This window comes from Strongylocentrotus purpuratus, unplaced genomic scaffold (genome assembly GCF_000002235.5).
Source record: "Strongylocentrotus purpuratus isolate Spur 01 unplaced genomic scaffold, Spur_5.0 spur5_scaffold_3, whole genome shotgun sequence".
Classification (NCBI taxonomy): domain Eukaryota; kingdom Metazoa; phylum Echinodermata; class Echinoidea; order Camarodonta; family Strongylocentrotidae; genus Strongylocentrotus; species Strongylocentrotus purpuratus.
Genome location: NW_022145609.1, coordinates 35,711,959 through 35,837,727, shown reverse-complemented (window position 1 = coordinate 35,837,727; position 125,769 = coordinate 35,711,959). Strand labels below are relative to the sequence as shown.

General features: G+C 37.9%; 6 protein-coding genes across 7 annotated transcripts; 3 read left to right on the top strand and 3 right to left on the bottom strand.

Annotated features, from left to right (window-relative positions):
• The first annotated feature begins 1,749 nt into the window (after nucleotides 1-1,749).
• Nucleotides 1,750-21,696, top strand: LOC763723 (E3 ubiquitin-protein ligase MIB2-like). The gene is made up of 17 exons (XM_030995910.1): nucleotides 1,750-1,984; nucleotides 2,924-3,098; nucleotides 4,049-4,155; nucleotides 4,437-4,607; nucleotides 5,336-5,445; nucleotides 6,335-6,445; nucleotides 7,394-7,498; nucleotides 9,778-9,937; nucleotides 12,203-12,306; nucleotides 12,674-12,825; nucleotides 14,665-14,821; nucleotides 15,498-15,649; nucleotides 16,141-16,267; nucleotides 19,174-19,389; nucleotides 20,092-20,273; nucleotides 20,763-20,965; nucleotides 21,491-21,696. The coding sequence occupies exons 1-17, from the start codon at nucleotides 1,750-1,752 to the stop codon at nucleotides 21,694-21,696; spliced, it is 2,673 nt and encodes an 890-aa protein (XP_030851770.1).
• A 5,730-nt stretch (nucleotides 21,697-27,426) lies between these two features.
• LOC115928572 lies at nucleotides 27,427-29,583 on the bottom strand. The gene is made up of 3 exons (XM_030995909.1): nucleotides 29,570-29,583; nucleotides 28,242-28,996; nucleotides 27,427-28,136 (listed from the first exon to the last, which is right to left on the bottom strand). Exons 1-3 carry the CDS (start codon nucleotides 29,581-29,583, stop codon nucleotides 27,427-27,429), a joined length of 1,479 nt encoding a protein of 492 aa, XP_030851769.1.
• Nucleotides 29,584-45,917: 16,334 nt separating this feature from the next.
• Nucleotides 45,918-48,043, bottom strand: LOC577945 (G-protein coupled receptor 52-like). The gene is made up of 2 exons (XM_030995908.1): nucleotides 47,801-48,043; nucleotides 45,918-46,718 (listed from the first exon to the last, which is right to left on the bottom strand). Exons 1-2 carry the CDS (start codon nucleotides 48,041-48,043, stop codon nucleotides 45,918-45,920), a joined length of 1,044 nt encoding a protein of 347 aa, XP_030851768.1.
• A 12,422-nt stretch (nucleotides 48,044-60,465) lies between these two features.
• LOC593441 (pancreatic triacylglycerol lipase) lies at nucleotides 60,466-76,343 on the top strand. Its single transcript, XM_030995568.1, has 10 exons — nucleotides 60,466-60,647; nucleotides 62,929-63,148; nucleotides 63,966-64,194; nucleotides 65,866-65,977; nucleotides 68,612-68,728; nucleotides 69,555-69,674; nucleotides 72,435-72,683; nucleotides 73,104-73,224; nucleotides 74,405-74,602; nucleotides 75,717-76,343. The coding sequence occupies exons 1-10, from the start codon at nucleotides 60,566-60,568 to the stop codon at nucleotides 75,808-75,810; spliced, it is 1,542 nt and encodes a 513-aa protein (XP_030851428.1). The 5' UTR covers nucleotides 60,466-60,565; the 3' UTR covers nucleotides 75,811-76,343.
• Nucleotides 76,344-80,010: 3,667 nt separating this feature from the next.
• LOC593455 (pancreatic triacylglycerol lipase) lies at nucleotides 80,011-93,490 on the top strand. Of its 2 annotated transcripts, none has more exons than XM_030996919.1 (10): nucleotides 80,011-80,339; nucleotides 83,707-83,942; nucleotides 84,724-84,918; nucleotides 85,756-85,870; nucleotides 86,220-86,336; nucleotides 87,873-87,989; nucleotides 88,481-88,720; nucleotides 89,858-89,978; nucleotides 90,571-90,771; nucleotides 92,455-93,490. In XM_030996919.1, the coding sequence occupies exons 1-10, from the start codon at nucleotides 80,285-80,287 to the stop codon at nucleotides 92,540-92,542; spliced, it is 1,485 nt and encodes a 494-aa protein (XP_030852779.1). In that variant the 5' UTR covers nucleotides 80,011-80,284; the 3' UTR covers nucleotides 92,543-93,490. The 2 variants fall into 2 exon arrangements, with proteins under 2 accessions (XP_030852779.1, XP_030852778.1); XM_030996918.1 differs by having other exon boundaries at nucleotides 80,013-80,339; nucleotides 92,906-93,490.
• A 10,845-nt stretch (nucleotides 93,491-104,335) lies between these two features.
• Nucleotides 104,336-117,793, bottom strand: LOC100893810 (alpha-N-acetylglucosaminidase). The gene is made up of 14 exons (XM_011678983.2): nucleotides 117,666-117,793; nucleotides 116,950-117,013; nucleotides 116,158-116,231; nucleotides 115,261-115,417; nucleotides 114,351-114,500; nucleotides 112,975-113,117; nucleotides 111,890-112,058; nucleotides 111,276-111,361; nucleotides 110,307-110,411; nucleotides 109,433-109,553; nucleotides 108,961-109,023; nucleotides 108,386-108,429; nucleotides 107,140-107,294; nucleotides 104,336-106,589 (listed from the first exon to the last, which is right to left on the bottom strand). The coding sequence occupies exons 2-14, from the start codon at nucleotides 116,983-116,985 to the stop codon at nucleotides 106,435-106,437; spliced, it is 1,458 nt and encodes a 485-aa protein (XP_011677285.2). The 5' UTR covers nucleotides 116,986-117,013; nucleotides 117,666-117,793; the 3' UTR covers nucleotides 104,336-106,434.
• Nucleotides 117,794-125,769: the final 7,976 nt, after the last annotated feature.

Here is a 125,769-nt window from a genome sequence, read left to right as displayed (position 1 = left end):
CTTCATCCACGGTTGTTATCACCAAAATGAACCCTATGCAAATGGTACCGTGCGGATAGTAAAAAATAATGCACGATCATGTGATCTATTTTGACGCTTCTCATTGGCTACATCTTTGATTGAACCCATTTTATAATGTATGATAAATAACACACAGGCGCGTAAGCAGTGCACGGTCGGAATTTCTTGCCAGTTGTTATTGCGAAATGCTGGGGAATCCCCGCCACTCTACGCACTCAATACGCTGCAGACAGCTATTTGAGAATTGGCTGTACTTGTATGCATGTATGTGTGCCAGGTTTTGAAGCCGCCATTACTGATCAACAACAGACGTATTGAAAGGAGTAATTTTATGAAGCCAGTGACGCAAAATTGGACAGAGAGGAGAAGGAAGCAAAGAACATGTAATTCATCCTTATTTTATGTGGTGTGTGTGATGGATTGATTTTAAAGAAACATGAAAGAGAGAGAGAGAGGGGGGGAGAATTTTATATGCGCATGGGTGTGGGTGTATAGACAAGTGTGTGTATAATTTGCTTTTTTTTTTGTTATGAGAAACATGGGAGAGAGAAGGGAGAGAATGGTTCTGGGGTGTATGACTAAATAAGTGTGCGTGTGAGGTTGCGCGCGCGTGTGTGTAATATTTCCTGTATTTCAAAGAAGCACTAAAGAAACTTAACTTGTATGTTAATTGTAAGAATAGATCTTAATCGGATGAGTGAATGAGTGCCTAAGTTTAATTTTCATTCAAATGTAAAATAAGATGTAACTTTAAAAAATAATATGCGGGTAGGTTTTCCAATTTCAACTATTGGTTACTTTTAAAACAATTTTTTTGTTTATTGAAATTAAAAGAAAAAGAGGAAGTTTTTCATAAATTTCCGTTTATTTATTAGCCGATGAGAACAAAGTTTTGATGGTTTCCAAATTGAATTTATACGCATTTATAGAGCCAGTAAGAAATTATGTGATCATTTTGAGTTTTATATAATTTCAGTCATAATGTATATTTGATCTTCTCCAGAACTAGAATGTTATTTATGGATAAACAAATTGTTAAGGCCTACATAAGGAATGTTGGATTAGGAGTTAAAGGAATAGAAAAAGGAATGTGAAAATGACGTTTCTACATGGTGAGAAGCCTCATTAGTACAGGGTACAACAGAATGGTGAACAAAGGTTAAAGAAGTTCAATAATTGTACACGGTGAGGAACCTTATTCGCGGATTGTTAGTGAATAGTGGGCGTATAACTGAGTACAATAACAAGCGAACTGCCTTTACACTGCCTTGGCGAACGTCGGGTAAATGGCATATGAAATATACAATGGTATAAGGAGTAGATAAGTGAACAAGTGAACAATATGTCAAGTATTTTAAGAAATCATCATTAATCGATCTTAGCCAATACTTGCTCTATATCGATGGATTGTTTGTAAAAGTTACGGAGGTCTCATTTTATCTCGTTAAAAACGATATGTTTTAACAGGATGAATAATAAACGAATATGATTATAAACCTTGATTAATCCTTGCTTCAAATGGCATGAAACTAAAAAGAGTGGATTTATCTGCAAACGTGGATAACTACAAACCTCTCCGAACATGACATAGACTTCTACCCTCTCTTTACCTCACCCTCTCTCAATCTATACAGTACATGTTTCTATTTCTTTTAACATTCTTCCTATATATCTATCTTATATGTTTCCCATTTCTGCCCTCTATTTAGCTGTTGAACGTTAACACAAATGGAAACCCCTGTAAAACCAGGTTTCCGTGTCATCCGAGGGCCTGATTGGACTTACAAGAACCAAGATGGCGGAAAGGGATACGCAGGAACGGTTCTGAGACTACATGATGAACGTCAACTACATTTTCCAAAACTCTCGGTACTCGTTCAGTGGGACAATGGAGATAAAGGTCTCTACCGGGCTGGCTATGACCAGGGTTACGATCTCAGGATCATTGATACAGCTAATGCAGGTAGTTCCCAATATGGTTACTAATACTTTTGTTAACCCAGGGAAGCCTCATCCGTTTCAATGCTGTTCTCCTTGAGGGCCCTGCAATTAGTATTAACCCAGCAATGGCAAGGTACCCATTTACACCTGGGTGGAGAGTGGCAAATATAGATTATTGTCTTACCAAAGAATGTTAGTGACAGGCTAAGATTCAAAGTCGAACCCTAACAGTCAATTAAATTAACTATACCACGACACCTCGACATTTATTGATTTTTTGATATGGTTCGTACCTCTCACCAATTACATCAATGACAAATGGCGTTTTATACATAAACTCATGCCCATTACAAATTTATATTTCTGGCAAAGGTCAATACTAATAAACTTCAGCCTGAATGCCATCACAGCGATCAAAGCACCCAAGCTTTCAGCGATCAATTTATCTTCCCTACCAGGAACTATGACACCCTTGGATCGAGAAAGACATTTTAACCAAATGGCATCTCAAACGACACAATCATCACAAATTATTTTAAAGTAGGAGTCTTAATATTAACTCAATCGAATGAAGAAATATTCCACAGTGTCCTATGGATAATATGCCGGATATCCTACAACTGCTACAATTGACAATATTCCATTTTAGATTTCAACCAAAGCTGGGTTCCAGCGTTTCATATGCAAACAAACAATGTGTGGTCTAAACATTCTATTAAAATGAGAATCTGTATTGCATTGATATGATAGTTTTGCATTGTGATAATAATATTGATGACGATGGCTTCTTGTATAACGCCTGTGTCCGCCTCTAATGGGCGCTCATAGCGCTTGCTCTACAGTGTCTCGCAAACCTAACGTTCTTGGTCAGTGTTACGATATGGTCAAATTAAGGTCAAATTAAAATTGTTTCCATATGTCTTTGTTGACATTGGTATTGTTTTTTTCCTCTTTGTATTAGTGTGTCATCCAAAGGTCTGGTGTGACGGATGTGACGTTGATGAGATTAGGGGGATGCGATGGAGATGCACCGAGTGCTACGCCTTTGACCTCTGTACCACTTGCTACATGAATGGCGAACATGATCTCAGTCATATATTTATGAGAGTGCTGTATTCAGACAAAACATCCGTGGGGTATGTACATGTGTATGACACTCAATATTTAAAGGTATTTTGTGGGATTTGGGTGATGAGAGACCATGAAATCAGCTAGTATTGTGGGCATTTTAGGGAGAAAGGGCAGCTTGGTCTTCATAATATCTCAGGTTTTTGAAACAGTACATCACTACTCTTGTTCGTACATCTCTTGGTATATATCAAGCTTGGCTAACACTGGACCGATCTCATCTAGTCCCATTTGTGTACATCGAGTTTGTGTTCTCTGCGTGCCATATCCTGTAATAGAAATTCGAATTGCTCCTAAAAGCGGAGTGTATTGAACTTGATTTAACAGTCGCTATAGTCTTTAAGATATTAAATAATGATCTGTATTCACCACATGTTAGAGTAAGTTAACTGCCAAGAGACAGAAACTACAATGGTTTGATGAATTACATTTGAAATAACAGATATTGCTTCTTACTTTTTTAGATGTCGATCAGAGAGCACCTCCTGGGGCCAGTTTCTCGAAACCATCAAAAGTCTAAGTTCACTTAAGTTTTCACAGAAGCTCGTGTTAGCTCTAAAACACATACATGTAGGATGTCCACGAAGTTAGAATGTTTATTAAGCATGTTCGAATCTTAGTTAGTATCTTTAAAAATCAGACAATCAAAGCCAGGTCTAAAATTTCTATTTCATTGCTACAAGTTGACACTAACAGTAAATACTTTTAGATTGAGTGGACGAGAACGGCGTGAACGTCCAATGATCATGCATATCTATGGCAAGCCGTTCTAACATTTATTCCTATTTCTTGATATCACAAATTGTCATTGCTTTACAACACAAAATCAATTTTTGATATGAAGAAATAGGAATAGATGTTAAGACGGCTCGCCATGGACACGCCGTTCTCGTCAACTCAATCTAAAAGTCCCTATTTTCCAGTGTTGGATATTGATTTTTTTTTTTTATTGATGTAGTCCTAAGATGCTACCAAGATCATCATCTCCTCGTCTTGCTCTTAGAGGAAGCTTTGCTGGAGCAAAGGTTGTCAGACATCCCCAGTGGCACAAGAGACTTGAACCAGGTTCGTCTTGATATCTTTCACTCTGTGAAATAAAAAAACAGAAGATACTCCTCGTAGGGATGTTGACAATGCGCATGACCAAGTTTAATCAAAAGGGTTCACCGCGCATGTCTGTAACATATAACCAGATGAAATCTCCAAATAATTGTGTACATTGTAGACAGATTGCATTTGATGACAGATATCAAGAATAATCAAGGAAGTCTTTAGATACAAATGAAAGCTATCAGAGCTTTTTATTTTATTTTATTTTATTTTTATTTATTTTTATTTCCCCCTAGATAAGCTACTCGGAACAGTAGTCAGACATGGACAGACACTTGAGGATAAAGCCAATGGACGAGCAGCGGTTGAGTTCTCTTCTAGGCGAGAGAGGGTAGACTTCATTAAGATCTTGTGTACACTACCAGGGTCAGGAGGATTTTTGTATGCTGGACACCTACCAAATCTTGGTAAGAATATCAATGTCTTTTCCTTTTTTAATACCGTACCGTGCTTAGAGTTTAAGAATTAAATTTTATTCTATATCGTATGCCTCCAAGTATTTGTGTGTATACGAGGTGGTCCACAAAGTTTGCAACACCTGAGATCTCCAATTTCAAAGACATCATTGACCAATGTCATTGATTTCTGTCAGATTTTTTTTCTCGAGTAAAATGACACCAAGATTATTTATGTTTAGGTATGGCGTTTTGATTCTACATATATTTTGTGAGGCAATATTTTTTCAAGTTTTTTACTTTCACAACCAGAATATTTTGCTTGCAGCCGTGAGAAATGTGCGCATGGCGGCTTCCCATACAACCAGCTGCTTGAGAAATGCATTCCCGTCCCCGTTTTAAACAGCCGATTGTATGGCAAGCCGTGAAGAGGTCGCTGAAATTGCAGATCGCAGATTATCATGTTACCTTATCAATACGTATTGATATCAGGCGAAAAAAGTCTGTTCCTAAAAGAACCGGAAATTTCTAGTCATAAATATCCATATCATCATCATCATCATCCACAATCCACCAAACAGTCATGATTGGAGTTTAGATTGCTATTGCCATCATTGATAATTGGGTTATGGAACATGGAAATTGATAGAATTAGATGTTTTCCTTGAGACACGTAGAAGAAGAAAAAGCTGGGCTACATAGAACAGATTTGTTAACCCTTAGTTGTTTGCTAATCGTAGGGGATCTGGAGCTGGTGAATGAAGGAGACAACGTCCTGGTAACTGCCACTCCTGCAGAATTGGAGGAACTCCACAAGCGCAGAGGATTGTGGAAGCCAGATATGACCAAAGTGAGTATAAGTCTTTTTTCACTTTGGCCATTTTTAGTCCTTCCAGACAACATTTTGAGGCTGCAAAACGTTAGCTTTTACTGAAAATAATACTTTGTTAATTTCAATATTTCTAAAAGTCATTAGTCCATCTTTTGGCATTCAGATAAACGATGAACTTGTTAATAAAGAGGGAAAAATATCCTCTTTTTTTCTTTGTAAATTCAGTAAATATATCCCATCGCTGCCACCTGTTAGTAAACCACTATTATTTGCGGACGTCAGGGGAAAAGAAATTAGGTGACGTCCGCACCCCGGTGACTTAAGCTCACGCACGCCAGCTCCTGCGAACGGATAGTCAACCTGTTCGAAACGTCGAGCCACTCATCCTCTCCAAGCGCTATAGTTCTCCTGAGAACTATATGCTAAGAAAGATAACAAACAGTCCTTTTCAGGACTACACTCCTCCAAGAAAGATTACCGAGTCAGAGTCCCTTTCACGACTCCTGAAACCTCTCTCTCTCTCACACACATGGTGCACCCGTAAACCTACTGTATATCTACATTACCATGCAAGCCGACACAATTACAAGCAGCATCTAAATTGTATGTTGTAGAACCTGTCTACAGTGGCCATTTTGTTTAACTCTAGTTTAACTATTTGGTTCACAGCCAATCAAATACCACAAGCAGCCTATATCAATTATTGTAAATTGCAATTTCTAAAAGGATTGAATGTAACGGTGACCTTACCTACTTGATATCATCATATGGTGCACTCCCCCCCCCCCCCCCCCTGGTAGCCAAGCCGGGGAGACTACCCCGACCTAACTGTAACTTTCAAACTAGATTGCGGATAATGAATCGGCCAATTTGTAAGGTTACTCTCTCTCTCTCTATCTATATTCAGACTGTTCGCAAGAAGGGATTTGTGAATAAACGAACGAATACTGGTGACTTTACTGTGACTTTCCAAGACAGCCAAGAAACCTTCACGATGAATTCTGCAGCTCTAAGGAAGGTAATAAGGACACAATCAGCTAGTCTTGCTTAAATCTAACCGACTATGCACATGCTTGTAACATTTTTCCTTGATAAATAGGGCCTAATTGTAAAGGATTCGTGGTACGGTAGTTCAGTAACCAGCATTAAACGCCCTTTGGCAAGACATTAATCCACATTTGCCACACTCGACCCAGATGATGTATTTTCCTTGGCAAGAATTAATTCCTTAAAGGTAAAGACCAGTTTTGGAAACACCCCGCTCTCAAAATATGAAATGGAATATGTTTTGACTAATACGTGATGATACAAATTTTGCCGAGAAATCGCCTACTAATGGATGTATTTGGTAAATTATTATATCTATTTGGGCCTAATAGATATCGCGCATGTGTCACGTAGTCCCATATACATCTTTCTGTGTACAGTGCTTTTAAATTTACTAAGACTGGGCCAAATTTCTTATCATTTTGATGATTCCAGAACATTGCAGTACACACCAATAATTATATGCTAGATGATCAACCTTTTCTGATTGATTCCACAACGTTTCTTTCACAATGCAATCGCATGACCATAACTGGTCTTTATCTTTAAGATGCTAGAGCGTCATAATGGCAGCCATGTTAAAGCAAGGATAATAACTTAGGAGCGCCAGAAGTGTCAAATCTGACAGACATGAGCGCTATACAAGGACCCACTGTAATCATTATCATCATTCTTACAAGTTTTATTAACCTTATTGTTATTTCAAATATGACTGCTATTATTATCAATATTATTATATTATTATTTTTATCATTGTTATTTTCATTGTAATTAATACTTCTTTTGTTTTTGCTATTTTTGTTGTTGTTAGTTTTATTAAAAAAGTTACCAAATCTACGGGGAAACATCAGCATTAATATTTTTTGTGATATCATTAGTATTGTTACCATTTACAATTCTATCAACCTGTTGCTTTTAGATTCATCCATTGTGTCTTGGGCAGCGTGTCCGGATAAGTGATAATATCGAGATGGTCAAGAGATTACAGTCTGGGCATGGTGGATGGACGGCAGCTATGAAAAAGGTGACTTCTATCCAACTATCATCACTAGAGTACAGGTGTACGAGGCGGGGGAGGGGAGCTGCTTGCTGCACCCCCCCCCCCCGTAAACTTACAAAGTTCTCATATTCTTACAGCAAAGGTGCTCGTATTTGTTATGTCCATACCGAATGCATATTTTGTTTTTATAGCTCTCTCCCTTCGGTAGCTAACGAAATTTAGGAAATGAAAGATAAATATACGAGCAAGGACGTCAACACCCCCCCCCCCCCCCCCTCCCCCCCCCCCCCCTCCCCTCGGAGAAAATGTGCCTGTTCACCTCTGAGCTAAAATGTATGATTTTTTTTAGATACGTTTGTTTTTATCTTGAAAAACAATTTTTTAACAGTATGACACTAAAGGCAAGTTAGTCTTATACTGACGTTGTTTTCTTGCATTTTTTGCATTGTATTGCAAATAAATATCCTTTGAGATCTTTGCTAGTTGACACAGTCTTAATTTTAATTTGATTTCATAAATTTCCACATATCCAATTTAAAAACATGTATAAAGCAGAACAAATTATAATCCATTTAAAAGCAACATGATACAAGCAAATATACAAAGAAGAAAAAGCTCACAATGTGGTTGGGTCAGAAAACTTTTGCTTTCACCTTTAAAGAAGTTGTCATTATAACATGAAAGCAAACTACACATTATAAGTACAAATAGTGCAATAGCGGAAACGAATTTGCACAGTGAATGGTTAATAAATAAACATTTTAAATTTTTCATCATAATATCAACAAAATTTCGGCTGATCGTCAACAAAACGGAGTTAAGTCTTTTGTCAACTCTGCTTGTTGCTACGGCAGGCAGCCAGTGAAAACGAACTCGTATAATCGATACCGCCCGCCAACTGACTTTTGGGTTTCCTCTATTCAATTTGTTGTTAATCACTCATGCATGAAATATGCATCATATGAGTTGCATCAAATGAAAGAAGAGAATCTAAGCTTTACAAATATGTGTCATTTATTAATTATAATTGCGATTAAGTTATTATAAAACATCGATAATTCTCGGTTTCGTTTTTTCTGGAACGCAATGTATATACCAAAAATTAGAAAGGAAGGTACATGGTATCAAAACACGGCTTCGATTTCGATTGAATAAAATCAGTGAAAGTTTGAACAAAATCGGGCAAGGAATAAAGAAGTTAAGCCTTTTTTAAATAACTTGAAGCTAGAGGGCGATATTCAACATGGTGACGTCCTTTATGGACAACTGTCCATGCCTTTTGTACTTCAAATTTCACGTTTTTCCTACTTTCTTGTGATTGAGATAATTTACTCCCCTGAAAGCAAGATATGGAATGCAAAATGATAGGCTACTTTCACATTTTAGGATGTCGGATCTTAAGTTGCCTTGATTGTAAAGTGTAAAAGATTTGAATAAAATCAGTGAAAGTTTGAACAAAATCGGGCAAGGAATAAAGAAGTTAAAGCTTTTTGTAATAACTTGTCGCTAGAGGGCGATATTCAACATGGTGACATCCTTTATTGACAACTGTCCATGCCTTTTTTACTTCAAATTTCATGTTTTTCCTTCTTTCTTGTGATTGAGATAATTTACTCCCCTGAAAGCAAGATATAGAATGCAAAATGATAGGCTATTTTCAAAAATAAAATGAAAGAATTGTAAAATTAAATGGTCAGAAAGAATGGAGAGTTTGTCCATAATGATGTCATCAAATTAGATATCGCCCTCTGGTGACAAGCTGTTTCAAAAAGCTTTAACTTCTTTATTCCTTGCCCGATTTTGTTCAAACTTTCACTGATTTTATTCAAATCGTTTACACTTTACAATCAAGGCAACTTAGTATGAAGGTTCCGGTTCCCTTTAAATATGCAAAAATAGCTTATTCTGTATCCGAAAATATGGTTGCCGTTCAATAACTTTAGTAGGCATAATATTGGCAAATTTTAATGAAATTTTATATGATAAGGTACATCGAATCAAAATACAGCCTAAGTTCGATTTCGGACTATGTAGGTCAAAGTTTCATAGCTCATTTAATATCCGAAAATACCTAATTATATATGGGGAAATGTTGATTTTATTCAATAACGTAAGAAATGATGTTGAGTATGTACACCAAAAGTCAAAGGTCATCAAATATGCAAACATTTTTTAATAGGTCATTAGTACCCAGCGAGGGGATGCTACACTTTGCGTTGACTTGTTTTAATCTATTTACTTTCAAATTACGCACAAAACAATTATGTAGCCTAATAACCATGATGATTATACTCCTGTTCTAGGCCATCGGTACAGTTGGAAAGGTGGTAGAGATTGATGGATCTGAAATTCGTGTCAAAATCAAGGACAATCAAACATTAATTTTCAATTCTGCAAATCTGGCTCCGGAACGGATTCGTGCTCCTAAACCAGAAAATGTGGACTCTGAAGAAAATTTGCGTGGTAAGTTTTAAGTAAAAAAAGAACAATAGTGCTGGCCAAATCATTTATTATAATAGTGGATTACAATTACGGATCCCCCTAAAAAGGAAACTAAATAAATAAATGAATGAATAAATAAATAGTTTTAAATAAAGGAATGAGTATAATTGAAAGGCATTAGTTCCTCGTAATTGATATGTTGACAGTATTTTTCTAGGAGGAATCAACATTAATTTAAGGAGCAATCGGATTTTCTACATACGGTAGAAAATAATTATTTTAATTGAAAGATCTTCAAATGAGAAATGGTGGGAAACTTTTCAATAAATATTCCTCTTACCACTGCAGGACGATAATGTTCGAATGCATATCCAAAGTACGTTATAAGGCTTGATGAAAATGCATGATTAGAGACGATTTTACTTAATACTTATTTTTATCATCTTTAATTTTATGTAGTAGGAACGGACTTGTGGAATCGTCTGCTGGCTTTGTCAATAGAAACTTCTTTCCATAGTTATACATGTCCCTTTTAGTCAGACCCCAGGTTTCTCTTTAATTTTACCTCGTTTGGGTTTATGAAAAATGAATGAGATACATGTACAATGTGTTTACATTGGTGTAGGCTCTTAACTTTCATACGAAAGGTTCTGGATTCAATACTTACTCGGTGCTTTTATCCTTGATCAAGGTGTTTTGCCCCTCAGTGTCCCTCTTGACTCAGATATATATAATAGATACCTGGCAATGCTGGGGTCAAAGAACTTCTGTATTTATTTTTATTATTATTATTAATTTTTTTTATTATCATCAAATTCTTTATTATTTACATTATTTGTACTGTAATTATAATTACTATTATTTTTGTACTGTTATTATCATTAGAAGTAGTAGTAGTAGTAGTAGTAGTACTTATATCATTAATTTTATTCTATGTATGTATTATCATGAACATCATAATCATCATTAATGTATTTATTATTGTTATCATTATTATTTCGATTACTGTAGATATTGTGAATGATCTAATGTACTTTATCTATCATTATTACTTTTGTTGAATAATTATTATCATTATTATTATTATTATCATCATCATCATGATTAACGTTATTTTTTCTATAATTATAGTTACTAATATTTGTACTATTATTATCAGTAGTAGTAGTAGTACTATAGTACTAATGACTGCTTTGAGAGAAATAGTTGTTTTTATACGCTCAAGGGAAGGTTACAATTGTGCTATTGCCCGAGGCGTGCCAAGGCCAATAGCCCAATTGTAAACTTCCCGAGAGCGTATAGAAACAACAATTTCTCGAATATTAAAGCAGTCATTAATAGTATATGCCGAAAAAAGAGTCAACTTACGACACCACCTTGGCCTTTCTCTAGTTTATCTGCACGGTCGTGTTTTATGAGTGTATCTTTGAGAGTAGACTAGATCTAGATTCTAGTCTAAGCAAGATATTTTTACAATTTTGGGGGTGGGCCGGCCCTGTGGGGAATATGGAAAAAAACCTGCGCTTATTAAGACACCTCACTTATTGAGTACCACCTTCAGGATCACGAGCAATATTAGTTTGAATCTCTGGTAATTAAAACATCGACCAATTTAGTATGAGTGCGCAATGGTCAATGCATAGGGATGTGTGCAATCTCTAGGGGAAGGATTTAAGCACTAGGCCTACTACTAGAATCTAGGCCTACTAGATTTATTTTGGAAAAAAATGATGGAGAATTTTACCTTCCCTTTTTGGTGTTCTTGCTGTCAGCAAGTCTTGCATTTGATCATCATCAAGAAGTTGAAATATTGGGAGAGTTTTTTCAGCCATTACGATCGAGATTGCCGTATTAAAAATACCGACCAATTTTTCGCACACGTACGGTATCCTCGATCGTAGATTGCCGTATTAAAAATACCGACCAATTCTTCGCACACGTACGGTATCCTCGATCGCTCAAACCAGTTTTTAACATGTGAACCTATGGGTATTTCACCAAGACTGAACTATTTTCCCGGTAACTGGAATTTTACCGGGAATTTTACAGGAATAGTTAAAACCATGACTGCAACTTCGACCAATCAGATGGCTGGATTTCTTAAGTGAGGTATATAATAGTACTTATATCATCAATCGTATTATATGTATCATTATCATCATCAACTTCATAATCATTGATAATTTATTTATTATTGTTATTATTATTATTTCTATTACTGTAACTATTATCATCATTATTATTGATACTCTTAACATTGATTTACAATTTTACCTTTGCCTCTAGGTATCCCTCGGGCCATGCAGGATCCTGAATGGCCAATCATGGCTGCTACAGAAGCAGGTGATATCAAAGAGATGGAGCGTATCTTGGCTATACATCCAGAATGGGTTAGTACTAAGGGTCGGATCTAGAATTCTGTAAAGGGGGAAGGGGTAAAAAACCTTCGAGTAGCAACATGATAAAGGGTCATCAGACTTTGGCGCTGTATCTTTGTTTTCAAAGTCTGTAACAAGCAACGAAAAAAGAAAGGAAAAGGTTAGATCATTTAAAAACTGGGGCACGACTTGGGATTAGCTGTGTACATATTAGATATGCCACTCGGGGGTCAAGTGAGGGGATGGGGAGTCTTGGGCTGGATCTTGTTTTCCTTATCACATTCAAGATTCATAAAGTATTAAAATATTCAATATACAGTTGGGTTGAGGTTGAGGAAAAGATTTACATCAAATATTTTCTCTGTCTTTTTGCATCTAGATTCATTACGAGTACGAGCCTGGCTGTTCGCTTTTAGGGTTCATTGCCGGTACCGGCAATGTTCACAAAGTGAAGTTCCTCCTTGAGAAAGGGGCCTTTACTGAGTGCATTGACATGAACGGCTGTACGCCACTTTTCCATGCAACATATGCGTAAGTTATTCTAAGGTCTTTCAAAGATACAGAACGTATTTTTTATAAAGCTAATGATAATTTGTGTTGCCAACATGTAATGCTAAAACCGAATGTAATGCCCGAATCTTTCAATGCCTCATGCAAAATCAAACGAAAAAGTCAATCTCCATCACCCACATTGATGTAACAATATCATTAACATGAACAGTTTTTGTTTTCATTTAATCAGTGAAATAACATATCCCGCATTTTTTTTGCTCCGAGTCCACAAGCCTATTTTACACAGATTCTTTTGGAAAAAGGTTATCTCATATCTCGTTTTCTTTACAGAGCATTTCCTAATCTTTAACCATGTAAACATGTACCTTTGTTATTTCAATGACATACCTTCAAGTTTAATTAATATGTATTTGTCAGTATGTTTTTATTGTTCATTTGGACCTTCTTTTTTTTGCTAAATTCCTTGAATATTTGATAATATTCAATATTCAATACTTAATAAACACTGTTGGTCATAAAGGTGGAATAATTATTTTCCCCCCAATTTATGGAATGATTTTGACAATGATTCATTCCTAATAGATCTAAATAATAGTATATATTCTCAGATTGTATTGAATAATAATTTGCGAGTATTTGTTTTGCGTGACTTCTAAAGCATGTGTGTGCTACTATGTTAATCTTCTAGGGGACCTACGTACTAAAGTCATAACTGAGAGTAATGAGGATTAATGCCTCACAAAAGAGCACTAAAATAGCTGATCGACCCGGTTTTTATTCTGGGGCCTCACAGTAACGAGGCCATTGCTAAGACACTGAATCATGGCTGTACGCAGCGGGGGCAAGGGTACGTTGCCGCCCCCACAAATACCAAAAAACAAAGAAAATGCAATAAAATATCAATAATTCATTGCATTTTCCCCAGGTCCCCAAAAGGAAAAATTCCTCTGTATGGCCATGCATTATAGTTCAAGGCATGCCCAAATAGAGGATTTTCTTATGTTGTAGGGGGGATGCAATGAATTATTGATAATTTATTGCATTTTCTTTGTTTTTGTATTTGTGTGGGCGGCGACGTACCCTAGCCCCTGCTGCGTACGTTCATGATTCAGTGGCTTAGCAATGGCCTCATTACTGTGAGCCCTCAAGATCAAAACCGTGTCGATGTGCTATATTAGTGCCCTTTTGTGGGGCATTAATCCTCATTACTGTCAATTATGACTTAAGGACGTTAGTCCCCTAGTTGATTAGCATAGTAGCATACACATGCTTTAGCAGTCACGCAAAACAAACACTCCCCAATTGTCATTCAATAAAATCTGAGAATGTATACTATTATCTAGATTTATTAGGAATAAATCATTGTCAAAATCATTCAATAAATTGGGGTAAAAATAATTATTCCACCATTAAGACCAACAGTGTACCAAGAAGAATAAATGGTCATAAACTTTATTCTGCGTTGCCAGGTTGGAAACTTCAATAATTATTTTCGGGTAAATATATCTGCTCTTATTCATGAATGGCACAATGCACTGCAAGATAAATAGACTCCAATTGTCCAGTGATTTTTGTGCTTTTTGCCCATGTACAAGTTGTAATCCACTGTTCCGGGTTAACTCTTTAGGTGCCATGGAGATTGGTGGTCTATGGGCATTGTGTGAATTATTTGGTACAAATTTGCATTTCTGGCACTGCAAGAGTTAAATAAATCGTCGCTGTTTTCACGAAGTGACGGTAGTGAAAAAAAATTGCATTCACTTTGCGTTACGTTTTTCCTCACTACCGTCACTTCGTGAAAACAAGGACGAAATGATGAACCGTCCGTTTTCTTCAAATACCCATTCCAAACGGAAGCAACAAATACGAAGTTGTGGAATATCTTCTAGATCAAGGGGCTGATGTGCATGCCGTCAACTGGCAAGGCTACACATGTCTCTATTTGGCATGTGCCCAAGGTTTCTCTGATTGTGCACATTATCTGCTGATGCACGGTGCAGACTTGAACCAAAAGGTAATTTATCATGATTGAAGTAATATCACTGATACATAAAAAGTAAATTTAAAAAAATTCAGGATCGTTGTTACGTATGTGGGAGATTTTTTTTTACTTCATAGTTTGATACTCCATTAAAGAAAGTTTTGTAACGGCGGCTAGAAATAATTATCATATTATTATCTTGCAATTTTATTTAAACAGTGACAAATCTACATTCTTCTTAAACTGTTTGTGTCATCAAGAACAATAGTAGCGAGTTATTTTTTTTTAATTCCAACCCATATTTTATAGAGCTTACCTGCAAAATCGGCCGCCTATCTATATTATTAGTCTGTTCTTGTAATGTTTTACTTTTAAAACAGTAACATATTGCAGCTTTATGGCAATTGCCATATTGAAAAGCAATCGTTTCATTTTCAATATTAACTGCTGATATCGCATTTTATTCGAGCGTGATTTGTGCAGTCAGTAATTCAATTGTGTTGACTGGCTCTTAACCGATCAGATTGCAGGGATTTCCAAACTATTTTAGTGAAGAGTAGTTCGAAGATAAACATGGCGACTATCCAAAATATAAAATACTGTCACTATCATTTCATGAAAAGGGGTAAATTTAATCCTAAAGCGTATAGGCAACAGTTCATATAACTTAGTATGAGACATTAACAATTCTAATTGTTCTTTGCTATAGGGCGAGCAGAATATGACACCTGTACATCAATCAATAACTGGAGGAAGAACCGTAGTGGACCTCATCGTGGACAGAAAGGAAGCAGATCTGAAAGCCGTTTCAAGTGATCTAGTATCTTCCATGCATCAAGCTGCTGGCTTTGACAAAACATAGTGTGTGGAGTTCATTTATTCCGTTTCCAAGACGATCTAATGAATGAGACAAATTAAATGAGCTTCAGAATTCATCCGGGGATACAAACATATTCGTATTAGCAGATCTTGGTTCAGAGAATAATTATCTTTATAGTTAGCTCTGTTATACATGAAGGTCATTTGAAGAAAAAAAAATTATAAACTCTATCAATTGTGATTGATGTACATTTATCTTACATAAACAAGATCAGTTTTATAGAGATCTAGGTTTATTACAAGAAAAGCACCAATACGAACATGTATATATATATATATATATATATATATGTTTGTGCATTAAAATACAAGCGGGACTTTTCAGCACCGTTAATAGCAGTTATACAAATGTACGTGTCAATTAAAATTTTCTCTTAAGCAAAAGGGAAACTCCCCTTTCCCATTCCTTTTCAACGGGTTGATGTATCAATTCATTATCCCTTTTTCGATTATTCTCCATGCCTTGATCACAGTGCTATGACTAAACTCCTGGACAAGATACCTAGACTGGTGGAAGCAATGGATGAAAATGGCAGATGTCCTCTCTATTCAGCTGCTTTCAAAGGCTGCCGTGATGCTGCTGAACTATTGATCAAAAAGGTAAAAAGCCAGATGGTTAAAGCGTACCGCTACACATTATTCGACCCGCCTGAGATAAGATTTTCAAGGAATCTCAATTTAATAGCTATAGAAATTTGAACAAACATTTTCTTTCTCACTTAAGTTCTTAAAAATCATATGAATACACTAAATTAAAAGTTTGGTAAAGGCCCAATCGACTTAAAATCTATAATAATAATACGCTAAGGCTCCGCGGGGGGGCATGACGTCTCCACCAGCCTTTGTATTCTATTGTTTTTTAATGAGATCGCCGACCCAAGTTGGTGCAGCTATCTCCTCCTGAACCCTCCCCTCGGGGTCCCGGTGACCGGTGCCATCGTCCGCGGGAGAGTCTACTCTGTGGAATTGGCTATACTCCGCCCGAGGTCCTCCTCCGTGTCGACGTCCAGGGCGAAAACAGACGCGACATGCATAATGCAGGATATGCGTGACGACAGAGATACCTCATGGATATTCAACATTGACACACGACCGATGACTATCCGTATAGAATTGTATACACAAAAATCGGTCGTAAAAAAACTCGAACCATATTCCATACCTTACCTGGCTTACCATGTCGCACGCAAGTACGCCAAAACACGTACATTTTCGCAGTTGCGAGATCGAGACGGAGCGTAGGGCTCGAGTTTTTGGCGGTCGATTTTGTTTCGGTAGAAGCTGAATCTAGACCATGAACCACTAAACATCGCGAAACTGCAATCAATTTCCATCACGAATTCACGATTGCTGCAATATTATAAAGTTTCCATAAATAGAGGTATGAAATTAAAGCCTATTTTGTGATGTTCTCGCCATGTTTACGTAATTTTGATAATCATTTCTTCAAAGTAAAGAAAATCAGACAAAATCACCGTAACTGACAGTGCATTGCCACTGTGTAGTGTGTGTGAGATGAGCTGAGTTGCAGTTGAAAGTGTGTGAGTTGAATTCGAGTCGAAGAGATTTGACACTTTGAAATTGTTATCTGTTGGTTTGCATCATTATTGCCGCGATTTCAATATAGTTTCGTGAATAGATTTACGAAACCTGAGCTTAGAATTAGTAAAAGTAGAGAAAAATGTCTACGTTTTTAAAAGACTGTTTGATTTTCCTGTGAAAATTTTACTTTGAAAAATGATTATCGAAATTCATGGTCAGAAATAATCACAATCTAGACTCTAGGGTCTATTAGATCTATGTTACAGTTCTTGCATCAAATCAATGCATGAAAACTTAGTTATTGAACTAGAAAAATGTTTTTTTTTTTTAAATAGGCAATTATGAAGTAGGAAGCCTGAAACCTAATAGCCTACTAAACAAATCTCAACAAAGTGTAGGCCTATCCTTAGACCTATATGAATTAATGAAAAAGTAGCCCCAGAAAAAAGAGCCCCCGAAAATTTCCCTAAAATTTGAAATGGAGCCCCCGAAATGAAAAACTTAATTTTTTGCCTGCGCACCCCCTCTAGAATCCCGCGGATTTCCGCGGGTCCTGAGTTGAGTGTATATATAATATAGGCGTGGGGTCCACGGGTTTCAAGGGGCCATAAACCCCCAAAAGCTCGGGGGTTACGTTTTTCAAAGTTGGGGGGGGGGGGAGAGATCAGATCGCAGCGAGTTGAGTGTATATATAATATAGGCGTGGGGTCCACGGGTTTCAAGGGGCCATAAACCCCCGAAAGCTCGGGGGTTTTAGGCGTATAGGGTCAGATGAGCATATTTTTAATACTTTATTTGTGACACTTGCGGGTCACTAATTGGCGTGTGGTCAATACGTAGAGTTGCGTAGTGTTGCGTAACAACTACGCTGGCCTACGTTACTATATGCTGAGGGACGGAAAGGGGTACGCAAGATGAACGAAAACAATTCAACCTGTTTAATTTTTTTCGCCAGCCTACGCATAACCCACGCAGGGACTATTCCCCCATTAATACGCAGCCTAATTTCTGCGTAGTCGGTACGCCACACTACGGAACTCTACGCAGTTCCAGTGGCTTAAAGAATAACTACCGGTACAGTTGGATCGTTTTTTTTATTTAAAAAAAAAAAACATGTTTAGCTTCCTGTTTTTTTTTAAAAAAGGGAAGGAGGAGGCCCTTTTTTTTTCTTTTTATTTTCTTTCAAAATGGCCGCTCCGTACATTTTTCCTGACATTCGGGCTATTTTTCAAGATGGCGGCTGACAATTTTTTTTTTTTCTTTTTTAAAATCAGATATACATTTTAGCACTGCTTTTCATGTTTTTTTTCTTTCAAAAAAAAATAAATAAATAAATTAAAAAAAATATTAAAAAAATAGGAGGCGGCCCCCAAAAAGGAAGCAGGCGGGGACGCTGTTTTTTTTTTCTTTAAAAAAAAAAAAAAAAAAAAAAAAAAAAAAAAAAAAAAACTTTTCAAAAAATTTCGAAAAAAAAAGTAGGAGGCGGCCCCCAAAAAGGAAGCGGGCGGGGACGCTTAACATGTATATTTCTTAATGGCCTGAATGGCAAATAAAGTTCTTGGTGGTTTTAATTTAGACAGTCTCTATATATCTATTTACACCCCCCGCCCCCCTCTAGGATCCCGCGGATTTCCGCGGGTCCTGCTAGTCATATATAATCTAATAACTAGTCCGGTATCATTTAGTGAATCGGAGCCGACTTGGATTTTTCCTCCTACAATGAAGCTTTTACTCATAAATCAATTATATTCTTTACATGACTCGTCAATTTCACTTGTTTGAATTATGATATCGACTGCTCTTGCAAATTCTTGTAAAATCAGATCATAGTCGGAGCGTAGATTTAGTGTGCGCTAGCTAGGTTTAAATTGGATAAAAATCGAACTTTATCAGCACTCCTGCAATGCAAAATTTGCAACACTGGTCCATTTAATCATGATTTTTCTTTACATTTCTGCCTACAGGGACGCTGTAATGTGAACGTAGTTGATAGCGAATGTGGAACCTGTCCTCTTGCTGCAGCCATATTCTTTCAGAATTTCAATATAGTGGATATCTTGGTGAAGCATGGTGCAGACATCAACCTTCCAAACAATGTTGGAAAGACGTCCTTGCAATTTGCCGTCGATGTCCATGCTACTCGAGGACAAGGCATGAAAGAAGAGCCATACATGGCCGAGGTATGACATAAAGTGAGAATATATTACCGAGGTGTAAAGCAAACTGAGAGTACATTTATATTAATAATAATAATTATTATAATGGTGGCTTCTTATATAGCGCACATGTCCGTCACGTTGTGACGCTCCTGAGGTACGAAGCAAACTGAGAGTATATTGCCGAGGTATGAATTAAAGTGGGAAGAGATTACTGATGGATAAAAGAAACTGAGAATATATTACCCAAGTATGAGACAAACTTGGATTATCGGCATGAAACAAATTTAATTTGTTTTACTAAGGTAAGAAACAAACTGAGGAAATATTACTGAGGTATAACAAAAAAAGTGAGAAAATATAACCAAGGTATGAAACATACTGAGAATATGTTACCGAGTATGAAACAAACCGAGAATACATTACTGAGGGATGAAACAAATTGAGAAAACATTACACGAACCTCTAAAAACCCACGTTTATCACCCAAAATTGTGCAAATTGGCAGGCTATTCCATATACATATCACAAAGAAATCTCAAAGTCTTTAAATCGTTACCTCTTAAGGATTTGACTAAAAAATTAAATTCAGGCAAAGGCCTTGAAACACGGTATGTTATGAGAAAAAAGAGGCTATATTTTGCAATTTGAAATCCCATCTAAAAAAAAAAGTCTAAGTCTTTGATTTGGACTCGTGGTGCTCTCCCGCCCCTTCTTTGTTTACAGATGAAGATGAAGTGGGGACACCTTGGCATTAAGACGAACTCAGATGCTCTCCTTGCCTTCCTTGTCTCTCACGGTGGTGACCTGAATGCATTCAACAGGGATAGGGTGACAATAAAGACACTGCTTCAGAAGAACCGGGAACCAATCCTGCAACCTCTACTTGAAATCCAAAGTCAGAGAGGGTATGACAATATTTTGTGTACAAGACACACAATATAATATTTGCATAAAACGTGCAGTTTAATATATTACATGGACATGATGTATAAGTCAAGATATAAATTCACTTTGTAATAACCCAAACTCGTTAATATCTAAAACTTTGTTGATTATTGATTTCATTTATCCGCCATAAATTACGCTTATGATAGTGATTAAAACGTTTGAATCAGCCTCATTGTTTCGTCATTCTAAGAGTGAACTTCCCGTTTGCTAAGAAAAGTTCCTACAATTTCAAAATTTCAGCTAAAAGTTACTTTGACTATTCATTCAGTTAAATCAAACTAGCATCTCCGAAAACCACATTTTAACAAGACTTTAACAAATTTGCCATTTTGTGGTATTAATGTGTAGTGGTTTTAAATTCAGAAGATATTGGTATTTGTTTTCTTTCACCTGTAGATATGAACGTAATGTTTTTAATTTCTTTGCAATCTCTAAAACGCTTACAGAAAAGACATCGCCAGACAGCAGAGCACAGCCAATCGCCCCCTGCGTACCCTGACGGTGAAAACCAATGAAACTGGAGCTGAGGCCAACTCTGTCTCCTCTCTCTTACGGAAAAGCACTGGTAGACCAGATTCAAAGAAACAGAGCTCTGGAGACTCCTCGGAGAAGTTTGCAGTGGAATCAGGAATACAGCAGAAATCTTCAGGTAAGGAATCCAATGATTTAAACAAGAAAGAGCATAGAATCGAAACACGCTGCTACAGATAAGGATATTAATCGATATTTATATTCTCTTCTTATCGTAGAACGATGACGAGGACTATGTTAATCACAAATCATTACCCACACCGATCTCCTGAAGTGTATGTGGAAAACTAAGCAATCAGATTGCGATACCAACGATCTGGAGAGAAAAAACAGTGCTGAAGACTTTAAAGCATGAATCCGTCATGTCGGTTTATATTAGGATATATACTGATGCTATTTATTTGCCAAGTCTTTGATTTTACTATGTTTTTTTGATAGTGTAAATATCTTATTTTCTAATCTTGCTCTTATTTTTCATACTTCTTTCTGAATCAGGAAAATTTCTGTGGAGGGAAAATCAAACTTTAAAATGGTATATTTCAAAATGTGATGGAATTGCGTTCAAGTAACCTTAGAATGGACAAGGAATCAAGCGACAGAAATATTTTTCTTTATTTCTTCTCTATATCTTATATCCTTATAGGCGATTTGCACCACCTGCAAGCTGAGCTCCAGCGCAAAGACGAAGAGCTGGAAACCCTTCGGTCAAGGGTCAAGACACTGGAACACCTGGTCAAGAAGAAAATCTCCTTCACTTGTGGCCATAATGTCATCCGAAGTGTTGCTGAGCTGATCCCTGATTGCCCAAATTGCAGCGGGCCAATTTCTTCAGTCCTTGACTTGCAATAGGAACTGTACTGCAGAGGAGTCGATAGGGATCCACTTTTAAGAATAATTATAAGGGATCGGTTCCTTTAGAATTAAATCCACTTATTAAGGAAGTAGTTAAATAACTCTTGTAATAACATTTGTATATTATTATTTTCTTCTCCATTCTCTTTATTATAGATATATGTCTCTCTATAACTTATATACATATGTATAATTATGTGCGTGTGTGTGTGTGTGTAGTCTACTATGGCAGAAAAGAGACGTTTTTCTTGGCAAATCCCCTTGTGCTACAAGGAGCAAATGTTGACTCAAGGGACCAACATAATATTTTGTGTAATGATTAGATAGTACATTAGTTTAACATTGCTTTGAAGAAAACAATGAGGTCGTTAGACGTTCCATAAACATTTTTGATAACTATTTTGTAACTATGAATGCATCGCCTTTTCAAGAAAAATTAGTAGAAACAATGCAGTCAAAAGAATGCAAATGTCTTGATGTATTGCTTGCCGTTTTCCCTCTTAACTTGCCACATATGTGTTGATCTCTGACACATTTGGTCCAAAAGAAGGAGAAAAGCATGAACATTTCAAATATGGTTATTTCGGGCGGCTATAAGTAACAAAATTGAGTAAATATGTGCATTTTTTTTGGTGATAAAATGGAAACGAATCCTTAACTTTAAACTCTTATATCTCGAAAAAATCTTCCGTTGATTAAAATCACAACTATAGCAATAACGTCATCAAATTGTAATCATTTCATTTCAATGAGGTATCATATTAATGATCATTTCTTACTTTTTCCACCAGTGAAACCATGAACTTAATTTTTCATTTTACGGTGAAATGCTCACATATATAAGTTCGTCAGACTTTATCGAAATAAATTATTTTCAAGGATTGGCTGCATCTGAGGTGTGTGATCTCATCTAGAACAGATGTTTACACACTAAGACCAACTATGACCACACTACCCCTTAACGCCAATGATCAGTCTATTTACGCTTTGAAGCAGTATAACATTGTTACCTAGGTATTACACTGTTCACATAATTACTGCTTGATGCAGATGTTGTTACCCTCATCATATTTATAGATGCACACATTGTATGCACTACCTCCACTAGGATTATTTCTCCCATTTATGTTATGATGGCTTACATCACGTATACATTGAAGATCTTCAGTTTCCTCCTGGGTGGATGAATGTGCATATTTATCAAGGATTCTAGCTGATGGCGGGGAATTTCATGATGAAAATGTTAGTGTGAACTACAAAAGGAATGTATAAAATGCATATCTTATGTTTGGAAAATATATTACTCATCCCAGGCCTTTTGGAAAAGAAGTGATCGTATTGTATTATCTAGGAGATATATTCAAGGTACTTAAAACAGAAATGGTGCAGGGAAGTGCCTTGAACATGTTGATACCCAACAACCTTTTACAGCTTACATTCCATGTCTCAAAACCCATCGAATTGGAGTTTGCCCCTGTCTGTAAAGCGCTAAGAGACATCGTCGACATAATAAGGGCTATATAGACCCATATTATTATTGTTATTATTGTTATTATTAGAACAACTGCAAAATGGTAGCCCGAGAGCTAAGTTACATTTCAAGTTTTTCAAGCTCAGTTTTAAAAAGCATTTCAACAAGTACAAATAATACACAGTAAAATATATCATAACGTATTACATATTTCATACTTGCAAACAAATTGATGATACAAATAGAATAGATTCGTCACTATTATTATCTTTGTAATCATTGTTAAGTGAGGAATATTCATGTTTTAAATAAAAATTGAGGCTGATTAATTGAGTTTATGACAAGTAAATACTGAAGATTTGTTTGATTTCGAACTGTAATAAAATGCATTGCATAAAATAATTGAATGTCTATTCATAATGCTACTCGATAATGTAATTCAACACAGTCACGCAAAATATAGGATTTATCATAGAAACATAATCAAACAATACTGAAAGAGAGAGAGAGAGTGTCAGGAGGGAAAGATTGAAATAGAGAGTGTAAGTTAGAAAGAAAAACAGGAGGAAATGCGAAAGATGAGAGAGAAAGAGAGAGAGGGGAGTGGTATAAGAAAAATGGAACAACTGGAACTGTGAAGACATGGAGAAGAGGAATGATGATGAAAGTAAACCTTGAATTGAATTGACAAAGGGAAAGCGATTAGAAATTACAGAGTAAATTACAAAGTTTCCTTTACAGAGAAAAACAGTACAATTTACCAATTAGTCCTTTAAAAAAAGATGTAGTATTGCCCTGTGCGACCGACCCAAAAATCTTGGAATCTAACGGTCGGCTTTTTTTGTAAACGTTTTTTAGAGAAAAAAAAATATCAAAGCATTCAAACTGAGAAATATCAGCCAAAGGAGGGTGAAAAAAGGAAGAAAAAAATTCAGACCGACCGACCCATGTTTTGGCACCTAAAGGGCAATATAACATATTTATTTTAGGCTTTATACATGATTAATATAACAAAATCTTATGCTCAAAACTTTAAATATGTAAAGAGATCAAATGTACATGGGAACGTGTGTGACCATAACAGAGTGATTCAGTAGTTAGTCAGTTAAGAAAACGGTTTATCCATTCATTAAAATGTGGATTACTTGCACTCGTTCGTTCGTGTCTCCTTAGATCAAGATTACTGTAATCTTGATCTTCGGAGTAGTAGCTACAACCGGCCGTGTCAGACACGTTGCCCCGGGGTGCGAGATAGGACTCTTGTAGCGTGCCCCCATTTAAAACAATTATACAGTTACAGTTAACAATACATTTAATTAATAGTATGAAACTATTAAAATTACTCTCATGTTACGGGGAAAAATATTGCATATGCATATATTATGAATCAATTGATTTGGTCGATCCAGTTCGATGGCACAAACACGGCACTACTGGACAGAGATCCTAATAATTACAGAGCTTGGTCTTGTTGCTCTGTTCGCCAGCAGTTTAAGGATGTGGAATCCCGCGGCACATTACTCTCAAGAGTTCTAACAAGCCAAGCTTATACAGAGCCTATAATAAGTAATGTCGTACATGTACCACCCACCCGATCGATCAAAAATTCATAACTCATAACTGAAAAAAAGTAAAAAGAAAAGAAAAAACACGAAATGGTAACCATCTAAAATTTCAAAGTTGTGATAAATATCTATAAAGATTTATCAAGCACCAAAAATAAATAATATCATGTTCAAGTAAAGGATATATACACTTGTATTCTTCTTCCGTGTCCTAAATGCTCTGCCAGGCCTTGGCACGCTGGAGAGCCTTCTCATTTAATAATAATAATAATGAACATTTGTATAGCGCCTTTTCTACAAGTAGATACAAAGCGCTTAATTAACATATACAATGAACAATTAACAAAATAGAAAGATGCTTAACAACAGACATGTATGTAACAATATAGGAATGAACAAAATAAAGGGTAAGACAGGTAATAGAAGAGCAAGAACAAGTGCTGGTAAGCGGGCATTAGTTAAACAAGTGTGTTTTGAGGTGTTTTTTGAAAGTCATTAGAGAATCAGCAGTTTGTACAAAATTGGGGAGATTGTTCCATGATTTTGGAGCAGTGGCTATGAATGCCCGCTTACCAGCATTGGTTCGACACCTTGGGGTATCTAAAACTGTACGAGTGTTGGATCTTAGGTTGTAACTGGAGTGCCTAACATGAACGAGATCAGTAAGATATGAGGGAGAGAGATAGTGTAACGACTTAAAGACAAGGGTGGAGGTCTTGAAGAGCACTCGCTGTTGAATAGGAAGCCAATGCAGAGAGTTCAACAAGGGCGTGGTGTGTGTGCTCTTTGGTTGTTTGAAGATGAGGCGTGCAGACTGGTTCTGGAGAAGCTGAAGACGGTGAATGTTCTTTGCTGTTGTGCCACTCAACAAACTGTTACAGTAATCAAGACGAGATAAAACTAAGGCACGGACTGCAGCATGAGTGGTACTTTCGTCAAGATATTTTCTAATCCTGCATAAGTTCCGGATATGATATTTGACAGTCCTGACTACATTTGAGACGTGAACATCTGGCAGCATGAGGTTGTCAAAGACGACGCCAAGAATACGCAGCTTCTTTGACGGTTTAATCACAGTCCCATCATGAAGAGTTAGAGTGAAGTTCTGGAGCAATCGTTGATGGACTTTCGAAGCAAAGACTACTAACTCAGTTTTGTCTTGATTAAGTTTCAATTTGTTGGATGTCATCCACCTGTAGACATCTCTCATTGCATCCCGTAGTCTGCATGCAGCATGATCAACAGAGTCCTGGCTAGAAGGGTCGCATTGTATATACACCTGTATATCGTCGGCGTATACATGATAGCCTATGCCATGACTGTAAAGGATATCAGATACAGGTTTCGAGTAGAGCGTAAAGAGCAGCGGGCCCATCACCGATCCTTGCGGGACACCGAACTCCAACCTGGTGTCTAGTGATTTCACTCCTCTGATTCGCACATGTGATAGTCGGTTGCTCAGGTATGATCTAAACCAGTGCAGTGCTGTGCCAGAGACACCATATTCATCCCGAAGCCTTGTCAGCAAGATCGTGTGGTCAAGAGTGTCAAATGCAGATGACATATCTAGCGACAGTAGAATGACGCATTTCCGATCATCCAGAGCACATAGGATATCATTCTGAAGACTCACCAATGCAGTCTCAGTACTGTGATTTTTCCTATATGCAGACTGTTTAGGATCACCAAGGCTGTTGTCTTCCAAGTAGTTGGCTAACTGTGATGAGACGACTCTTTCCATAAGCTTGGCTACAAACCTTATGTTCGAAATGGGCCTGTAGTTTTTCATTCTTTCTTTGTCAAGTCCTGGCTTCTTCAAGACTGGTGTCACAGATGCAACACCTAGAGATGATGGAAAATCGCCTGATGCCAACGATGCGTTGATGATATGCTGCCACCAGGTCTTCCAGGCAGCATTGGTCGATTAGGAGTGGACATCTTAATATGTGTGACATGGATTGCACGGATGTTCCACACTCGCAGTTGGTGTCAGTGTCGTCAGTAATTCCCCATTTATTCATGTTGTATTTACATCGCCCCACACCTGTGCGAAGCCTATTGAGGGACTTCCACGTCTTCCAATCACATCTATGGCCAGGGGGCAGCTGTTCCTTGGTCTGGATTGGTAGCTTTTCATGGTTGTTTGTTTTTAGAACGTTTCACTTCCCACAAGATCACTCTGGTTGAATGAGGAGGTTGTGACAGTGGCTGGACTGTATGAAGGAAGCTTTTCCTTGACTTCAGGCGGGTAGGGGCCGGTTGATGCGAGTAAAGGGGATGGCGGGTGTCCTCAACTTGTCTGCTGCGTTCAGTCCTACTTGCAACTGTTCTGCGGACATCGGATGGAGCAATGCCGGCCAGGGAGTGCAAGCTGTCCACATTCGTGGGCTTGAGGCAGCCAGTGATGCATCTGCAGCTGTCGTTGAGTGCTGCATCAACTTTCTTTGTATGGGATGATCTTCCCCATACAGGGCAGGCATATTCTGCTGCAGAGTAACACAACGCAAGAGCAGTTGACCTCAGCGTGGAGGAATTGGCACCCCAGGATGAGTTTGCCAGTTTCCGTAGTAGGTTGTTCCTTGTCCCAACTTTACCCTTCACCTTTTGAACATGCTGTTTGTATGAAAGGGTTCGGTCAAGTGTTATTCCAAGGTAGACAGGGTGATCGCAGTGTTTCAATGAGACATCGTTCTATTTCAGGGACAGCTTCTTCCCAGCATTGTAGTTGCGGAGATGGAACAAGCTAACCTGGGTCTTGGCAGGGTTAGCCTTCAGATGGTTGTTGTTGTAGTAGTCTGTCAGGTTGTTTAGGGCTGATGAAAGAGTGGTTTCTATCTTGTCTATGTGGGAATTCTGGGCTGCTATGCCAAGGTCATCAGCATAGATGAAGCTTCTTGTCCCTGGGTACACTGGCTGGTCGTTGGTGTAAACATTAAATAGGACAGGAGCAAGTACGCTGCCCTGAGGTAGACCATTCTTTTGTTTCCTCCATCTGCTGCGCTTCCCGTTAAGTTCAACATAAAAGCGTCTATTTTCCAGGAGCATTTGAATAAGCTTAGTCAGATGGGAGTCCTTTGTCATGGTATAGAGCTTGTCGAGAAGTATACGGTGGTTAACAGTGTCGTAGGCAGCTGTCAGGTCGACGAACACAACTCCAGTCGGTTCATTCTTCTCGAAACCATCCTCGATGTGCTGGGTTAGATTTAGCACTTGGCCAGTGCACGATCTTCCAGGCCGGAAACCTGCTTGCTCTGGTATCAGGTGTTGTTCTGTGACTGGCCCCAGTCTGTTCAGGATGAGGCGCTCAAAGAGCTTGAAGAGGTGGCACAACAGAGAGATTGGTATGTAGCTCTTTGCTTCGTTAGGGTCTTTCCCTGGCTTGAGGATAGCAATCACACGGGCTTTCCGCCAGATTTTAGGAAGTTGGGAGAGGGTTACGCAGTTATCGAACAGAGAGAGCAGTCATTCCTGTGTATTGTGCCCAAAATGTTTGATCTGTTCTGTACGTATGTCATCAAGACCAGCTGCCTTGCCATTCTTAAGGGAGTCGATAGCCGTCTGGAGTTCCAAGTTGTCAAAGTACCAGGTAGATTCTGTGTCAACCTGTGGCCAAGGATTCCTTTTGTGGCGTTTCTTGTGTGCCGATTTGCCATTCAGGAGAAGTTGGTGGGCAACCTGATCTGCAGTAACATTAGAATGGGGTGTAGACTTCCTGGGATCGTTACTGATTTTCTTAATGGTAGACCAAGCTCTCTTACTGTTGTGCGTCATATCAACACCCTCAATGAGATCTTGCCAAGACTTCCTCCGTTCTTCTGATATTGCTGCCATGAGGAGCTCACCTGCACTCAAGGTTTCCTCTGAAAAGGGGTCTTCCTCGTAGGGTTTTATGTACTCCTTGTACATCAAGGCACTTTCAGCTGATAATCCAGGTATGTAGTTTTCCCTACATCCACGTGGAATGTGCTTCCTGGATATCTCCTGTACAGTCCGGACGAATTGGTCGTAGTTTGCCGGGACTGGGTCAAGATCAGATAAAGCTTCATCTAGATCGATGGCGAACTTCTCCCAGTCAGCTTTACAAAAATTGAAACGGCGTCGAAGGGGAACTCTCTGAGGTACCACAGCAGCAGTAATGTCAACGATTATTGGTCTGTGTTGTGAATGTGGTATTGGCTCTAGGACTCTCTTCTTGGTTTGGCATGATATTCGTTCACTTGTAAAGGATAGGTCTGGATTATAACCTTTCTTCCATCGACAGCTATTGAAGGAATGGGGGAGCTTAGCATCATGGATTAGGTCAAGATGATGTGCCTCTGCCCAGCAAGGTCATCATCCTCATTTGTTTCCTCGTATCCCCACGAGGTGCTATGGCTGTTAAAATCTCCAATAATAACATTAACAAGGTCATAGTCGAAAGATTGAGGTTCAGTAAAGGCACTAATCTTTATAAATTGATTAGTATACGGTAGAGGAGTACCACCAAAGCAAGAGAAGGCATTCAATTTGAATAAGAGTTATGGATTCGGACAGGAATCAAGGGAATGTATGCGTTGTTCAGTAACCTGGTGAAATATATGGCACTGGGCTTTTCCTGTAACGTTCTGTTTTGGACTTTGGTTCTATACGAAAACGTGATTTATGTGTGTTTCTTGTGCAGGCGGTTAGTTCAAACCAGTTTGATAATGGTAATTCTTGATATCAAGAAATAGGAATAAATGTTAAAACGACTTGCCATAGACACGTTTGATCAGTGGACGTTCACGTCGTTCTCGTCCACTCAATCTAAAAGTCTCTATTGATAGGGCATTTGGATAGGATGCGTAATATATACCTAGCAAGTAGCATAATTCTTAATGCCCGTTTTTGAACGTTTTCGATAATGTTGGACAGGGCGATGGCCAATGCTCCGTTCCAGGCAGGGCAGACATACTCGCGGAGTGGTCTTACAAATCCTATGTAAACTGTAACGAGGTAGTTGGTTGTACGAATGATTCTGAGATCGAGCATACTATTCATTCGCACCTGAAACGTTCTATTTAAAAGAAATGATTTTATTCATGACACTGTGGTCCGAATTCACAAAGGAGGTTTGTCGACAAACCTAGATTTATGTGCGTCATATGACGCGTTTCGACGCGTTTTTACAAACCAAGGTGTCATATGACGCGTTTTGACGCGTTTTTATCATACGCCTTTTCAAAATCTATAAAAAGGGATGACATGTTCTCTATTGGCCATAGCTTTTGTTATGTCCGTGTCTAGACGTATGAGATGGTCTAAAGTATTTCTCACTGTCTTAAAACCACCATGCATGGGGTTCATATCAATACTTTCAAACGACCAGTTTAACCGGTATTAGTATCAATCTTTCCATTATTTTGCAATGTACTGAAATGCGAGCTAAAGGGCGTTATGATGAGGGATTGGAAGGTTTCAAATCCTGTTTTGGAATTGGTACAAGGATTGCATGCACCCGTTGAAGTGGATTTTAAGTCTTTGTCCATATTCTATTTAATAAATTTAGGAGAGTGAGCTGAGAAGTGCTGGGTCGCTCAGAAATCATAGACAAAGTAATCTCATCTTGTCCTGGGGAAGAATTGTTTGACCTTGCGATTGCAGTTTAAAGTTCGTGAATGAAGAAGGGCTCGTCTATTAATGTATTCAATGTGGATTCATCAAGTTCCTTATTCAGACTGGATTCCATTTGAGACAGTTTTTGTTGAGACATGTTTGGATTTTTCACTTGACTCAGCAAATATTTTTGCAAGGAGGTTTGGCTTCTCCTTATCATCTGATATTTCTACGTTATTAGTGGTCGACAAAACATGTATTTCTTTTTTTCAAGGTTGATTTATATCAATTTATTTTACGATTCTTTTTGCACACAATTCCTGTCGGGGTAAAACGATTTATTTTGGTAAATAGGTCTAGGAATGTTGATAAATCCAGCGTACTATTGTGTAGGCATGGCGTACAGTAGCGTAGTGTTGCGTAAAAATGCGTTATTTCTGCGTCTGGTGTCTACGCCGAAAGTACGCGTCCGTCTCCTGTACACCTTTGCGTCCCTCAGCGTATAGTTACGTAGGCCATCGTAGGGCAGCGTATATGCTCGGCGTAGTCGGTACGAAACACTACGCAACTCTGCGTATGGCCCGGTGTGAAACCCGCTATAGGCTATTGGTTTGCACAGAGTTTCATTTACACTCAATCGAGATGGATTGACGGATTGAATCCCTTCCTGACCAGTTTGATCTTATAATTGGGCCTGTTTAACTGTCCATATAGCTGTCACTCTCGACTCGGGTGTGAAAAAGGTAGCCTGTTGCTACTTTCAGAACAATTCCGAATAGGCCGATGTACTGTCATATTCAAATTGTATGCATATTTTTTAAACAAAGGTTGTTCTTGACAACCTCAAAGCTTGCCAAAGATTGCAAAAGATTGCCCGATATAGCAACAAGCAATGTATGCATACTCGATTCACAGTAGTTCATTCATTGATAACAGGTTAATCAAATTACTCGTCAATAGGTTCCCATGGAGGAAACATCCACAAATAAATGAATGTGGTATTAAACCAGTCTATACCGTATAGGACGTTATATCATAGTGCAATATGTTATGATATAAGGAATAATATTAATGCGACTATACCATTTTCCAATCAAATGCTTATTGGTGAGTATTATTGTGTGTGTTGTTGTTGTTGTTTCTTGCCTCATTATACGATTTGTTTTATATTCAAATCTTACAAATCAATAGAACATTAATCATACACGAATTACACAGAATACAACTACCATAACAAATCCAATTTACACACATCAGTCAAATTTTCAAATGAATTTCAACACTTCTTTTGGTAAGTCATTTTTTCATTTTGTTTGTATTGCTTCCTTTTTTGTGAAGTTGAAATTATTTCCATTATTTTTCTGATTTCTCTTTCAAACAAGTGTTTTTTAATAAATAATCTCGTTTATCTTTCAATTCTGTTTTGCGTTCCAAAATAGCTTCATGCCTACTAGTACAGAATGCTACGGTCAGAAAGAATTACACTGGAAATTACATGGTATTTTGAATTAAGTTCAAGATGCTAATCGTGCCTTGTTTGCACATTGCAAACCTCTTTTGCAATATACTCACATGAATAAGAAAAGGCTTGTTTAGATTTATGTATTATTATCATTACTATCATCGCTAAAATGATATTTTTAGATCAGATTCGTCAGACTTTTTATTTCGTTATCTTCATACCACAGGTAAAAAGTGGCAATGATGCGACACCCGCTATTTATGACGATCGCCCTCAGCGGCCTGTAGAGCGAGCTGTTTCTGGATAGAAAAGTGATCAAATACCTATTTTTATCTCTAACTATCTATTTTTATCTCTTCCTGAACCAAAATTAGAAATTATGAAAGATATCAATCGACCTTGTTTCGAATTTATATGGCATGGCAAACGTGATAAAATAAGAGGGAAACAAATGGGCCAATTGTACAATGAAGGTGGGGTTAAATTTACTGACATTTTTATGCATTCTCAATCACTTAAGATATCATGGATAAAAAGATTTATTTGTTCTGAAAGTTTCACTCTTCATATGTTCCAATCATTCTTACCTCCATCGTATACATCTCTTCAGTTATTCATGGGGACTGAATATTACAAAGAATTAGCCACTACAATGCGCAACCCATTTTGGGAAGAGGTATTATCAGCCTTTCAGACCTTACTCAATTCACTATGATATTGCATGTCAACCCCTTTGGAATAACCCTAAAATAAAAGTTAATAATAACGTAATTTATTATAAGTCTTGGTGCGCTAAGGGGGTACGTTTTGTTAACGATGTTTTAAAAACAGATCGATCATTTCTTTCATATTTCGATTTTCAACGTAAATACTATGTACATGTAAACTTTCTTCAATATTATGGCTTTTGTCATGCTATTCGAATTGTTTTTAATAAAAATGTCATACCAAAGGTCATTGAACCTACATGTATCATCCCGGAAGCATTGTTATTAATAATAAAAATGAAAAAGGGTTGTGCACATATATACCGTTATTTATTGAAGCATAAGATAAAGGAATGTAAAAGTCTACAAAGTGGAAACAGGAGTTTGACCTTGACAATATTGTATTGTGTTCGTATTATCTTTTTCCCTTTAAATCAACTGTCGATGTTAACATGAGGTGGTTTCAGTTCAAATTACTGAATAGAATTCTTTATATGAAATATGCTTTGTTAAGATTTAAATCAGTTACAAACTTATGTACATTCTGTAATAACAGTCTAGAAACGATTAAAAAAAAAGGTTTTGTTACTGTATTCATTCAAACGAAATATGGTCTAAACTTGAGTATTGGTTGTCCCGTAATAATTTGCTTATTAAGTTTAGAAATCAAAATAAGTTGTTTGGGTTTCACGGTAATAATAATAACAGTGCCCTAAACTGTATTATGATTATAGTCAGGATAGACATTTTTGCAGCCAAATGCAAACAGTGTTTGCCAGTTTTTGAAAACATAATATCAGTGATAAAGTGTTATTATGACATGGAAAGGTATATATGTGAAACAAATCTGAAAGAAAAGAAATTCATGAAAAAGTGGTTACTTTTTGCAAAGTGTTTCTGATTGTTTATTTATTCTAAAATCATTTTGCCAACTAAATCTGTGATTATTTTTTTTTTAAAGTGAACTTTAATTTTTAACTGATATCTATAAATATATTTTCTTATCATATTTTGAACGGCCAAGAATATTATTTTGAAATTCTGCATGTAAAAGTCAATTCTTGTATACATAATAATGTGAACGATATTATTTAATAAAGGATCCCTGTGGAAGGGGACAAAATATTATTTTTGTTTAAATAAAAATATATATATATAAAGGCGACTATATTATGTCACCGGTAAATGACCTGAGTTGGTATCATTACTACTAGATTGACGTCATTGGTTTTCTTATAATATTGGAGTTTCTTCTTGGTTTTGTTAATAGTATTCTATATTTTCCGTTGTATATGTAGATTAGGCAGTAAATCATTCGCGAGGAAGATCTAAGGGAATGATCATTTATATCACCTATACTTGAAAAGGAAAATTTATCAATGATATTCAAGGAGGTTCAGTACATCCAGAATTAATTTACGGAGGGTAAGGGGTAGGAGAAAAATGAGGTTAACATGCTTTATATTTGTAACAAGGATCCAATTACGTCCCTTCGATCTACCAAAAATACCTCATTCTGTAGAAAATGATATAATACTTTGTTTTAAACATTGTTATATAACAAAATAAGAGACGCAGGGATGTGGTTTGTAGGCATTATATAAAAAATTAAGTGCATGGAAGGTGTAAGTTTCCAGAGTGAGGCCAAATTAGTTGCATGCTAGAAATATGTATAAATGTATTGTCTGATGTAATATATCTTTTTGGCGGGGTTTTCCCCTCGGTGTAGATCAACCATTACCTTTTCACATCGCAAGCTGTATCTCCTAGTGGTTTTCCCTAAAGTATTTTTGTTTATCAAGCCCTACTTGACATTCCAAAGAATGGCATCTCTTGTCACCCTGTTTAATTCAATAAAGACGTTTTTTTTTGTATTGTTCAAAGGTGCTGTCAAAAACAATGTTTTACTTTTCACATTAGAATACAACCAAAATATCAATATCGAGATACAGGTTACTTCATCGAAAATTACATCACTCTTTATACAACAATCTTTTTGCAAATTGTGTTTTTTCAATATCCTTGAACTGCTTGTTTGTATTTTAATGTATATATGTTTTTTAAACTGTAAATTAATATAAAGACTATACTCGAAATGAAATAAAGGCCATGCAACCTGCACACGACTGTAGATTGTATTAGGCTCTTTTTTTAATTGACCTAGTTGTTTGTATATATATATATACATTTTTCTTCGCATTTGGGCAAAACAATTTAATCAGGGCGATGGGAGAATGACATAATTGTAACGTTTGTACAAAACACCCATTTATATGACAGAAGTGCCTTGTTCTAAAGAAGAACTAGGTTGGGGTTATAAACATGGATTGAACTTAGCGACGGAGTGCAAGAGGCAGGTGGTCAACGGGTAATTGAGTTTGAGTTTGAGTTTGAGTTTTATTAACAACAACAAAAATAATACAAGTAAAACAACACGTATCAAGCATGATTACATAAAAAATATAACACAAGATAAATAACATTACACGTTAAAGATAAACATTGTTTTACAAAGTATGTTATATACAAATGAAGTAAAGGATTATGCATGTGTATACTTTTGTTGTTAAAGGGGGTACCAGAAGTTGACACAAGTGCTAGTCTAGTCTGGTTCCCTGTCTTTGGCAAGAATTGTTTTAATATTTTTTGTTGTACTATAGTACATATAATTATATACATGTAACATAAACCATATAATGAGAGTAAACAAGTAAATAGAATAGTCATTTTAGAAATATCCCTTATTTTATACATGTAAGTAAAATGTAAAAGTTGTTTGTTAAATACATCATAATCTAATGTGATGACCATAGTAAGAAATATCTGTTTGTCTTTGAAGGCATGCTAAAAAATATGGAGACTAATAAAAGCAGGCATAAATTGATTTTCTTCAATATGGCAAATAGAAAATAAATTACGAAAATCTATAAAGAATTGGTGAATTTAGGTGAAGGAATACCATAATTGTTAATTTTCTTGTAGATTCCCTTAACTATTATCGTGCCAGAGGGCTAATCCCCATTGTGCCAAGCCCCTAACCCCCCTCTCTCCCCCCCCCCCCCCGTGTCAGGTTTATTTTGAGATAATCGAATTAACGCGATGGTTCTTAACAAACAGCACACTACAATGAGCATGAACAATAACTGCTTTCACGAATGTGTGCAAACATGCACAAGGCAGTGAAGTAATGGCTCGCTCGCATGTACAAAGCGCTATAACGGTAGCGTGCATACAGCCTTATGGCAGGCTATGAGTTAAGGAACGTTAGGTCTAATGTGCTAACAAAAATTGTTAAACTTCGTTATCGGCCTTAGTACGAAAAAAAAATCATCCTAAATTTCGGGTAGTTTTATGGACTTGGTTTGTTTATTTTATTTTATTTTTGTATTTGTTGTATTTTTTATTTTTTTAATGTCATTATTCGGGTACAAACTTTAGGCAATGATGCGATACTCCGCTATTTATCACGATCGCCCCCAGTGGCCGGTAGAGCGAGCTTAGTGATCAAACATAAAGACGACTACATAGTCACCGGTAAATGACCTAGTTTAGTATCATTACTATTCGATTGATGTCGTTGGTTTTGGACTTTTCTTCTTGGTTTTGTTAAAAGTATCTATTCCTTTGCATAATGTAGGTTAGACATGAAAGCATTCTTGAGGATGATCAAAAGGGAATGATAATTTATATCACATACTTAAAAGAGAAAAACAAAATCTCAATGATATTTCAGTAAGTAGGTCTAGTACACCCAGAACCAGTTTACGGAGGGAAAGGGGTAGGAGAAAATGAGGTTAATCTACTTTATTTCTGCAAGTATGCAGAATTTATTTCTTCTTCAACAGCTTGTACAGACTTGTCTACCAGCTTTATCTGTAAGTATGACAAAAGAGTCATATTTGTAACGCGGATATAATTACGTCCCTTCGATCCACTGACCTTTGTATAATGTAGGTTAGGTTGTGCGAACCAGCTACATACTGCTTTGCAGACGGCCACATCTGTAGACCAGTTCAAGAAACTACTCAAGTCACATCTATTCTGCTAGAAATTACTTTATTGCCAGCCTACATCTACTTTAATGATCTCTGATAAGTGTCTAACTTTTGTTTTTAAGTGGCCCAAACATCGTGGAGCGTGTGTGCAGCGCTTTGTACTGCAAGGAAAAGGTGCTATATCAAATATCTTTTGGATGGATGGACCTAAAATACCTCATTCTGTAGAAAATGATAATATATATTTCTTTTAGAAAATCGTTACATAACGGAATAAAAGACGCAAAGATGTAGTTTGTTGGCATTATATAAAACCTTCAGTGTATGGATGGTATAAGTTTCGAAAGTTTATTGAGGCCAATATAGTTGCATGTCCTAAGAATGAAACCTACAAGATACCCCAACATTGCAGTGGAAGGAAAGGTCACAGGAAATCGACCCAGAGGCCGTCCACCCAAAAGATGGCTTGACTGCATCTCAGAGGACTGCAAAGCAAGATCTATACCAAGGCTGATAGATACATCAAGACTGGCTGCGGACAGAAAAACTTGGCATACCATCACCATACAGAAGCCATCACGAGGCCCCTGGCCTGCGTGGACGGCATAAGTCAAGTATTAGTCAAGTCATAGTTGCATGCTATACAAATATGCAGATATATCGTGATGTAATACATTTCTTTGGCGGGGTTTCCCCTGTCATTGTAGATCAACCATTTGCCTTCTCACATCACAGATGCCTTTACTCTGAATCTATATCGTCTGCTGAGAGCCAAAAGGGCAATAGCTCATATTCTTCAAAACAGAGTTGCTGCCCTTCTGGCTCTTAATAAATATGCAAACTGAATTTTTTTTTTCCCATTAAAAGTATAATTCCAATTAAATACATGAAGAAAAATACATTGGAAGGCCCATTCCATAGCAATACTTATTAAGAGGGGCCCTGTAGATATAAAAACAAATAAAATTGATCAACAAGCAAAACAATTTTTTTTTAAGGCCCACTGCACTACTGGTAGCTACTTGCGCCCTCTATAAACAAACAATGCCTAATCGGTGACCATTAGTCCCCCATGATCCTCTTTTTCTTATGTTAACTGAGAGCTGAGTTAATTAGATAACCACCTGTCCAGTGACCTTGCAAAGCGGTCTAATCCCTCCTGTAAACTACGGCAGATAAGCTTTAAGAAGCAAATACCCACTTACACACATTCATTCCAATACCTATACCACACCCCTATTTAAAAAAAAACACTCATCAGCATACCTTAGATATAACACACACAAAACGGTTTCATATAGAAGGAGAAAAGGGATAGACACAAAGAGTAAGAGAGTTGGAGAGAGAGAAAGAGAGAAAGACAGACAGACAGACAGAGACAGAGAGTATAGAAACAAAGTTTAGAGAAAGATGAAGAAGGCGAAGAAGCTTCTACTCAGTACACAACAATCGCTCAAACAATAACTGTTAACATGAATATTTGAACCTTGTAATAATTGTATTGCGTTTAACGTTATTATTATGTGAATTCCATGGTGATGAACCATTTAGAAACGGAGAGTATGCTTGGTCAATGAAGTGCGTACAAATGATTGATGAATTGGGATTTTTCCTTGTTTCATAAGAATTATTTAAAATAATTACCTCATTGTCATTGAATAGTAGGGGGAGAATTTGCTTATGGAAACTTAATTTAATAAGACTGGTAAAGATTTCAGGTCATGAAAGAAACAAGCACTTTGGGTTACATACTTAACGCATGTAAAGGACAGCACAGCATTTTTTGCTGAATGTCGAATTAGAAATATGTCCCTTTATCCTCCTTCTTTTCTTCTTCTTCTTCTTCTTCTTCTTCTTGTTACTATTATTAGTATTATTATTATCATTATTATTATAATCATCATCAAATTCATCATCATTGTTACTTTTTTTTCTCCTCCTCCCCTCCTCTACCATTTCATTCGTCTTCTTGTCTTCTTTATCAGCTCATGAGTCCTGTGATGAAAGAAGGAGTACAGGTTTTCATAATTATTGGAATAAAATATTTCGTACGATTTAAAATCAGATCGTTGCATCTTGAATGTTTCCTATGATTATCATCTGTCTTTCTTTTCCCTTCTTGCCAGACGCCGTTACCATGGTAACTATCCTTAGATCAAATGAATTATGATGATTTATGAGAGAAAGAGCGAAAGAGAGAGCGCAAAAGGAGATGTGGAGATAGAGATGTGGAGATAGTCTAAAGGGAGAGAGAGAGAGTGGTTTAGGATTAGGGTTAAATAAGGAGAGAATATCTGAGAAAAGGGAGAGAAATCTTGGCGATAATAATAAGATAATACTAGATGTCGGCGCTCAGAGAATTCAGAGAATTCATTCCTTTCTACATCAACGCAACACATTTAATTATATGGATCATCTAACTAATCAAATGTGATATAATTCCTTCAGCACTTAAAGCTAAATTATTTAGAATTTCGACAAATATTTTGATTGCCCACATAAATTAAATTCTAACAACTGTAATTATGACGGTTACATGCTATCGTCCTCTCTCAATATATCCAATGTGTATGAATGTTATATTCGAAATGATGCAAGAAATGACAATAACCTGGATCAATACCAAATAGCATTGCAGACGACAGGTTTTTCTAGCAGTAATATTTCGGACGTGACGTGTACGCGGGAAAACATGTACATAATGCGAGGTGTATTTCGATATCTATATCCAAGATCATATCACTTTAATCGGCTTGTGAAATAGACAGCTGAATAAATCATGACGTCGCTGAATCTTAATGCTATATGTGTATTGTGTATTTACTGATAAGTATACAGGAATCAATTAAAGCTGGAAGGACGTATTAGAGATGAAGACCTCGTCTCCTCTCTTTCTTTATATAACCCTCCCACCCCCCCCCCACTCTCTCTCTCTCTCTCTCTCTCCATCTCTCTCTCTCTCTCTCTCTCTATCTCTCTCTTCCCCATCGTGACTCTATCCCTCTTCTTGCTGCAACATGTACGGTATATCATGTACAGGTGTAGTGGTCTACTGGATACGTATTCGGACTGGGGATCACATGATTCGCGGTTCGAGTTCCGCCGTGGCACTTAAAGACCGTCAATACTACTGGGCCAGAGGGGATTAGACCACACAGCGATTAACTTATTAACTCAGCTCTCAACTAACATAAGAAAAAGAGGATCATGGGGGACCAACAGGCACCGATTGGGGAAGTTTTATATATAGAGGGAGCAAGTAGCTACAAGAAGGACAATGGGGCTTTATTATGTCCTTTGGCAAGACATTAAATAATCTATATTTACCACTCTCCACCAGGTATTAAATGGGTACACAGTAGAATGCGAACGACTGTGTGCTTGGATTGCCACGTGTGCGCTTGTACAATGACACCCGGCAGAAATACTCCCTAGGGAGCGGAACGTGTGCACTTTAATTTGTGGATGATCATCCAATGACCGGGGTAATAATAATTACAATGTAAAGCGTTTAGAACCTTATTATTGATCGCTATACAAATGTAACTATTGTTATAATAAACACAATATTTTAAAAAGAATACAGCGATGCATAATTCCGGAAAAGAATCCTTTATTAGAAAAGAGAGTAATAGATAACGAGATTATCAGATAACTATATACTCTCAGCCTCTTTCTTGGTAAATTTGTATGTTTTAAGGAATATCATCTTATTCTGGCATACGAAAATAAAGGGCACTGCTTGTTTTTAAATTAAGTTTTGCATTTCTGTTCTTAGACTTCCGGCACGCGACATTCATGAATGCATTTTTTTCAACCAAAATTCCTAAATATTTCATGGAGTACACGCACCGCTTGGCTAAGTATCTCTCTCGAACTCATAAATTACCCATTTACTCACAGCCTAGGGGCTTGAACTAATACGTGGGGTAGATACAGGGGCAGGGGGCACGGGCCTTCAATAAAATTTGCGTTAAAAGGAAAGAAAGAAAGAAAAAGAGAAAAGTGGGCAGAAAAAAGACACCTTCTCACACCCTCGTTATAACCAATGGCATGTTTAACTTCAATTCATCGCCGGGGTCCACCAACCCCCCCCCCCCCCACCCCACCCCCAATCGGGTCGGTGTCCCTTGTATGTCTGAGCCAACACTACGCCTCTTGCTCGATCCTCAATATATCAAGGATATTGAACATTGTTAGTATGACACCTTGAGTTTCTAATTAAGATAATGATATAGTTTTTCCTCGGCCATTACCAGTAAAAACAAGCGATAAAATTTAAAATTACTTTACGATAGAAATATTTAGCGATAACATTCCTAACCTTTGAAAGTATTAAATACTCTCTTTTCCCACTACAATACCGTTGATACATATCACTACATCACGGGAAGATAAAACACACAATAACCAATTTAAAGAAATAATATTGTAGAACTCGACGTTTTATTTCGTTTTAATTGTATGCTAGACAGAAACAATTTCCATAAAATTCAATGAATTAGAAACGCATGCACCAATATATGGAATATTATGAAATGCACTAAAAAAACAAAATTGATGAAAATCATATTATAAAAAGGTTAGATACCCTATTATTAGTTTTTTTTTAAATCAGCGATGAAAATTAAATCTGATTTACAAAATAATTACAAAAGAAAATTTCTGGCGATCCCAATTCTACGTCTTTATGACAATACAATAATAATAATTAATTAATACAAATGTCTCTAAGCGCTTTACAAATATACTATGTTATGATCAAGCTGAGGCACATAGCTTTGTCACACAGAAAGTATGACAACAACATAAATGGAAACGATATTCTACAAGACTCTCCGAATTTTATTTTATCTTAACGGTATGGTGATCAAAAGTGAGCAAATTCTATAAAACGCATAAAAACGTTCATATCAATCTTACATCTTGTATATCAAAATTTAATTAAAACAATGTATTCAAACTGTTAAGCTCTGTTAAACTAAAATTCAATTACATTAAATTTCAGGTTATGATAGTTGCGTGCAGAGTCTCTAATTTGCAACGTGTCTTAAAGGGAATGTAGCATGGCGAGACTACGTGTCTTTCCCGTTGCCTGACTCGGGGCCAATCGGGTATGACTAACGACTACGGACGGCGCGACCAGTGTATTCACGTGCGTTATCTCTTTGGTGCAACATACGCCATACGCGAAACCGAAGCGTAAGGTCCTTTCTTTAAGTGAACCTTCAAACCGATTGTGATGTCAAACTTTGTTTTAAATAACTACAATTAAGCTTCATCTCAGTCGCGATTGTTGTCCAAGAGAAGAAATGTGTCTCTCTATAAAAGAAAGGCAGCGAAAGATCAGATTGAGCAGCGATACACACTCTCGTAATGCCGTCAATACAGTATGAGATCCCACGTGCATCTCCTCTCCTATTACACACCAGGGTTTCTCACAACATATTGACAGCGAAAACTATTAAAATCACACTTTCGTACTATAACTGTCAGCAGGCGCGTACGCAGGGGGGGGTTGGGGGGTTAACCCCCCCCCCCTTTGGTAATTTTATGTATGTAAACCCCCCTAAAAAACCTAAACCCCCCCCCCCCTTTCATATGGCTCCGTTTAGTCTCATTTCACAACGCCCCCTATCGTCAGAGCATGGTCAGATTCAGCAGCCTAACATGTTAGCCTATGGACGTTTTTTAAAAAAATCGTTAAAAATTCATTTTTTGTTTAAACGAAAAGAACATCCACCCCGACGTACGTTATCACTAGCTCTTTCATTGGAGCCCTCATGTCTCCTTGACTTTGGAAAGTTCACCCACCGTAATTTTTCAAAATAGGTTGCAAGCTCGTCATTGCCTATAATACACGTGTGAAACAAGTCTAACATTGGACTCAGTTTACCAAGCGATTTGAAGATTATAGGTCGAGCACACGAAACATAAAAAGCATGAATTATCATAGATCACTTCTGCCTATTTCGTTTTGTCCATTTCATCCAACCCCCCACCGTAATTTTTCCATTTAGTAAAAGCAAACATTTTGCCGAGTTTAGCAAAAACATGAATATTCATGAACGGTCAGACAATACAGCCTTTTAGTACGTAACGTATAGTGAATGGGAATGTGCGATGGTCCGTGTAGGAGGTAGAGGTCAGTGGTTTGTGCTGGCAATATTCACGCGAGCGAAAATGAGACAATCGGAGCAATATGTGATTTTTTTAATTTTTTTTATAAAAAAATTAAAAAAAAATTAAAAAAAATTATGCCCACGGCCGACCTTAAAAAGGTGACCTTACCCCCCCCCCCCCCCCCCAACTGAGCAAAATGTCAAATTTCCAAATTTCGAGACCAAAAAAAAAAAAAAAGTGTCCTCTTACACCCCCCCCCCCCCCCCCCCCCCCCCCCCCCCCCCCCCGTTTATTCAGCGGCTGGCTGAGTCGTTGCGAAATTTTCGGACCGATTTATAAATGTTAAACCCCCCCCCCCCCCCCCCCCCTCCCTTGAAAAAATCCTGCGTACGCGCCTGACTGTCAGCGTCATAAAAATTGTCGGCTTTAAGGTTTATTTTCTTCGACAACCTTCGCGGATGATACTTCAACTCATATGTTAGGGTGAAAATAAGAGATCCTACTTGCGAAATGATACGTGTTGATAAACATAAACCGTTTCTATATGATCACTTGATTACCAAATCCCACCCTCCTCCGATCCTCCTCCAATAAAGAATATTAAATAAAGGTATACAATTATATTTACAAATTGAAGAAAAATATATAAGTGAATGATTGAATAAATAAATGAGAAATAAAATGAAGTACAATTCTTTTTTTTATGTATTTTGTTTAAAATATATAAAATATGTATTTATATGGCTACATTTCTCTACTGACACGAAATTCTCTTTTTTTCGTCTAGTAAAGTTCAACACAATTATCATTCGACTTACATATTACATTATATGTTGTTTATCAGGAGGGTATACTATCAACGAACAGATAAAAGAAAGGCTATGTTTTCTTTTTTATTTAGAGTGATGCTTTTCTTCGTGTTTACTTCAGCCGTTACATTTCATTTTGAACAATCACTTATACAGTTATTGTATACATCACTGATTTCAAGATGACACTTATACTCTACACGCTCACGTACTTTTATTGGCAATGTTCTGAACACAAATTGCTCGTTGTTCTCTATTTTCATCTTTTTAATTCATCCAATCATTCTCGCGAGGTACGCGGCTATGAAGAAAAAAGGGAGGGCACGGGTTTCTAATGCAGCCTTATAACATTTCAATTGTTCTTCTTTCCTTTCATTCCTTCGTTGCAGGTCTCCGCTCATATTTGTCAACCTTTTATTGAATTATCAAATGATTTAATCAATTAATGAAAATAATTGTGAAGCCTAAACACGCATCGAAGTATTCGCATAATTGCAAAATATTAATATCATTAATATTTTAACAATGTTCCTTCAGTTCTACCTTATGTTTTATTATTTTCCCTTCCATATTAAATCTCCCATCTCCCTCCTCTACCCCCCCCCCCCCCTTTCTCTCTTTCTCTCTCAATCTATTTCTCTCTCCCTCTCTTCATCTTTCCATCTACTTAACTCTCTTTACACTCAACAGCCGCTCGATAGCACACACAGTATAAGAAATATTCATATAGTTAAACATTCCTGAGGCTGATATCCTCCTAAACTTTCAAATTTTAAGAAAGATAAAGGGATGCGATGGAAAATTAATAACTACACTTCCATCAATTCTTAACAGAATCAGTTATTTATCTTTAATCCGGAGTTTCATCACGTATTGGCGTGCCCAGAACCTTGGTTACAGAAGGGAATGTGCCGGCCCACTGAAAGTTTAAAAAAAAAGTAAAACTTATAAATTTCTGGGAAAGGTTTAACAAAAATGGTGAGCTTTTTCTTTCTCTTCATGTTAGTGTGGAAGTCAAGAAAAATGTCTCCTAAATAGGTCTGCTTTTCAATGCCGTCATTGTTGAATTATGACAAGGAAGAGTGTATTTGGATCAAACTTTCACGCCACATGTTTGTGTAGTCCCGTGTACATTTTCCGGGTACAATGCGTACGAATTTCAGTACCCCCGATCTCAATTCGTATCATTTAAATGATTCCAAAACCTCAGTCACAGTTCGCCCCAATTCTTATGTGCTACATAATCACCATCTTCCAATCGCTTCCAGTTTCTTTCACGATGCGATTACATTGCCAGAACTCAAAGTTATCTTTAGACTGGCAGGTTGCTACCTTTTTTTCTCCCGTGTATAAAATTATGTCAATTTCTTTCTTTTCTCCTAATTGAAAGGTTTATATAAATCCCTGTCGGCAAATCTGAAATTAAAATTACGACCTGCTTTTACCCTTGATTGAAAAATTTAAATTTCGAGAATCTGCATATCGCCTGACTAATGGAGGAATGTGAAGAAAAAAAACATTCCGCCTATTAAAAACCTCATAGCAAGTAATGTCTAACATGCTCCCGTTCAAAATGTTCCAATCACATCATCCTGCTCTCAGAATCTACATAAGTTTTACAGTTTATTGAACGCCTTTAAATTGTGCACCTGTGCATTTCAGCAATGAAATCTTAATGTAAGCAATACTCCACAAATATTTCATTTTTATGATAACAACAGAGGAATATTTTGTGCAAGATTACCACACATGTTACCATGTTGTGCGAATATTATATGACACTGTTGAATCTACGCTGCATATCTGAGATACTCACTGCAATCATTTAAAACATGACTTACGCATATTTGCTACGCTTTTTTCTTTTACAATACTTATTTTTCCAGGAACCTACAATATACAAGCACTGCTCTTTAATAGGTTCTTTACATTTCACGAGAATCATTGAGACGTGCCCATTTATACTACATGACTTGTATATATTTTTTAATTTTATATGTTTGTCTATATTTTTTTGTAAAATGTGGAACAATAAAAAACTTACAGAAAAAAACTTGAAACGTCTTCATTGTGGGCATTGCATTCATTTTTTTTGTATATGATAGACAGTATTTAACCCATCATAATGTAACTCTTTGTTCACATGAGCAGAGAGCACTAATTACAACAAAAAGGTTTACAATGTGGCCGCCAACGGTATGTAGCTGACAATGTGTCCGAGGTTCTTATTACCATGATATAAAACATGTCTCCATTTAAAGCACATCTATATACATCTTTATTTTGTTATTATTGTTACAGCCTTCCATTTTCACATAAAAGAATATTCCTATACCTCTTAGTTTACATGGATAAAGACATCCTACAGCAGAATTACCGATTACAATGTGGCTGTCAGTAGCCCATTTTAAGTTTCCAATGATGGAGCCAGATCATGACACCAATGCATATCTTTAAAAAATGATTAGCACACTTTAACTGTAACCGCAGTCCAAGGTTACCTAATGAACAACTAGCTGGTGACAATCGACGACATAGTAACATTTCCATTCTGAACATCCTCACTTTTAAATCCGAAAGTCTTTTTCACAGCGGCACGGAACTTGTTGCTAAGAAGAGCAAAGATAAGAGGATTCCAATAGCTGTTACTCAGAAGGAGCAGACTCGTAAAGAATCGGACGTTGGGCGATGAAATCGTGCTTGACGGATCCATCTGGGCCGCGGAGACGATCGCCCATGGGATCACCGCAATAATGTAGGCAGACGTCGCGATCACGATCGCAGTGAGCCCTCGCAGTTTAGGACGTTGCACGGGAGCGTCAACCGCAGCGGCTCCTCTCGCGACCGCTTCGTCGCCAACGCGGTAGGTCTGCTGTACCGCAACGGTAACCACCCGCGTATTCGTGTACATCGCTACAGCTAAACTTCCAAAGAATGTGGTTAACGTAACCACGATGCTAGGCCTGAACCGTAAACTGGAATTGGATGAAAAATTAGAGATGCAGAGCGTCGTCCTAGAGCTTGGAAAAACACTAAATGCCCCGACTAAGATCCCGAAAATGGAGATGGCTAAGATAGTTATCCGAGCGCGGCGGGCGGTCACCATAACGTGGTAATGCAGCGGTCGTGTGATGGCAAGAAAGCGGTCAAGGCAGGCGAAAGCGACAAAGAGAGACGAGATATTAACGAAAGAACTGCAGAAGCAACGTCTTATGGCGCATACTTCGTTGAGCTGTAGATGACGCAGTATAGACACTACACTCGTCAAAGATGTACAGAAGAGTCCCGTCAGCATGTCTGTTATTGCAAGGGACTGCAAGAAAGAAAACGAATAGTTTTAAACACATTACTGATATGTACTCTAGGGTCCCGTCCAAATCAATCGCAAGTCCTCCACACAATCGCAAGTTTGCGGTCCCTTATCTCTTATGTACATAGTTACAATTGATACCAATCGCAAATAAGTTGCGATCAATATCAACTCTTTATAAGACGGGGGCATTGTCAAAATTTTAAACATCATTATTCTGATTACTCAGCCTGTTGACTTTTACTGTACATAATTGTTTGTGTAACTTTATTCATGCATTTCATCTTAATCAAGGGCATCAAGGGTGGTAAAGTATTCATCAATTAATGTTTAAATTGTTTTTTGTTTAATTTGATTTTCCGTATAAAAACAATAGGAACATAAAATGTAATGACATTTATTAAAAAAGAACACGTGAAAAAAAGGGTAGCCGGCATGGTTTCCGGTAACATCTAAGTACTTAAATATACCTCAATAGTCATTGATTTGTTACTTTGGGAAATCCGTTACTTATTGAGATTTGCATTAAATTAAAAATATATAAATTACATTGATTGAGTTATTTGAACGTTCCCTTAAATGATGAATATTCTGCTTTAGAACTTCTAGATAACAATTGAGAGCCCATATAGAGACATAACATTGTATAATGTGTTATGCAAAAACAAAATGTTATCAATTATTACTCTTGTACCTTTCTTGTTTTGGGATCTACACCCCAACTCCGCCCATGCATTAAATGCAAATCTAAATTAGTGAATTGATTTCCCAAAGATTTCCAAGAGTATTTTATTTTAATTAATGAGGTTTATTTTAACTCTCCCTAATTAATTAAGGCATAGGCTATATGAAAATCAACCAACATGGACAATTCATTGAAAACGATCGGAAAGACTTGAATCAGTTGAAGACGATTCAAATAGCCTTAAATATAAGAACATTACGAGCATTACAATGATTTATTACTTAATATGAACATGATTTTTATGGCCTGTATAAAAGGGTGTAGAAAGAGCCTTGAAGTGATTTTTCGAAAGTTGTTTGTGATCGTTTTCTCAATGGGTGAGTTATTGGAGGATTCTTACCTTGAGGATCATCTGGGTAACCTCATCGAAGCAATTCGGCACTCGATGGAGCACGATAAGATTAAGGGCGTTACTTAATACAGTGAGTAGAGCCGTTATACTATAGATTACTGTCTGTCCTATTACACTCACTAAAGGTCCCGACCCTCCTCCTGAGGGATCATCGTCCGTTTCGTTTACGAGACCGAACGTTACTGTTCCAATCGATGCCGTGGTCGTCCATGGGAGCGTCGAGGTATCCATGGTGACTTGTTCAAATTACTGCGTCGGTGCTCTGACTTATGGAGATATTTCTTTTGATAAATTCCGTTTATTTAGGGTACTTCATTAACAAGATTTACAAATTTTCACTTTCAGATATATAATTCACCTTTAAAGATAAAATGAATTTTAAGCATAGAAGAGCCATTAGAAGGTAAAAATGAATGTTACAAGTAAAAGAACAAACTCTTGAACAGCGCCACGATTAATTTGATTTCACTGTTCAACTCCGATGTTTTTCTGGCGGTATGTTTCTTCAATCGTTGCTAGAAACTTTCTGTAATATGAACAATCTTCGAGGACTAAATAAATATTGAGCTAGTAGGTGTTTACCAATAAGCAACGCGAACGATGTTTATTTCTATCTGAATGATTCATTTCTTGTACCAAATAAACAAGTGCTTTCCTCCCTTAAGACAAATTAAATCTAACCAGAGAGGACGCCAGGCACAATCTTAAGAGCGAGAACGATACGCGGCAGCTAAACAAAGAGAGAGTGGCGACTTTCGAGAAAAGATCATCTCCAAGACGCAAAATTCACCGACTCCTAAGAGAAAAAGCATCATCTTAAAAGGCTTCAACTTCCTGTGGCAGTAGGCAAGAATGGAATGCGGCTTGCCCTTGGCGGAGCGAAAAGGCTGTGAAACTGGATTTTTAATTTCCTGTGGAGTCAATCGAAAGTACGTTAAAGTGTGACTTCCTTACTGACAATGAACTTGCCAGGAGAATTCGCGCGTCCATTCGCGCGCCATTTCAGATTCCAAAGAAGGTTGAATACGGCTTTGAATTCTCTTCTTCGGCTCTTTAGTGGAAATAAATCAAAACTTAGCAAGGTAACAGAAAATTTGATAGTTCTTTCAAATGCTGAAGTTTCCCAAATGTCTTTTTTGTTTACACTATAGTATTTTATCACAAACGCTATTTCTAATAAATCCTTCGTATGCAGAGGAGGGAAATCTCTCTCTCTCTCTCTCTCTCTTCTCTCTTGTGCGTTCTTTTTTTTCTTTTTGAACCCCTGTTTTGCGGGGGTTGCGCCCCTTTCAAGTGCCGCTAGAGGCGCGTACCCCATGCCCCCTAGATACGCCACTGCGGACTTGCGAACTTTACTGTCAGAAACAATGTCACTGATATAGAGATAGAATTTGTAGTTGTTTCCCCAGGTGGCCTTTACTTTCATACAATTTAGCAGCAACGGTTCTTTTTGTCACTCATTTCTACTGGTATTATTTCACGATGCAGCGGGCTTACGATGTCTCCTTATAAATAATTGTGAACCGAGCGCTCGAATGAAACCATTGATTGCTGTTGACCCAGAATACAAAAAGAATAAAAAAATCAGATCAACGGTTCATCATGTACCGCTTTTAGAGGAAAGAGATGCAGGGTTAAATGACACGAAGCAATAGAATTGTAAGATAGAATCTGCATTCATGGATTTTTCAATACACCGCAAAATTTCTGCTTTTGATATCAAAAGTGCCCATGACACATAAGACACGTCAAATAATCTTTAAAAAGCTACACAGGGAAAAATGATATTGATTTGCTTTTCAGTATTAACAGGTAACTTAGTGTCAGTATTAACATCTCAAATGATGATTTGTGTACAGCTGAAGTGAATTGATGTGTTTCTCCCCACCCCATCATTTGACATTCTAGTACGGCTACTGCTCACATAACCAGAGCAGAACGAATATAGAACTAATTATCTAGCGGCGTATCAGGGTTCTTGTTATTCAGGGGTTCAGTGGTGGGGTAGAGGTTAGGCGTATCAGGGTTCTTGCGATTCAGTGGTTCAGTGGTGGGGTAGAGGTTAGGCGTATCAGGGTTCTTGCGATTCAGTGGTTCAGTGGTGGGGTAGAGGTTAGGCGTATCAGGGTTCTTGTGATTCAGGGGTTCAGTGGTGGGGTAGAGGTTAGGCGTATCAGGGTTCTTGTGATTCAGGGGTTCAGTGGTGGGGTAGAGGTTAGGCGTATCAGGGTTCTTGTGATTCAGGGGTTCAGTGGTGGGGCAGAGGTTAGGCGTATCAGGGTTCTTGTGATTCAGGGGTTCAGTGGTGGGGTAGAGGTTGGCCATATGTCTTTCAAGGTGGTAAAGGAGAGCAGCATCTTTTAGTTGGAGTAGGGGTATCATCTTCCTCTATTATGTTTTCATTCCCCTCTTCTTCTTTTTCTCTCTCGTTGTTAATATTTTCCTTAGCTCCTAATATTCGGTTGGGGACATATACTACTTGCCCAAGAAGTTAGAATCATTTCTTGTACACCTCTATATAGAGTATTCTTGACAATATAGAGTTTATATCTTCTTATTAATAAATAGTCATAGAGATTACTAAATAAAGTTTATATCTTCTTATTAATAAATAGTCATAGAGATTACTAAATAAAGTTTATAACTTCTCATTAATGAATAGTCATAGAGATTAGTAAATAAAGTTCTGACAAGATATAAACTTTATCTATCATGTATAACATATATTGTGATACATTATATTCATGAAAAGATGTAATACAAATTACTCCAACTTGCCGGAAATACTCCGGGTGATCTTATTACTTCTCCTCACTCATTCGAATAAGATTGATCATGCAAGTTAGTTAAACGCGTACATTAGACAATGATCAAACGTAATGAGTTAATTTGTAATGGTTTACTATCTTCCCTTTTCCAACACAAAACGTTTCAATGCCTATTTCAATAATTGATTTAATTTTGAAAATTTGTATACATTGATAGGTTTATTGTGACCACTCTCTGTAACATCGATATGTAGGATATAATATCCTAATTTTATTTTGAGAAATGACACCCAAGAACTATATATCACTGATTTATTATGCTACTTAAATTTGCATAAATGCATCCTCTTTTACGTTCAAATGTACTTCCACTTCTCCAACATCTACTACAGATAGTAGAATATCGATGTTGATCTGCGCCATTTTAACTTGTACTAATAGTTACCAACAAAAGACCAAATAAATTACTACTACTACTACTTCTACTACTACTACTACTACTACTACTACTACTACTAGTACTACTACTACAACTACTACTACTACTTCTACTACAACTACTACAACTACTACAACTACTACTACTACTACTACAACTACTACTACTACTACTACTACAACTACTACTACTACTACTACTACTACTACTACTACTACTACTACAACTACCACTCCTACTACTACTACTACAACTACCACCACCTACACCACCACCACCACCACTACTTCTACTACTACTACTTCTACTACTACTACGACTACTACTACTACTACTACTACTACTAGTACTACTCCAACCACCACCACCACCACCACCACTACTACCACTACTACAACTACTACTTCTAATCGGGAGCGCCAGGAGGGTCAAATCTGACTGACATGAGCGCTATACAAGAACCCACTATTATTATTATTACTTCTAATACTATACTACTATTATACTACTTATAATACTATATTTCAATTATATTGTTCCCCTTCTTCTACATTGTAACTATATACGCTTTCTAATGTGGAACACAATTGTTTTCTTCTTAACTTAAATGTAATATTTCTCACAATTTCCTTTGCACTGAACTCTATAGATAAATCGGAGATAACTAAATTTGTATTGAAACAGTATTTGAGTTTGATTTTGTTGCCTTTTATTTGTCGTTGTATATGTGTGATCTGAAATCGCCTTACACGCAGTTATCAAATGAGTAATAAGGGATTATGCTGCTCTGACGTTAACACTGACTGTCATTATCTATCATTATCAATAACGTAATGTCTCTACTGCCCCTAAATCAACTGGTTGGACAGTTAATTAGAGCCTTCCAACTCAATTCCGATGAAAGTTGAAAACCCCATGATAACACGCTAAACGTAATTACATGTAGGTGGATACAATTCCGGAAAAAAACGGAATTATGGGGTTATGTCTGTGTGCGTCTGTGCGTGTGTGCCTGTGCAAGGGCGAGTGAGCGTATGTGTGTCGCGTAAGATTTAAGGATACATGGCGTCACTTAAAGGGTCGTATGCATAAAAAGTAAAAACGTATGCAGATGTTTTAAAACACGCAAAAGCTCCGCTTTGTGCAATTGCGTGTGTTTACTAGCAAGCGCTTTTGCTTGCAAGCAATTGCTTATTAATGTGTATGCATACAGATTCAAGCTAAAGGCCAGCACAAGTAATTGTTACTTTGTATGCATATACGGCCCTTTATACATGATGGTATTTCCTCTTGAAGATCTCCTCGTATCGTTACTGATATTGATTTACAGAGAATAAATGATAATCCCTTGTCTAATTTACTCAAACATACCACTCTATCTCTCTGGTATTACTGTTTCTACTGAGATCAACACTCTATAAAATTTCAACTACCTTATTGAAAAGGAAATCAGCATTTAAAACAGAGTATGGAGACTCAATATTTACGCTACACGAGATGCTTGATATTCATTTTGTTTAATGCAAGACAGAAGGATTTTATCAGGTACGGATTGTGACACCATTGCAGCCGCGGTTCTAGAAGATTTTATTTTTTTTTTTTTTTTTTTTTTTTTTTTTTGGGGGGGGGTGATTGAGAGGCTTAGGGGGGGCTTGGGGTTCTTTTATACGTGCCTCGCTTAAATTCGTTTTATAGTCATGGAGAAAATGAGGTGGGGATCCACCTACCCCCCCCCCCCCCCCCCCCCCTCTCGAGAACCGCAACTGTCGCTAGACTATGCATTTCTAATTAATCTACTTGTTTGTAGGTAGGATTACTGCTTCACGGCGAGGAATACCACTGCCCTGCTAAGAATATTCAAATTTGTAATTAACATTAAAGGGATGGTCCATCTTTTAAAACTCTGAATATCTATCCGGGATGAAACAAGGATTATGTAAGGGGAGGGCACAGTCATACACTTTAAAAATTACAGACAAGCAACAACGACAACAAAATATATATATTTACGAATATACGTATAGGTTGCCACACTTAAGGTGCTACTTTACTCAACTTATAACAATTTCAGGTGCCTTGGGGTTCTAAATTATGAAAGCATAAAACACAACAGGGATGCGTATCATGTTTTATTCTTTACTTAGGCCCTTTTTATGACACCTTTAAATAATCCTTTTGTTTTCCTTAATTTTCTCAAGATGGAATATAAAGCTTCGAAACATAAAATTCTCCTTTTAAACTTTTTTAATAAGAAGGGCTTACCGATCATGACACTTCTGGAGCGTTGAGAATCTAGCCACTTAAGGCAAATTATTTTCAATAATCCATCCAAATTGCATTGTCAAAAATTGATTATTTGCCGTATCTTGACAATCCCATCGCACTCGATTCGTTTCTTTTGTATTAAGTTTTTAAATTACATTTAGCCAACGTTATTATGTTGATTATTTTGAGAGGGAAAGTAGTCGCAAGATTATATTATCAAAATTCTGCATTTCCTGAGTATATTCCACATGACCTTTGGTTGTTTACTAGACTTCAACCTTTTATTGTTTCCAACTAATAATACACTCATCAGGTTCTTAGCGATTCCATACACTATTATAAAGGTTCATTTTGTTGTTTTACCTCCGTGTAGAATGACATGATTTTTGCATCGCAAACGTATTTACAAGAAACAGACACACAATTTTCCTCCGAAAAAGGAGATACCAGAAAATGTGTTTTCAATTAGAAAAAGAATTGAGTGGAGATGAAGTAAGTACACTAATAAAGAGAATACACAGATATATATTTTGTTAAGATAGTGCGAGAGAGGGAGATGGAAGGAGGGGAGAGAGGGTGAGGGGAAGAGAGAGCGCATAAAATATGGATACTGGGAGAGATAGAGAGAGAGAGAGAGAGAGAGAGAGAGAGTTCTAGCAGACCCATTCGGAAAAGGTAAAAATATCAATTCTTTTGCATACGATTATTAAGAAGTCTTAATGATAAATCCTTAATACCTTTCTTCGGTTGATGCAATCCCTATCTTACCTCTGAAATAAATTAACTCAAACATTTCTCTTCATGGTGCACGGAGTAATTATTGCTTAATCCGCATAACCTTTCAAGGTATCAACTTTATCATTACTACACTTCTCCCTGTAATTCACCTGCAACAATTTTTCTTGTCATATTTTCAATTCTGATAGTACTCATTTTATATCTCTTGGATTGGTTTTCCATTACCACTTATGCATTAGTGATGATAATGATTTTTGTATAAAGCCCTTGACATTTATAACGATTCGCTGTGTAGTGAAAATGATATTCATATGGTTCATTATTATCACTAATACCTTTGTAATCCTCAATCCTCCCTCTCTCTCACATGGTGCACCCGCAAGCCTACTGTATACCTTTGTAATGTTATTCGTTAATGAGGATAGGAGATAATGATCACTTTTGTAATTGATTATGGAGAAATATTGGCATATCACATTTTGTGTCGACTCAAAGAATGAAAAATCCCGACCTCTGATTTGATAACAATTTATGCCATGTATATCAGGGTCTCGTCTTATGAAGTTGTAATTGATCCAAATCACTCGCGAGTCTTCCAATCAATCGAAAGTTTGCAGTCTCCTATCTCTTATGTGCATGGTTGCGATTGATGTTGTTGTTGAGATTAATGGCGTTTCCATCGTGGGTGGATGATTGATATAATAGCTAGTTCTTATACCGTGTGAGTCAAAAAAAAGTTTACACCTAGAAAATTGCTAATTATTTTTAAAAACATCTATGAACAGTAAAGTATTATACATCTTATGAAAGAGTGTTTTATCGCAAATCATTTGATATCATTTTTGTGTGGTATGTATATATCCACTCGACTGCGAATAAGTTGCGATTAATATCAACTCTTTACAAGACGAGGCTCTGGTCTATTCTTGAATACACGTCATCTGCCTGGCCTTCATCGCTTATATACTGCTCGACAACCTGATGATATTGGAAGGGTCAAGAAACGTCTGTGTGGGATTGTTCTCGGCAGATGCTCTCAATCATACTCTTAATTCAACATTTGCCCATTTTCACATCGTGCTATTTGCATGTATTTTATATGTTGCTTTATAATTTGTAAATTCAAGATGCGTTTAATGGCTTTTTTAGCTGTGACTTTGAATTGCTATCAATAAAACTTGTCAATCCAATTAGTACAGCCTGTAATGTCACAATATTGAATCCCGTGAGATAATTGTGCCAAAATTGATTTTTTTTTTTTGGCTAACTTTGTCAATTTGGGGGTGCTGAATCCAAAAAACTTTGGTACCATTTTTTTCGACCACGTCTTAGGCGGCCATTTTGAATTTCAAAATGGCCACCATAAAAAATGCATTTTTTACCATTATTTCATATTATAGACATTGGAGAAGGTGCAAATGTGGGATAAAATGTATGCTTATGATGTCTGATATATCAATACACATTTTTATAAAATTTTGCTTTATTTCGATTGGCCGCCATCTTGAAATTCAAAATGGCCGCCATTGCTAATCCTATTTTATCTCATGTCTCAAGTTATAAGCACCTGGAAAGGTTTGTACCGTAACAGTATCATAATATTGATGCTATGTGTGTTTTCAAACAAAATACAAGCTCCCAGTAACTGACCATTCGAATTGGCCACCATTTTGAAATTCAAAATGGCCGCCATGGAATAACATTGCTATATTAATTCATTTGAAAGTACCTTAGAATCATCCATTTTGAGAGATCATCTTTATTTAAAGCTTGCAGGACCTGGTACATAGAATACCGGCTGTCATCTTGATCATCGTATATATGCCTAAACGCATCACCCCCCCCCCCCCTTCTTCCACCCGGGGGGGGGGGGGCTTAATTATAACATATAACAGTTACTGAATGTGGTGTTAAAGAAAAACTAGAAAAATAAATGCCTTCGACTGGACGTATTAAAACTTCAGTGTGCAAATACAGGCCTGTTATTCCAGAGATAAGACATGATGAGACACGCATCACATCAGAATGCAGTATCACGTGTCTATGCAGATTGCCAGCATACATCTTTGATATGACATGTGCTCCCCATGTGCTCTCACCCACGTGGATGTATGTGTATAGATACATGAGAGAGCAACCAAACTTCAATCTTCCACAGGGAACAAGAACTGGATTCTTCGAATTGGTGAACTCCATGCCTGCTTCGCATCACTGCATGCAATTGCAAAATATCTCGAGGACAGTGGCTTGGAATCTATTAGCATTGAAGCAGGCCTCTTTTCCCCTTCAACGATCCGCCAAATATTCACTGGAAAGTGGTTCAAACGTGGTATTGAATTCCACATGACCAACATCATGGCGTGCTATGATCTCCTGTTTGAAGCATCAGTACATCATGAGCACTTGGACAGCATGATTAAGAAATGCGAAGAGCTTCGTAAGAAGTTACACGAGAGAGATAGTGACATTAAACAGGTTTTTGAGGAGGTAACTTCGATGATTAAAGAGCATTATCAAACCACAATCATCCAAGAGAATGACGAGATTGCAACATTCTTACTCAACTACATGAAGCAAGTTGAGAGTTTACTGCATGTGATTCGAGCTAGCAGACAGGGGAACTGGGAGCTGCATCTCGCTTCCATGGAAGAGCAGGTCAAGTACTACTTTGCACATGACTTATACAAGTATGCTTGGCTCGTGCCAATCCCGGCCCCCCCCCCCCCCCCCCACTCAGAGGTCGGAATGACCGCATGCGTGTTGCCAAAATGTCCGGTAAAGGGGTACTTTTCGTGCGACAAAGTCCGGTCCGAGAATTGTAAAAAAAAAAGGGGTGTATTTGACTTTTCACACGGAGATTTCTTTAAAAAGGGGGTGTTTTTCTTTTTTTCTCTCATCTCTTTGGACTCCTGAGAAATTATTCCGAATTTAGGGGGGTACATTGAGCATTTTTCCTGATTTAGGGGGGTCTCCAAGGCAGGAAAAGCACGCGAAAAGCCCGCGAAAGGGGGGTTCGGAAATGTTGGCAGTCCTCAGATAGGGGGTGCTTTCAAAAAAAGGGTACGAGCATATGCGTACCCTAAATAACACTGAGTGGGGGGGGGGGGCCGGGGTGCCAATCTACCTTCTTCAAATGCATTCGCTGAAGACATCTGATCCTACTACTTGGGATGCACTAAAGGCAGGGGACTTTATGATGGTCACTAAATCTGGCATCCCATTCACGAACCTATTTGTTGACCAAACATTGGAACAGCTGATCAGGGAAGTGAAAGTAGCTGGCGGCATCACTGGAATAACACAAAATGAAGAAGCACTGGGTAGGTTTTTCATGATTGCCCCTGAATTGGTCATCCTCATTCAAGACTTCCAAGATGCTTACTGTTGTACCACCAATGACTCTCAAACTACGAAGGAGCACTATCAGCTCAGTGGTTCTGTGGCTCTTCGCATGCACAGTAATTCCTCAACAATCAAGAAAGCAATCATACGACACTGCGAGGGCAATCCATTTGAAATCAGGTCAATGAAGCTGATGAATATGGTATCTAACATGCAAGTTCCTGAAGCTTTCAAGGAGGACATTCTTGAAAGAGATGTAAAGGGAAAGATCATGTTCCAAGAATTTGTATCTGACAGAATAGTTGAGTCATCGGCCAAGAAATCTATCTGGGACCCAATGAGGAAGGCCAAACTGAAGACATTCAGCTCTTGCAGAAAGAAGACACAGTGTAAGATTGGAGCCAAGCTCGTCAAGCTAAGAGAGGATCGCCAACTTCTTGCAAGATTTCTCGTTGTTCAGCAGTCCAGACCTGGAATGATACATTCACTGGGTGACACAATTGGAAAATATGAATTTTCTGTCATTCCTAGGTCGCTATTTACCTCAGATGGCCTTCTCCTTATCCCATCAGACAAAAGCTCTTTCATCCATGCCATAGAAACCTATGGAACTGAACCGAATAGTCAGTCTGAAGACCAGATCAATGAGCAGCAAGATTCACCCAACATAGAGACATCAGGAGAAGACAAGAAAACAGACAAACTGTGCATCATCGATGCCATGGCAGTTGTCCAGGCCATAAAGAAGTCCCCATCAATGGTTGACTGCTCCGACTTTGCTGCTGCTTTTGTTAGGAGCATAAGGAAAATTGCATCCCAGTACGATGAAGCACGTGTTATCTTTGATAGATACATTGATGATTCCCTCAAGGCACAGACTAGAGGGAAAAGGACTGCAGGTATTGAACCAGTGAAGTTTGATATCAAGGACAATACCAACATCAAGCTCGTTTCACTGAAGACTCTTCTGTCTCACAACTACACCAAGTCGCAACTGACAGAATATCTTGGAAAGGCTGTTCTGCATGAGTATACAAATAGTAGCAAGAACGTTGTTGTCGTCTACGGAAATGCTACATATTCCAACAAGCCAGATATGTTTGATCCAGAACTCACCCATCACACACATGAGGAAGCGGATACACTCATCCCATTGCATGTACTGGATGCTACCTCAAAAGCAGCAGAGAACATCATAGATATTGATGTTTATTCTCCAGACACTGACGTCTTTGTATATCTGATGGATCTTTGTTCTACACACAATGTCTTAGGTCGCCTTTGCTTCATCACTGGAAAGGGAAATGCGAAACGTACAATTGACATTGCTGAGAGATGTTCTGCAGTTGGTAGCGAAAAAAGCAAAGGTTTGCTTGGTCTACATGCATTCAGTGGTGCCGATTGGGGTGGTAAATTTGCAGGCATCTCAAAGAGCAGATGGATCAAGCAGTATTTGGGCCTTGACCCAGAATGTGACATAGTCCATGCATTCCAAACATTAGGTGAAGAAGACTTCAACCAGGAAAGTGTGTTATCAGTCTTGGAAGACTTTGTCTGCAAGGTGTATGCTAGAAACAGCAAAGCCACAAAAGTGAGTGACCTTAGATGGGAGTTATTCAGGGCAAAAAATCTTGAGGCAGAAAAGCTCCCACCAACCCTTGGATCCTTGACACCACACATCCAGAGGGCAAACTTCGTAGCCAGAGTCAACAAGGGATACAAAGTTCCAAAACCAAAGCTGCCCCCTCTAGATGGAAATGGATGGGAGCTTTCCCCAGAAGGAACATTCAGTGCAACCAAGTGTTTAGAGCTTCCTGCGCCGAAGGCAGTCATGGAATCGGTCAAATGCTCATGTCGGAAGGAATGCAAAAGCCATTGCTCTTGCAAGAAGAACCATCTGCCTTGCACAGCCCTATGCAAGTGTTGTGACTGTGAAAATACACAGGACTATGATGTGAATAGCCCCGATGTTGACTAGGTGAATATAAAATTATAGATTATAAGAAATTGTTGTTTCAACGTCGCAACTAAACTCACATCCATAAGATTAGTTGTCATTTTAGACACAGTTGTAAGGAGGTACATTTGGTAGACATTTGGTCTTTGAAATCACAATCGCATGATTTATCAGTCTCAGGTTATGCCATGCATTATATGTCATTATTCAATTAAACATATCGCAATATAAAGCAGGAGTTGACTGCCGTGATTGATTCTAGAATCACATGCCTTCCAAAATGATTGATTTCGCATTTTAAGCGCTCCAATACCCAATATGTGTTACAAATCTGAAATACCATATTATGGCGGCCATTTTGAATTTCAAGATGGCGGCTAATTAGAATGGTCATCATTAAACGAAGCATGTATTTCCTTTTAAAGCATGTATATCATCATAATGATGATACTATAACAAGTTTTAACCTTTCCATGCACTTCTAACTTGATATTCAAGTTGAAATAGGCTTAACAATGGCGGCCATTTTGAAATTCAAAATGGCGGCTTATCCGGAACAAAGCACAATTTCATGGAAATTTGTATTACTATATCAGACATCAATGCCATGCTTTTTATCCGAAATTTGAACCTTCTATGATGTCTATAATATGAAATAATGCTCAAAATGCAACTATTTATGGTGGCCATTTTGAAATTCAAAATGGCTGCCCAAGACGTGGTCGAAAAAAATGGTACCAAATTTTTTTAGATTCAGCACCCCGAAATTGACAAAGTTAGCCAAAAAAAACAATTTTGGCACGATTATCTCACGGGATTTCATAGTAGCCTCTACTAAATGGATTTGAGAGAAATGTAACATAAGTCCATCTCTATTTCTTGGTAATTCAAATGTCTCAGTATTTAGTGGTCTTGTTAAAGGGAAAGATAACAAATATTGCGAATTAAAGAGAAGTGTGATGTAAGCCTCTGAGGCGATTATAGTGTATACATTTTGAGCCTCTTAACAAATAAGACGCAAATTAAATAATCATGTCCGTTCGTCTAAGGTTGATACTTGCGTCATCACAAAAATAAACAAAGATACCTATTCTGATCCGTTTCTCCAATACGAAGATATCATACGGAATTCGAACCAAGTGCATCAAATAGGCTATGTATACCGCCCGAGATAATTGCTTTAAACATATAAAACAGTGAAGCTGCCATGATTATCGATGTAAATTGAACAAAAAAGAAACAGTATGAAATATTTCTATTGCCTTTGTGTCGCTATCGGATTGGCGCAATGCATCTCGGGAAAATACATCGACCCAAATCCAGTTGGTAAGTAGAAGAAAAATCATCAAGTCGTTCTCATGATACAAGTAAGGAATTTGTTATATTAGTATTAGATTACCTTATTTTTGTTCGTCATGGACGAAATCTAGAAATTTCACAATCGTGTATTTTAACAACGGGAAAAAGTTAAAACATCAAAAACTCATCGGATAGATTCACCATATGTTTGGATGATATTTTTTCTCTTGTTCTTGATCTTCATTGAGCCACTTTAATAATACATGTTATTTCTATCTACGAGTTTCTTGTTCGTTTTGATGAAGCTAAATACAGACGTATAATATGCGTTTTAATTCGGAGCAAATAACGTGTAACGGCGATGATTTGACATTCTCGCGCAAGTATCATGTCTTTCATTCAATAGTCATGAGAAAATGAAATGGGCTTCACACTGGGAGTTTTACGGGGTTTCCCGTCTGCTTTTATTTCTATAATATCTTTTTTCGGGTAAAAAAAAAATTCATTTTTCGGCCAGTCTTTATTTGGAAATTGTGTAATGTCAGTTTATTTTTAGGTGATTCTAAATTGATGTAAATATTAAGCAACTGTATGTTACTTTATTAAATAACACTGACATGTCCATATTCAACTCTTCCTGGCAAGATGTTTTACATCCAGGGGCATCAATAGTTTAACCAATTCCAGCAGAACGAGTAACTATTGACCCAACGCTTCGCATTACACAATTTATTCTAAAAATGCTAAAAAAGGGTACCTTCTAATGGGAAGGAAAATAATGTACTGCGCACGATTTCACCAAAGACCATTGTTCATTTATTCTTTACGAGTTCAAACACATCAAGCAGCATGTTGGTAGATACGGCGACAAATTTGAATGCCATTCGCTTGCTTGTGAAAAGATGTCGTTTGGAATTCACTTTACGGTGTGTAAATATGATCATGTTACTCCCGTGCGAACATGTCGGTGTCAAATTATTGTCACGTAAGTCCACTAAGTTGAAAAGAAGGACAAAGATGCATTATGATTATGGAAAAGTCAAAAAATATAATTGTAAAGTGTTTCCTGTGCTTTGTTATAATGTCTGAGGCAACACTTCTTTTCACACACAAAAATAATAATTAGTACTATACAATTGTCTTTTAATATCAGGGGTCCATATTCATCCTGCCTTGTTTTGGTTGTACTATTTTGTCATAAAATGGTGTCATGTCATATCGAGTCAAAAATACATCGCGTTGTGTGTTTGTTTGTTTTTACAAAATGTCTAAAACACTGTCATAATTTGTCCTTTGACAAAAAAAAATTGTATGGTATATCTTGTATCATGTTCATTTCTTGGACTATTGAAATAAAGAGTCCTTTAACGAAGTAAAGAACTAATCAAGTGGCATCTGTGTGTCACTCGGCTGACTGGACTTTTATTCGACTGTGGTCGAGTGAATAAGTCATACGACTGCAGATCACAAAGAACGGTGTTCAAGTCCCGTCGTGGCAAGACGCTAATCTACATTTGCCACTCTCCACCCAGGTGTAAATGGGTACCTGGTAATGCTTCAGCGCTAGTTACTTTGGCAGCTCGGCTATAACCAGGGTAATAATATGTGTAAAGCGCCATGAACGTCAGAGCCTGGCGGATACCGGTGTTATAAAAATCAAATATGTTATTGATGATGACAAGGCCCACAATACCAATCGATTATGGTTTAACTAACCTCTTTTGGCAAGATATTAATCCACGTTTACGGTTCCCCACTCTAAGTGTGCCTGTTGTTCATGAGTAGCACACACTGGCCTGCTGAAAAAGCTCACTTTCATTCTTATAATGAGCAGTAAAGCTGTGGAAAGGCGCTATGAGAAAACATTTAGATATCTATTGTCCCTATTTAATGTTTGAAAGTTTAGATGTTGAATGCTTTTCAAGTTGAAAGCTAGAAAGGGACAACATTTTTGATTTCTTAATATGAATGGGGGTTAAAATTGTAAAAGTTTATAAGTGTAAGGTTTTGTAAATTTGGTACTTTAAATTTGTAAAAGGTCGATGTTTTAAATGTATATTCAAAAGGTTTATAGGTTTAGAATTTTATAAACTTAGGATTCTATCTTTTTATTTTAAAAGTTTATCGAGTTTAAGCAGTCAAGTTTAAAGATACCACAAATGTGTTCTTATATTTGTTTGGATGTGCCCATTTTCTGACCACGAAGAGAACGAGCACGCGACAAGCAAACGACCTTTTCTTAAAAAGCATTACATAAGTAGGATGACGCGTTGATTTTATTTTTTTAATTCTCACATCTGATGGGCAGATATTCTGAACGACTATTACTACGATGACAGCCCCCTGACGGTTTGCTATGACGAGATCGGATGTTTCTCATCCGCCTATCCATTCTACGATCCACCTTACCGCCCGGTTAGTTGGTTACCCGAGAGTAGGGCCGAGGTCGGGACTCATTTCTACCTGAATACGAGACAGAACCCACAATCGCCCACGGAACTTTTAACCAGTGATTCATCTACTATCAGGTTTGTACAATGCCATTACCAGATAATTTCAATAATTGGCTGGGATGACATTTTATTTTAGCCATGTTTGCCGCCCGCCCCCCCCCCCCTCCACTCAGTGTTATTTAGGGTACGCATATGCATGTTCCAACCGACCCCCCCCCCCCCTTTTCCGGTGTGTAAAGTCAATACGGCTCGACCTTTTTCTTTTGTATACGAGCCTTTTTCAGCACCCCCCCCCCCTTTTCAGCAAAAGTCCGGTGTGTAAAGTCAATACGGGTCGACCTTTTTCTTTTGTTACGAAAAGGACATTTTGGCAACACGCATGGGGTCCGTCCGTTCTCGGAGTGGGGGGGGGGGCCGGGGTTTGCCGAAAGTATCCCAAAAGCAAAAACCATAGAAATTTAATTTTTAAAATTGTGACATCGAATGAGCAAGTGATTATTAAACGAATTTCTAGGTTTGCAAATTTGGAAATTTGCCGACAGATATGTTGAACACCGGAGGGCGGGGTTGTCACACCTCTAGCCTGGCTCTGTGACGTAGTAAAATATAAAACTCCAAATGAACAACTTTTTACAAATCTAAATATGTATTTTGTACCAAAAGGCTATTCGTTTAATTCAAGGATTTGGCTTCTTTTCTACAAAACTACAACGATGAAGAATAATCTTTAAACCGATTACTATTCATGGGGGGGGGGTAGTTTTTCAAACAATTGTAATGGATACCAAGTTATGCTGATGTATATTTTTATAAACGGATTGACTGATTTAATTGTATTTCTTCCTTTCCATAAAACGAATTCTTCACGTTCATGAAAACGCTGCGCACACAGAGATTCATTCTTTGACCCGTCGCATGACACAAAGTTCATCGTCCACGGCTTCACTCAAAATGGCGACGTGCAATGGATGTTCGACATGCAGGAGGCGTTCCTCAACTACGGGGACTTTAACGTGATACGTGTAGACTGGAGCCAGGGAGCTGTCGATCTTTACGGCAAGGCCGTCGCCAACACCCGCATCGTCGGGGCGGAGATCTCGCTTCTTATCGACAGGATTAAGGTACAGTGAAACCCGTCTATAAAGACCATCCAAGGGAGACAAGAAAAGTGGTCTGTATAAGCAGGTAGTCTTTATGTACAGGTTCCTTTAGTACATGGTTCAATGAGAAACCATTTTTAAGGGAAACAAAAAAATGTGGTCTTTCTATCATAGGCGCCGGAAGTGTGGGGGGGGCAGGGGGGGGCAGTTGCCCCCTTAGTCAAAAAGGTGGGGGGCAAAACGCATTTTTGCCCCCCTAAACGCCCCCCCCCCCTCAAAAAAAGCAGTAAAGGAGTAAAGATGGTTTGTATTTTTAACCCAAAAGAACATAACAATAATAAAAACCTGAATTAAATGACGTATGAAATTCCATTCAAAGAAAAGGAAAGTAAAACAGGAATTAAATTTCCTAAACATTGCGCATGCTATCTATATTTAGTGGCTTTAGTGGCCTGCCAGTGTCACAAATAAGGTATCTTAATATGCTTATCTGACCATAATTTTAATGCCTAAAACCCTGAGCTTCTTAGGGCTCAGCCCCTTGACCCCCTACCGGGGCTCAGGCCCCGGACCCCACGCCATTTAACGCTTTTCCTGATCGTTAATAATCCACTTTAAAAAACGTTCCGTGGGGCCTGCCCTGCATGTAACGTGTAAGAGTGATGGAGATGCATATTTTTCTTCTGCCCCCCCCCCCTTTCCAAACGTTTTTGCTCGTTACGTCACTGCCCCTGGAAGGTGAGCCCCCCTGGAATGTTTGCCCCCCCCCCCTCCAAATCCCAAACTGCTTCCGGCGCGCCTGCTTTCTATACAGGTGGTCACTTAAGCAGGTTTGACTGTATTACGAGATTGTCATAAAGCGATAATTTATAATGCTTGAAAATAATTTTCAGATAACAATAATAATAATAATAAAATTAAAAATAAGAAATCGTAATAATAATAACAATAACAGTTATAATAATACTAATAGCTCCATTAATATGGCGCACGTATCCATCTCAGGTAATGCTCAGAGCGCCACAGAGTAGTATCCTGGTTTCAACCCAGCTGCCCTTGGGCACTAGAGGCATTCAAGGAATACATTCCTACCAGTTACCCATTTACTACACTTTGGTGGAGAGTGACAAATGTAGATTAATATCTTGCCAAAAGACATTAGTGCTGCAGCAGGACTCGAATCGCAAACCAGGGGATCCACAGTCCGATGAAGTTATCCACAATACCACGACACCAATTAACACTGGAATTATTAACATGGCAATTTTGTATACAGTATGCAATATTTGTTTAATAACTCTTTTTTGAAAAGTAACGTAATACAATTTGTGAGCGCGGTGCGAGTAGCACTTTGTAGATGCATAGGACAAAACTATTTTACTATTTTATTTTCACATATATATGCACACAATTTTTTACCAAGTTATATGCAGACTTTGAAGGAAAAGGGGATATATAGATATAGTGAGGGGCAAGAATCTTATTACCATGATTACGAAGCCGTATAACTGTTTATTTCGTTTAAATTCGGTCAATGAACTTCGTTGCATACTTGTATGAGCCTGGAGTGCAGAAGATCTTGCTGTTCGTTGTTTGTACAATTATTCTTTGCTTTAGATCCTTCATAATCATGGATTTTAACTTATATCACTCTTTCGGCAATAATCCTCATGTTTATCTTTTCACCATAAGGAAGTCTTTGGAATGACGTCATCCCAATCCTTCCACATCATTGGTCACAGTTTAGGCGGTCACGTGGCTGGTTACGCAGGGGAGAGACAGGCCGACCTAGGTCGCATAACGGGTAAATACAACATTGACAACTGACTGCTACAGCTGACGGTGGCGGAACCAGCCCCCCTCCCCCCCCCCCCCCCCCCCCGTCACCCTCGGCAAACACAACATAGCAGAGACATAGCTTTAATACAAAAAAATACAAATTAAAGACACCTCCCCCTAAGGACAGCAATTGACCCCCCCCCCCCCCCCCCCCCCCCCGGCTAGAGAAACCCGGATCCGCCACTTAATAATAGTAAATAAATCTACCTTTTCTTTTTGGTTTGTAGTAATATATTTTGTTCTCCTCTTTCCTCCCCTATTCCTCTCTATGTATCCGTACCAAAAAAAGTAGAGTGTTTTATATAACGTCTTGTTTTTTACGCTATTTACTGTTGGTAGCATTAAAAATAACCTAACAAAATGAAAAATATAGCTTGATACTCCCAATACGCGACCCTTTTTTGTGGGGGGGGGAGGGGTGGGCAGATATCACGATTAAAACATTTTCGTGTTTTTTTTTTTAATGTTCATCAATTTCTTCCAACACATGGTCATTAAAGGAGTAACCAATCAGAATGATGTCCTTCGTAGTCCCTGGCGACATGCATGACAATAGCGACGTGACTTGTTACATATATCGGCTTGTGAAGATGTTTTCTTTTGTGCAAGGGTTTCACGGGGGTTTCACAATCCTAAAAGGAAATTAAGTTTCAACCGATTTGTTATTTAGAGCTGAATATTTTCTTTTCAATGCTTGCGTCTTCTGAATATGAAATACTCAGACAAAAGACTGCGACCTTCTATGAAACAGTTCAAACCAAATCTAACACACTTGCTGTTGTTGCTGTCATGATTTCAGATTGTCCTACCTCCGGTTCCCTTCAACAGAATGATTATGGAAAGTAAAATATATGGAAAGTCAGACAGGAAATATATTGTGTAGTCTGACAACTCAAACGAAAATATCACTCGCGTAGCTAAACCGGGTGGAGCGACGCAGGAAACATGCTCAGGCAGAATCAAATTATGAAAAAAGGGGGAAAGTATGGGGAAAAAAGTGAAAGGAAGACCGATGCCCCCTTTAATACAATGCCTTCGGAATATACCATACTTCTACTCGATTCTGTACTAGTATGGTCAACCTTCTTTATTCATCTGAGTCGACCAATTATTTTTATCTGCGTGGCACTGAGGAGGCATGAATTGGACGAATTATACAATTAAATTTTAAAGCTTCACTTGAGCAGGAATTAAGGGAGAATGCGTGATTTTTTGCGTTCATTTGAGTGAAAAATAGACCACTATAACAATACGCCATGCATAACTAAAACTTCTGATACAGCTGTACTAAAGGTTCAAGTTGACCGCAATTTCCTCTTTCGCGAAATTAAATTACGTGTAATTATGAAGGGGACAAGCATCAATATTTGTTGACAACGGGGTTTTTTTTCTTCACTTTTCCTTGGCCGAACCAACTGACCATCACAATTCAGTCTTCGGACTGCGAGCATTTCATGAAGTCCTTGAAGCAATCAATTTAATCAATCAATCAATCAAATTAAAATCCTTCAATCAAATTTGCCCAGCCCATTTCTATATGTGTGTCTCTCGTTACCTTTATCTCCCCCTCCCCCTCTCCCTTCTCTCTCTCTCTCTCTCTCTCTCTCTCTCTTCCCTCCTCTCTCTTTCTTTCTTTCTCTCTCTCTCTCCCTCTCTCTCGGCTCCCCTTTCTCTCCCCATTTCTTTACTCTCTCTCTGTCATTATCTTTCTTTCCCTCTCTCTTTCTCTTTAAATCAGCTAAGAGGATTGGAGCACTCTAGCCGAGTAGTAGTAGTAGTAGTAGTAGTAGTAGTAGTAGTAGTAGTAGTAATTATTATTATTATTATTATTATCATCATCATTATTATTATCATTATTATTATTATTAATACTACTATTGTTAGGCTTAGTGTTGTTACTATCATTATTACAATTATTATTTTATTATGTTTTTATGTTATCATTATTATCATTACTAGTAGTGATGGTAGTACTACATGTAGTAGTAGTAGTAGTAGTAGTAGAAGTAGTAGTAGTAGTAGAAGTAGTAGTAGTAGTTGTAGTAGAAGTAGTAGAAGTAGTAGTAGTAGTAGTAGTAGTAGTAGTAGTAGTAGTCGTAGTAGTAGTAGTAGTAGTAGTAGTAGTAGTCGTAGTAGTAGTCGTAGTAGTAGTAGTAGTTGTAGATGTAGTAGTAGTAGTAGTAGTAGTAGTAGTAGTAGTAGTAGTAGTAGTCGTCGTAGTAGTAGTAGTCGTAGTAATAGTAGTAGTAGTAGTAGTAGTAGTAGTAGTAGTAGTAGTAGAAGAAGAAGAAGTAGTAGTAGTAGTAGTAGTAGTAGTAGTAGTAGTAGTAGAGGTTGTAGTAGTAGTAAAGTGTAGTAGTAGTAGAAGTAGTAGTAGTAGTAGTAGTAGTAGTAGTAGTAGTAGTAGTAGTAGTAGTAGTAGAAGTAGTAGTAGTAGCAGTAGTAGTAGTAGTAGTTGTAGTAGTAGGTAAATGTAGTAGTAGTAGTAGTAGTAGTAGTAGTTGTTGTTGTAGTAGCAGTTAAATGTAGTAGTAGTAGTAGTAGTAGTAGTAGTAGTCGTAGTAGTAGTAGTAATCATTTTTCTCTGTGTTTTGGTCAGGTATGGATCCAGCTGGGCCATACTACGAAGACACAGACACCATCGTGCGTCTAGATCCTACTGATGCTCAGTTCGTTGATGTCATTCACACTGATACTAGTCCTATATACAACCTAGGTGAGTAGGTATTTATTTTGCTAGTTAGTTAGTTCATTCAACGGATACCGTCCATGACCTGGCATCATTTATTAATATTTGTCTCTTTATATCGACAGGTGTTGCTATTGTTGTAATTAAAATCAGCTTTCTTCCCCCTTTTCCTATCTTTCTTATACATGTAATAGCATTTCACTCTCCTCATTTTTATTTATTTTTCGGTTTCATTGAGGGTTGCAAGCAAGTGAAGCTTTATACTTATGATGTAGCCCTCATGTATCATGTTTATCTCATACAAATAATGCGTGTAACTTAATTTCTTACCTTTATTGTACATTGTAATATATTGCATTGGATAAAATATATAAAATATCAATGAATCAATTGTAAACGTCACATTAATGCACATGAATATGTATGTTTGAAAAGATAATATAGAAGAAAACAAAATTATCAATGCCAATTATCAATAATCATATAACCATCAAACGAATATGAATCCAATGTACACAAAGTGTATATCCTGAATCAAAAGGGGAAAACTCTCTGCCCAAATTACCTAATCCATCCTTTCACATAGTATTACAAACGTCTTTATAAGGTTCCATTCAAAGGATGCTAATCTTAAGTGTTGACCTGATGATAATAATGATATTCTTTGTATTGCAAAGGTCAATGTTTCTTAACATGATGTCATGACACAATATCTATGGTGACACTATATGACCCAAAGTGAGATGATTTAACGTATCGATTGGCCATCATTTGATATTGATACCAAAATGGGAGATCATAAGAATAATTGCATTCCCATTATAAAATAAAAATCCTATCCTTCTTTCCTAAGGCATGGGAATCTATGTACCATGTGGTCACGTGGACATTTACGTCAATGGCGGACGGGAACAACCCGGATGTGATCAGGGGATTGTGGAGCACATCATCAGTGAGGGCAGTCTTGTTATTGGTGAGCAATGGAGCATAACAATTAGTGGAGTAGATTAGAGTTCAGGGGCATGTGCCCTCCACCCACCCCCCCCCCCCCCCCCCACCACTCGTTTCCCATTGGAATGGCGAAACTTGGACCGCATTTCGCACACATAGCCTACCCGGAATATTTGCCCTTGTTTATTACAGAATTAAGTTTATTTACTGAAAGAGATCGATGAACACCTACCCCAATGTCATTGGCCCTAATAAGCTGAATCCACGCTATACCACTGCCAAGAATACTAATCCAAGAAAAAAGCGATTGCGATAATATGACAGCTTATTCTATCAACGATTTAGAAAGAGCGCCAAATTAGGAGTTAAAATGTTATAGCAGAAGTCAAATAGTGTCGTTCCCATTACCACATTTTGTGTTATATTGAATGTATTCACAATGCCATGAGATACTATTTATTTTCTCGATATTTCGCATTGCCCCCTAGTTGTTCAAACCCTCCAAACATGCACTAAGTAATAGGAAAGGATCTGCTCGCAAATAACTTAGCATCTAATCGATAGCCAAAGCGCCTTTTAATGTAAACAGCGGTAGATGAATACAGTCCGATTTACTTAATTCAATGTTTGCCAAGGTTCTCTGTATCTCTATGTTTTCCTTCTCGATCTCAATCCATAACGGATGCCTAAATTACTCTTCTACTTCATGGTCAAATGCAGGGTGTTCGAGGTTATGATAATATGGTTGCTGATATTGATGTTAGAGATGTGGTTCGGGGCTTTGAACTGCGAAAGTCGCACATCTCATTAAAAAATTAACATGATTTTTTTTTGCAATTATGTATTGGTAATATATTTATACTCTGACTTGTTTGGTTTAAAGGGATAGTTGAATTTTGATCATCAGGGCACTTCACAAAATATTTTGTTTGTGAAATAATGAAAAACTGAGTGTCAAATTTGTTTGGTCAAAAATCTGTTCGGAAACGGCAGAAATATCCATACTAATATAACCATTTCTAATACTTATGGGGCCCAACAAATATTCGATAATTTTGAACCAGTCGTTGAAAAAACGAGATAGCGCCTTTTACGTTTTATTCCAGCCAATGTTAAAAATAATACAAAGTTTTGGGAAATTTTGAAAATTGGGTGGATAGTGATTCTTTACAATTTTAATATATTTGGATGCCTCTGTGGATGTTTTATATGCACTAGACAATTTAGCCCCTAAAACACTTCTGCTTTTGAGAAAAATTGAAAATAAAATTTACCGGTGCTCCCGGTAAATTCTGATGAATTTCAGATAGCGCCTATGGCCGTACAATGGTAGCTGCGACCATGTAATTATCAGAAAATGTAGTTGTGATACATAATTTCCAAACGGAAATATATAGCTAATCGGTCGATTTCAGTCAAGAAACGTTGTTTCATAGCTTAATTAATATCTTGACCTTTAGAGGGAGCTATAAAGCATAAAGAGTTTATTATTTACAATTTCATAACTTTAGACTCGATTTCAACCGCTAAACAATGATCACTGAATACTGTAGTATCGCATATGATTCCAGTATGTTCATTTGAACCAAATTCACGACCCCATACCAAAACTTTGTATTACCTTTAAGGTTGGCTTTTGGTTGCCTTTTTCGTATTGGTTATAATTGTAATGTTATTGATATTAAATTATTAGATTAACGTTCACCGTATTGTTTTTTAAACTGAAGCTGAATTGGTATGATCGGATTAAATATAAATTCCACACATTTTGAGGTCTAACATTACCTTCATAGCAATTTTAGGTCCTAAAGGGGCACTAGAAACGTCATAAATAAGAAAAAGAGCAATAACCATGCACTTTGAAGACATTTGCGGTCTTAAACAAGAACTTAACTGTCCCTTTAAGTCTCAAATCTTATTAAGGTCGTCCCTACATTTAAACTGTTGTCCATAAAGAAGTTGCAAATTGTTGCTATCAAATATATAAGTCTAAATATCTTTTTTGATGCAAACTTGCTGCACAAAATAGTTGCCTGCTTATCTTCCCCAATCGATGGACTCACTTATTAGTATATCTGTAATAGTATGTCGGTAAAGCGCTTAGAGACATTTGTATTAAGCGCTATATAAAAGCGGAATATTATTACGTCTTAGTCCCTTTGCAAACGATTATCACTTGGATATAACTATAAAGATAAAATAATAGATTATGTATAGAGTATAACAGACTTCAGCGCAATGCTGCTATCTCCGTGACTTCTTTGACAAGAAGTGATGTGGCTTAATTTTGAAATACACTATTAGTTATAATTAATACAAGATGTTTGTTTTAACCAAAGTTAATACAAGGACAATTAAATCTGGTAATTGTAGAACTGGATCTTAGGTCATGATCCAAGGAATTCCATTCCCGTACCCCAACAAATGATAAAGAATTATACAGTGAAGTTGAACGACAGAGTGGGTGATGTAAGTTTAGACTTTGACGAGTGGGATACTTGTGAATAGAAGAATTTGTTTGGAACATATTATTAAAAACATTATATTGTATAGTGTATATTGTATTTTCATTGTAAAATTGTTTTATACTGGTTGAATAAACGAATGAATATATATTATAACGCAGAGCTCAGTGATTACATGTATGACCTTGTTTGCGCGCTGTTGCCATTTATTTAAAGGTGTTTGTTTTTAACGAGCGACAGCGATAGTTTTTTTTTCTTTGTGGTTAACCGCGTCACATCTGACCAAGCCTTTATTTCTCCCGACATCGTCATCGTAGGCGGTGTCTCGTTCGTGGTCTGCAACCATCTCCGCAGCTACGAGCTCTTCACGGAGTCTATCAATACCCAATGCCCGTTCACTGCAATGAGATGCGACGGTTACGACTACGAAGACTACCTCGCTGGGAAATGCTTCGACCAGACCCAGTCCATTGCCCTGGGTTACCATACCGACACGAACGCCATCTCCGGCGCGGAGGAGAACGTTGTATACTACATGCAGACGATGGACGAGACCCCGTTCTGCGGTAGGTGCACATAACAGTATTTTTTATATTATATTTGTTGAAATAATCTGAACTAAAACGACGTGAAAAAATGGAAATAAACGAACCGGCGTGATTCGCATCGACCTACCATTATAATAACTTATTATTATTATTATAATAATAGCTCCGCTGGTTCGCAGCAATCAAACTTTTTTGAGCATGTAAATTGTTTATCAATTTAAAAGGTGACAATTCGCATTATCTTCATCATCATCATCATCTTCAACATCATTATCATTATATTTTACATATATTTCAAATATTTGTCCATTCTGCTCAATAATTTTTTTCATCTATTTCATGAGATTTGTGTTGTTTAAACTTGATGACATTACGAAAATGGCCCATTTGACTGTATAACTAAACAAGCAAAGTCTAATAATGTTTTCTTATTAACAGGTGAGTCCTACTGGGTGAAGCTGTACCTGGTAAACAAGTTCATAAATGACGACGTGAAAGGAGAGCTATTCGTCACTTTGTTCGGGACACTCGGTCAGACAACCAAACTCAAACTCAATTTGTAAGTACAATCAGGGAGGACCTCCCTGGTACAATGGCGAAGCCTCGTCTAGCCATCGAGGGGGTTGGATCAGGGGCGGGATCCTTCTTGGATAAAATGCGAGAAAGGTAGTTTTCAAAAGAGGGACGGTGTGAGACAGGGTTGTATCATCTCCTTTTCATCTTACCTTCTCCGCTCATTTTGTATACCCCCTCTCTTTCTCTTTCTATTTCGCCCCCCCCCCCTCTCTCTCTCTCTCTCTCTCTCTCTCTCTCTCTCTCTCTCTCTCTTTCCCTGTGTCTCTCTCCCTATAGTCATTCGCTGGAGGCAGCATGGTATGTATAAAAATATAAACAAATATAACAAATCTTCAAACATATCGGGTTACTTTTTGGCTAACACTGAAGACATCATCCAAATTATCATCCGTTTTCACTAATTCCCTTTTACTAATTTTTTTAAGATCCCTACTAAAAGAAAGTATTTATATTGTGATTAAAGCTTAAAACATCATAGATTGTTACTATAGAGCAAAATACGACTTAATAACTTGCCTCCACCTCTCCTGAATCTATCCTTTTCCATCGTCATCATTCAGTGGCGTAAAAGACAAACCATTGAGGAGGTACTTGAATCATGGAGGGGGCACATCGGTCCTACTCGGTGAATAATACAGGAGGCGCGGTGGCTCAGTGGTAGAACAGAGGTCTCATAACCGGGATGTCTCGGGTTCGAAACCCATCCAATGCGCTCTTGCGATTTTGTATGACATTAACCCGTATTACCAAGTTCCTCGGAGAGGATTTTAGGTCGTCGGTCCCCTGGATGTTTGATTACGAGCATGCACATGTTTTCTTAGCAGTCGAGTAAAACATTCTTCATCAAACATTATTCATCGAACATCATCAAACTAAATGTTCTCAGTACCATTCGATGGGAGAGGCAAGTGCCACGGTGACCCCCCCCCCCCCCCCCCCCTCTTAACCTGCAACTCCCACTATTTACGATGCTTTATGTTTAATTTCCTACACATAATCGACTTTTTTAAAACACGTTAAGAACTCCAAGTTCGCCATCCTAGCCGAGGAGTGCATTGGAGCCCTGACGAGACTCTACTTCGTAACAATGTTACGCCATTTAAAACCACCCTTCCTAAGTTCGCCCCCATTTATCTCTCTCATTCTCACATCAATATTTGCAGGGAATCGATTGTCTTCGAGCACGATAAGAACTACATGTTCGCCTTCCTTGCCGAGGACTACATCGGAGACCTGACGGGACTCTACTTCGAGTGGAGTTACGACCGTGACTGGTACCGACCAGGGGAGTGGGATTTCTTCATCAAACCCAAGATCTACATCGACTACTTGGAGGTCGAATATGCCGAGGATGATTTCAGGTCAGTGAGATTTTGAAGAGACAAAAATATATAGGAGCTATGCATATATCGTCGATCTGGCGCTGCTCAGTGGCTGCCGGGCTCACGATCAATTGGGCAAAAAAAAATTCTGTTTCGGTTTAATAAAATTTGGAGTGGACTATTAGGTTATTATTATTATTATTATCTTTATTATTATGATTAACAATTTAAAGGTGTCAAGGTCTAGTGGATACGTCACCGGGCTGACGTTTACATGGTTCACGGTTCGAGTCCCGCCGCGGCACTAATGTCCTTTGGCAACATATCAATCTACATTAGCCTCTCTCCAAACATGCGATGTAAATTGGAACCCGGTAGAAAGAAATTGAAAAAAATCATCGAATCCGAGAGCGTTTTAATAGTACAGCGCTTATAAACATTAGTATGGGGTGAAGTCTATCAATTTGAGGTTTTGGGAGACACTCCGGCCAATGCCCCTCCCAGTTTTCATGTGACATGTTCTTTGTGTGTGTGTGTGGGGGGCGGTGTTTGTCAGCCGAATTCTTAAAGTGAAAAGACTCAAAACAGTTCTAAAGTACCCTGTTATTCGTAGTACGCATATCATTAACAGCAACTTTGAATTATCGTCAGAATTTATATTTTCAAATCCTAAAATGTAGTATACAAGGTCTTATTTGTTAGTAATTTTACAAACTACTCGACCTATGCTGACCTTGCCGAAGTCAGAATGTAGAATGACATAATAATGTCTCGGGATTATGTGATTAGATATCTTTAACAAACGATTTGAAAATAATGAGAAAATCATGGAAACTGTGTATCTCATCTTAGGATCAGTAATTTAATCAATCAAAAGTTGTGTGTTCCTTATTCTTACAACGGTCCTATAATCTGTTTTCTAAATTATTTCACACACGGCTACTGTGCTCATAAGTACTTGGCAAAACCAACAAGACGGTGCTTTGATTTGTTTTTGTTTTATTACCATGATTGTGTCCCTTAATACCTATGAAAAAAGTTACATATAATCTATGACAATAAAGTTATTGTATTGTAACCAAATTGCAATTAATTCTGATCGCCACGGTCATCACAGTGATTGGTATTTTTTCTTCTGTTTCTAATTATTCAGATACTTGATGTGCAGCGGTTCCGGGTCGGAGCGAAACGGTATAGAGGCAGATGGCGAGCAAGCTGCATTCCTAGTTTCATCTCAGTGCTCTTAGATAAATCTTGATTTCACTCCCGAGAATTTTGCTCACTTTAAATATTATATGAAATGATTAAATAATATTCCAGCGACAAATTCGGTTTAAAAGTTCATAATCCCTTTAGGTGGATTTAAATTACCCTAAAACGATTTAATAGTGTATTTTAGATAATGTTCTTCATGATCTTCATGACCTTATTCTTCGTAACTCACCGTGCTATGTTTGAGAACCCAACCAATTAATGTAATCAACTTCCAAAAAAACCCTTATCCAGCGATAAGCCCCCAAAATAAGCTTTTGAAATTGAGTGTAATCGAATCCATGTTGCGAAAGAGGAATATTTAGTGCAGTATGCGCTCAGCATTAATTATTTTTGATGACTTGACTGATTAAAGCTTAAGCTGCTTAGAAGTTAAAAGTAACAATTAAGTGTCTATAGCAAAAAGAAAAAAGAAATGTATTATATCAAAAGCTTCAGAAAATATCAACGAATCAATGAATTGATATTTCAATCAGGATTTTTAATAAAAGTGAATGATTACAAAATAGAATTTTTGTGAATTTTTTACATCCATTTAATCATAGGTATATGGTTTAAGTTTACCATTTCTTTTCAATTTTGCATGCACGTTTAGTTATCTTCATACCGAATACTCAACACACATGAAAGATATACACAATGTTTTTAGATTAGGGACCACATAAAAACTGTAATCAGTTCGAATCGAAGATTTCTTTCTAGCGATACGGGCATTTAATTTGCGCTTGGAATATATTGGTCAGTCGGTATCAACAGTGCGTATCACACACAAAAATACCAAACTTTGGTAGCTCCTAATAAATCGTCTTTACCAATATGACTTTGAAATATATTTTATGATTAATTTTTTTTTTTTTTTTTTTTTTTGTCCGATGACACCCAATTCACAATTATTTCTGCCACAAAGAGCACCAGGGTATTGAAACAGTGTTGTCAAAATCGCCTTGTACCAAATTCGGGCTGATGGAACGAATGTGGGTCAGGCCATATGCATGTGCCCCGTTGGTCTTAAATAATTTTAAAGGTTAAATTTTGCGTCTTGCTTCATTGTTTCATTGTTTAAAATGATGCAATATAGCCAGGCTTTCACACAACCAATGAGAAGGCATGCGAATGAAGTTGACATTGTAAATCATTATAACAAAGAGTATATCATTATTTCCCTTGTAATAAGCATTTCCCTGAGTTTATTTTCAACTGCCTAATAGTCAATGTAAATAAGTGAGCAATTGTTTTCGAAACAAGATAACACACGCAGAACGGCTTTTGACCTACATTCATTGCTTCTGCCACAAACTTGTTAGAAGAGGATTTTGACAATACTTTTTAAAAGCCTGCTGCTCAGTCATTCGTGGCAGCACAATTATGAATATGGTATCATTAGACAGGGTATTAGTTACCCATTACCATAACATATGGTTCAAGGTCACATAGGTTATAAATCTTTAAATAGAAGCTACCAAAGTTTGGTATATATTTTGATACGCACTGTATATAGAGCTCTTTAAAGGATTAGACGTAAGGGTCCAATCACACTATTATCTTTACTAAAGGTCATTGGTTCGAATCCCATGAGCTATTTTTTTGATTAATACAATTGTAAGATTCTAACTTTAAAAATCAACGCACAAATAAGGAAAATATGACAAACTTTCAGAAATGCCGGGAATTATTGTGCTTTCAATGGGATGTCTGGCCAGGTTAACTGGTGGATATGGCCGAATCCTGCTCAAACTCTATACGCATGCATTATAAAATGAACTTTTATTTTAAAATCAACAAATTATGAAGTACATGTATCCAGTAAAGGAGTCCTCAATATCTGCTTTAGAGGTTTCCGTCTTGCTATCATAAACAAACAAATGATTTTGCAACAATGTGTTATCAGCCTACTCGTAGTTAATACCCTCTTGATTATCTTAATTGTGTTTTTATCAGAATACGCGAAAATTAATGATGTAAAATAATTCAGTACGAGCATTTTGATCTAACAAAGACGGATAATTAATCAATGATATGAGTTGTGGAATACTATGCAAACATTATTCCCATGTTTGCATTTCATATTAAAATATCAAATTAATGATGTGAACAACCACGGCGTTACAGGCCTGCGATTAGATATAGAAAACGAATGATGATAAGTAATGAAGTGAAAAAAAGAAAAAAAATTGTAAACACCTTCTCCTTAGATTTTTCGACACATTCGCCGGCGATTCTCGGTCAATATTCTACTCTAACCGAATTCTTAACGTCAACCCTAAAAACTGTAACATTAGGGACTTTTAAATTTGCACGTCGGCATAGTGGACTGCTACGTGAAATGTTATTTTTAAGGCACTGCGCATGCGTCGCGTCATCTCCTTCATCGACTAAAATAATCGAGAACGCGTCCTCTTTGATTTTCCCGTCGTCCTAAACAGGGGCGTCGCTAAAGAGGGGTGTAGGGATACGACACCCCCCCCCCCCCCCCACACACACACCTGTCAGGATATTGTGGGTAAAATTGTGCTGCCGTCGGGAAAATGAGAAAAGGGGGAGGGAAAAATGAGAGGGAAAGGGAAAGAAAAGAAAGGAAAAGAAAGGAAAGAAAGTAAAGAGAAGAGAAGAAAGAAAGAGAAAAAAGAAAAAGAGGAAGGAGAGGAAAGAAAGAAAATGGAGAAAAGGAAGAAAAATAGGGAAAAGGAAAAAAAAACGGGGGAAGAAAGATAGGAGAGAGAGGGGGTAAGAGCCTGAGAGAGGAGGGATGGGAGTAAGAGAGAGAGAGAGGGGGTTGTTGGGTGGAGTCGCCTCGTCGAGGGAGCAAGAGAGATATGCATATATTATTTTGCTATGTCGGGTCAGCTGTGTCGGTATTCTTGCTCGACCCTGGTGTACTATATCAATGCAGAAGTTTGAAGTCGGTAAGATGGGAGTAAGAGAGAGAGAGGGGGTTGTTGGGTGGAGTCGCCTCGTCGAGGGAGCAAGAGAGATATGCATATATTATTTTGCTATGTCGGGTCAGCTGTGTCGGTATTCTTGCTCGACCCTGGTGTACTATATCAATGCAGAAGTTTGAAGTCGGTAAGATGTATTATGTCGGTCGGTCAGCCGGCAATTTTTTTTCCCCTACGAACTGTGACTTTTCATCAGATAGAGAAACACTTTTGAAAATTCAGACAAGGATTTAGAGTCGAGAACAGTACAACAAACCGTCTTCTTCCTCTAATAATTTAATTAAACCTCAAAGCTTCAGCGGTTCGCGCGGGAGAAGGGAAACTGAATTTAGACAAGGAATAAGATTCGAGAACGGTACAACGAATCGTCTTCTTTTTCTGAGAACTTAATGAGACGTCAAAGCTTCCGGGCTTTGCGCGGGAGGGGGAACAGAATTCAGACAAGGATTACGAGTAGAGAACGGTAGAACGAATCGTCTTCTTTTTCTAAGAATTTAATGAAATGAGGGAACAGAGACGAGGTTTTTTTTCTTTAAAATACAGAGCAATATAGGAAATCCGAAAGAGACAGGGTAAAAGGGGCAGAGGAAGAAGGAAAACTAGAAGAAGAAACGAACAAGGAGGGGAAGAAGAAGAAGAAGAGGGAAAAGGAGAGAGAGAGAGAGAGAGAGAGAGTGGGGGGGGTGGGCGGTGGGAGAGAGAAAGAGAAAATGGGAAGTAATGGGAGGGCGCCGCACCTTTGTTATAGCAATAACAAATCTTTGTCATTAACTATTGCCCGTTATCCGGGGCATAGTTCGTTTCTTTGCGGTCGTGGCTATTATCACGACTCCCATTTCGACCAATTAGATGACTAGATTTATTCAACATGCTAAAGAGAGGTATATATAATAAGGAATACTTTGCATATATACCGACATTCAATGCTCACATAATAGATTAACTATGATATCCATCCTGTATCAATTGATATATATCTCTCTCTCTCTCTCTCTCTCCCTCTCTCTCTCTCTCTCTCTCTCTCTCTTTCTATCTGTTTTGTGAATTAATCCCTGTATATTCTGTATATTGGCAATGAATTCTATCTAATGGTTTTTTTTTAAAACTGATATAAAATTCCAATGTGAACTTGTTTCGTCTACGATGCAGATTTATCATGTCGTAATATTTTCCAACGACTAAATTTGTGTTTCCTAGCACTCATTTTTTGTGCGTAGGGGGTGGGAGACAGAATAGTCCTTGTGCAGAAAGAGGTTGATCTATAAAGAGCATTGCACTTTCCTATCAAGTTGTGACCCCTTCCTCAAAGTTTGTTTCCAACAGCTGTTTCAAGCGGTATGCATGGACAAAGTTCACCATCAATTAAATACAACTACACGTTTCCTTTGGCAAACAATCAAACCTTCATTATGTCTCCAGAATCCATATATAAGTACAGGTATCATGCAATATCAGATAAGTCGAATGGATCGAGAGAAGTCGCATGGTGAAGACTTTTCTCTTTTAGTTCGAGATGGAGAAAACGATGGCTTACACCTTGCTCGTCTTGTTTTCATATCTTGCTTTGAGTAAGTACTTTTCTCTTCTTTTTGACTAAATGATTATATTTGTCGATTAAATTGGATTGGTTGGATTTGTTAACAGGTGCTTCATCAATAATTTGTTTAATCAGATTGATTGATTGATTGATTGTTCGTTCGGTTGATTTTTAAATGATTAATTGACTGAAGAATATAGTTAATTTATTGCGTGGTTGGTATTAATCCCGGTATTAATCTATTGATTGATTGACTGTTTGACAAGTTGGGATCAGGCACCAAAATCCCACCAAAAAGTTGCAATATATGACTATTTAATAATAATAATAATAATAATAATAATAATAATAATAATAATAATAATAATAATAATAGCCTAATAGTCCACTCCAAATTTTATTAAACCGAAACGGAAATTCTTTTTGCCCAATTGATCGTAAGCCCGGCAGCCACTGAGCAGCGCCAGATCGACGTTGCTCTATCCCTTATTGTTGAACGCCAAACAAGGTAGCAACAATAGTTATGTCTGATTCTTCTACAAAACACTGTCAAAATACCACTTTAAGATTGTATACATGTACACTCGTATGGTTATGATAACATCAATGGACCACCTGCTGCAGAAACATTCTCTGTTTGTTCAACCATTAATAATAGAGTGCCATGTGGTCATTATCATTCTTCAGATTAAATGTAAGGTCGACTTCTGGTAAATATGGGCGTACGAGGTGGGGTTGGGCGTGCTAGTGGGCTGCAACCCCTCCAATCGGGATTTTTAAAGTTTCGATATTCGGGCAACCATGCAACATTTCATATCCAGGCGACGATGCGCCCGAAAATCCTCAAAATTATCTAGGGCAGCAAGGTACCCACAAATCTTCATAATGAGGCAGCGAATGTAATTTCTGTCATTTTCATTACAAAACAGAGTCAACAAAATTGCGGGAAAAATATGAACTGTATTATAGAGTTCATAGGCGGGCAAAAGGTGTAATGAAAATAATTCATGAGCTTTTTTTATTCTTCAATTTTGAAGGAATATCATGCTAGAAAAAAACACCGACTATATTCAAAATAGGACATGAAACTGCTGAAAACTTTGGGCTAAAATGTCATGCCACATGACCGTGAATCACGTATACCCATTATTCCGGGTGGAGAGCACATTATTTTAAAGGTACTATGTCCCTTTTGCAGGCCAAAAAATGAAAAGGTTAAATTCCAACGGCATTTGATAGATAATACTAGTTTAGAACTTCCCTACAAAAAGGGGGGGGGGGGCTTGAAAATGTCTTTAAGTGGGAAAATAACGACTATTAGTTGTCAAATCGACTTAGAAGCTATAGTCAGTTAATTTTGGCCATTACAAGAAGTGGATTATTGATGTAGACAAATGCTCATGTACCCTTTACAGCTCATTTTATGTATGTTATTGCCAAATAATAATAAAAAGGCCAGTCAGTCACTCAATAGCGTCTGACAGTAAAGTCTAGCAAGTAAACGGGTTTCCTTCCATAATTTAAATATCAGGACACTGCTAACGTTCAAATTTCACAGATAGGACATACATGACATATTCATAATTCCTGCAAAGTTCTACAGCATTTGAGGTTGGCTGCAAAAGGGACATAGTATCTTTAAGGAAGGCTTAATCAATTTCTTAACAGTTTATCATTCCAAACCATCGGTGTGTTTTTTTTACATTATGTCTTATGTACTACAAAATCGACCACTCACGATCGCTTTCAGACGGTTGTTTCCATTGCATGACCAGTACTCGACTTCATTTTATTTTGAAACTTCGTGTAATACGTCATGTATATACATGATATCTTACATTAGGTGGGAGAAATAGTTTTCCAGTTTCTGGTTTGGTGCCCATTCCCTCTTGCTTCAGTAAGAGCATTTTTCTCTTTTATGGGTTTTAGAAATGAACTCAATGTTGGATACAACGAGAATAAAGAGTTACACCGTACTGTTTAGTACTGTATAGAAGTTACAAGATCTCCCGATGAATTGTCTTTGGCTTGAATACTAAGAAGGAAAAAAAACGAATATTCTTAAATGGCCATACTTAATTAAATAATATACCTTAGCTTCCTCCATTCGAAAACGCGAGGCTTAGATAGAGTCATCGTTGTATCTGGTAATTGATCTACATGTAGGGGCTGAAGCGTTTGTCATGTCAGCTCTTGCATAAGAGCGTATACGAAAAGATTACTTGTATGCAAAGTGTAGATAATGTACTTATTAAATATCATTAGGGGAATTTATTGAAATAAATTAAGAATGTGCACCATATTAGGGTAATATACAAATTGTGGAGCGCCAAGAACCCACTATCATGTAAGAACACTTATTCGCGCTCGCGAAGTATATAAGTTTCGTATATACCTTAGATGAATTACACGTTGACACGCCTAATAATATATGTAAAGTGAAAAAAAAGTGGAGGAAATCGCATCGTTCAAAACAAAAATTTCTAGGATAATTTTTTTGAAGGAAATAAAATAAAGTCCAAAATATTTATTTTTTAGTGTCCCGTTACCGATTCGTAGATTGGAAACATCGACATTATCATTACCCTCGACACTTACTGAAGCATACCATTGTTATATAATTTTTTAGAAATACTAAAAACTTCGATGATGTCAGTATAGCGTGTGGGTCAAAACACATTGGACGACTTGTCCATTTAAATGACGAATCATTTGTATTACTTCACTTGTAATCTGATATTCGATCATTCCAATTATTTGGGGAATGTTCTTAAGTCAAATATAAATTGCATCTTGAAAATGATTTACAAATGTGATTATCTCAGCGATGAATGTTTTAACAAATGTTATCGATCATTCACATGAAAACAGCATTAATCCTCTAAAATACAACTCTTCATGCAGCTTATCATGAACACAACATAGCAAAAATATTGATAAGTTTACATAATGACTATGGATACTTTAGTAAACTTTCTGTCGCCGTTTTAAGTTGGCAGAATCGTGCGATTTGGTGGATCGGCGTCAAACTTGTATTTGACAGGTTAACTTCATAATGGTGATAGATAAACCTGATTTTATAACTTCTCTTCCCAATAGAACGGTGTACTAACCTTTTCAAATGTTATGCATACTTTGTCGGAGGCTTTCCCCGATATAGCGCCAGTAATCGGGGAAGCGCCAGGAGCGTCACAACGTGACGGACATGTGCGCCATATAAGAAGCCACCATTATTATTATTATTATTATTTTGAATGTATTTAGACTGGATTTCAAATATTGTAGTTCATTCACCAACAGTTAATGGAATAACTCGTCACTATACCCAGGAAAGAAACATCCATAAATTTAAACATTTTAATAAACCGGTATATTTTTCGTAATCAAATGTTCAATAGCCTGTTGGGCCCGAGAAGTATGCTACGAAGATATCGGATGCTTTGACAACGGATATCCTTTCTACGACCCCCTGAACCGCCCGGTGAGCTGGCTACCGGAAAGCCGTGATGATATCGGTACCACCTTCCAACTGAACACCCGAAACGTCCCCAGCACTTCGTCGTGGCAGGAGCTAAGCACCTACTACCCGGATAACTTCTATGACACCGACTTTGATCCCAACAGGGAAACGAAGGTAGGGTTTTAGACACGTTGAAAAGGTAACGGGCGCTTCTGCTCTTTCGCACACGGCGCCTAAAATGTGATTCTCTTAAAAATGAAATGCAAAAGAAATACGTATTAATCGCAATTTTTGAGAAATATGTATCAGCTTCGAACCCGTGTTGGCAGAGTGCCACGCAGAGACACATTATAATTGGTCTTTCCTTGCTTTAATAGCCTTGGTGCGATTCATTCGAATAATTATCATCATCGTCATCGTCAACTATTTAAAGCCCCTGTCATATTATTTAACTGCGTCTTTTGTCAAAAAGTTTTCTTCTTTTTGTTTTCAAGTATCCCAGCACTTTGAACGGCTTTCCGCCTCCTTTTTTTACATGGTTCTTTGAAAAGAGGCAATTTCGACCAATTTTTCTTACGAGTATAGACAATATTCCCCTTTCAAACTAAACTGTATCAAATGCAAAATATGAAAAGAAACAAAAGAAGGAAAGAGGAAAAAATGAAACAAAATAGTAAAGGTTTTATTTTTAATTCACTTTTTATAGATGCTGAAGAATAAGTACAAACCATTTCCTGGTCTCTCTCTCTCTCTCTCTCTCCCTCTCTGTCTCCTCCTCTCTCCTTCTCTCTCTCTTCCCCTCTCTGTCTCCTCCTCTCTCCCTCCCTCTCTGTATCCTCCTCTCTCCTTCTCTCTCTCTTCCCCCCTCTCTCTCTCTCTCTCTCCCTCACTCTCTGTCTCCCCTCTCTCTCTCTCTCTCTCTCTCTCTCTCTCTCTCTCTCTCTCTCTCGTACAGGTCATAACGCATGGATTCACCCAGAGCTCTTCGGTATCGTGGATGGAAGAGATGGTGGATGAGTTCCTCGTGCAGGGTGACTACAATGTCATCAGGGTCAACTGGCAACGTGGAGCTCTCGGAGTCTACGGCGTGTCCGCAGCTAACACCCGAATCGTAGGCGCAGAAGTCTCCTTGCTCATAGACCTGCTCAGGGTGAATCACTTTCACTGACTTTCAAGTTTATCTTTTTAAGTGTCCATTATTTTGCTAATTAAGCTCCAGTGTATCGTTTAGTTCGTGAACACACCGTCTAAACGGGCGTGTTTCAGTGGGATGCCTGCAAACTTGTACTTATAATGGTTTCGTGAAAACGATGCCCTGGAGACGTGTAGCTTGAAGCCATTGGAGCATCGGGATGGGCAAATCTGATGCTCAGGAATGGGCATACGAGGCGATGATTATTAGGAGGACTGCGCAGCCCCACCCCCGAGGGATTTTCAAAGTTCAAATATTCAAGCAGCAAGATGCCCGAATAGTATAATATTCGCCCAGAAGATTCCAGATTATGAAATTTCTGTGATTCTCACTACAACGAAAAGTCAGAGGCCCAAATTCACAAAGCAAGGTTTGAGCTCAAACCTCCTTTTGTTCTTTACAAACCAGGTTTGTAAAAAACGCGTAAAACGCGTCATATGACGTACGAAAACCAAGGTTTGTCGACAAACCTCCTTTGTGAATTCGGGCCAAAATGTTTGCCTGCTCGCTAAGCTCGTACGCAGAAAATTTATTTAGAAATAGAAAGCCTGATAATTTTTAGCAAAAAGGCGCCAGCCTCCCCCCCCCCCCCCCCCCTCTAATATTGTGCCTGTACGCCTGTGAACATATCAATGATAAACATAATCATTTCGAATGTCGAATACATGGAATCAAAAAACAAACAAAACACGTAACAGTACCAATAACAAAAGAATGTATAACTGAAGTTGATTTAACTTGAATACTTCCGAATGATATTAGTAACAAAGATGCATTAATCACGTTCTTTCTAAGAGTCACTATGGAGTGGAGGCAAGTTCTTTCCACATCATCGGGCATAGCTTAGGAGCTCATGTAGCTGGCTACGCGGGAGAGAGACAGAATAATCCAAAGGTGGCCAGGATAACAGGTAAACATAAAGTAAATCTAAAGTAGCATAGGTGGGTCTACGAGTAAAAAAGCGGTCCTAGCTATTTCCTTCTTCTTCTCTTTTAAGTTTATTTTTACTTTAAATTCCTTCAGAGCTAAAGGTAAATTAAATATTAATAGACACATTATTTCACCTCAATCTTTTCGTTATTCATGCCACTAGAGTTTCAAAAGAGGGGTGGCCGGGGGCAATGTAGTGCATCTGATTCCCATGTATTATGTACATGCATTCATCTAATAATATAAATTTCGGTCAAAAGTTGTTTGAGCGCCTTTTGGTATGAAGCTCTACAAATCGAGATGAAAAGCTATGGTTTGATTCTGCACAGGTTTGGATCCCGCTGGGCCTTACTTTGAAGACATGGACACCATAGTCCGTCTCGATACCACTGATGCTGATTTTGTTGATGTCATCCACACGGACACAGACCCAATCTACAAACTGGGTAGGTCGGAAATCACAGTGGCACCTACCAGATATAATGCTTATGATGATGATCGTGGTGACGGTGGTGGTCTGGTGGTGGTGGTCATGGTAATGATGTTGATAATGGTGCTGATGGTGATGATGATGGTGGTGGTGGTGGCTGTGGTGGTGACATTATTCTGCGTTTAAAGTGAAGATGTTCGCGGTGTTGATGTGAGGTAAACAGCAGTATAATTAGTTTGATGATGACCGTGGTGTGGTGATTATTATAGTGATGATGATGGTGACGGTGACGATTATGTTAGTGATGGTGAACGGTGGTGATAGTGATGGTGAACGGTGGTGATAGTGATGGTGACGGTGGTGATAGTGATGGTGACGGTGGTGATAGTGATGGTGACGGTGGTGATAGTGATGGTGACGGTGGTGATAGTGATGGTGACGGTGGTGATAGTGATGGTGACGGTGGTGATAGTGATGGTGACGGTGGTGATAGTGATGGTGACGGTGGTGATAGTGATGGTGACGGTGGTGATAGTGATGGTGAACGGTGGTGATAGTGATGGTGACGGTGGTGATAGTGATGGTGACGGTGGTGATAGTGATGGTGACGGTGGTGATAGTGATGGTGACGGTGGTGATAGTGATGGTGAACGGTGGTGATAGTGATGGTGACGGTGGTGATAGTGATGGTGACGGTGGTGATAGTGATGGTGACGGTGGTGATAGTGATGGTGACGGTGGTGATAGTGATGGTGACGGTGGTGATAGTGATGGTGATTATTTTGCGCTGGTGGTGGCTGTTCCAGTGATGGTTATGTGTTCTGCTCTGCTTAGCTTCATTCCAGCAGCGTTATAATTTTCTCGATGATGAAAGTGGTGTGGTGATTATGATGGTGGCTGTAATTATAATGAAGAAAGTGGTATCGTAGTTCGTGGTAGTGGGGTCATGCTGCATTAATTGTAATGTTGTTGGTGGCAGTTTTTGTAATGAAAACAGTAATAATTTTGCTCTAACTGTTATAACTACTTGATTATCAAAGTGGTGGGGTAATAATGATAGTGATGGTGTTGGTAGTGATGGTGGTTGTGAGGATTGTGATGGTGATGATAGGGATGGTGGTGATTGTTGTGGTGACGATGGTGATGGTGATGGTGATGATGGCGATTGTGATAGTGACGATGATGATGCTGATAATGATGGGATGGTGGTGGTGGTGATGGTGATGTTGCTGATGGTGGTGGTTGTTGGTGATGGTGTTGGATGTTGTAGTGATGGTGATAGTGGTGGCGATGGTGGTGGTGATCATGGTGATGGATTGGTGGTGGTGATGATTATGATGATGATGATGGACATGGTTGAGGCAGCGGTGCACGATGTCTTCATAGTAATTTGATCTACTCTTAGACTGTAGAACAACCATCAGCATCATCACATTCTTGTAACCGATCGATTTCAAACGAAACATTCTCAATAATGAAAAGAACTTCCCACACAGATCAGTATAACTCTGTTCGTAACAATGAGCCTACTCGTATACGATATTTCTTGCAGGGTACGGGATGTACGCTCCATGTGGACATATGGACTTCTTTCCAAACGGTGGTCGAGTTCAACCAGGCTGTGATCAAAGCTTGTTTGAGTACATTGGCGACGATGGCCTCTATGACGGTAATGCAAATTGTTAGTCTCAAGTTCGGGTCGGGATATCTCGGCACTAGTTCAAACTCGGCTTCACGCTGCGATAAGGGGCTCAAGAGTTCAAGTGCACACTACATCGGGCATTTAAATGGGCTCAGCTTTCTTTCTACTTTTTTAAATAGTATTTTACCTCTTGAAAATAAACATTACCTCTTTGCTAGCTATTTCAAACATTTCAATTAAATAATCTTGGAAATTGATGATTTCAAATACATCTACAAGATCTCTCTCTCCTGACACGGCCATGATATTTCAACTAACAACCATTGCTACTGATTGGGGAAGAGGGAGGGGTGCAACGGAAAAATATGCGGAGGAAGTGTCTGTGCCTGTATAAATGATTCGGAGTTCAACGCCCCTATTATTAGCTTTTATTTATTAAATCTTTTCATTAAAATAATAAAGCAGACTTTCCGTGAGTTTCTCTCTAATTAGGTATCCATTTTATGCCTCTACTCTAGGTACTGCTCAGTTCGTAGCCTGTAATCATCTTCGCTCCATAGCGTTTTTCAAGGAATCCATCAACTCTGACTGTCCGTTCCTCGCTTTCGAATGCACCCGGGACCACGACGATTACAACTACGGGCTATGTTTCAACGACGACCTCTCTGCGAGGATGGGATGGCAAGCCCCCGCTGATTACCGGGGTGGGGAGGGCAACGTCTACCAGATTAACACCAATGGTGATGAGCCCTTCTGTGGTATGCTCAACAATTTTTCTACGAATTTTAACCCACTTGGGGTGCAACTATAGCTCTTTCAAAATCGCTGTGGCAAAATATGAAAAATCTGTTCTAAAATCACGAAGGGCAAATTACCAAATTCTTTTTTTTTTCTCAGGGGGCGATTTTTTTTTTTTTTTTTTTTTGCGGTTGTTGTTGTTTTTTTTTTTTGTTACGCCTGCTTACTTGTCGAAAATAACAGAACCTCTGTCGGCATATTTGTAAGTGAAGCCCCGCTAAAAAAAAAATCGTTCTTTTTACATTTTCTTTAGACTCATGCCAGTATGTCAGTAAGTTGTACATTTGGAGAGGGCAATTAGTTAGCTTGTTGGTAATTTTTATTTTACCGAATGCTTGACACAAAGTTTGACACACATCGCCTATGCAGTAATTCTATTTGACATGTTCTTGTAAGTTTTATAATGCAAAAGAGTGAAAATTCACTCTTTAGGAGTCATAACAGGGACCGATCCGTTTACAGAATCCACTCTCAAGTATTGCTCTGAATCACTCCTTTGGGATTGGAACTCACTGTTCGAGCGTGGATTCCACCTTTTTAGTGTGGATTTCCATTCCAAAATGAAGTGATCCAGAATATGACTCTCTAAAGAGTGGGTTTCCACTCCTGTGCTGTGCATCTAGAGATCGAGAATGCCTTGTCAATGCAAAGCGTTACAGAATGATACTGACACAGACGCGTGGCAGATTTTCAATTTTGAATAAAAAATAGTTAAGACTTTTTCATTAAAAAATCTACAAATTGATGATATGACAATCACATAATTGATTATTGTGAGGTAGTAGTACTTTCACATATGGGTTTCCTATCAATCGTTCATCAAATGTATGAAATATTGAATTTTGATATAGGTTTGTTACGGAATGACATAAAAAGGTCATTGTTTCGACATTCAGTAACAAATTTACATAAAATTCAAGATTTCACAAATTAGATGAATGGTTGATAGGACACTCAAACGTTATAAAAGTTGATTAATTTGTAGATTTTTTATAAAAATGTCTATAATATTCTTTGTCTATTAAACATTGAAAATTTTATGGAAATTTCATTCCGTAACGATTGAAACTGACCATCGCCGCGATTTTCTCTTCCAGGCCATCAATACCTATTCACTCTCAAGATGGATGAGCATCGCAAAGCCCATGATGCTAAAGGACAGATTTTCATTACTCTCATTGGATATAATGCCCAGTCATCCAAGGTCGCTCTCACCTCGTAAGCATCCTGGAGCGGTATTCTAAAGACGATGTTATCTTTTGTGTCAGTAAAAAAAATGTTAAATGTCAACAAAAAAAATCAAAAAACAAACAAAAAAACAATGAAGAAGGGAAAAAATAAATCAAAATAAGGACAAGTCTTTGGTTCATGAAAGTGCCCTTTTATGCTGTTGCACCCCCACTTTGAAAGATGCTCTGCCGCCCCTGGTTAGTAAGATACCCTGCCTTTAAACTCAACTTTTTTTAAATCTGACTCGGGTATCTATTGGTCGGACGATATTATTTCGGATAACAAACGACAAATGCCACGAGGATCAGTCTTCATTTCGAACTTTTTATGAAATATTATGTATCCCCCCCCCCCCCAAAAAAAAGAAGAAGATATATACATATATATTTAAAGACCTACTTAATTGTACATTTACTAACATGGCGGTATAAATATAGCATCAATCTCTACAACTCAATCTTAGAATTAGAAAATCGAATTTTAGATTCGTATATTTTATACAAATATTCAGATTGAAAATTGAAGAGATTATGTCACTGATATCATTTTGCAACTTTGATCATTCCCAAATGCTTCACAGTGAGACTGTAGAGTACTATACAAGCATCGTATACCAGCACATGGTGCCTTACGATGTGAGTCCCCAAGACACAGGCGGACTGTCAGGACTCTACTTTGAGTGGGACTACGACCCAGATTGGTGGTGGTGGGACTGGGAGGTCATTGAGAGACCAGAACTCTTCGTTCATCAAATACAAGTGACCGATAGCGAAGGCAACGTGTAAGTGCAATTTTGTATAAAGAGGTAGTATACAAATATACACTGTCTTGAGAGGCTCTGGCCTCTGGTTAAACTATGCGCAAGAGGTGACTCCAATAGTACTATTTGCTATATACTATATATAAAAACAATTATTAAATTACGATTTGCAAAAACAACAAAAATCTTTAAAAAAATGTCAACTCCCAAATAGTACTTTTGCAGAGCAACCTTAAAATATTAGAAATATTTCTGGTCACGTGACGACCTCTCAACCAACCAAAAACCAATACATTTTTGATGCAGGATAAAATGATAAATATCAATGACTCTGCTTATAGCAAAATGAGTTTGAACCCTAAATGTGCAGGCCCATTAACCCCCCCCCCCCCCCCCTTCTGATCAGAAAAAGAGATCACATTTTTAGATAGACATACATAATTGGCTGTAGCTTCAAAGACAATTCATGGTGAAAGAAGTAAAGTTGTCTAAAGCATAGTGTGAGTATGTTTACACCTAGAAAATTGCTAATTATTTTAGAAAATCGTATATGAACAGTAAATTATTATACATCTTATGAAAGAGAGTTTTATCTCAAATCATTTGGTATCATTTTTGTGTGGTAAGTGTTCACGCTTGGATAAACAGAAGGCATTGTTTGCGAGAGTGCAAAAATCGACTTGCGCCAAAGTTGCTTATGTGATGTTTGAATAAAACATATGGGATTCGGGTATTAATTCGGCCTTTGCAAATCCAAACAACACCCCAACAACATTAATCATGCCACACATATCAAATATCGAATATCAAATATCAACGAACATTTGTGCATGCGCGTGTGACTTTGCTTCTGCAAAAAGCATACGCAATGCACTTCATTTGATACATTCAATTCATTCTCTCACTCCGCTAATCCCAACATACTTTGGCGCAAGTCGATTTTTGCACTCTCGCAAACAATGCTTCCTGTTCATCCAAGCGTGAACACATACCACACAAAAAAAATGATACCGAATGATTTGGGATAAAAACACTCTTTCATAAGATGTGTAATAACTTATTGTGCGTAGATGATTTTTAAAATAATTAGCAATTGTCTAGGGGTAAACTTTTGTTTGACTCACACGGTATATACATTGTATTAAGATTGCATTCGTGAAATCATTCATGGTTTGCATACTCTTTTTAGACTTATCAAATTTTGCATTTTGCATTAATCTTTTAAAAATAATCATCTAATGTTTGTTTGCATAAAAGTATTAAAATTATATTTTACTTACCTTTTCTTTGTTCTTTCTTTCGCCCTTTCTTCTTCATGTCATTTTTCTTTCTTTATTCAAATCTGTTTATATTATCATTTTAACATGCATCTTCCGCTATTTATATAACACAAATCCATTTTAACATTGGGCATATAATCATTATCATTAACAAATCAAATGTTCTATTATCTCTCTCTTTTACGTTGGTTATCTCTTCAATCTTTTCGTCTTTCTCTCCTCCTTTCCTTCTTTTTCTGCCTCTTTCTCTCCTTCTCCCTGCGCTCCAATCCACTTTCTGCCCCTTACTTGTTCCCGCTCTATTATATCCCCCCCCCCCCCAAAAAAAAACCGTCTCTCTCTCTCTCTCTCTCTCTCTCTTTCTCTCCCTTACTACTACTCTGTGATTGCAATCATAATTCGAATTTCATCATAACATTTTCAGTTCTACCATGTGTGGAGATTATAACGGAATAAAACCAGGCGATGTACAATCGTTTTGGCGCACTGATACTGTCTGTCCTTCAAAATAAGACGGCTTCGCTATCTAGACCATGGAGATGGTCTGAAAATGAGGAATACTTATTCACTGGAATTTAACTTTTTTTTTTGCTGGAGGCATTCACACTTGATTACAAATGTTTGTTTCATCGCTGTTTTTCGGTCCTCTATATGTATTCACCATGCCCCCTTCGCTTCATTTATCTACTATATCTTCTACATGATCGTACTTTTTAATAGTAAACATATCTTTATTGCCATTTCGTGGTGTATATATATTTCGAACTCTTCTTTTCATCTTTTCATTCCCTCCCTTCTTCTCTCCTGGATACCCTCCAACTCCCTTACATTCTCCCCTACCCCTAACTCCTACTCCACATTTAATCAACCTGCAGTTCTTTGATGTGTGGAGACTACAACGGAATCGAACCGGGAGTAGTCCAGGCGTTTTGGCGTACCTCTACCGTTTGCCCATCCGAATAACACGACAAAAAACATCACCGTCATCAAGATTGTTTTTGGTCTTACTTGACTTTGTTTGAATCAAAATGGTTTCGGTATAATCTTTGTGTAATAAAACAAATTTAGTGGAACTAGAATAAAGAAAATATGGTTCAATAATCACTAAGATAAATCAATAAGAACAGGTTTTCATGGAGACATGCTACCTTGCATTAATCAGTGTAAAACACAAAAGTGAACCTCTTTTAAATGGAGAAAATGGGGGAAAGAGTTTATAATGAAATATTTAAAAAATCACTTTTATAATCTCCAGTTATTGTGTTTCTGCATAGTTGTTAACAATATTATACGTAATAATGAGAAAAATGAATACAATGTATAAGCCAAGCCACACGCGAGTCTATCTTTTTTAAAATACTTCAATACATTCAAAACAGTTTTATCCAAGATGTATTTCTGTTCTTGAAGGTTTGTTTTTGATGTACAGGTAGGTGCTGAATTAAATATCAGTACGAAAATGTATTTTCCACGGTTTTCATTTTTCCACTTGATCACATACTCTGCTAATTATCTCCTTCCCTCTTTTTCTCTCTCCCCACTCCCCTCTCTCTCTCTCCCACTCTCTCTCTCCCACTCCCTCTCTTTCTCTCTCCCCCACACACACTCTCCCTCCCCACTCCCTCTCTCTCCTCACTTCCTCTCTCTCTCTCTCTCTCTCTCTCTCTCTCTCTCTCTCTCTCGCACTCCCTATTCTACCCCCCCCCCCCTCTCTCTCTTTTCTCTTCTCTCTTTCATACTTACTTTAGAGCATTACATTTCCTTGCCCTCATAAATTCATTTCTATTCACCCTCTAATGTGCTATAATATCAAGAGTTGGGCAAAGAAGGATGAAGAGAGACAATCTAAAAAAAGAAATGAAAGAGAGTGAAAAGGATGAATGAACAGAGAAATAGGAGTGAGGTGAGAAAGGATGGAGGGGTAACGAAGTGATGAGATGGAAATGAGAAATAGAAAGATGAGGGCGAGTGAGAGTTAAGAGAGAGAGAGAGAGAGAGAGAGAGGGGGGGGGAGAGAGAGAACAAAGAGGAAAAGATTTAAACAAGACAGTATAGAGGGGGAGTATAAGTAGAGGAGAAGGAAGAGGGAGAGACAGAGTTAGAGAGAGATATGGGCGGACAAGAGGACTTCAGAGCGTTGTTAAAATCAGGTGATGAGGATCCTAAAGACCGTCAATATTGCTGGGCCAGAAGGATTAGCACACACAGTGAGGTCACTGACAGGTGGCTATCTCATTAACTCAGCTCTCAACTAGCATAAGAAAAAGAGGATCATGGGGGACCAACAGGCACCGATTGGGAAGTTTTCTATATAGAGGGAGCAAGTAGCTACAAGTAGGGCAGTGGGGCTTTAAAACAATATATAAGAGAAGAGCGAAACTTTAAGGAGAGAAAGTCTTTGATGTAGGTAGTATACACTACAGGGCTAATAAAGATATTACAAAATAAGGAAGGTACATGTAGCAGCAAAAGAAATACCAAAAAGAATGGGTTTGCAATGTAGATGGAGATAAATGAAAAGACAAGAAAGAGTAACAGGTGATGATCAGAGGGTAGCTGGAGACACACTGAACAAAGAATTATACAACAACAAAATAACAAATCAGCACAACAAGAAGTATACAAAATTAGCAAATATATTTCATACCTGATATAAAAACCATAAACAGATGTCTTAATTACATGATTGTCCAATATAAGCGAGTAACTTCTTATTTACAATAACTCTCTTAAATGATGTAGGAATATCTAGCGTATCTTATGACTACATGTAGTATGAACATTACATAAAATATTGAAGCCAAAAGTTGAATGATTTCACAAAATTAGTACTTTAAATCAATGCAAGAGCATAATGCTGTGACACAAAAAATGACTGTACAACACTCACTTATAGAAATCAACATTAAGCCAATTGCAGTACTGTCATGATCATCCCATAAACATTCATGTTCAGATTACATAAAACAGGTGATGAACTAGGTTACTGACATTGCCTTTGGTTGTTTTATTTTTCTTTAGACGTCTTAAAGGTACTATGTCCCTTTTGCAGCCAACCTCAAATTCTGTAGAACTTTTCAGGAATTATGAATATGTCATGTATGTCCTATCTGTGAAATTTAAACGTTAGCAGTGTCCTCATATTCAAATTATGCAAGGAAACCTGTTTACTTGCTAGACTTCACTGTCAGACACTATTGAGTGACTGTCTGACTTTTTTTCTTCTTTGGTAATAATATACATGAAAAGAGTTGTAAAGGGTACATGAGCATTTGTCTACATCAATAACCCACTTCTTGTGACGGCCAGGATTAAACTGATTGAATCTTTGCGCAGCATTAAACGTTTGACCATTCGGTACAATTGTCTGAAAATCAAGACTATTACTTTTGGGCTCTATAGCCCTAAAGTCAATTTGACAACTAATAGTCGTTATTTTCCCACTTGAAGACATTTTCAAGCCCCATCTTTTTTAGGGAAGTTCTAAATTATTATTATCTTTCAAATGCAGTTGGAATTTAACTTTTTTATTTTTTTGGCCTGCAAATGGGACATAGTACCTTTAAGCGCCTGTGTTGTGCTGAATTTCTACTATCCACAAAGAATTTATTAGATGATATGTGGGTATCATGTAAAGTTGATACAAGATCAATCAGGAAAATATGGTATCAATATTTTTCAAATTGAATTGCTTGTGCTAGAATTTACCACATAGTACATTGGGTCGGTGCAAATAGACATATATGACATGTACTAGGAAAAACAGAACCCTGAAACATTTATTTAAACAACAGACACAAATTTGCAGTATAATAAAACTTATTATATACCTCACTTAAGAAATCCAGCCATCTGATTGGTCGAATTGCATTCATAAACTTCAACTGTTCCTGTAAAATTCCCGGTAACCATGCATAAAACATTTCAATATTTTTAATAACCATGGTTATTAAAAAAATAGGTCAGTCTCCATGGTTACCCCATAGGTTTACATGTTAAAAAATGGTTTGAGCGATGGAGGATACCATACGTGTGCGAAAAATTGGTCGGCAATTTCAATACAATTGAATCTCGATCGATCTTACCGACAATTTTATCTTGCATTGTTGACATGAAGACGAAAATTAACTCTCAAAAACAAAAAAACAACATCTGCCGATAGATCTTGATCTAAGTTCGTGCCAATATGCATTGCAAAAGTAAAAGAAGGGTCCGTTTCATGGAGCTTTTGCGAAGCATCCCTCACGCGGAGCAGTTTTCAATCCATTTTAATATATATATTGGAGAAAACTGCCAAGCATGTTAAGGTCGCGCGATAGCCGAGTGGTCTAAGCGTTGGTTTTCGATACTCCTCTTGTTGTACGCAAGAGTTCGAATCCCGTCTTCGACAAAAAAGTAAAATATTTTTTATTTTTTATTTTTTAGTCTATTTTTTTTCGGCATATAAAAGTATTAATGACTGCTTTAATATTCGAGAAATAGTTGTTTTCATACGCTCTCGGGAAGGTTACAATTGGGCTATTCCCCTCGGCAAGCCTCGGGGAATAGCACAATTCTAACCTTCCCTTGAGCGTAATAAAACAACTATTTCTCTCAAAGCAGTCATTAATACTATACTGTTTGATTAGTCGCTGATATTGTTTAATTGTATTCCTTTGCAAAGCAACCTCCACAGGTTCATGGTATGTTCAATATTTGGTTGGGTACATGTGTACTCCCCTTTATCTTGTTTAAATATTTTTTTCCAGACATAATTGTGCATGTACATCATGGGACATTAGTTGCTTTCCCTTTACTTTATTTGTTCATAGTTTGTTGTATCTGGTATTCTGTGCAATCTATTTCTGTTGAGTTACATGGAAGAAAACCTTCAGGTTATAGTTATTTGGTGAATCTTTTTCCTTTCCCTGTATCTATGTGACTCTCTTCAAACCTTCAAATGATATTAGTACATGTATGAGTATTGGTTGGGGTTGTCAAACCAATCACCTTGTATCCCCATTTGGTTAAAACTCACAGGCCCGAATTCACAAAGGATGTTTGTCGACAAACCTAGGTTTATGTGCGTCATATAATGCGTTTCGATGCGTTTCAAATCTAAATGCATCATATGACGCACATAAACCTAGGTTTGTCTACAAACCTCCTTTGTGAATTCAAGCCATACTCTCTACCTTCATAACAAAACTGCACGTCTCTCAGTTGGAGTAGCAATTAAAGGCATTGCTACATCCAAGTATGAACTGTACATTGTCTGGAACTCCAATACTGGACTGTGAAAAAAAGGGTAGGATGGGGGGGGGGCAATCTTGGGCCTGGGAAAAGATACTCCACAAATACCCCTATTCAAAGGATAACCAGGAGGTCTTAAGTTCAAAACCAAGTCAATACGCTTGTGGCCATTCGTAAAGCATTAATCGTCATTACCAAGTCCCTCGCAGAGAACGTAAAGCCGTCGGTCCCTTGGTTGCTCACATGAAAAGCATATACAATCATTAGACATCATCACCGATTATTTTTTGTAGATTGATAATTTCAAATGAATGAATATATAGTACTCTTGTATGGTATGTAATGTTGACCTGTTTTTGTATGTATATAGTTTTGATGTACATGTTATGCCTATCAAATAATAAATCATTCTTACTGTCTATTCTGTATTTTTGTTGCTCTAATCTTTAGTTGGGGTAGACAATACAGAAAAGGTATTACCAGACTATGAGACTCGCTGGAGGTGCTCCAGGCATCGTGAATAGAAAGTTTTTCAAGAGCAAAAAGGTAGCAATTAGTGTCGAATTTGATAGAATAGTAAATGCAGTCACCACAGCAATACGAATGGAGGGTAATATATCACTGCGGCCTTGTCATACCAGGATCTTCTCAGTCACAAGAATCATCTTCAAAAGTGCCCTTTATACAGTCTCAGCCCTTTTGCCAATCAGAAGAAGACTCTTCTGTGCCAGTGGAGAGGATGACGCTGATGCACTTTTTGTAATTAAAAGGAGGCGATTAAACTCTACTCAAAAGTCTAATAAGGATGGTGATATGAATGATCCGATCTCCGTTCCAGCCAGTTCTGATTCACTTGAAAAATGAAGTAATGTTTTCCCATTGACAGGTGAATCTACTGTTTATGAGAAGTCAACTGTCAGCATTGAAAAAGATGTACAATACAAGAAGTCTTGTACAGTCAATAGTTGCCTGACAGAAAGTTCTTCAGGACAAGAAGCATGCAGTGATAAGAACCCATCCTACAAGAAATCGTTCAGATATTGCATATATTGCAAAAAGTTTAAGGCTAAGTTATCAGGTCATCTTTCCAAAATGCATAAGGATGAAGAGAGGGTGAAAAATGCTCTTCAACTCCCTAAGAAGCAAAGAATAAAAGAATTCGATCACATACAAAAAGAAGGGACCTTTGAGGTCAAAAAGCAGAGATCAAGAGATGGTGAAGCATATGAGATGGAAAGAGCATCCTCCAAAAAAAAGGAGATTATTATCTGTGGATAATGTTCTGGGGCTTATGCTTCAAGCTACATGAAGATTCATAAGCGAAAATGTGACAAGTCATCAGAAAGTTGCCAACCAAGTTTGAACATCCCAGCATCCCTTCTAAAAATGGTGGACATTTCGGACGCCGTGTTCATCAGTGAAGTGCTTGGCAAATTTAGGAAGGACAATATTGGGCTGTTATGTCGGCAAGATACTGTACTTGTTGATATTGGGTGGAGACTTTGGTCGAAGCAGAAAAAAAAATGGGACAAAAGAGCAGGAGTAAGAAAATCGGTAATGACTGATATGCGGCAGCTTGCAAGACTCTACCTGGCCTTGAAGGATACCCAGAATGTGTCAGACTTGATGCAGAGGTCAAATTTTAGGTACCTTGAAGAGGCGGTTGAGAAGTTCACAGAGTGTGAAAAGGGTAGTGATGGTGTTGGCATCAAGGCTGGCCTGAAGCTAGGGTTGTTCTACTTGCTTATTAAAGTCAGGTAGCAAAATTCTCAAAGCTACATTTCTCATGGATGACCAGGACTCAGAGGCAGAGCAGATAGACAAATTTACAGCGGTTCTCAACTTGCAACAAAACAATGGCCCATATTCTGAAGTTGTGTCTAACTTAGCCACGTCTAAAGTTAAACAACTGTTCAGTTAGACACGACTTAAACACGAGGTCGTGTCTAAGTCCTGTCTAACTTAATTTGGTATTCTGAAGTCATGTCCAAGTCTCGTCTAACTAAACAATTGTTTAAGTCCTGTCTATGTAGTGTTTAACTAAACAACTGATTAAGTTCTGCGCAGGTCGTGTTTAACTTTAGTCACGACTTCTGCGCATGCCCAGTAGGCGTTAATTCTGACGAAAGACCCAATGCGCATGCGTGCGCGCACCGGATAAATAAATTAACGTGCACAGCTAGCTGTGCGCGTGCTGGTACCATGGTGATGTGATCGTGACGTAATGTACTGTGTACGTGCTGTACAAGTACTGTACACTGGATTGACAAACACACTACCTATCAGTGCCTCAGTGCTCGGAAGAACCAGAAAAGAAACTTCTCCAACAGAATGGTTAGCTTATTATAGATTATGGAATTTCCAAGATGTCACCAGTAGATAAGAATAGTTAATATTATCGAGAAAAAATCCTGCAAAACGTATTTGAAATTTTAGAGGATGCACGTACCAATGGTTCTCCCCCGCAAGTTCGGGGTAAGCAAGTAGAGTGTACCTTCGACGTTAAAAAGCATTAGAATCGTGCCCTTAAACAGGACTTCGTGTTAAACTTTATTTAAACACGACTTCAGAATACGAAAAAAGTTAGACATGACTTCGTGTCTAAAGTTAGACGGGACTTAGACAACTGTTTAGTTAAACAGGAGTTAGACACGACTTCAGAATACGGGCCAATGTGTTTAGAGATGCCACCTACCATCTACATCGGAACAGAGAGGAAAAGTTGAGAAGGCCTACAGTACAGTGGCCAGTCTCTAGAATCAGACATAAAGCATCTCAGAGAGTACACGACAGGCAGAATCGATGAGCTTGTAGGAAATGAGCTGGTATTCATTGACAAGCATCGTTTTGTAGAGCTACGTGATTGCATAGTGGCACGCCTAACAATGGAACCAAGCAGACTTTTCATTAAATGATGGCAGGATGCAAAATCAGGAGCAATCGATGCTGTTTATGCCACCAACAAGAGTCAGAAGCAGAAACTTAGGAAACCAAACCTACTTCCACTTGAGGATGATGTTACTCTTGTGAGAAATTACACTCTTACAAAATTGCTGGAAATCACTACCAAGAAGGTCTATAATTTAGCTGAAGTGTGTAAAGGATTCCCAGAGCTTAGGAACTTGATTGTCTCACGCCTTACTCTATACAATGCAAGGCGAGGTGGCGAACCATGTCGTTTGAGCAGAAAAGAATGGGACGAAGCTGATGGTCCACAAATACAAATTCAAGGAACCATCCTAATGAATAAACCAAGACTGATGAGGAATATTGCATCTGTGACATTCATTTCTAAACTGCCCTTAAACTTCTGTTGCTCTCTGTGACAGTTCTTGAACCTGGTGAGGAAATGGATAGCGATACAGAACTGATGGAGATAGATACGCAGGAAGAAGAGGTTGAATCAGACTCTGACAACATCCCGTTAGCTGCTGTTGGTCAGTTAATAGCACAGCAGATATTTCACCTGTTAATTGGAATTTGTATTTCTTTAATTTGAATCGCAACAATTGAAATTATATATATATATATATATATTACACAATTGCTTTAATTTTTATAAGGTTTGTTGAAATTTATTTCTTAACTTCACGTTTTATGCAAAATGCGCGAAACAAGTAGTTTTACGAACCGGCAAACAAATTTGACCATGAACATTCTTTCTGTAATATTGAGTGTATATGAATGAAAATATTCACATGTGTAATTCCGTGTTGATTGAATAAAATTACGGTATCAAAATTAGCATTTTAAATGGGCCGCTGTCTTTAAGCATGATTATCTCAGAAACTTCTTGTTTTTTGTGATGCAGGGAAACATATGCCGGTTAGAAAAATCAGCGACGATATGTGCAAACAGAGCACAAGCCGAGCCAAGGAGCCTCTTTTCCCTCTGCAAGGGAATTTGAATTATCTACCAAATGGCAAATGCCTAGCATTTCAATCTTGCTGGTCATACTATTGAAGTGTATTGAGTTGCAAATGCACTTGTGATAACACTAAGAAAAGGAGACATTGGGTGAAAATCATTCATAGCATATACCTACAAGAAATAAAACTCCCAGTGTACCACAAGTCCATTCAGTCTAGTACATGTCTGAATGCCAGACCTTGGCCTTTCAGTTGCCAAGCATTTTAAACTTCCTGATCATACTATTGAAGACAGAATTTACAGGATTGGCTGGATTTTCAAGACAAGAAAGGCCGTCAAAGCTAGCATGAGAAAATTATACGAGGAGTACATAAATGGAATATTTATGGACAGCAACGATGAAAAACAATCACACAAAAGATTCTGGAAATTCGTTAACAGCAAGAAGAAGGACTCGGGAACGATTCCCACCTTGAAGACAGCTTATGGACTTGTGACAGACAACCTTTCAAAAGCTAAGGCCCTCAATAATCAGTATAAATCTGTATTTACAAACGAAACCCGAGAGGCAATACCAGACAAGGACCAAGTCCTTATGTGTCGATGTCAAACATAACTTTTACGTTGGAAGGGATTGAAAGAATGCTTAAATCTCTCAATTCAAATATAGCTTGTGGCCCAGATCTGATTCCTGTCAGGATCTTGAAGGGATATGCAAAGGAAATAGCCCCTATACTCCGTGTCAAATTCATTCAATCTAACCTAACCACAGGACTGGTTGATTGCTAATATTGTACCTGTTTATAAAAAGGGGAATAAATGCAAGCCAGATATGATTACAGACCTATTTCTCTAACATGTGTCACATCTAAACTCATGTAACATGTGATCTTTCACTCCATCATGGAACATCTGGATGAAAATGATATACTTTTGAAGTATCAACATGATTTCCGCAAGAATCATTCTACCGAATCCCAACTCATCACTACGGTAAAAGAAATATCCAATTCTTTAGAAAACAACCATCAAACAGACGTAATAATTTTGGACTTCTCCAAGGCCTTCGACAAGGTTGCTCATCAACTGCTTTTAAGTAAGCTGAAATACTACGGAATTTGTGATGTGACCCTAAGTTGGATATCAACTTGGTTGACTACCAGGACTCAAAGAGTGGTTGTTGATGGAGAGGCTTCAACGTCGGTTCATGTCACATCAGGAGTGCCTCAGGGCACAGTTCTAGGTCCTCTGATGTTCCTCTTATTCATAAATGACATTGGTGACGATGTTGATTCTACAATCAAATTATTTGTGGACGATTGCCTTTTGATGCAGAGAATAGCATCTGTAGATGACACGGCAAAACTCCAATCAGATATGGACAGACTTTTGGAGTGGGCTGATCGTTGGCAAATGCAATTCAACGCCAAGAAATGCTACTCAATGCGAATTCACAGAAAGAGGCATCCCATTATGCACACTTGTACTATGAGGGGAGATCATTGATAGAGAGTGTAGCTACATACAACATAATATGCTATTTTGGGAATGCAACTCAAAAAGATAAGAAGAAGTTAGACGGTACGAAGAGAGTAGCACAACGGATAATTGGCAGTAGCCTACACGCAGTATCCACACTGTATGAAGAAAGAGTAGTTGCTAAAGTCAAACGAATCATGAACGACCCCACCCACCCGCTTCACACTAATTACAATTACAATAGGTCAGGCTTTCGTTTGTGTGTGCCCAGGTCTGCACGAGTGAGAACTCGGCAATCATTCATAGCAAACTCCATCCATATGTACAACGGAATGTCTCAAAGACCCAGTGTTGTACTTTAATATCATATTTAATCTAATTAATAAATCCCAAATTGGTTTAAGACAAAAATACATGTATGGGTAGATTGGATACCAAACCTCCTCAGTATATCAGTATATTTATATTTACCTCACCTGTTAAATCGTTTGATCACCTGACACCTCCTCTTGCTCTGCTTCATTTACTATGTTAACTATTGTTCTGAATTAGTGTTTATAAAACAACATTCGATCCTTTGTTAATCTGTGCTTACCCATTATGTTAAACCTTGTTTATTCACTGTTAATGTCTACATTTTTGTAAAATACATTAGTAAATGTTAATCTGTGTATGTTACACCAGTGAAAATCAAATATCCAGAAATGGACAATAAATACTAGATTGAAATTGAAATTGAAATTGAAAATTGATCTTCTAAGTGTGGCCAGCAAAGCATATCTCGGAATCGAGCTACATGAGCGTCTAAGCTGGAAATCGCATGTAGATGCGATCACAAACAAGGCCTCGAGGACCCTGGGATTCATTCAGAGAAATCTCGGAAGACAATGTTCAACAGAAGTGAAAAAACTGGCATACATCTCGCCCCTACGGTTCCAGCTAGAGTATGCTTCGGTAGTATGGGACCCCAACAAGCAGAATCAGATAGACCAACTAGAGAAGATCCAAAGACGAGCACTTTGTTTCATTTGTGGAAACTACCAGCGTGATGCCAGTGTACATGTAACATCCATGTGAGAACAACTTAATCTCCCAACTCTTGAACTTAGAAAAAACAAAACAGGCACGATTGTCAATGTTCTACAAGATAGCAAATAAAAAAATTGCGATACCAATACCGGATTACTTCAAACCGAGGGAGCGAACTACAAGGAGGAGTCAACAACATCGATATATGAGACTAGGCTCTTCAATGGACACTTATTATTTCACCAGGACTGGGACAAGCTACCTCAGATCATCGTCGTGGCTCTTGTAACAATTTAGTTCCCTTTTTAGGAACTGTACCGCATAGAGCTGTATATAACAACTCTATGCTTTACCCTCATCTAGATGCTGAACAGGCGTTGATGAGTATTACCATAGAAGTAGAAGTAGAAGTAGAAGCATATCTCTAGTGTGACTTAGGCTTAACCATACTTGTTTTATGATGTGTATCTTGTGATATTTGTTCTATTTTCATTAATATTTCAATCAGGGATGCAGCCCTGTATCAGTTTTTTAAACCCTTTGCTACATCCAAAGAAATGTTTGGTGTTTCAACAGAGTGCCTAATTAAATACAAAATAAAAATATTATCTAACCATTATAAAAAATAAAGTAATTTCAGAATAATAAATACTGGTAATGGTATCGTACATAAACATTACTATAAAATCTTTAAATTGTTTACACATTTGAACCTGTACATACTTTGCACAGTGTTTTAATATCCTGGAGTTGAATGGCAACATAGGCAACAGCAAAAATTGTTGAATGAAAACACAAATTCTTTCTTTCTACAAAACATTCATTTCATTTGAGTAATACTGAGTTTTCTAGCACAAAAAAAATATACAAAATATAAATGATAAATAGACTTCTTTCCTGATCAAACAACATGTATAATGACATTAACAATTTCAGCCATTCACCAAAAAAAAAGACCCTACCCTTTGGTAGAAAATATATAACTGAAATATATACATCATCTAATTCATTGTTCTTACTATTCAAAGTCCTCTGCCTCTCCCACTCACTCCCTTCCTGCTACATGTACTTTAATACATGCAATAAGCCTTGTTTTCATCCAATTCTGTGCTAATACTGTATCCATAGTAATTTAGTAGTGGTATTATTAGTACTATGAACATCTAAAATGCTTGCCTATAATTTATTTTATTACATTAACCCACAGAAAGAAAAAAAGTAGATTTGGAAGCCAAGTTTTTAGTGTGATTCAGTATAAAGGAAATCAATATTCCAGTCCCACTATCTTAAAGACAAAGTGATCTTTCTGTAAAAGATGATGGCATGATTCATGGAGTTAATATTATGGTCTTGGATAGGCTGGGCACCTAGATGCCAAGATGCCCATTACTCATCTCAAGGGATATGGAGACCGAGCATTTTCTTCTATTGCTCCTCGCCTGTGGAATTCCCTCCCATCATCTATTCGCGAAATTGACAACCTGGACCACTTCAAAGCTTCACTCAAACTTTATTGGAGGAGCTTGCGCCTTTGAATGTTATCTGAAACAGATATATGGCGCCATACAAATGCTGATCATCATCATCATCAAATTGCCCTTACCCATGTTTGGGATGAATGGTGTTTAGGAGTGAGTATGCGTGAGTGAAATCACCTGGAATGAAATCATTAAACCAAAATCTGGGTTGACCATCCCATCAATTGTAAAATTGATGATGAAATCAACCACATAACACAGAAACTGGATATATGTGTAAAATGGAAATTCTTCATCTGTCTTCTAAATTTAGACAATCGAATGAGTTGTTACCAATATCTGTTAATAATACACCAGTTCATTGTTCCAAGACAGTTCGCAATCTCGGAGTTATTCTGGACAACCATCTGTCTCTGCGCAGCCACATTAATACTGTGTGCCGCAAAGCATCATTTGCTCTTAGAAGAATAGGCAAAGTCCGCAGATTTTTGAATAAAGCCTCAACTGAAATTCTCATTCACTCTTGCGTATCCTCACTTCTGGACACCTGTAATAGTCTCCTCATTGGTATTTGCGATAAAGATATGAACAAGTTACAACAAATTCAAAACTCTGCCGCACGTCTGGTTTCCCTGCAAAAGAAATGTCAACACATAACACCCATCCTCAAAGATTTACATTGGCTCCCAGTTAAATTCCGTATCCAGTCAAAATTATTTTGCTAACCTTCAAATCACTCAATGGTCTGTCTCCAGAATATCTCTCTGATCTTGTCTTACAATATGTTCCATCAAAGTCTTTGCGTTCTGCATCTCAAAACCTCCTTGTAGCTAAGAGAGGCAGAACAAAAGCATATGGTGATAGGGCCTTCACTCATATAGCACCATTTCTATGGAATTCCCTCCCAAACTCATTACGTTGTATATCCAATATTGAAACATTCATATCTGAACTCATCTCTTCAAATTAGCACATCGATAGTATTTAAGGATAAGTAATGTTATAATTTTTCTTTTTGTAAGCACTTCATTGTTTTCTAAATATTTTTTTGTTTCATCTTCCTTTTATGATCATGTTATGCTTTAAATAATTATGTATATTGTAAAATTGTAAAGCGCATTGAAATGTCAACAGACATGAAATGAGCTATAAAAGAACAAATTATTATTATTATTATTATTAATTGCACCTTGAGCAGAGTCAAATTTTGACATAAATCAGAAAAAAAGCTACCAAAAGAAGCATACATATACCAATATTGCCCTCTTTGATCAGCGAGGTAGTACTCGGGTCCTCTCTCTCTCTCTCACACATCACTAAACATACATGTAGGAGTATGGTAACCTTTCCTGTCTTGCACTGTGCTTTCTTCCCTCCTCTATCCTCTTCTTAGCCCTCCCAGTTGTTCTTGCTTCCTTGATGTACGGCTCATACTTGCTGTAGAGGGCTCTGGATATGGACACGGTATCTCCTGCATATGAACAGTAATTGCATGTTTATAAAATACTGCACAGATTTTAAATTCCATTGAGGTAGAGCTTCTGAAGGGTCAACAAGACTAACACCCCCCCCCCCCCTCCCCCCAAAAAACACACAATAAAAATGTCCTCATAAAAGACGAAATATAATAGGAAATTGCGTGAAAATTGAAGGAAAATGACACGTAAAACTTGTCTAGTATCTTCGCCTCTCTGGTTGATAAAATGTAACTTGTTACACAAATCACTGGCACATTTATCATACAAATGGCTTGTTCTTTTTTTGCAGCTAATAATTGAAATATAATTGAATATTTGAAAGCAAATAAAAACTTTTCCTTGTCTGCATGCGCTTGTCATATAACCTCTGATTATGGATTTCCTCAAATTTTATTTTCTAGCATTCCAGATTTAGACCACCTGATTTCCTAGTACTTGTACATATCTTCTTACATAATGTAAATTCTACATATTTATCATTAGTACCAACAACAATGCAGGGTGGTGAATTGGGTTTTCAAGCTGACTGCAAATGGCACTTACCAACAGGTTTAGTGGGAAATTTCTCTGTGCTGTTAGTCCATTCAGTTTCCATGATAAAAGATCTCATATCGAACTTGCTTTGGTCATAAGGTACATGGAGTTCTATGCATCCATCCAAGAACTGCACAAACAGTTGCCATCGATTATAATAATACCTAAAATACAAAAAAATAATATATACATAATTATCTAAATAAGTCATTCTCAAAATGGATCAAGTCCACTTTATGTAGGTACAGTACTAACAGTTTTTGGCAAGGATAATATTGTGCCAATTTTTGTATCACAAGACGTGTGTAAATATCTCATCTCTACTTGCTTTGATCATTAAGTACATAAAGTTCTATGAGTCCAACCAAGAACTACACATAGAGGTGCCATCAACTATGATAACATCTAAAATAAACATGAGTATTAAAGAGAAGGTTGAGTTCTCGGAAGAGGTGGAAAATAATTTGTGAGCGTTATCATTGTTATTATGCAAGTGTGGAAGAACATTAGATAACAAATGTTCCATGAAAAGCATGGCTCTTCAAATGCCTTAATATTCTACATATGGCATGTAACAGCATAAAAATTTGGACAGATTTGTATGCTACATGTTTGTGTAGTCCCATATACATATTTGTGTGTACAGTACTTGTAACAAATTTACCAAGACTGGGCCAAATTTCTTATCATTTTGATGATTCCAGGTCCTTGCAGTACACACCAATACTTATATGCTAGATGATCAACCTTTTCTGATCGATTCCACAACGTTTCTTTCACAATGCAATCGCATGACCAGAAATCAACTTTATCTTTTAATAAAAGAGAAAGAAGATATTATGTTGCTAGCTCTACTTTGGATTTTCAGCAATGAAAAAAACATTTTGTTAGGCCAATTTCATTTACCTTTTTTTTAATTTTTACCCAAGATCTTATTCTTTGAAGTATATTAGAGCCTCTAAGAGCTATCAAAGCTCTCAGTTCTCATCTTGATCATTTCCTCCCTAAAACAGAGACATAATAGACATAATATATCATGCAGGTAAAACAAACATAATGAAAAAAATTAAGTGTTTTTCTCAAAAAAATGATTTTCATTTATACAAGTGTAAGTTACAAGATTGTAGAATGAAAATGAATGACAAAACATATTTTGCAGTGATGTAGAATGAGTATTTAGTGAGATGAAGTAATACATAGTTGGATAAATATAAATAATTTTGTAAAGAGGTGTATAGCAATGATTGATACTTACGATCGAAGTAATCCTCCCCACTGCTTGTTTGCATAGTCTAAATGCTGTAAAATGGTAAACCAAAACAAGATATGTGACTGAACGAACTACAAGAGAAGCACTGCAATACTACAACTAATCAAATAAATCTTAATGATAAAATTAATAGTTTACATTGACATCCCAGTTCATGAGCATCATTTCCTACACTGCATTTTTCTTTCCCCCTTTTAATATCATATAATTATGCTCTTTTTATTATTACAAGAGTTTGAAGGATACTTGTTGTCAGAAAAAAATAGTATCATTATGTAAATTGACCAATTTTCTCTTCAAACAAATAGAACAGAAGTGCCATGATGACATCACAATAATGTTTATTTGGCAAATTCAAGTTGATGTGGGTTTAACACATATTGTCTTTTCTATCTAATATTGATTGAAGACTTTAAATTGTCAAATATCAATTTAAAAAATATATTTTCACTTGTTTTGTAAATATACAAAAACCAATACTTTTGCTCAATCTCCCAGTAATGATTCCAGGTTTAGTTCTTTATAATTTAAATGATCAAGAATGAGCAAGTGCTACTTACTTCTCCTCGGGGTCCCCAGACAGTGATTTGATTCCTTGCATTGTATTCATACAGTGATTCTTCCTGATAAAGAAAACAATAGGAACGGAGGAAAACAATGAGAATTTCATAAATATGGTATAATCAGTGGTGTTAACTTTAAAGCCCCACTGTACTACTTTTAGCTACTTGCTCCCTCTATATAGAAAACAATGCCTAAGCGGTCCCGTTGGTCCTCCGTGATCCTCTTTTTCTTATGTTAATTGAGAGCTGAGTTGATGAGATAGCCACCTGTCAGTGACCAAGCTGGGAAGTCTAATCCCTCGTGGTCAAAGTAGTACAGACGGGCTTTAAATAACGTTTAGATCATATGTAAGACAATATCTTGCAACATAGAAGCCTCGCTGCTAAGATATAGGTTACAAGCTTTGGAATTTGATAGCATTTACATGCATAGATATGTATCGAACTGCCATCCTATACTGGGACTTACTTTATGATTGGTTGCTAGAGACTTTGCATCCTCCAGCCATGTACCTAGCAACCAGTCTTGATGAGAGGAAGTGATGTTATCCATGTCAAGAATCAGGTTGCATAATAGAGTGCCATTGCCTCTATAGGAAAAGAAGGTGGATAAAAAGAACAGGGGGGTGTTTCACAAAGATTATAAGTAGAACTTAACTCTAAGTTGGACTTAAAAATTATGGACAGCCATTGGAGTCTTTAAATGAAATATATTTAAAAGCAGAAATTCAAGTATTTTAGACTTTTTATTAATTCCATATCCAGAACATGAAATCTCCTTGATGATAGAAAATATGAATGATTTCAATATGAATGCCGTTCAAAATAACTTTTACAAAATATTTTCAAAGATGCTAATGGCTTTCCATATTTTTTAAGTCCAACTTAGAGATAAGTTCAACTTAGGATCTTTGTGAAACACCCCCCAGGAGTATTTTAACAGATGTGAAGAAAAAAATGATTAACCCACATACTCTACCATTTCCATTCATTCACAAAACATCTCTGTACCACAAATTTTATTTATAAATATAAAGTACACTGTCTGCATATGGTTATATTGACAAAGATTAAAGCTTCAATTTGTATCAAATTGAAGTTATAATTTATATGCAAGGATGATTACCGTAATTTCTTTTACACTATTGTGTAAGTTAAACCAGAATTTACTTAGTTAGATGAAGTCTTTCTTCTCAAAATACAAACCAGCCATAAATTAATATTGCCTATCAGTAATGCTTTTGGCTCTCGTTCTTATAAGCACCGGACAAAAAAAAATCACTAAGCTTTTGTTTGATGAAGTATATTCACAATACCTCTTTATATAGAGAGTAATGTCTTACCTGATAGCTGTGATGTTCTTGGCATGGAAAGACGCCATTATTTGTTCATAGAAGTCAAAAGCAAGGTCCTGTAGAACATTTCTTGTCACATCCACCAGATCATATCTACAACAAAGAAATTTAAAATAGTGTTAAATTACACAAAATTTTACTGAGGGGGGATAAAGACTGTATGTACCTTCTCATAAGATATTTGCAGTTTGGGGGAATACTGGAGTTATTGAAGAAGAAAAATTGGGAGGACAATTTTTTAATGAATATTCTTATGTCAATCAACAATTGACCACTACTGAAGTGAAAAATGTTAGGCTTGAACATATGAGGGGCTGAAAGCCACAAAAGATTGAATGGGGCAATGAAGTAAACACTATTGATTTCAACAATAATATCACAATTTAGGAGCGCTAAAACCATAAAAAGTACAATAGCACTTACAAAAATCACAGAATTTGAAGAGAAACATGAAACCCATACTCGTAAAATAGGTACATCAAATTATAATTAGGAGGGGAGAAACATGCTTTAAGGGATCTTTTGAAAGTTACAAGACAAGTTATTTTTCTGCAATTACACATGATCCTGTTGTTCTTTTAAAAATCAGTTTACTTGTCATCATCACAGGTCAGAGGTCAAATACATTAAACATTGTGAATCAAAATAACTCCATATCACTGGAGTGTTGGCTCAGTCAGTAGAGCGTCTGCCTCACAACCGGGAAGTCGTGGCTTCGAACCCCGGCCGCGTCATACCAAAAGACGTTAAAAGATGGGAGTTGTTGCTACCTTGTTTGGCGTTCAACAATAAGGGATAGAGCAACGTCGATCTGGCGCTGCTCAGCGGCTGCCTGGCTCACAATCAATTGGGCAAAATAAATTTCTGTTTCTGTTTCATAAAATTTGGAGTGGACCATTAAAGATTATTATTATAATATTATTCATCTTTTGCATGATTCTCGCTTTCCATTCTCACCTGAATAAAGAACTTGTTCCTAATGTCTCAGATGCTTGTAGTAGGAAACCCCATGCCTTGGCCACTTCAGTGTAATCATACCAAATCTAAAGCAATAACAAATACATATTGGTGTGAGAGTGAGAGTTAGTATGGAGGCATTACTACTGAAGACCAAAGACTCATGCATGAATGAAACTTTTGTGACTTTTGCATAAGGCGGAGATCCCTGATTGTTTCAGCCTGCAAAGTAATTCATTATCTAAATGGTCAACAATACAGTTCTGCTATATCTGGTTTTACAGTACTGTATAACAAAAAAGGAATGACTGTTCAAAGGAAAACCTAACATTTTGAGTCGTGACTAAATCACATTAGGTATATTACTCCTAGATATATTTTTGCTTCCATATTTTTTATATGCATTTTTAATATTGTGTGTATTATTTGTTGTACAGCCTTTCATGTGCCCCTCGCGAAACCTTCTGCAACTAAATAAAATGTTTTGTTTCTTGGAATACATTTTCATGTGATCCCCATAACTGCTGTTTGACTCTTACCAAATAAATGGGGAAAAATTTCACTGACAGTCTATGTGACCCAAGGAAAATAAGTTTAAAAAAAAAAAAACTCACCACAGATTTCGTTTTATTTGAAGGTCTCACAACAGGTACAGCATGCTGATGATCTTTATCAATGCCTGTGTTGTTATAGACAGTAGCTTGTAGGATAGCCCAGGCCTTTGCTGCCTCCTCACTGTGCCCAGACTCTGGAGAGTAGCGTCTGCCGGAATACTCCTCAATCCTACAGGATGGAGGAAGACAAGTGGGTACAGGTTATATCACGTTCTATGAGGTGATGTTCAGTATTAAAGCTTCTAAGCATTGAAAGAGATCATTCTGTCTGTTTACAGCCAGAAGGGCATTAATTCCTGTATTCAAATATATTACTTAACACCCTTCTGGCTCCAAAGAGATGCTTTGGCAAGTAGTCAAATTTAATTATTTATTTATTTATTAAATGATATCAATTATCACATACAGGATTGTAAAACTATATGTTGAAGTAAAAATTGAAGTATAATGAATCATGCTTCTTCTTCAGAAAATCTAGGAATTCCCATAAATAAGAACAAGAGTAAGTTTAAACACTGATATGTAACATGTTAGAACTACATTTAATCCCCAGATTCCCTCGATTTAATCTCCCAAACATTTATAGAGATGAATGCCCGGGGTCACATATGTACCTTAAATACATTTAGGGTATTCTGCTACGGTTATAATTTCTTTTTTATCTGTTACTACTGTTACGAGGCAAAAAATAAAATCAATGAGTAGTTAGAAGTACTATATGACAATTTCAATATTACAAAATAAACAAGCACAATTGTAATTATTTCAAACAAATTTTTTTTTCTTTCTTAAATTAGTGAATAATTTTTTAGCAATGTATGTAAAGAATCACCTTGCTTATAATCGTTGAGGGCTTTCAAATTTTGTTTTCTCTTTTAAACTTGTTTAAATGTTTCTTGTGTTTTGTAGTAATAACTGTACTTCTTGTATTTTTCCTGTGCACCCTCACAATTACACACTCGTCTTTTATATCATACTGTGTCATGGACTTGGTTTTAAATGTTATTTCTTTGTTCATGTTGTTATGACTACTATTTTGAATTAAGATGAGACATACATATATAGTAAGCCGAGAACGCATTTACCATTTTGAGACATTCATGCTCTCTGACCTCCAGGTCATGTCGGTCAGGAAGTTGTACATGACGTAATTTTGAAGTATGCCCTCTGGTGTTAATCCCATGCCAATCATTGTGGAGCTGTTGAACTGTCTGGCCTCAAAGGGAAACTGCAATGAAAGAGAATGATTTATGATATCATTATTACGAAACACAGATTAACCCAGAATGTGCAGATATACATGTAATATACATGTAGACTCATAATTTAACACACTCCTGCTCAACATTTCACTGTGTGTAAATATATGAGTAGAGCTATCAAAACTCTATTACTCATTGACTCAGTTGAACACATTCTCCATTATTACCCGTATCAGACATCTGAGCTGGTCATTTACAAAACCGTATTGCCCTAGTTTTCACTAGCAGTGGGAACGGAGGGGTATATTCTTTGTATTTTCCTTGGTCTCCCTGCGCGTATTGACTTTGCGTGTAGAGACGAGTGAAAATATACCTTGGTATTTTCCAAGGTCTCGCATCCGGGCATCTTGTATTGACCGCGTCGCATTTTCATTGCGCATCTATTATGCGTACGAGAACCTGCGCACTTTGCGCGCACTCTATTGTGACGTAATAATCACACCAAATACACACTGTTTGCAGTGTATCGAAAATTTTGTCAAGCACTGGATGCACAGTGTTGGTTTGACAAAGTTTGTTCAGTTCTTGAGATTGTCATGGTGGATGTCTGTATTTGCTCTAGATGTCTGATTTGGATAACAATAAAAATATTGACTGGCTTTACTTTCGGGGGATATCAGAAATATTGACTGCGCTAAGACCATATTGCCCTCGTCTTTCGACGCGGGGCAATATGATCTGAGCTTGGTCAATATTTCTGATATACCCCTCAAGGCCAGTCAATATTATATAAATATAGCAATATCTAATAAATTACAAACATTACACACATAAAAGACTTTTGGAGGCAAGAATCTAAAATAAGTTTTCATAATCTTTCACTTTTTTTGTTCAACTCCGACTTACAACCTTGCAAACTGATCTTAGCATCCACAGGCTCTTTTCAGGACATTGTGCAAGGCATGCTACGCATGGACATCTGTCCCTAGATCTTGGTTGGTATCACACCCTACCAACCATGATACCCTTTTCATAATGCCATAATTCTCTTGATATGACTGATACGGTGGCCACCTGAACAGAAAGGTCACCTGTATATAAAGACTAAATTTTGTTTCCCTTGAAAAGCATATCTCATTGAAACATGTACTAAAAGAACCTGCACATAAAGACCACCTGTCTGTAATGATCGCCTTTCTGTTTCCCTAGAGCGTTCTTTATATACAGGTTTGACTGTACATGTCTAAGGTTTCCCCTACCTTGTTGACAGCATCCAGCTTCCCATAAAGACCAGTGTTTCCTCCAAAGTTGTGGAGCATGCACCATATGAATGGCTGACCGTAGAAAGATTGGGTGGCATTGTAGATGGGACGGGCCTCCGCAAACAGATCCAGGACTATCATTCGACCCTGGAATTTAAACGATCATGGATGAAACACTGTCACATATATGGAACACAATAATGTGTAAATATATGAAATTGTACACCAGAGGGAAAACCCAGTGGCCCAAATTCATAAAGGAGGTTTAACTTAACCATGGTTTAAATCAGTCCTCATTTACATGACCCATGGTTTGAAAATTAGCGCACAATAAGCATACCTTGCCTTGTGCTTGTCTCATATTGGGCCTCTGACTGTGTTGCACTTACTTTGCGCTAATTTTAGACCATGGGTTATGTAAATGAAGATTTAATCCCTGGGTTAAATTTAAACCTCCTTTGTGAATTTGGGCCAGTGAGTTCAATAACATAGCATATTATACACAGTGAAGATTGAACACCAGTTTAGAAAATGATGGAAATCTAACACCAATGGATACAACATGAGAACAACATCTGTTTAAAAACACTGAATAAACTGAACAATGATGTTGAGACAATGAAGATTTGTTGTTAAACATCAAAACATGAAGCACTTTAGCTTAAACAATGAACTGAAAAACAATCTGAATTTACCCCAATGGAGGACATATTGGAAACTGATCAAATAGATGTCTTAAAAAATACCACTGACTGATGATAATACTGGAAAGTTTAGACTAAGCTAAGACTGTTAAACACACTGAAAGCAACTATCTTTCCATCTAGCTTAATTTTGAATGAATATTTATCATCTTCAAAAAAAAGATAATAAGGTAGAGTCTGTTAGAGGAGACATTTATACTCACAATAGGGACACCATGCAGGAGAGCTTTGATCTGGGAGGGGCCCCAGAAATCTGTTTTCTGGAATAACCAGCCCTGCATGAGCCACACCCCCTGGGGATCCCCCTCAACGATGCCCTGGTACACCCCCCTGCTGGCAGCCGACAGGTAAGCTGAATCACTGACGAGTGGGAGAAGATAAAGGAGAAATGTAAGAAAATACATCAAAATTTAAGTCTCCTTGACACATAAACGTAGTAAACCAGCTATATAACAAATTAGCCAAATAACGCACAGTGCCATCTCCAAAGTGCCTTACTGCTCTATACACAGAAAAACTACTCCCTACCACTTCCAGCTGACATCCAGGGGCCTGTTTCACAAAGCTTTTTTCAATGACAAATGACAAAAATCAGTGACAAATCAGCTGATAACCAATCAGAAGCACGGATTTCTGTAGCTTTTAACAAAAACTGGCATTTGTCACTGATAAGAAGTTTTGTGAAACACCCCCCTGAAGTACATTTCATAGGACAGGTTCAAGAAATATTGGAAAACTACTTCCTACTGCCAAGATATTCAAAAAGCAAGACAATTTTTGTTATAGTTACTTTAAGCCCCACTGCACTACTTAAGCTACTAGCGCCCTCTATATAGCAAACAATGCTTAAGAGGTGACCGTTGGTCCCCCATGGTCCCTTTTTTCTTATGTTAATTGAGAGCTGATTTGATGAGATGACCACCTGTCAGTGACAGTGACCATGCAGGGAGGTCTAATCCCTCCTGGCCAAACTAGTGCAGATAGGGTTAAATTGGGCATATTCTAACTCTAATCAAGCCAAGAAATTTTGTGTATGGTTACTCTGAATTAGGCATGTTCTCACTGAAAGCTAAGATAAATTCTGTTATACATGTAGTTACTTTGATCTGGGCTGGTTCTCATTGAAAGTGTCTGCGTTGTAGATATGATCAGTACCATTAAACTCCTCAGACATCTATAACGAGCAAAGAAAAAATGCGAGGGTGAGGCATTGATTACACGCATAGTAGGAGGACAATATTTTGTACCCTTGACTTTCTTTTGCTTTACCTAATCTACACATTAGTGATTCTTTCAACAACATGCACAATATGCTTATCATAGTGGTAATTTTTCCAGCTGTTACTCTACTACGGTGACAAATTAAACCTATCAATACACTTATCTCTAAAGTAATACCTTAGTAATACCTTACATCTACACACATATGATTTATATGCACTCTTGATCTAAGTCATCCTAAACAGGTAAAGATTTCAAAATGAACATGATGAGATGTTTGAATATCATCCTTTTCATTCTGTTCCTTCTGTTTTTCTTCCTTCATCTCTTTCACACTAATCATGTTTCCTGCTAGATTTGCTACCATGGTTCTTCACCTCTACTTTTAGAAAACAATCAAAATCATTCCTCTCACAAAAAGTGCTCCTGATATTTTGAAGGAATATCAATAAAAAATCTCCATCAAACATCTCCATTAACCAATTTTATCGAAAGCTACGGTCACAAAGGTTCGTACGAACGATGCATTTGTACGAATCTCTGTTTTTCCATTGTCTTTCTGAATTTCCATTGTCTGAAAATCGTTTGTACGGCGTTCGCAGCAGTTCGTAATGGCATTTGTGACCGAGGTTTTAGTATTATTTATCTTAGTACTCAACAGGTTAACTTACGGCATCAATGAATGCCTTTCCAACTTGCTTGAACATTGGGTCCTGTGGTTCCAAAAGTGCAGTGCTGTTAAAGAAACAAGAGTGATGAAAAAGAGAGAAGTTAGGGCTTACGTAGGTCAAATAATGAGGATACATTGTACTTGTCAATCGCTCTGAATAAATTATACAGGGCCCTAAACCAGAGAAATGAGAGATTCCTGTTAAAGAGGTCACCAAAGTAATGTGCCATACTGAATCAGCCCACAATCAATCAAACAAGAATTAAAAATCAGGCAAAAAAAACTTTACTTTCTCAGTGTATCTTATAAGACATAGATGAATGAGAACACATGAGACCTTTGTTGCAGTGACTGATGTCCTCGACAAGGTTAAATGTTTTTGAATCACCATTGGTTATTGGTATACACTGGTAGCTTATCGGTGTGTTGGCTTAGTCAGTAGAGCGTCCGCCTCACAACCGGGAGGGCGTGGGTTCGAACACCGGCCACGTCATTCCAAAAGACGTTAAAAGACGGAAGTTGCTGCTACCTTGTTTGGCGTTCAACAATAAGGGATAGAGCAACGTCGATCTGGCACTGCTCAGTGGCTGCCGGGCTCACGATCAATTGGGCAAAAAGAAATTCCATTTTCGGTTTAACTCAATAAAATTTGGAGTAAAAGATTATTATTATTATTATTATATTATTATCATTTAGGATTCTGATTTTCATACATACCAGCAGTACTTTCGAGCAAAATGTCCCCAGTCTGCTAGATTGGAAATAGATGCATTAGGGAAGACTCTGGTATGGAGAGAAAGAGAAAAGACACTCAATTTTTTTTGTAAATTGGACAAACTATTTGATTACTATAGGAAAAAAAATACTTTTTAAATTCTGGGAGCTACTTTTCGAGCTTGCTTGCATGAAAATAATGTGATCAGCATAAACTGATCAGCACATTTTGGGAAAAGCAAGAGTTCGAATCAGGTCAACAAACTTTGGGGTCAGAAGTATCAAAACATGCGCGTAAAGATCCGACTCATGTGGTGTGCATGTGAACATTTTCTAGTGCGGAAATAATTTGGCAAAGTTATGCGTGCAAATGAGCGCGCTTTGAATAGCCATTCTCGCTTCATTTTCCGTTCAAGGCAGTCGATTGTTTTAGAGCTGCAAAAAATAAAAAATAAAAAAATAAAAAAATAGCGAAATGGGAAAGAGAAAGACCAATGAGTGCGCCAATGGCGGTGCTAATGCCCAGCAGAAAAGACAGAGTACAGCTGAAAAGAGTCGGAAGGGCACTAGAGCCAGCTCAATTAGCAAGAAAACTAACAATTCAGCGCAAACTCCGGCCAGCAGTGGCTCACCCACAAGCATCAATGGACGGGCGAGGCGCTGTCGTCAGGCAAGCAGCACAGAGAGGGCACGGGCAGTGCAGTCTCGGCCGCTAACAGTAGACAGCGGAGTAGGCCTACCTGAAGCGATCCCGGCATTACCGGCAGCAGGCATCCCACTAGCAATTTCGAGCACCCCACCACCACCAGCAGCAGCCCTGAATACCCAACCATCACAGCCGGGATCACAGTTGCAGTTACAGTCAACAGGTGAGGTACGGATAGATCTAGATCTTGATCTACCCACTAGTACTAATGCTACTTCAACCGAAGTTAGATCTATGGCTAATTGCACAGCAATTAGTGCTGGGGTCGGTACGACAAGCCCCAGGCCACACAGAGGGGCAGACAATAGTCACATAACAGGGGCGAACCCACTTTTAACTTCGTTCCCTACAATCGTGCCCCATGTTGACTTGGAGTCGGGGAATCAAGGGCATGTCTCAAGAGGCATTCAATATAGATCTAGGCCAATCGGAAGTCAGTATGATAATAACAGCAGACCTAGCTACACAGGTATCGGTAATTCATCGGTACCACATACCGAGCATAGGTCCGGGTTCGCAGTAAATGACTCCCCGCCCCAATCCCCACTACGGCCAGTTGGAGATAGACTAGGCTCGGCCATTCCCAATAACATTAGGGAGAAAATATGGAAAGGCGAGTATGTGGATTTTAATGTGTTAGTGAATGCCCAAGAGGTGACAGCACACACACAGTGGGAAGCTAGAGACGAACAAAGGACGAATTTGGCAATGACTCAGGAAGACGGGAGATTGGTATTGAAACCTGTCAGCGCGACATCCAAGAATAAGATTGCAACCATAGAGTTGTGGACTAATGCATTTCTTGTGTATGCTAGCATTGTTTTGGAAGCAAATTTGAATTGCGCACAAGACTTACTGAAATACTGCCACCTTATTCGATCTGCTGCTTCGCGCTATTATGGGTATGGGTGGAGAGATTATGATATCGAATTTCGTCACCGCTACCACAAGAAAGGTGGATCTTGGGCAGGTATAGATGGAGAATTGTGGCTCCTTCATGTAGTGGGAGGGGGACCTCCTCGGGGAGTTCGTGGCCAAGACCGTCCACTCGGGCGATCGGCCCCATGGTCCAACAGGAGGGAATGGAAGCGAACATATAACCCTAGCACTAGCCAAACAAGGCAATTCCTAGGAGACAGATAGAACACACAAAAAATAGAAATCAGGACAGGCTTGAAGGTGAAATACACAGTAACAGTAGAGATGTACAGATTACAGGACAGGTTATATCCTTGGGGAAGTCACCCATTAAAATAAAGAGCCTACAACAATTGTTAAAAAGCTACCCAAATGAGCGAGCAGCCAGGTTTTTGGAAAGTGGTTTCACAGAAGGATTTTGTTTGAATTATACAGGCCCTCGCATGCCAGTAGACTTACCCAACCTAAAATCAGCAGAAAATAACAAGGACATTACACAAGAGAAGATACGGAAGGAGATTAAGCTAGGGCGATACATAGGTCCCTTTGAGTCCAGGCCACTAAAAAATTTGAGAACTAACCCAATTGGCCTGGTGCCAAAGAAATCCCCGGGGGATTATCGATTAATCAATCATTTATCATACCCGCCTGGATACTCTGTGAATGATTTTATTGCAGATGAGCATTGTAAAGTGGAATATACTAGATTGATACAGCGGTTGAGATGGTCGCCGAGGCTGGAAAGGGAGTTGACTTGGCTAAGGAGGATATTAAGTCCGCCTTTCGATTGTTGCCTATGCACCCGAAAGATTTTGAGGTGTTAGGGGTCAAATTTGAGGGGAAATATTATCTCGACAAATGCTTGCCCATGGGGGTCAGATGTGCTCCAGCGTATTTCGAGACCTTTTCCACATTCATAGAATATTGTGTTCGGGAGCGAAGTGGCTCAAACGGGATTATACACTATGTTGATGACTTCTTGTGTGTTAGTTCAATAGAGCACGGGGGCGTGTCATGCCTCGAGATGGTACAAGTTCTCAAAGGAATCTGTGAGGAGTTAGGGGTTCCATTAGCGGCAGAGAAATCCGAGGGGCCTACCAAAAGGTTGACATTTCTCGGGTTAAGCAAGGCCACAGGTAGAGGGTCTACTATTCTGTCATGAGAATGGCTCCCCCCTTACAAGGTACCAGTTCAGTGCAGTCCTGAAAAAGAACATTCAGCAAATTGGGGCGAATGTTAGTCGGTATGGTCTCACTCTTTCCGGATTGGGGCAGCTACCACAGCTGCCTTGAATGGGGTGCCACCAGAACAAATTAGGAAGATGGGTAGGTGGCGCAGTGAAGTTTATTTGCGCTATATAAGATAAGTTACATTTACTCCATACTAAGTACTAGGGAGTTATTACAATTATGAAAATAAAGCTCACAAGAAAATTTTATATTTTGTTCTTCCCAAATATATGAACATGTTACTTTCGGGAGTTTAACTTTTTTATTTCAGGACGAGTACGCAACCGAGTCTGGAAAGTGGGGGACAGTATCGTAAGAAGGGCCAAAGAGCGAGCCACTGCACAGAACCGCCTGCACATGGGAGCAGAGAAGGGTGCAGTACAGTGGCATGGTCAAGGAGGTGCTACTCTCCATGACCTCCCCCGAATGGTCACAAATAGGTTGAATTACAACGCACCACCTGCACTGGCGATCGTTCACCTGGGAACAAACGACTTGGGTCAGAGAAATGCATGCCGTTGCAGAATCGCAATCGATACAGCAATTCAAACTCTACGAGCAAGAATGCCAGGAACCCACATAGCCTGGTCTGGTATTCTTCCAAGATTGTTTTACTACGGTAGCAGACCAGGCCCAACATCACAAGAGGCAATGGATGGTGTGCGGAAGTCACTTAACAAATTCGCAAAGAGGAGAATCTCCCAGATGGTGAACACATCAATGATAGTGCACAATATAGATACCAAAGAGCACAGTCTGTTCCATAGGGATGGAATTCATCTCTCAGATGTGGGCTCGGACATGCTCATCGATAAATTCGAATCTGCAGCCAAGGACACTGGCCTTCTCTGAACAGATTCAGCCTAATGTCAATAGTATTCTATGAAAACCTAAAGTGAGCGACAAAAGTCAATTAGTTGAATTGAGTTATATTTGGGTTATTCCATGAGGTTGGGTTTGAAAATATAAGATGATATCCAGGTAACGGGAGGCATGAGAAATACTATTACACACTGAAAAGTAATTCAGTCGTGGAAGATTCTGATACATTGAATATATAACTCTGTACTGTCAAGTCATGCTTGTTTCAATAAGTAATCTATAAAAGATATATACTGTGACACAAATTTGTTAACCTCTGGGGATAAGGCAGTCAGTGCGCATGTAAAAGGGTGATGTATGATTCGTCAATGTAAATGTATTTTGGCTTTGTTTATATTATGAGGTGGAAATGTTTTGATTCTGAATCTGGAAAATCTGAAGTCACATGGCATTACATTATAATTGTCTAGTGATAAGGGAGCCTGAGTCTGCTGGCAAGGACTGGAGTCAGTAAGACTTGGTCGCACTAAATGTTTCAGGAACCAGTGGGCCATAGGGGAATTTTCCCCGACTACGAAATGTAGCTAGCTCGACGGATCTTTAAGTCCAATCACAATAGCCGGTTTTGCCCCTATCTTTCCTCGCGCAGCAGGAGTAGCTCCAAACAGTTTAGAATGCAAATGCATTAACACCTCAACATGAAATGTATAGTTACCCAACTTTAATGCATGACACAAGTGTAGAAGTGAACGGCAATGAGCATAGTTCATATGATGACATCATAGGTGTATGGTTAAATAGGTCAGGATGAATACCTACAGCAACCGGGGGAGAAAGTAGGAGATCTTACGAGATCTGTATAGAAGCTGAATCTAGTTTTTTTTTTTTTAAATAATAATAATAAATTAATTAATTAATCACAAAAAAAAAAAAAAAAAAAAAAAGGGTATTGGGTGGAGGTTTGAATTTTATATAATTTAATTTGAACACGCGGGACTGCCAATATCTTTGGCCAAGCAGGCCGGGATACGCGTCCGCGTTTAGGAGTGATGAGGGGGACAGGAACCCCAAGAAGAGGGGGATATCAGCGGGAGTTACTATCCTGCTGGTGGATCACGTTCAGAGCCCCATGAATTGGGGGGGGCTACCGGGAGGAGCTACTATCCTTTCTGGTGATCACGTGACCAGAGATCCTCAGGATTATTCTGAAAAATTAATTCTCACAGTTTGATATTGCAGATAGGATTATATTACATGTATTTTGGTTTTGAGTTTCGCAGAATTATGTTCCTGAGTTTTCATGTTCGTACATAGCAATTTGCATCATGTATGTGTATTGGTATTACAGGCAGATATTGCCTATTTTAAATGTTAACGCCTTGAAGCGGAAATAAATGTCGAGCAATTGCAATTCATGTTCGTACAGTTGCTTTCTTCACAAAATAATGTGATCAGCATAAACTGATCAGCACATTTTGGGAGAAGCAAGAGTTCGAATCAGGTCAACAAACTTTGGGGTCAGAAGTATCAAAACATGCGCGTAAAGATCCGACTCATGTGGTGTGCATGTGAACATTTTCTAGTGCGGAAATAATTTGGCAAAGTTATGCGTGCAAATGAGCGCGCTTTGAATAGCCATTCTCGCTTCATTTTCCGTTCAAGGCAGTCGATTGTTTCCCCCCCACCCATTCCCAAGTGACTATTTAGGGTTCACACGTTACGAGGTTGTGTAACAACGAATGAGGAATAGTTAGTGGGGGTTTGTTACTCAAACATGTTTGAAACAGTTAAAGACAATGATGTATTATGGTTGTTAAGGGGACATGATCTATGCACACATTCTGCTCCAAGGCCAAAGATTGGGGAGCGAGGTAGTTGCAAATTCTTGTACATTAAGGTGGATTTAATTGGGCATGTCTGAAAATAGGAAATAGTCATAACCTTCTCCATAAGTTGGTACATAGTTCAAGCCTTAGTCCCGAGTCAAGAACCACAAAGGATTTAAGCTGGAGTTATGTTGGAGTGACATATATCAGGGCAGAGGTCACAGTGGTTATGTTGCCTGCACTGGCTATAGCCTGCCTTAAGGTTAGGTGGTTAGGAGAAAGGTATGGGGCAGGTATTTTGGCACAGGAATAGTATTAACATTACGAGGTGGCAAAGTTCAGATATGGAGATACTGGGCGTGGAGGTTATGCTGCATATTGTGTATTGTGTATTGTTTAGCTTTGATCATGCAGTTAGTTGGAGGGCCGGGCAGGAAGTGCCCAGGGTAGGATGTATGTGTATTTAGCACTATGTTAGTGTAAACACTTTGAGTAAGGTTCTGGTGGTCTTGAAGTCTTAAACTGAGTCTATTACATTTTATTAGTGACACCCTGTTAAGGTTGGGAGGTTGGGCTGCACGGGGAGTTAATCCTGTTCACAGGTCATTGTCACACATCGTTTTAAGGTTGGGAGGTTGGGCTGCATGGACAGTTAAATCTTGTAGTTATCTACAGGACATTTTCACATGATTTACGGATGGGAGGTTGGGCTGCATGGACAGTTAAATCCTGTATTTATCTACAGGTCATTTTCACATGATTTACGGATGGGAGGTTGGGCTGCATGGACAGTTAAATCCTGTATTTATCTACAGGTCATTTTCACATGATCTACAGATGGGAGGTTGGGCTGCATGGACAGTTAAATCCTGTATTTATCTACAGGTCATTTTCACATGATTTACGGATGGGAGGTTGGGCTGCATGGACAGTTAAATCCTGTATTTATCTACAGGTCATTTTCACATGATTTACGGATGGGAGGTTGGGCTGCATGGACAGTTAAATCCTGTATTTATCTACAGGTCATTTTCACATGATTTACGGATGGGAGGTTGGGCTGCATGGACAGTAAAATCCTGTATTTATCTACAGGTCGTTTTCACATGATTTACGGATGGGAGGTTGGGCTGCATGGAGAACTTAATCCTGTGTTTAATTACAGGCCATTATCACATGTCTTACGGTTGGGAGGCTGGGCCGCACGGAGATTTTAATCCTGTGTGTCAAGTTACAGGTCATTGTGACGTGTTGTTTTATGGTTGGGAGGTTGGGGTGATTGGAGAGATCGATCACGAGTATACATGTAATTATCGTTATATGTATGTTTTTGTAGATGTTTTCAAGGTTAGAGAATACATATTCATTCAGAGAACAAGGATGGTAGTTTAAGTCAGTTACGGTATAGAGGTTTGAATTTTATATAATTTAATTTGAACACGCGGGACTGCCAATATCTTTGGCCAAGCAGGCCGGGATACGCGTCCGCGTTAAGGAGTGATGAGGGGGACAGGAACCCCAAGAAGAGGGGGATATCAGCGGGAGTTACTATCCTGCTGGTGGATCACGTTCAGAGCCCCATGAATTGGGGGGCAACCGGGAGGAGCTACTATCCTTTCTGGTGATCACGTGACCAGAGATCCTCAGGATTATTCTGAAAAATTAATTCTCACAGTTTGATATTGCAGATAGGATTATATTACATGTATTTTGGTTTTGAGTTTCGCAGAATTATGTTCCTGAGTTTTCATGTTCGTACATAGCAATTTGCATCATGTATGTGTATTGGTATTACAGGCAGATATTGCCTATTTTAAATGTTAACGCCTTGAAGCGGAAATAAATGTCGAGCAATTGCAATTCATGTTCGTACAGTTGCTTTCTTCACAAAATAACTCTTTATTTTGTTTTGCATTGAACTATATGCAATTTAGGGGGGCTCTTTTATGACTTTCGGGAGCTCTTTTTGGCATTTTGGGGGCTACTTCGCCCCAAGCCCCCGTGTATTGTTTCCCCCTCTACTACTACCCAAGCCAACATCAATGCACAGTAAATTTGACTGTAGACACACACAAAATACTTCATGAATCATGACAATCAAGGTAGAGCATGGTAGGCATACACACCCTCAAGAAAGATTACTGAGAGTCCCTTTCAGGACTCCTCAATCCTCCCTCTCTCTCTCACATGGTGCACCCGCAAGCCTACTGTATGGAATGAAATTTGTTTTTTTGTGTATGTTAAACAGGAGAGGAATGGAAACTAAATTCAATCTAGTAACTGAATGATGAGTAGGCCTTAATGATCTACATTTATTTGAAGGACACAGTACACATACACATGGCAATAGGCATTGCTAAACTTGCCTTAAATATATATATTTGAAAAAGGCATTGCAACCAGTGAAAACAGCATTAAGGTAAAGACCAATTTTGGAAACACCCCCCCCCCCCTCTCAAAAAATGAAATGGAAGTTCTCATTACCAATCATGTGAAAGAATATGCTTTGACTATACGTGATGATACAAATTTTGCCGGGAAACCGTCTACTACTTGATATATTTGGTAAATTATCATATAATAATAATAATAATAATACATTACAT

What these genes read in the sequence shown, in the direction of transcription:
- LOC100893810 (XM_011678983.2), bottom strand. Translation starts at nt 116,985, where the DNA reads ATGTTCAAGCAAGTTGGAAAGGCATTCATTGATGCC. An exon ending in GAAAGGCATTCATTGATGCC is followed by an intron (nt 116,232 to 116,949) that starts GTAAGTTAACCT and finishes TGCTCGTTATAG; the next exon opens with ATGTCTGAGGAGTTTAATGG. An exon ending in TCTGGGGACCCCGAGGAGAA is followed by an intron (nt 108,430 to 108,960) that starts GTAAGTAGCACT and finishes ACCATTTTACAG; the next exon opens with CATTTAGACTATGCAAACAA.
- LOC577945 (XM_030995908.1), bottom strand. Translation starts at nt 48,043, where the DNA reads ATGGATACCTCGACGCTCCCATGGACGACCACGGCATCGATTGGAACA. An exon ending in TTACCCAGATGATCCTCAAG is followed by an intron (nt 46,719 to 47,800) that starts GTAAGAATCCTC and finishes TCTTTCTTGCAG; the next exon opens with TCCCTTGCAATAACAGACAT.
- LOC593441 (XM_030995568.1), top strand. Translation starts at nt 60,566, where the DNA reads ATGAAATATTTCTATTGCCTTTGTGTCGCTATCGGATTGGCGCAATGC. An exon ending in TTCTTATCGACAGGATTAAG is followed by an intron (nt 64,195 to 65,865) that starts GTACAGTGAAAC and finishes TTTCACCATAAG; the next exon opens with GAAGTCTTTGGAATGACGTC. An exon ending in TAGTCCTATATACAACCTAG is followed by an intron (nt 68,729 to 69,554) that starts GTGAGTAGGTAT and finishes TTCTTTCCTAAG; the next exon opens with GCATGGGAATCTATGTACCA.
- LOC593455 (XM_030996919.1), top strand. Translation starts at nt 80,285, where the DNA reads ATGGAGAAAACGATGGCTTACACCTTGCTCGTCTTGTTTTCATATCTT. An exon ending in ATCCCAACAGGGAAACGAAG is followed by an intron (nt 83,943 to 84,723) that starts GTAGGGTTTTAG and finishes TCTCTCGTACAG; the next exon opens with GTCATAACGCATGGATTCAC. An exon ending in CGACGATGGCCTCTATGACG is followed by an intron (nt 87,990 to 88,480) that starts GTAATGCAAATT and finishes CCTCTACTCTAG; the next exon opens with GTACTGCTCAGTTCGTAGCC.
- LOC115928572 (XM_030995909.1), bottom strand. An exon ending in AGCTGGTCTTGATGACATAC is followed by an intron (nt 28,137 to 28,241) that starts GTACAGAACAGA and finishes TCTGGCGGAAAG; the next exon opens with CCCGTGTGATTGCTATCCTC.
- LOC763723 (XM_030995910.1), top strand. Translation starts at nt 1,750, where the DNA reads ATGGAAACCCCTGTAAAACCAGGTTTCCGTGTCATCCGAGGGCCTGAT. An exon ending in CATTGATACAGCTAATGCAG is followed by an intron (nt 1,985 to 2,923) that starts GTAGTTCCCAAT and finishes TCTTTGTATTAG; the next exon opens with TGTGTCATCCAAAGGTCTGG. An exon ending in GGAAGCCAGATATGACCAAA is followed by an intron (nt 5,446 to 6,334) that starts GTGAGTATAAGT and finishes ATCTATATTCAG; the next exon opens with ACTGTTCGCAAGAAGGGATT.